Below are 144,179 nucleotides of genomic sequence, written 5' to 3'. Positions count from 1 at the left end.
ATATGACGTCATCGCGGACTTTGAACTATTGGTGCGATGTGACGTTTATTGACTTGAAGTACTGAAGACAATACTTCGATTTTTATTTAAGCACGATTACAAATAATCTTTACTTTAATGCAATAAATTTGCTAGAGAATCATTTCATATAGTACAGTAAACATAATTATACGAAAGTAACTTTAACATCTGCCACTGGTTTATGGACAAATTCATAGGTAGCTAATTTTGTAAGTATGAATTAAAATACTCCAAGTCAGCATTTACTGGTACATACAAAACCACCAAAAAGCTGTACGACTTTGATAGCTCTGGATATTCTGGTGATTTTCGTGACCACAATAAAAATTAAAGCGCGTGGTAGCTGCCCTGGAGGCCGCCCAGCAACTAGATGGTTGCATGTCACCTTTCTAACAGATGAGTCTGCTCGATTTTATCAATAATATTAATAAATGCGGAACATACAAGCGTTATGATTTTTGGTAGTAAAGTTCAAATTTTAAAAAACAACACCAGTTTGTAGTCATACCCAATGATTTCAATCCAAAATAAATAAATAAAAAGTGTTGGACGGCATATCAATCAATTCGTTTATTACTCCAGACTCCTAAGGATTATATAAGCAACACAAATACAAAGTATGGGAGTACCATAAAATATAGTTATATTAAATTACAATAAAGAATAAAGCCTGTGTGTACACAATTGATTTAATCAATTTGGTATATTACGTCAGACCATTTAAGACCTTCGTCAAGACTTTATAAAACACGAATAAGAATAGGTAACGCACGTAGGGTAGGTGCCTTTGGAATAAGTAATATTAAATGACAATAAAGCCTTTGTGTACACCTTTAATTTAATCAAACCATTTGTGATTTCAGACCCTTAGGACTTATAAAAAAAAACACAAATGAAAACATGTACGACGGAATACAGTAATATCAGATTACTATAGAGCCTGTGTGTACAAGTTTCTATTAAAAAAACGGTATGTATTGTGTTAAAAAAGTACCTATCATACGTGCGTTACATTTTATTCCGTTTGCCAATAGTTAGTTCGGTATTATCGTATTACATTTCGAGTCCTAAACATGAACATTTGAAGGCTCCAGTGCAGCCAATTTCGAACCAGTTTCAGCTGAAGAGTACTCCAGTGGTATGTGTACCAGGTTAGGGTTGGACAATAATTTTATTCCGATTTTCCTTATGTTTGTTTTATTACGAGTTCGGGGACTATCTGTGTTAGCCAAGAAATTTACCCACTGCCCATAGGCGTCCGTTTCTTTCCACATATTTAGGTAAAGTAGGCGAACAAAATTAGTTACCTCCATATTGGTACACATACTTCTGGAGCGCCGAATTTCGTACTTAGCGATATGCTTTTTCAATATACAACAAAAAGTGATCCAGACGACAATGAATGCAGCGTGGAAGTTGAAATTATTTTATATAAGCTGTTTATGTCGAGCAATCTCAATATAAAGGACTGTTATAGTAATAAGATGTTGAGATATAGTCAGCAGAAGTGGTGGTAATAATTGTATCTGTTAGTTTGTATCAAAATTAAATTTTATATTATTTTGTGCAGATTAAATTACGTCAAATAATACCAAAATGAGTTGCGGTGCTTTTGTCTGTTGGATTAAAAAACGTCTAATATTTATCTCGCCTTTATTTGTAATCTTGGATATTGTGACGGACTGCATGACATTGGGGAAATATTATCAAGAACAAACAGCTAATATCATTCTTCTTTCGGAAATATCATTACTTCTTGGAGCAGGTGCCAGTATTCGTTTTTTCTTAAGTTTCGTGATATTTTTGAATGTCTGGAGGTTCAATGATGAAGAAGAAATAGCTGAAAAGAGGAAAGACGTTACCACTGCCTTGGCTTTAGAGATTGCAGTTGAGTCTATTCCTCAACTATGCATAAGCTTGTACCTAATGGCCAATTGTTCTGATTTGCATTTGATCAGCTACATTTCTGCAGCCATTTCATTTGTTGCAATTTGCAAAGAAATGATAGAACTCGACGATTACAAAGAAATCGACTTACAGGGGATCTTTAACACAATATTCCTTATTATTTTGAGAATATCTGTAATTGCTACTCGACTTTCCGTGCTTGTTTACGTCGTCCGTAAGTTGAAATGGTTTTCCATTTTTTATATAATATGGAACACCATTATTGAAGTAACATGGTTTATTAGAGATATTAGGGATTCACGCGCTTCAAACCTACTTGAAGTCATTTCCAATGTTGTTCTGTTCTTCTTTGTTCCCCTGTTCACTTGGTTTAATGTTGATGATATCAACAGATTGATTCCACCTATTTTTCTATCCGCTATAGGAAACTCTCTATTCGTTTGTTTAGCTTACGTAAGTTACCCAAAAATTGAGTTTTGTCTTTACAGTCACGAAGTATGGGTGAATGTTGGGCTAAATGTAATGGTTTTATTAATTTTCATGTTGCGGATATGCATAAAGTTGCTTTGAAAAAGAGGTAAATAAACCAAAACAGCAGATTTCTAAAATAGTCATTGAAGTAGAAAGTAACGTAAAAGATTTAGAATATATGTATAAAAATGTATATCAATGTACAAAACTTTAAAAGTAATGATAAATAATGTTAAATTTATCAGACACTACGATGTGAAATGATTTTATGTGTCAGAGTCTAAATATACGGGTACAGAAATATAAACGTATTGTTGGTATTTTTTTATAAAATGGGCATAACGTCAGATATTACCCCACGATTTGAAGTGACTTTATCCATTTTTATGCTACATAATTTGAATTTGACTTCAATCTTTGAAATTAATTAAAAAAAAGTGATAGAAAGCTCCTGAGGGTAACAGTACTGAGGGTAACAGTACAGTTAGAAGACATTCTTTACCTTATGATAAAATACGAAATACTACAAATATTATTATTTTGTTGTGTGCGGTGATGTTAACTGTACGACATGAAATGTCGTATTCATTTCCATGCTACATTTATTCCTATTGTTTAGAAATGAAAATTAGCAACAAAATGTTGATATTTCAAAGGAGGGTAATACTGGTCAGCTTTATTATTTCCCAACTATATATATCACACACTGTTATTTTTGTATCAATCAATCAACAAAAAGTCACTTTTTTATGATTATGTTTATTGTACTATATATGAAATGATTGATTCGAATAAAACTGACATTTCTATTGATCGTAGAACAATAAAATTAGTACAACAATGTTTTGCAATTTGTAATCGTGATGAAAAGCGAAGAATAGTTTTCAGAAGTTTAGGTTTAAGTCAATAAACGAGAGAACGTCACAACGTGCCAATTTTTAGATATATAGTAAATGAAAAGGGCATAGAACAGTAAATTGCGACTCTGAAACTATTTTATTGAAATTAGAATATGTTAATATATCAAAAGCATTTCTAAAATGATACATTATCTTTAAGATAACACACTATGAGTGCTGGTTGTGCATATCAATAGGTAAAGATCCAATAAATATTGAGCAACAAAAGGAAAAGAGTCTTTAGGCATATTCTAGAGCAGGGATGGCCAACCTATGGCGCATGCGCCAAACGTGGCGCATTGCATGATTAGAGGTGGCGCATTGCATCTTTAACCCTTTTCATGCCAAAATTGTTAATTGCACTTGGCTTCTCCACGCCAAGCCGTCTTTTTGCGATTTACATGATGACTTTTGATTGTACCTAAAATCTATTCTCCTTACTCCACGTCGCCCACTTACGGCTTGTTGGAATTAGAAACAACAGGCGATTATCGACGATAGCTTTTGGACGGACTTTATGACATTCATTCTAGAATTTTAGCACTTCAAATGACCGTTGTCAACAAAAGCGAAGCGTAAAATCGCTTGCTGTGACGCAAGTACTAATCTCGAAGAAGCCTAGAGTAAAATCACGTGAGGCTAGGCCAAACAGCTGATTAGCAAAGGCCAGCGCGGCGGTGTGGCTCAACAGGCTGAGCGTTAGGAATACGCTCGCCACCGCACCTCTAATTACTCTGCGTGGGTTCGCAGGTACGAATCTCATGCATGGATGGTTATGTGCGAGAGGATTGCTGGACTCCTCGCCGTCGTTGGGTGGTTCACGTAACCGCTGGTCGGTTACGGCTTCCTCCACCACCAAGTTCATGCTTCCGAAAACAAACAATACAGTAAAACTAATCCCATACCCGACTTGGAATGGTAACCGGACGAGAGGCCGTGGTTCGCCATATGGATAAGCCGTCTTATCGGCTTTCCTCTCCCCCGGGATAAATATGTAAATCCTGTAAATCCTATCCAATTAGAATTGAGGGTAGAGTAGAGTAGATGTTGATACTAAAGGCCTGCAATATACAATTGGAACTAATTGACTTGAAAACTCATCCATCATTGAAAATTAAATTTGATGAGCTTTCTTCAGTCCCAAGTGCATCTGACATGATAAAGTTCTGGCAATCGTTACCCCGTGAAAATTTTCCAGAACTGAGAAAATTTGCCCAGGGTTTTATATGTCGTTTCGGAACGACATATAGATGTGAACAAACATTTTCTGCCATGAAACTAATTAAAAGCAAAGCGAGGTCAAGACTTACAGATTTAAATTTGAAGAATGCACTGCTCCTCTCAGTAACAAACTTAACTCCAAGAATAAAAAAACTGGCGAAAGTAAAACAGCAGCAAAAGTCTCATAAAGGCGGTACTTAAATAAAATTGAAGTATCCTTGCTTAATTTCTATTCATGTGAAGTTGTAAATTGTAAAAACTACATATACGTGTGTATATATGTGTGTGTATTATAAATTTATATAATTTCAACAAGAAGCGGACATTAGGCGTGGGAATACAAGAGATTTACGGCGCATCTGAAACATTATGTTTAAAACGTGGCGCATGGTATGTGAAAGGTTGGCCACCCCTGTTCTAGAGATTAAATATAGAAGAGGAGGCGATGTGCATCGGAAAAAATTGGGAAAACATTGTACTATATGAAATGATTTTTCGATTTGTTTACCTGACACGTATATTGATCGTAGAACAATAAAATTAGTACAACAATGTTCACTTGTGATCGTACTGAAAATCAAAGAATAGTATCCAGTACTTTAAGTTTAAGTCAATAAACCAAATTTTGTCATAACGAGCCAATAGTTGAATATATGATGCATGATGACGTCAGAGAACAGTAAAGTGCGACTTTCAAATGATTTTTATTGATAACAATAAACGATAGAATATCTTTATTTCTTTCACTGTGTGGTAGATTCATATCACGGCTAACTGTTAAGCAGAATAGGATAGGATTTATATCTTTATCTCGGGGGAGCGCAAAGCCGATAAGACGGCTTAACCATAGGGGGAACCACGGCCTATCGTCCGGTTACCATTCCATGTCGGGTATGGGATTAGTTAGTTATTTGTTTTTGGCAGCATAGAATGTTAGAGATTTTGTTCCTATCTTGTATGAGGATAGCAATCAGAATCAAGTTTTTTTTAACCAGGGTTACGTGACACGCTACGATTTCACCAATACAACAAGTTTACATTCAAATACGAGAATCCCATGTAATATATATATATGCATATATATACCTACTATGATAAGCTACTAAGCTTGCCTTACCTATTGAACACTTTGAAAATATTATACCCTGGACGAGATCACGTACATGCAATATGGTCTGCGTACGTCCGCAAGCTGATATGATTTCCCATCTTTTATATATTTTGGAATATCATTATTGAATTTTCGTGGATTATTATAGCTGATCGGGAATTACGGGAATCAATAGATTATTGTGTTTTTATAACTGTTTTGCTCTCCTCATATTCCATGTTGAAATGGACAAGTAATTTTTCTGATACCCGAGGACTACTTCGTTTTATTTTTTTATTCGTTATAGGAAACTCTCTATTTGTTTGTTTAGCTTACGAAATTTTCCCGGAAATTGAGTTTTGTCTTTACAGTCACTAAGTATCGGTGAATTTTGGGCTAAATCAAATTATTTTATCAATTTTCATATCGTATTTGTGCATGAAGTTTTGCTTCAAAGAAGAGAAAAATAAACCAAAACAGCAGAGTTCTGAAGTAGTCATGTAAGTAGAAAGTGACGAAAAAGATTTTGAATATGAGTGTACAGAAGTATAAGCGTATTATTTTCGTGTGTATAAAAATAACCTAACCTCAGACATTTCGTTGTGAATTAGCTTTATGAGCTTTCGCGCTGCCTATGTTTAATTTGGCTTCAAAATGAGAGACGAAATAAAAGGACGACGAAAAAGCAATTTAGTGTAATAGTACTGAAGTACAGTTGGAAGGCATTCTTTTACCTTATGATAAAATACGTCACATGTAATAATTTGTTCTGTACGGTAATGTTAACTGTACGATATGAAATGTTCTTTTCATTTCCATGATACAGTTATCATTATTGTTTCAGAAATGAAAATTAGCAACAAAATATTGATATTTCGAAGAAGGCTGATAATGATCAGCTTTTAATTTTTCAATTAGATATATCACATTTATTTTTGTATCAATTGTAACTAAAAAGTCACTTTTGTATGATTTTGTTTATTGTACTATATGAAATGATTTTTTGATTTGGTAACTGTCATTTCTATTGATCGTTGAACAATAAAATTAGTGCAACAATGGAAAGTTCGTTTGTAATCGTGCTAAAATGAAAATCGAAGAATATTATCCAGTACTTTAAGTATAAGTCGATAAACGAAAGAACGTCACAATGTTATATATATACCTTACCATGACGCCATAAATCAGTTAAATGCGACTTTGAAACTATTTTATCGAAATTAGAATTTATCAATATATTTTAAAATTAAACATTACCATTAAAATGACACATTGTGAAATATTTACACAGTACAAAAGCCAGATAGCGAGTTTTGCATGTCAATATGTGATGGTATTGTATAACAAACGGAAAAGAGTTTTCAGGCACATTCTAGAGTTTCAAAATAGGCGGAGGAGAGAATGTCTCAGAAAAAAACGGACATATCGATCTGAGATCGACACGATAAAACGACAAATTGAGTTTTTAAAGTAGATCTAAGGTTTCTGGGAGAAAGATGTTTAGAATATTTGACAGCATACAAAGTACGATTTACGGATGTCGTGATAATGATGCTGTGTTGCTTGATTCTCAAAATACAAACAAAAAGTAGTGTGAGTACCAGGTTAGGGTTAGAATTATGCTTGCCTGTGTTAGCCAAGTGAATATACCGCCTGCCAATAGATTTTAGTCCCTTCACACAACTTGATATAAAAAAATAAGCAAACAAAATTAGTTACCTTCATATTGGTACACACACTTCTGGTGCGCCGTCAATTCAACTAACCGGTAGATGTCGCACCTTGACCCGGCACACGTAAGGCGTGGGATGCGTCATGTATAGCATTATATGTAGATCTTATATTCTATGTAAAAGACGTGTGCAGTAAGATATTGTAAACACATTCTGAAAACTGACTAGGCCTACACAAGCTTCTCGACTCGTTATAATAAACCTCAATTCCTTCTAGAATGCCACGAACACCTATTCATACTTCAATACGGTCTGGTGATACATTTGCTACATGGAAATGCACCTGGAACTGAAGAAAAATATATTTCTGGGGGAATGCTGTGCAAAGGAGTAATTTTGTTCATTTCAAAATTTTGAAATTTCAATATTAAAATATCACTATTTGTTCCCTCAGTAGCGACATTGATGCGAAGCATTTACCGGAAATTAAGCCTGAAACTAATTAAGAGTTGTATAAAATTCCGATCCGACACCTGCCTGACAAACATTTCGACTACTGATCTAGTAAAGGGCTTCCCAAACATTTGAGTTCGTTGCCCTTTCTAATACTTTAAAAGTTTTCGCGGCCCCTGTTCACGTTAATAACGGAACGGGTTGTATATTATTTCACTTTTCCAAGCAAGATCCGTTGAAACTATGGTGAAAAGTAGCCGAATGAATGTTTTTGTCTGTTGAATAAAAAAACGATTATTTTATCTTTCGCCTTTACTTGTAATCTTGGATTTTGTGACAGACTGTATGACATTCGTGAAATATTTCCAAGAACAATCACATACAATCATCATTTTATCGGCAATATCATTATTTTTTGTAGTATTTTGTAGTATTTAGTTTTTTATGAGTTTTGGAAAATATTTGCGAGTCTGTAGATACCAGACTAAAGAAGAAGCAAATGACAATAAGTATGACATTCATGTTTCGTTGGGGGCAGAGATTGTAGTTGAGTCGGCGCTTCAACTATGCATAAACTCTTACCTAATGGCTAATTGTTCTAATTTGCATCTGATCAGCTACATTTCTGCAGCCATTCCATTTGTCGCTATTTGCAAGGGAGTGATAGAACTTGCCATTCATGACGAATTCTGCTCACAGAAGATCTCAGACACAATACTTCTAATTACTTTACAAATATCTGTAATTGCTACTCGGTTTTCCGTTCTTATCTACGTCGTCCGTAAGTTGAAATGGTTTTCCATCTTTTTTATATTTTGGAACATCATTATTGATGTTCCATGCTCCATTATAGAAGATCGGGATTAAGGAAACTCAATTTTTGACGGTGTTTCTAATGCTGTTATGGATTCCTTTCTTTCCATGTTGACTTGGACAAGTAATTTTTATGATACCCGTGGAATACTTCGGTTTATGGATCTATCTTCTATAGGAAACCTTCTATTCGTTTGCATAGCTTGCGAGATTTACCCAGAAATTGAGTTTTGTCCTTACGGTTACGAAGTATGGGTGGATTTTGGCCTAAATCAAATGGTTTTATTAATTTTCATGTTGTATTTGTGCATGAAGTTTTGCTTCAAAATTAAGAAAAAAAAACCAAAACAGCAGAATTCTGAAATAGTTCTGGAAGTAGAAAGTGACGAAAAAGAAAACTGACATTTATATGCATCGTAGAACACTAAAATTAGTGCAACAATGAAAAGTTGATTTGTAATCGTACTGAAAATCAAACAATAGTCTTCAGAAATTTAGGTTTAAGTCAATAAACTAGAGAACGTGCTAATTTTTAGATATATAGTTCATGAATATGGTAAAGATCAGCACATTGCAACTCTGAAATTATTTTATTATAATTAGACTATATCGATATACCAATGACACACTACCTCTAAAATTATATACTATGAGTGCTAGTTGTGCATAGTTGTGCATCAATAAGGAACGATCCAATAAATATTGATCAACAAACGGAAAAGAGTCTTTAGGCATATTCTGAAGCAAACATGGGCAAAGTGCGGCACGCAGGCCAAATCCAGCCCGTCAGGTAATTTAAACTGGCCCACCTGATGCTGTCACAACTGAAACCAAATTTCGATGTTTTAGCTAAAAATAGCTCATGGAATTTGTTGTGATTGCAGTAAATTTAGAGTTTTCGTACGGGGCATATTGTTATCCACTTTCACTTTGTAGCACTGTCAATATTATTTATAAAATTTATTTTTACGTCACACTTACATGGCCTGCCAGACTAGGTGGGTAAAATTGTTGGCCTCTGGTTCAAATACCTTGCCCGCCCCTGGTCTAGAAATTGAAAATAAAATAGGAAGCGATGTGTATCGGAAAAGATTGAGAACCACTGGTTTGATGAATTGAGTATACTACATTGATTCCTATTTGAGACTTGAAGCTATCTGTATGTTAGAGCAGTAGTGTGCAAACTTCGGCCCGCGGGCCAAATGCGGCCCGCAAGGAAAAATTATGCGACCCGCGTAGAAACAACAATTTTGAATGGTATGTCGCGAAACGAGTATTTATCCATTTGCGTCTATATCGGTCATATTAGCAAAACAAGCTAGCAAAATTCTGTTGCAAAATACACGATATATATTACAAAAGCGTGTTTCTCACTGAATTAGTTTAAAGTCGGTGTGGCAATAAATTCAAATAGCAGTTTCTTCACAAGTTTATGCGTTTTAACTCAATATTTCCTCAAGAATCCCTAATAATACCGTAAGATCACTAGCAAATATAAACAGTTTTTGTGCTTGCAACTACCAGAAAGTCTAGATTAAATAAAGGTGTCGCCCTCGATTCACCCAGATACTTGTATTTGGCCCAACAATAAAAAAGGTTGCACACCCCTGTATTAGAGGATGCTAGACTAGAAATTTGTTTGATGCGAAAAGAGACATCTTCAACATACTGCCATTGGCACATGGAAAAAACCATATATAGCTGTTTTTCTGATATTTAATGACTTTAAACCGTCAATATGTTGGAGATAAGCCATCTTTATTTTAAGTTCAAACACGCCCCATTCCAGTAAACTCTAATAAAAAATTAACAAACTTATTGAATGTTGAATTCACTAGCAGAACTAGCAGTGTTTACTTGAACATCTTGAAGTCTTCGGCCATCCAATTTTTATTTTAAGAGTCTCATTGATTATATTAGGACAGGGGTGCACAACCTTTTTGCTATTGGCGGCCACATTGCATTTATTTTGATACAATACGGCCGCCAGGAGGTTAATAGCGCGCCGAAGGCGCGCGAAATTTTTTGGCTTTATGACGTCATAACCGCGTATTTGACCCGTGCGAGGTGCAATCTGCCCAATTATGAAGTATGTAGGACTACTTGGAAGTATAATATTCGCATTTTAATAGGATTTTTTTTTCGGTGGACCTATTCTAGAGCAGATTTATTCAGCAAGTTGCATAATGGTTGCACAATTTTGAAAAAAATCGAAAATCGGGGAGGGGCGGTCGCCCCCATTTTCTTGTACCCAAAAGTATAATAAAATGTCAAATAATTTTATGAATTTATTCTATAAAAGTTTGCAAAGAATTGTAGCAATTTAATGACTCCTTTGGTCTTGCATGTGGGCAGATAAACTTGCAAAGTGAGGTAACTGGCAGCAAATACACCATCTAGATTGTGACGCATCGTGTCGTCTGACTTTTTTGCAGTGCTTCTGTTTTGCTTCAATATACGCCAGCATAGCCGCCAAATCCTATATTTTGAACTTTTTTTTCATAGGATTTTGTATGTGGACGGCCGCATTTTTTTTCGCGACGGCCGCATGCGGCCGTACGGCCGCAGGTTGTGCACCGTTGTATTAGGATATGTCGGCGTGTCTGAGATTAGTTCTATATTCGTTTACACAAACTTTAGGTTCTGTTTTATCGGACCCATCTCCAGAACAGACCAGTAAATACAAAAACAATATACATAGGGTTTAGACCATAGGTTCTCAAAGTGCTCCGTACGGAGCCCCAGGGCTCCGCGAGAGAAACCCAGGGGCTCCGCGAGCTATTCGATTACTTTTCAAAATACTGACTTGGCTAATTTTGTAACAGTTCAAAGAAGCAATAACAGCTTTAATAATATCTGAAACAATATATAGCCTCGAAATATGGCAAAGAGGCGAAATTAAAAAATGAAATTATTTATAAGTTGGAGCGCAGCCAGGCTTCTGAGGAGGGGGTGGGAATGGAATCGGAAACTTCCGCGCGACATTCTTCGCGATTTAAAAAAAAAAACGGATTGCGAGATTTCTGTTGCGTAAAATATTCAATCCATGACCGATGCGAGCATTTAATTAAAGTGTCTTGTTCTAATAATATAATTGTGCTCGTCGTTACTCACGTTTGATTCGAGATTACTATTAGGATTACTAAAATAAAGGATTACTATTCTAAAATAACATAAAATACGTGATAAACTGCCAACTATAAATAAATTGGAGTCGTATTTTTGCGATCTTGGGATTTGTCAAACTTCATTTGTTCTTTTGCACTCGAGATTATTTTTAAGCAAGATAATAATTGATATTTTAATCGTCGTTTAAAAAATCACGAGGTCTCGGCGAAATACGAACGATTGAAATTAATTTATTGCATGCGGCTCCGTCGGTGGTTTCAGAATGAAAAAAGGGTACATCGCGCGCACAATTGACTGTGTTACGATTTCGCAGTTACTACGATGAATCACCAGAGAAAACCTAACATAACACCAAATTTTGTGATTTCCAATGCCTATATAAAAGCGTTTTTGATCTGACGTGAGACTGCTGAAACAAAATTTATAGTGTGATCTTTCATTTTAAGTTTTATTATTTCAGAATGTCGTTTTTCAATCAAGAAATTTGAGTTTCGAATTTACCTCTTTATTAAATTATTTTTAGCGTTTTGTCGCCGATGACTATAATATCATCACGCTAATAACCGAATTGCGTAAGTCATTTTTAGCAGTTTTGAGAAAAACGTAAAAAACCTCCTAATGATATTGTTATGCCATTAAGAGTCAATAATTTGCCATGGTTCAATTTTTTGATCGTAGCCGGATTTAAGTTAATGTGTATGACGCAGTTAAGTGACGTCATAATGGCGCACTGTGACTTAGGCAGAAATATGTTTATGACTTGGGCACATACGCAATTTTGCAACTTTACTATATGCACCAGTCCTGAAAACTAAACATTCCAAAAACGAATGTAATTCTCAGTATCTACAATGTCTAATCCCCAAAATAGCTAATCAGTTTTAATTACAATATTTTTTATGTTTAAAAATATATATTTCATCAATATAACACGTTCCGCACACCCACTGAAAAAAGACTAAGATTAAATATAAAGAATAAAACAGCAATACACCCAATATATAAGCCAACCAAGGTGAATTGGACTCGGACAGTGAATATCACAAGTGCACGCCTTCCTATACTGTAGTATAAATTCAAATTAATACGCGCTAAGCTAGAATCCGAGATGCAAAAACTCGTAAATACTTCGCCGAGGTTATTTTGCCTTCGTGACGTCACAATAGTCCTGCGGTAACAATGATAATTCATTATGACAAAACAATTGCACAAATGTGCATGTCATACTAAATCTTCATTTTTATGGGTTTCGGAATTCTTAATATAAAATCTCAGTTAACAGACAGGTGCGCAGCATCACATAAATACCTTTTATATAAAAAAAAACTCAAAATCGCCAAAAATGACTTACGCAATTCGGTTATTAGCGTGACGATATGGTAACATGTTTTTCACATTGAACTCATAATTCCCCACGAGAACAAAAAAGCAATTATCGTCGTCATTGTGAAACAATACATGTACGTGCCGACGGAAATTTTTGATTTAGGGAGAATAAACACCGACGTAAAGATGTTAAAAACATGCCATGCTGAGGAGAACCATCGGCGAATGTAACAAAATACAGCGGCTTTGTAAGTCTTCTGAATATGTCAAAAGGGAAAAGATTCGGTCCATAATTTATTAATATGTTTATCAAGTGTCAAATTTACAGTTTTAGTATACATAATTTATCTTTGAAATTTAGATTTATTTATGACTTGTATTAACCCTATTAAAAAAGGTTTAGCATTCAAATTAAGTAAAGTACTTTTAATTTTACTCAGGAATAATAATAGAAAAGTAACAATTTTAACATTTCATTTGGGGCTCCGTGAATAATAGTTAATCTTTTCAAGGGCTCCGCAACACCAAAAGTTTGAGAACCCCTGGTTTAGACAATATCTATATTCAATCAAACTCTTCTTAAATCTAATTTTGGACTTAAGTCTTGCTTTTGGCAATGAGATTTCTTTAAAAATGGATCTTTTCTTTAACTTCTGTGAATATCAAACATTTTTATGTTTCGTTTCAACACACACACACACGAGATTTTTGTAATTTATAACAATATATTGACTATTTTTCGAATAAATGAAAATATAGCAGGTCGAAACCTGGATTCTCTCTCCGTCGACATAACACACTTAATTGATATTTTACTTAACATTTTACGATTCCCTTGTCGACAGCATGCTAAAAATCAGATATTTGCTTTGTCGAATTCCACTGCTCTTGAATTTTTTAGTGTTAGACTGTTTGTTTGCATTAAATACAACGGCGCGTACCAGTATGTGCACCAATATGGAGGTAACTAATTTTGTTCTTATACTTTACATCAAGTTGTTTAAAGCGACGGAAATCTATGGGCATATTCACTTGGCTAACACAGACAGTCCCACAATCGTAATAGTACTAAAATAAGAAAAATCGTAATAAAATTATAGCCTAACCCTAAACCGGTACACATACTACGGGAATAATATTAGATATGTCCAAAGCACTTCAATGTATCATAAAATGTTCGCGACTCAACATCGGCTACTTTACCACAAGTTTCACTGCACCTTGCTTGGAAAAGTGAAATATTAGACAACCCCCGTCGGGAAAAAATACCGATAGAACGACTATCGGCGTTCGATTCAGCATGAAATAGCAATCTGGATAATCGTTGAAATGAATAGACCTATATGGTGGTAAGCTTCTCTCACATATTGATAAGCCGGTACTCCCGAAGTATGTGAACCAAGATGTCGGACACCGGAACGTAGTATGTGTACCGGGTTGGGGTTAGACCATAATTTTATTCCAATTTTCCTAATTTTAGTTTTATTACAAGTTCGGGGACTAGCCAAGTGACTCCCGTGATATTTGTATCTGAAATTATGGTCTAATTCTATCCTGGTACACATACTACGTTCCGGTGTCCGCCATCTTGGTTCACATACTGCGGGAGTGCCAATCAGCCACGGATATTCAAACCTACAAAGCCGCGATTGTAAAGATGGTTGTTTAAAATTTCTCTCGGACAAGTTTGAATCAGAACATAATTTGAAAAAATTCTTAGAACAAGCAAGTATGGCAGTATAATACTCGCAAAGTTAATAAACAATCAGAAACTAAATTTTATACAAATCGGTTTATAGAGATTGTGGTGCATCTTAGATTTCAGTAAGTCTGCGTTGCATCACAAAAATAAATTTGAACTGCAATTGTAAAAACCGATTGCAAACTAGAGCACGAGATCATAATCTTTGAGCATGTATATTAGGAGTTGCTTTTAAATCAGTAAAATCAATTATGGATAAAGCAAAGATACTGACACGCATAGCTTCTCAAACGAAAATTAGGTGTTTCACATGCATGTCCAAGTACAATTTTGACAACAAATCTATTCCCTACTGAATACTCGTTTTTCAGCTGATGGTGTCATCAGTACAGAAAAATGATCACCGGTATTCATATATACTTTAGAATGGTCGCATATATTTTGATGGCGTCATTTTGAAATTTATACGACTTTTATTAATAAACAATGTGTGATTTGAACCATGTTTTCACGAAGACCCTGACCCGAACTAAGATTCTTGAAGTGGTCTGCTTTACGCTATTTGTAAATCCCATTTCCAAGTTTGTTATGTATCAATTCGTCTGATACTCTAATTTATATATGATTTGAAAAAACTGAAAAGTAAAGTCTTTACTCTAAGTAATGATTAACTATATATTTACGGCACATAGGTGGTATTTATAAAATACTAGATTCGTGGTTAAGATAAGTGAATATAATTTATTAAGAAGATCCTAACCGCCCAGTACTTTATTTGGTAAACCATTCTCCAACGATGGGAAATCTCCTTGTATGTCTCTCGTAATCGTAACCCTCCAGTAATTATGGGAACTACTCGGCTACGACCAAGCATGAAACCATGAAATTGAAACTTGCCGTATTTTAATAATTTGTTCATATTTTAATATATAAGTAAAAAAAAGAGCTCAGTAAGAAGTAACTGTTAGCAAATGACGTCAACGGAGCTACGAAAATGGTATCAATCTTTTATCGAATGAACAAAGAAACCGGCTGAAATCGAAACTTTCTATATCGATGAATTAATAGTAATTTCAATATGTTTTTTTCAAAATTCATTTTATTTTGATACTACTATACCTTCCTTGAAAGCGCAAACAATAATATAAGTCAATTTGCACCTATTACTTCCCTTCTCACTGACGCACAGGAAGCAAAGGGGGACACACACCATCAGCACATTGGGAACATTGTAAACCTCAGGGGAGTATCGTGAACTTTGTAGATCGCATTACCGGACTTGCAGAAAGAACTAACTATCGCTATAAAGTAAGTTAGGAGATGACTTATTCATAATTAAATTTAGCTCAAGTTGTTTATTAGCATATTGGTGTCTTGGTAAGGTAGCATTAACAGGGGATTTAAATGCTTGAAGGAGAAATGTATAATTGGCGAATGAACTTTAAGAGTTAGTATTTGATTTGTATTATATACATTTGAGGTTTATCAAAATGAGTTAGGTGCCCAGGAATGTCAGTAGCAGTTTTATTATTTTCACTGTGGCTGTTTTATATATGCATGTGCCGTGAGTGAGGATTACAAAATAAATGATTTTAAGTCTGAGTTGGAATTAATTATTAAGAATACTACGCTTCAGAATTACGTGAATATTTTTATTATTTACACTGTCTTTAATGAAGACCAGATTGGCGAGATGCGTACCCCCAAATTTACCTTACGTGTACGTTACGTGTTAAATTTGTACCCCTAAATTTACCTTACTTGCATGGATTAAACAAAAAAAGTCATATGAATTGCGACTGTAGACTCGGTAATTACTGTTGTTGTAGTTGAAGGTGAAAATTTGACTAAAAAGTTGCTAAACTAAAATGTTGTACTATTATTAACATCAGGTGATAAAAAATTTAAAGCAGAAATTGAGAGCACAATCTTCGGCGCTCCAGAAGTGTGTGTACCAATATGGAGGTAACAAATTTTTTTCGCTTACTTTACATCAACCTGTATAAAGGGACTGAAAAGGGGTATATTAACTTGGCTAACACAGACATCCCTGTAACTCGTAATAGAACTGAAATAAGAAAATCGGTATAAAATTATGGCCTATCCCTAACCTGGTACACACACTACGGGAGTACCCAATATATTTATACTTAATCTAATGGGCCGCTTGAAAAGTCGAAATGTACCCCAGTTTGGGAACCCCTGATATACAGAATAAATACCGGTATATATTTTCATAAAATTTATAGTATAGAGTATTTATTTTCAGGTCAGATTTAAATACATATATAAACTTATCTGGCTATAATGACTTCACTATCACGGTGGAAATTATTTATATTCTTACTTATCGAAGCCATTGGTCATGTTTCTTCACAAGGTAAGCATAATTTTACGTTTGACTAGAAAATAGATTTACGTTAAACGTAAAGTGTAATGTTATTTTACAGTAAGCTATACAGCTCCCGATTCTATAATTAAAATAGATTATTCAACATTAAATAGTGTGATCCTGAGACAAAGTCTCAAAAGTTCTCAACTTGGGTCAGAATCTTAGTTGAATGCAACTTTCATCACGTTGACGTCGCGTATAAAGGCCCCCAAAACTAATGCGTCCCCATTACCTTAATTAGTATAATAATTCAGTATTCTGAACTAAACGATTCGGGATCCAATTAAAACATAATGATTGTTTTAAACTACTGAGGGTGACTGATTTTGGTTAGACTAAACGTTACAGAAATTCATTCGTGTTAATGTGCAAAAAGAGTCTTGAATTGCATAGTATGGTCATGTCTATTCCTGCTACAGCATCCTTTTTTCATACCCATCCCTCCACTAGCATTGAGGAAGGATTAGGAGTTAGTCTCGCGTAAAATTTGGCTGTATTTTTTGCATTTATAATGTATCATTCCGCTAAATTTATTTAATTATTACATAAACACGCTATTTCCGAGGATATAGTATAATCCTGAGTTAGGTCTTTACCTTCACACTTTTTCTAAATATACGTCAATTCTTTATCGCTTTTTCACGCATACAGCTCAAAACCCTATACAAGTAGCCACAGACATCATAATATTTGTAAGCAACTGCTTTTATTCGAAATATTCAAGGTTTGGCATTGTCTAACTAATTTATGAAACCTTGGAGCATTGGATTTAACCAGAGACTTGGTACTGTTGATTACTTAGTTTATTTGATATTCAGGTCATCGTTCTGTAACCCGCGCATTCAATCCTTCTCTTCGACCGGGTGACGTCATCACGATACAAGGCACTGGTTCAACACGGTCTGTTGGGCTTATACGGCTCCACAGCGAGAAAGGAACTTGTGATTCGAATCCCAGACTTAGATCTGACTTGGGACAGGCTCCACTATCCTGCAATCCATTGGTGCTGAAGCTGTTGACACGGAAACATAAGGTAATTGTGAACCATATATGTGCAATTAAAGTTAACATTAGCGCTTTAACGATGGATATGATGTTGGTTGCAAAATGGTATCTACGACAACCGGAAAATCACGATTATTTCTTTTAAATGTCTCATACAGGATTCAATAGTGTGTCAAATTTTGTACCTAATTCAATCAGGAGTTAACTTCATTAGAAATAAATTGAATAACATGTGACGGTATAGCCGAATAAGAATTTCATATTCCCCCTTACAGCAAGTGAAGGAAGGAGAGAAAGACTGGTCGAATTTTTCCCCCACGAATTGTCCTGATCATTTAGCTGCACTTTGTTGTTTTGCTATTAAAATGGTTATTCAAATGATAATGGCAGTACCGCTAAAATTAGAAATATAAGAAAGAGCCACACTTTAAATTCCTGGTATACTTTTCTTTCCGTACTGAAACTTTATTCATTGACTTAAACTGCGTTTGACTTTTGAACAAGAGAGCTATGCTCAAATAGATGGACTCGTAGCGCCACCCAATGGCAATAATTTTGATGACGTCATAGATAAAACAAAAAAGTAATAGCCTTCTGGAGAAAAATTTTATCTTCAACCACTGAAAATTTCAAAGCAATTGGTCCAGTATTCGAAGAGAAAGCGATTTTTTAAAATGATGGAGACAAATAATAACAATAACAACATAATATTGAAACGATCGTTATGTCCACTGAACGTGTCCAATAATTTGTTTATACTTGGACGTACCAACCAAAACCCAAACAGCATACCACGATAAATAATAAAAAAGTAATATAGGCGACAAAATATAGAGAATCAAATGAAAGTATCCAACATATGTGAGAAAAAAAATTACCATAAAAACAAGGACATTCGAAAGCGTGAGATATGTGAACTACGCACAAGGATGTGGCAAGTTATACCTCTTCTCAGTGAGGTTTTACTACCATACCAATGCGTAAATAGTTAAATTAACAAAGTAAACAATGTCTCAGTGTTATATTATCATAACTGGATTTATAGCAAAGTTCAACATAAACTACAGATTTAGAAAATCAAGCTATAGATGTCACAATATTACGCTTACGTTTCTATAGCCCAGCCAAGCTTCGTATGGACGATTTTCAAATTTACTGAATAGCGAATCCATACATCAACAATAGCTTTGTCTTAATTCCGCCCAGTTTTAATTACATAACTTACTTTTAATTCTTAGATACGCTTGTTAGGGAAGTACAATATCGGGCAATCCCGCAGGATAGGCTCTAATTTTATTCCGATTTTCCTTATTTTATAGTTATATCAAGAGTTCGGGGACTGTGTTAGTAAAGTGAATATAAAACCTCGCCCTACGCTTCCGTCTCTTTACACTACTTGATGTAAAGTAGGCGAACAAAATCAGTTACCTCCATATTGGTACACACACTTCTGGAGTGCTCAATATAGTATACAAATCGACACAATTAGCAAATTTGGCCATTAGGTCACGTATAAATTATTGTCAGTCCCAAAATATTTTCAATTAGGTGTTATTTTCATATTCATGTCATTAGATAACAGCCACCGGTTAGTAAAATAGCTATTATGTTTTTAAACGACCTGGTTTCTTTTTCTGATATCATTACGCTGTTCATGGTGTTGAATTCTAGCTTCTTGGCCTATGATGTCACCGTTTTGTCACACGCACATCCACGTGACCACAGCGGCCTCTAACGCTGAATTATTTATCACTGACTGGTCGTGACGGGTGTCACTGTTGTTGTAGGCCTACGTTTGAATGATCAAACAATTATAACGCCAATCAATGAAATATTGGATAGAGGCGAGCATATGCATCAAATCACTATATTTTTGTTCATTCTCATCGTGCTGAAAATCGTGGTATGAAGTAAAAATAGGTTTCGAAGAGAAACGCTAATTCTTTTATATTTCTTGAATATAGGAATCATTTGCATTACCCCAGAATTTACTTGAAAAATAAAAAATGATTACATGAAGGGCTTCATGCTAAAATTTGTATTTTTACATATATATGCATACATTTCCGCTCTCATGTTTTCAGATACTGTTTCTAAAGAAAGATGTTGAATCCGAAAACAAAGATGTTTTGATTAAAACAAAACTGACATCAGGCCTGATGAGACGGATGCCGTACACCATAACAATAACAGGTAATTGAAACCAAGACTCTGAAACCAATGAAAAATAACCAATGGGACCGAATTGTGTTCTGCAAATAATTTTAGATGAAACATGCAACAATATCCATAAAGAAAAATAGCCATTAAAACGGAGAGTATCCCTATTTTATTCAAGGCAGATAATTAACTGCTGCTGATATTATATTGCTGAATGACAGAGAAAGGTGGAAATTTATATTCAGTTTATCCATGCGCATAATCGCATTTTTGTCAATTCAAAACTTCTATTAGAGCCTGGAATTAGATTAACTGTGAGATTTTTTTTATTTTGTTTATAAGCGCATTTTCAATTTTTCATATAATAAATATTTGTGATTTTACCTATTTTAAATTACGGTTGCGACTTTCCTCGTAATTTTGGTTGCATCTGGAATATGAAAACTATTTTTTTACTAAAATAATTTTCTTTGCAGTGACATACACAGGATATGATGTGCAATTCAATAACGATGTTCCGATCGAGTTTGTGAACCGAAATCGAGTCGGTGACGTGAACATGATACGAGCGACTTCTGGCAACTATGATAATATTATGCTGAAAAGAGGAGCAAATATACCTCGTAAGTAAAACTTATGCTACGATTTGAATAATATACCTACCCAAAAATAAATCGTTTTGTTATCATTTACTTCGTTGTGATATTTTCTTTACCCTTGAAACGGGAAAACAACCCTTAATGAGTAAATATCTAATACAATTTAGGACTGGACGAGCTATCATGATTGAGAGTACAAAGGGGTTTTAATTTGGGGCTGGATCAGTCATCCAAACTTTATAAACGCGGTTTGAAATGGTCGGCATGGGCATTCATTGATACATAAAAACGAGAGTTGAGCAGAACTTATTACATTACTAATTTCTATTAACATGTTTATGAATTGGTTGATCCGTGAACATGATCGAAATGCAGTAAAAAAAAAGGAAAGCACTTACAAATATCTAATAAATAGAAAACGGCTTTTTACAACAGCGATTTTAACATCTTGTAAATTTCTGTAGCACTTTGTTGAATAAGTTCAATAAACAAAAATTCAATACATACTGATTGCCAATTTTGACCCTCTGCTGACAAAAGAGTAAATATTCATTAATTTGTGATAGAACTGTATCGGTGGCTGCTTGTATAGGACCTAATTTGGCGTGGAGTTGTGTAGACTACAGACACTCCATACGATACCAACATATATCGGCATTTATATACCTTCCGTGGTTGCACCATTAAACGCATATTACATTAAGATGCACTGTACTCTAAGCTAAAAAAAAAGCGAGATATATGTACAATACTAATCGAGTTTAAGCAAGAACATGAATTATTAATAAATGCTCTGAAAATCTCTAACTTTACAGTGAACGAACCTGATTGTGGACAAAGAGGTGCCAATATATTCAGAAGTAAATGGGCCAGAATAACAAACGGACAAAATGCTGATCCCGGAGCTTACCCGTGGCAGGTAATGTCATGTTATACAAATATACGAATTCTCTTTATCAAATTCACTAGCAACAATTTCCATCATTTTAAAAATCATGCCGACTCAAAGCTCTAAAAACATGATTGAATTCCATACTTATCTCCACATGGTGACCGTACATTTGAACCCACGTACATTTGAACCCATGTACATTTGAACTCATGCGTATATCCACGGGTTCAATCTATATGCGGGTGCTAAAACCCATGGGTTAGGGTTAGTAGGGGTTTAACTATCCGTGAAACAAAAAAAATTCCATAGGTGCAATAGCATACAGGTGCAATTGTCATGGGTTCAAATGTAATGGAACCATCTCCACATACCTAGATTCTATTTATAGTTAGACACTTATACATATGCATATACTTTGACATTTATACATTCATATTTTTTGTTGCATTTTATGTGAATTTCCTTAGAACAATTTTAGTAGTAACGGTTTGCACAGGATCGCGCGAACGCGCAGAACGTGCAGGGTTAACATTTGAAACTCCATAAATTCAGAGTTTGAATTTTAGTTTCCAAAATTGACGATGTGGATGACTTGGGTCGGAAATAGAAAAATAAATTAGCAAAGGCCGATTTTTTGATGTGTTTATTTGACCCGGATTTGTGTGTAAATGGCAATTTAATTCAACCCAATTTAGAGATTCACAAATAGAGTAAATTTTCAAATGATTTGGTCAGAACAAATATTAAGGTTCCTGTTAGTCCGAAATTGGCAATAGGATGGTCCAAATTTCACTTACATTTTGATTAAATATGAATCTTGAATTCGATTTTCGAGGGTCTGAAATTTATAAATAGTTTTTTATCAACTTGAAGGGTTTTAAGTTTGCTCAGGAGCAAGTATATATTTATCCAAAAATAGAGTTCTCTCTACCAATTAAAAAAACTAATATTTCAATCAAGTAAATTTATTTGTTGCGATATCGCGATTCATCTATTTTTTTCATTTTATCCGAGATAATGTATGAGGAAGTGTGAATCGCATGGACACAAGATTGAAGCTTACCTCATGTTTTATAAGACTCCTGCTGCAAACTTTTATAAAACATATTCAAGTAATGTTTATCTAAAAAGTCAAAATTAACGAATTTTTCATAATAAAATAAATCCAGGTTGCCTTAAGAAGAAAACATGTTTATCCTTGGGCGCCGTATGCTCATATGTGTGGTGGAAGTCTGGTCAGTAGCTGTTGGGTTGTCACAGCCGCTCATTGTGTTTTGTACGTTGGGTAAGTTTTTGTGTCTATTTACCTTCTGACTGGCGTATAATTTATTTCATCTATATGTAGTAATTGACCGTTTATAGGGTTTTTAAAATCATTGCGAGGTTGGAGAAAACCAATAAGGCGGCTTTATCGTTTGGCGAATCATGACCTAGGGTTTGAAAAACTATTCAGGTCGTTTATAGGAATATTATAACGTTTAATCGTTTTCTAAGTATGATAGAGGGAGAGCTAAACACATTGTAACACCGTATATAGACCATGTTTTAAGCTGAATTGAAGCTTGTGTTAAAACAGTGGTTCTCAAACTTTTTTTGTGGCCCACTTTCGATGTATAAAAATTTGGTGGCACACTAACTTTCTCATGCAAGGGAAAAACTACAAGAAAAACAACTTTTTTTGCAAAAAGTTTCTTTCATTCAAATTCTTTCACTTCAATATTTAGAATGAAAAATAGCAGCATCATTCATTGCTACTACGATAAAAATTTGACTGTAAAGACACAAATGAAACTAAACTTTTCAATAACAATAGTAATTTTTAATAGGCTTGTGGCTCCCTTGAAAATATTTCCATGGCCCGGCAGTGTTAGAAGAATACAATACGGTATGAGTACGCCAACTGCTGCTATCAAAATTGCGTGGTTCTGCGTTATGTTCTAGTTATTCACTCTATCATTCGTAACCTAATACTTTGTTCGCAAAATACCGAATCAAGTAAAGTAAGACAGACATGGAAGATTTTCTATACTCATTAGTCATATACATCAAAACCAGTCGAAGCAAATATTTGAAAGCTCTAATATTTAATAATTTCAGGCGGCATAAAAAGAATTTCATGATTCGAGTCGGTGATCTTCATAACGGAGATAATTCAATGTATATAATGGACGAAGACCAACAGGTAACACCCATACGATGTTTCTTAATTACATCGATCCCCTTCATTAGTACTAATTAACTTAGTACACATTGGCACGTCTTATTTCTTTTCACTCTGAACAGGGTTCTATACGAGCGGACACTGCTATATAATTTTTAAGAGGACAAGGAACTTCCCCCTTCAGAAATGGTTTCCCAGATTTTTAAAGACTGTGTAAAATGGCGGGTAGGAAACTTGAATGAACGACATTTAACTTGAGATTTGGCGATAATCGCAATCATGAATGACCATTCATTGTGGGTATTACTTGTCGCACGTATCATCAGTCTTTTCACACCTATTCATTTGGTTTGTCATAAGTTTTCAAATTCCTAGGAATTTCGTTTTAGTCATTAGACCGTGTGTCGCTTAAATTTTAACGAAAATCAAGTGATACAAAGTAAACCCAAGACTGTTTCTTTTTTTAATTGCAATTTGTTAAAATTTATTAGTGTCGACCGCAGCTGTTACCTTAATGGTGACTGTTTTTTTTTTAGACATTTGATATAGAACACGTGATCGTGCATCCAGATTTCAAAGACAGGCCTGTGCCAAAGAACGACATAGCATTGATAAAACTGGTTGAAAAGCATGGCCGATGCGCTCGATATGGGTGAGGATAAAACTACTTAGTTGTTTAGGGGCTCGTTGGATCGTTCATGTATTTACACCAGTGGTGATGGGCAATTTTCAATTCGTTTTGTACATGGTAAATCTAATTTTTTTGTGTGGCCTAGCGAGGTGTCTGAGGTTGATTATATGGACCACCGACAAAAATGTTGCACACCGCTAATTTACACCAACTGATTTTAAATGTAATAGAATTGTCTCCTGGAGCCGTTTTTAATATTTCTTTAATTTTTTTTTCGAAAAAATTGAGCGCTCCCGAAATATGTGCACCAAGATGGCGCACAACCTGAATTATAACCTGGTACAAACATATATTCAGGTTGTGCGCCATTTTGTGCACATACTTCTGGAAATCCAAAAATTTGGTCACCACGCGGATTTTTGGCCGAACAATACCAGATTTCTTTTGCTCTAGAACAGATTATCAAAGTGCTCCGCAGATCCCCGTGGCTCCGTTAGAGAAACCCAAAGGCTCCCGCGAGCTGTCCGTTCATGTTTACAATACTGACTTGGCTAATATTGTAACTGTCCAAAAAAGCAATATCAAAATTAATAAAATTGAACAATGATAGCGTTGATTCAAATATGACATTATTTATAAGTTCCGGTAGATAATGCCATATTTTAATTTGGCCTACCGCCTTGTTGTAACCACTTTATTAATATGTTTGTCAAGTGCAAAATTTGAGGGGCAAATTTATTGTGGGTCTCCGTAACTAATAGTCAACCTCTCCATTGGCTCCATAACACCGAGAGTTTGAGAACCCCTTTTCTATATGATAACAGTAACTTCGCATTTATTAATATTTGCATTGCACTTTTTTCTTTTCACAAGACATTTACACTACTTTTGTTTATGAATTTGACAAAAATTTGTAGACGAGCTCACGGAGTGGGCATTTGAAGCGCCCCCCAAAAATAACCCAATCAATGGAAGGCCGTTTATCATAAAAGAAAATAGGGGTATCTATCACGGGGCGCTTATACATAAAGGTAGGGACGTAGTGTTGGGGTGGCACTATTCATTACAATTGGAATCAAACTCTCTGGAGACAGGTGCCGGAGTCAAGTTTTCCGACATTTTGTGTTAGTCGGAGTCAACTTTTTATTGAAAAACAAAATTAGTTTGACTAAGCGTACCTAGCCGTCTATAAAAAAGGATTGCACACGACAATATTTTTTATTTTCAAAATATGATTTTCTCAGGAGTTAGCAGCTGAAGTCCGAGTCAAAAATTCCATCAATCTGGAGTCGGATGTCGAATGCGGAGTAAATGGAAATTCCCGCCAACTCCACATTTTATGTGGAAATCAGCAACTTTAATAATTTTTACTTCTTTTTTCAGGGAATATGTAAATTCAGTGTGTCTGCCTGAACCAGGTCAAGATGTTTTTGCTACAAACACTGAGTGTCACATAACGGGATGGGGAGCTAAAAACTGGACAGATCGTAAGTATTTTGAACGTAATTAGACTATATACCAGGGGTGGGCACGGTTTTTGGACCAGCGGCCAAAAATTTTGCCCACCTGGACTGGCGGGCCACATAAGTGAGACGTAAATAGTTACATTTTATGAAAAATATTCTGTGTTGAAAAAGCAAAAGTGGAAAACAATAAGCCTCCTGCCAAACTAAATTTAATCGCAATCTCAACAAATTCCTCGAGTTGTCTTTAGATGAAACATCAAAATTTGGTTTCAGTCTGGTTGTGGCAGCATCAGGCGGGGCAAATTGAATCACCCAACGGGCTGGATTTGGCCCGCGGGCCGTACTTTGCCCATGTCTGCTATATACACTATCCACGAATTAGTAACCTATGAAAGTTTAGTAAATCACGATGAAACTTCCATATACTTTATCTAGATATAACGTATCTAACAAATGAATATTTATAATATATATCGCATTTTACGGGCCACAAGACGCACCGCATCGGGTTATAAGGCGAACTGCCAATAAATTACATCAATTGGGGTTTTATCCGCACATAAGACGCGCCAAGCTATAAGGCGCAAGATGGCGGTGTGTTTATAAAACAATACTAGTTCTGGTTTTATGTGTAGGCAATAAGGAATAAAGCACAACCTGGTCCATATACATTAGGCGCGCATGCCTATAAAGAGCACCGATCGATATTTAAGAAAAAGAAGATTAAAAGTGCGCTCTATGGTCCGCAAAAGACGGTAAACTTTAGGTTCGACACGTTACTAAAGTACTCTCTATGCTGAATAGAATGAAAAAAAAAATAGAGGAAGAGGCGCTGGCAATAAATAATACAAATTTAACAGGCGGATTGTGAATTTAATTTCTATTTAAAGTTAAATCTTTGTTTTGGTTCAACAGAGCGATTGTGAACCATGTGCTTGTCTTGTCTTTTTATTCATACAAACACTATTTAAAGACACTTTGATAAATCTGATTTTATCAGAAATAGCGCTAGAGCAGTAGTTCTCAAACGGTGGGGCGCGCCCCATAATGGGGTCGTGAACAAATTTTTGTTTTTGAGGGGGGCTAGCATCTAATCAAATATAAAAATATTTGTTAGATTTGATCTCGCCCGCCCTATTTACATTTTTTCTATATTGTTTAGAAATTGCAGAAAGCTGCTGTGACTGCTGGTGTTTTTATTATCTGTTATGTTACTTTCTCCTTACTATCTGTTATATGTAGCTTAAAAATGAGGGCGCAATTTGAAAAGTTTGAGAATCACTGCGCTAGAGACAAAGGTTATCAAGTTTGATAAAATAATTAGCCTTGAACAATAATCTTCACGGAAAAAAATCAATCTTTATTTTTTCAGGACCCCGGGACTATCCACACGTCTTACAATACGGAAAGATTAGATTGCATGACTTTAATACATGCAAAGAATTATACGGGAGAGATCCGATCTCGAATATATCACAAATATCAGAAGGAATGATATGTGCTGGGGTGAGAACATTAAAACTAATATAAAAATGCAGTTCTTGTAATTATTGAGATACGCCCGACTATAGTAGCGTCCCAGATTAAAGACATCGAGATCGTACTCCTGATCCACCATCTTGAAAATGAGATTTTATAATATTTGATGGGCAATGTTGCACCAGAAACATTCCTGTCTTCAAAATAGCTTGTAAGCTTCCAACGTATTAAGGTGCCAGTCTGACGCATATTTTTTAAACAAAAATGTCTTATAAAAGATATGATTGAAATCAAGTAGAAGGGTTGGGATTATTCGAAAAAGATTCTTTCGAATCCCCAGAAGAAAAGGTTTCAACATGACCTCAGTACAATGCTCATTTTACCTAGATCCTTGATGAATACATGTCCCACTATCGAACAAACCATCAAATCTATACCACGACATGCGTTGAAGCCGTTCAGTTGCCACTTGCCAATGAATTTAATATAAGAAAATATGATCTATTTTAAATTACTGAAAGTACTAGGATTTTGTATATTGAACCGCCCTTTCTTTCTCCGAGTGTTTGATGTTTTATATTGAATATATCTGGTAACCCTCCATCTTACCAGTGTGTAATAAAATACAGGGTACTGAGGTTTTGTGTACTAAACTACAAGTCCTTTCTTTTTGTTTACTTCCTACATCGAATCCGTATATGGCGTAGGATGCTTAATCGGGAGAGTATAAAAGTGATAATTAAAAATAACCTAATCTCCACTGACGAAATAAAATGTTCGTTTTCTATAGACAAGTGGCTCTCAAACTTTTTAAGACACCCCATATTTAGAATTTGTCACGCTCCACTTCAAAAATACCTAGCTAACAATATGCTATTAAAGTAAAATTTATGTTTTATTCAAAAACACGTTGGAAATGCGTGGATGGAACGTGAATATCCAAAATAAAGGAATGTAAATATCCAAAATAGAGCGGCAAGATCGAATCAAACAAATATTTTTATTTCTAATTAGCTTCACGACCCCTCAAAAAACTGTTTACGCCACCCGTTTGAAAACCACGGCTATAGATCATAGTACAACGTCTCCAAACAAAACAAGATATAACTCAATCAAACAACGGATAATGATTTGAATATTTGAAATTTATCCCTTGATTTTCAGGCTCCTGGAATTGATACTTGCCAAGGTGACAGCGGAGGGCCATTGGTTTGTGAAAGAGGGGGACCAACATTCGGTGAAGACAATCCGTTCGTATTGTGGGGAATCACAAGTTGGGGCCACGGATGCGCGGACTCGGTGAAACCTGGAGTTTATGCGGATGTTACAAAATATATTGACTGGATCCAAAAAGTTCGTTCAAAGATATTCTAAAAAAGAAAAAACAGAAAATGAATAGACTTATGTGAATATAAGTCGTTCAACAATAAAAGACCTCAATCAGCTTCTCGATTATTTGAGAAGAGCATACGAATTACTGTTCTTTTTTGTTATAATATGAAACGAGTATTTGAAGAATAATTCGTGAAGGCCAAATTTAAAAGGCCCTGGATCTACGGAGAGAATTGGCATTTTCTTTTCCATCAGCTGAATATTTTAAATGCGCCGTATCCCGTATGCCTTATACTCCTCGTCGGATATTGTTTCATCTTATTTGCAATAAAAAATAATATTTCCGGCTTTAATATTAACGGATACAACTGCGACAACCTGACCTGATATCATGCTTCACTATGTTATTACTGCCTACTTTTCTTACTGAATGTTTTTTAGTTTGTTTATGTCAAGTAATAAATACTTTGGACAATTTTTGCATCTATTTTTATGGTGAGATGAGGCAAATGAAAGACAAAGCTTTGTATACTAACTTGCCAATAAAATGGACTTTTAAACGGCTTTAATGATGTTTTTGGCATTTTTGGTTGGTGAAATATTAAAAAAATTATAGAAGGGTGTCAAAATGACCCAGGGACACCCGAGATCATTAGGTTCAGATATTTTAAACCAATGTCATGCATAAAATGGCATTAACAAAATTTTATAACGTTAGATTATTAAAAAATAGTATTACCAGATTGCGTTCGTAAGAACAATCCGCCAGCACAAAGAGATTTTAAAACCTTGGAGAATTCATAGAAAAAAAGATGATACAAAAAATTCCACGATCTCATTGTTAAAAAAATTTTTTGCAGAAAATTAATCTAGAATATCCGGTGATATTGATTGATAGTTTGTATACAGGCACCAAATTTGGCGTTCACACTAGGGTATAACTGGGATACTGGGACTGAAGGTTCTGGGATATTTGATATACGTGACATTTTGAACTGTATATCGCGACACATTAGTAATATGACGGGGTGTCTGCGATGGGTTTTTGAACAATATATAGCAGTCTGTAGGAGCATTTAATAATATTACTCCACGATAAATAATATTGTATGCGCTTTTGGCAGACGTATGCATGGGAACAATCTCCGTACGCAACGTAATTGGAAGTTTGTTACTGGAAACGCGGTAGCCTAAAACACTCACTAAGTCGTGGTGTTTAAAACATTTTTTTGTTGTGTACCATGTACCAAGTTACGTGGAATAAGTCGCAATGTATACAATTATGATTATCTACGACAGTGTTTCACATCTAGTTCTCAAACGTTTATGTACCGTAGTAATCCTATAGTTGCTCTATGAGTCATCATCGCTCCCTCTCCAAAACGTCACAAAAAAGAATATTGCAAATCTGATTATGATAGACTGATCACTATGGCGTTGCAGTGACGTAATGTTTGGGTTACGTTTGTTTTCATGCGGGGACCAGGAATGACATATGCAAAAATTGTTAGGCCACCCGCACGCATATAGGTATTTGTAGTTGTACCGCTATAAAAGACTAGGTCTAACGGCTCTCACAAACACACATAATCTAGACTCTGCAGCTAAAACGCTGCTGAATATCAAAACAATAACTTCGAATACATACCTGAGAATGCAGTTCCACTTCGTGAACTAAACAGGTTATTGAAATTGAGTTGTACTTCACTAAATTCCGACTGATATCATCAATTCGGAATATGCCTACAACCAAAAGATAACTAAATTACCACGCTGCAACCCCGGGCAGGGGCCCTCCATCCTTGCGCAGGGGCCATGCTAATCTTCTCTAGATCGTTCCAATTTTTTTTATATGTACACTCGAAAGTAGTACGAAACCATTTTAGGTAAGTTATAGTCCACGAGCGCCTCCAGTGATAGTAATAACGCGAATAGGGAAGTTTCAGAGAATGTATTACATCAAGTACGAAAAAGTTCGTAGGAAGTTCGTAATACTTAAACTAGCTGCATCATAGATTTGATATTATCAGTGATGTAATTCAGGGAAATTGCACGGGTTACTGATCCGTGAGATGATTTCATTATCTTGCATAAACCTTTTCTAGTCAGTTCTGTACAAGAGAGAAACATTCTTAAAGATTTGAACCCAACACAGTATATTTCATAACTAAATATCCTTCATTCAACCTATCACCCAAAGCTTCATAAAATTTGTATATATATTATAAACGTATTGCAGTGGCGGCGCGTCAATAGGGCCAACCGGGGCAATGCCCCGGTTGTTTTTTCGGTATAATAAAAAATATTCGAAAAATACCTCAATATCGGTTGCACAGACTGTCTACACTAGCCATATTCTCCCGACATGGTTCATTTTTCGCTCGCAAAGCCTTCGCCGAACGTCGACGGGGCGACGCCGATTTTGCCCCGGTTGCTCATTGTATATCGTATTCTCTCTTTTATCTTCCACTCGCCGCGTTTGTCTCGTTTGTTTTCTGTTTCTTTTACTAAATCATCGGGGCCGATCGGGCTAGCCCCGAAATTATGACGACACAATGCCGACGTTTCTTACAACAACGTGTTGACATATTCACGCATTCCTTCTCGTTCGTTGGTTGCTTGAAGAGTTGATAGTTTCCTCGCCTTCGTTTTTGTCGCTTGTTTCGCTATTTGAATCAGTTAGAGACCTTTAGTCCATTTGCTTTCGATTTTCCACATTCCTTTTGAGCCCCTCACTTCTTTCCGGCTTCGCATTTCTTAGCCTTAGACCTCATAATGAATAAGGTTGATGCACTACTTCGCACTCCGTTTTCGCAGCTGCCGCTGGAACAAAAATTAGAGGTACAACGTCTTGGGCCTTATCAACCAAAAAATTGTTCACTGGAACAATCCCATGACGGAGGAAAGCGTCGGCGTACATTCTGCGCAGAAACTTGGTGTAAAAAACACGAATGGTTGTGTTACAGCGAGGACAAAAATGCACTTTTTTGTTTTTATTGCCTACTTTTTGCTACCGCCCGTGACTCATTGGTCATTGGCCCGTTGGTGTAAATTTTGTTTTAGAGAACTTAAACATCTTTCCGAGCGTGCCAGGGATCATCAATCTTCTATGGAGCATCTGGACAATGCAGTAAAATACCGAACATTCGGAAATGTTAATATTGCAGCACAGTTGGATGAAGGACGCGCGGTTTCTATTCGTCGGCACAACCAAAACGTCGAGAAAAACCGCCATGTTCTCGGTCGATTGATAGATGTTTTGAAGTTCATTGGTTATCACGAGCTGTCCCTCCGTGGGCACGATGAACGGGCTGGCTCTTCTAATAGAGGGTTATTTGGTGGAATACACCGCATCCTTAGATACAGTATTGAGAGATCATCTTGGTGCCGCAACTGTTTCGAAAGGGACATCTAAGGATATCCAAAATGATTTGCTCGACTCAATGTATAAAATTTATTTACAACATTTGGCTCTGGAAATTGAGAATTCCTTTCGATTCAGTCTGACGAGACAACTGACATCACGTGCGTTTCCCAACTGGCTGTGATTTTTCGGTTTGTGAAAGATGGTAAACCTACCGAGAGATTTCACAGCTTTGTACCAATCGTTGATCGCACGGCTTGCGGGATATCGACTGTAAAGGATATCGACTGAAAGAAGTGTTACAGCCTTACAACGCGAAGTCAAAATTGATAGCTCAAACTTATGACGGCGCGGCAGTCATGAGTGGGTCGAAACATGGTGTTCAAGTTTATATAAAAGAAGATTTTCCTCATGCGCATTTTTTACATTGTTATGCACACCAATTTAACCTCGTTATTAAAAATATGTGTCTTGATACCCCTCTCGTCCGTATATTTTTTGCAAATGTTTCGGGGTTTTCTTCATTTTTTCCGTTTCGCCGAAGCGCTCTGACCTCCTTCGCCAGATATGTAGCCGCCGTCTCCCAGCTTGTGCACCAACACGTTGGAACTTCCAATCACGCGTGGTGCAAGGCGTGTCCGAAATTAGGTCTGAGCTCATTGAGTGTTTCAATGGCATTCAGACCTCTCCGGTTTGGGACGAACGCTCTGTGAGGGAGGCGGCAGGTCTAAAGCGTCTGCTAGAAGATGGTGAGTTTTCATTTTTTCTCGCTTTTTTCTCCACAATATTCTATCACGTGGATGTATTATACGGCGCATTCGGCATTCTCGTATCCGGGAAACAATAAAATACGACGACACATGGGGTGCTTCTTTACGCCGCGGGCAAACAACGCAGCGTTTGATTTTGTCTGCAAAGGAATGCTGTTGCATTCTGGTGAATCAAATAGGCGATCGTCTGCGCACTGAACACCTTGCCGCGTTCTCTTTGATAAACCCCAAAAACTTTTCAAAATTTGCACGTAAATTTCCCATCCATTTGTTGGCTACTGTCTCCAAACTTTACTCCATGATAAACGTGGGTAAATTGGAAAATGAATTGCGATGTATATACACCAATCAAACTTTTTTGAACATCACATCAACTTGCGCGCTCTATGGGTTCCTCATAGATAACACTCTAGTAACTACCTTTGCTGCGTCTTTCTGGACATCATTTTGACGACGCCTATTTCTACCGCCGACGCAGAGCAAACATTCAGCACGCTGAAGCGTATTAAAACGTATCTCAGAAACACAAAAAGCAAGATAGATTAAATTCCTTGGCTGTTTTATCCATTCACAGAGACGTTATTTCTGGGATGCATGACTTTAATCAGCGCGTTATTGAGCATTTTGCTTCCAAGAAACCGCGGCGTGTTGCATATATGTTCAAGCAGTAGAAGTCTAGCAGCATATATATCTATGAGTGAGCGACGCATGTCCTTATCTTTGCATTACCTTTCCTTTCTTCATAGTAACGTTTTAAACCTTATTTTAGGTTTTGTCTGCTTTCCCGAAGTTTCTGTCAATATGTCATTGTATTTATCTGGGTAAATATTGCATTTCCTTTTGAAAGAGGTTTCAAAATAAACTATGTCTATATTTATTAATCCCTTGACTTGGACCAGTTTTAAAGACACTTTCTTATCGTTAAAAATTGTCGCTTTTGCCGATTGGTTGTTACCGATGGAATTGTTTTTATACTCATAAAATGATGGGAGAACTTACAGCGCTCATCCTGTCCCCGTAGATGGGGGTGACTTGGTCCCGCAGTAGCTTGCCCCGGTTGTCAAAATGACCACGCGCCGCCACTGACGTATTGTACATAGAAATCAGTACGATCAAAATATTTTTTTATCTTTCGTCGTGTGGCTTTTGATGCCGCCTCTCGTTCGGCGTCTCCTTTCACCCTGAAGTGCAATTTTCCTTGAATTTGTGTATGTATAGTTCGTATTTTAAGTATGATGGAGAAATGAATTACTTTTTTTCACACCGGACTGTCTACTTATTTTTTAGCTTATAAAGGCCAATAAAATTTTGGACTTTGAACCAGGTTCTACTTTTAATGAAAGTTACCGTATTCACGGACCATAAGGCGCATGGTAAATAAATTGCTTAGATTGGTTTGCTTCATAGATTAGGCACTTCGGGCTATAAGGCTCAACCGTTTCAGTAGTGGTTTTGAGTTTGGGCATTGGAGAATAAAGCACTACCTGGCCATTCCATTAGACACACGGTCTATAAAAAGCATCGTATTTAATGCGCATGATCGATTTTTGAGAAATAAAAGGATTTAAACTGAACCAAATGGAGGTGAAGCAAAATGAAAATATTTGTTAGATTTGATCTTGTCCGTCTTATTTTGGATATTTACAATTCTCTATTGTTTAGAGATTGCAGCGAACTGTTGGGATTGATATTTTTATTATTTGTTATATTACTTTTGCCCCCGCTATCTGGTATTTGTAGATTATTGTTAGCTAGTTATTTTCAGGAGGAACGCGACATACAATTTAAGTAGGGGACGCGGCCTAAAGTATTTGAGCATCATTGTGATAGTGATTAGCTGGCACAAGGCTTATTCATAGTAATCCATGCACATCTGACTTCCGTGTTACCCCGAAAATAAGACCTATCCTGCAAATAAGACCTAGTCTAAATTTAAAAAATGATGTTAGCCTTTATTGACTTAGTAACTTTAAAAAATTCAGAAATATTATAAATGTGTCGCCTTCCTTGTACATTGTCAAAGCTGACCATCTTTTATAATTAACAAGAGAGCTATGCCTCAATATATGAACACGAAATCCATAACGAATTGTTTGATCACCAGTTTCCCGAAAAAACTACGTTAGTTCGTGTACCATGGGGAATAAAAAAAACTGTGCTGTCCTATTCTAACCAATGGGACGTCTCCCATAAGATTCCCATGGGCAAGCCTGGTAAATGTATGATTCCCGCCAGCCCCTGAAATAATATCCCTAGTGTGTTTTAAAAATGAATTTTGAATAAGGCCCCCTTTTTCGGGGAAGCACGGTAGACAAACTTGTTAAAGGGGTGATTTCTGATGTAATCTTCTTTGTTCGTAGTAAAAAGGAACTATATAAAAACCATTACCCGTCATCATACTGTGATCATATGACACCTTTGTTTCAAGAGAACAATGCAAACCTCCAAACTGGAAATATATATATACAGCTCTGATTCACAATAGGTTCGCTGAACAAGTGAAAGCAGTGAGCCGGAAAGTGCCGGCAGTATATTTGTACTGAGAACGTATTTACCTTATGGAAGTTCAGCAGTCTCGAATCATATTTCCGCTTTTTTACGACTTATAACTTGTGATTTTGAAGTATGTTAATAGGGTGCTCGTATTGATCAAAGCTTGATTGTAAAGCCAGTGTGAGTATTTACATAAGAGACTTATAAGTTGTCAAGTTTGTATAAAGAAACGTCGCATATTGTTGATAATAAATTTGTTTGTGTATTTTGTTTGCTGGGTTGGCCGTTACTGGCGTTTAATCCAATTTTGATATATTTTAGAATTATATATACCCGCCAGCCGCCACATAACGATGCCGAGCAACTATTCTTCTTGGGGACTGGCCCGATTAAATAAGCCGCCGTGATATTTTTTTTTATATAGACGTATAACCTATTTTATTACGCGGTCAATTATTTGTTGGTTTTTAGCTTAATTCTCGTTTGTATTTATTTTTAGTAATACTGTTTTTGTCCTGTGCGGCGGAGGTTGAGGGATACTGGAATGATAATAAATTTCCTTCGAATCAAAGTTAACCGTGTATGCGTTCAAGTCTGTTTAGGTCAGGGATTCTTCCTTTGCGAGCTTGCCGAACCTATATGCTATTCAGCAAGACCCCGTCGAAGCCCATCGCATTGAACGGTTAAAACGCAATCAGAACTATACAAAGGGGAACTGTGCGTAAGGTATTAGAAAGGATCATTGTGGTGTACCTGAGACAGCCACCCCAATTCAACAGAAAATACATTTCGTAAAATCTAACGACCTAATTATATGCTAGAATACTAAACGCCATAAAGTACTTTTATGGTCTCAATTGTAACATGGCAAATATTTTACCTGTAATTACTACAAAGTTAATGAACTGCACTTGTTTTCCATCAGCGAAATTTTGCCGTATCATATCTTCAGTAAAGCAAAATAGATGCTGCAAAGATTTTACAGTATACTGCTTGCCTTACCACATATACAATTAATTACTACTGAGTGGCAAATTATTATCAATTATAAAGCGAGATATCGATCGCAGACCGCCGACTTATCGACCCAGCGGCGTGTATCCTTTGCTCTGACTCAATAGCTACACCGCGTGTCCCATTACTGATAAATTAATAACTCCCTAAATATACGACATGTGACAAAATCGTACTGTCAATGTGCTTTCGAGTGCTGAACCGGTCCTAGGGTCTTCCCACTCAATTGATTGTCCTCTATTTTGTTTCGTAATCTGCATTCCATCAGTTCTATAGTCAAGTATAGCGTGTAATATTCCATGTGCACAACTAACTTGAATATTTATAAGTCACTTACTTAATCTTGACGCGAGATAGCGCCGTCAGAACACAGAAAAACGCAGGAAGTCGCACGATGATTTTCGAAGCAATAATAATCTGTTTGCACCAAGTCAAGCGTGTCGGCGAATTCAACATCGGGAGAAATTTGCGGAGTTACACGGGGTTGGTTGTATATCTATCTTATGGTCTGGTATACACTTGGGTATACCCTATACCCGGTTGAAGAGCACTGGCCTAGAACACTCACTGAGTCGTGGCGTTTAAAACATTTTTTGTTACGTGTACCAAGTTACGTGGAATAAGTCGCAATGTATACAATTATGATTATCTAGTACATGTAGAGTGTTTTTCATCTAGTTCTCACACGTTTTTTGACCGTCATCATCCTATAGTTGCTATATGAGTCATCATCGCTCCCCCTCCAAAACGTCACAAAAAAGAATATTGCAAATCTGAACATGATAGACTGATCACTATGGCGTTGCAGTGACGTAATGTTTGGATGACGTTTGTTTTCAGGCGGGGGCAAGAAATGGCATATGCAAAAATTGTTAGGCCACCCGCACTATAAGTATTTGTAGTTGTACCGCTATACAAGACTAGGTCTACCGGCTTTCACAAACACACATAATCTAGAGTAGACTCTGCAGCTAAAACGCTGCTGAATATCAAAACATTAACTTCGAATACATACCTGAGAATGCAGTTCCACTTCGCAAACTAAACAGGTTATTGAATTGTACTTCACTAAATTCTGACTGACATCATCAATTCGGAATATGCCTACAACCAAAAGATAACTAAATTACCACGCTGCAACCCCGGGCAGCGTTGGGTTTTGCGTATCGCAAGGAGGTATCGTTAAATCACAAGTAGGAAATTAGTGGGCGAAACCATTTTAGATTTTTTTTAAAGAGAGGCACGCTTCACGATTGCGCGTGTCATCCTTGTACAAGGGGCCATGCTAATTTTCTCTGGATCGTTCCAATTTTTTTATATGTACACTCGAAAGTAGTACGAAACCATTTCAGGGTAGTTATAGTCCACGAGCGCCTCCAGTGATAGTAATAACGCGAATAGGGAAATTTCAGCGTATGTATTACATCAAGTACGAAAAAGTTCGTAGGAAGTTCGTAATACTTAAACTAGCTGCATCATAGATTTGATATTCTCAGTGATGTAATTCAGGGGGATTGCACGGGTTACTGATCCGTGGGATGATTTCATTATCTTGCATAAACCTTTCTTAGTCAGTTCGGTTCAAGAGAAAAACGTTCTTAAAATTTTGAACCCCAAACGGTATAGTCGATAACTAAATATCATTCATTCAAACCATCACCACAAGCTTCATAAAATTTGTATATATATTGTATACGTATTGTACATAGAAATCAGTACGCTCAAAATAATTTTTATCTTTCGTCGTATGGCTTTTGATGCCGCCTCTCGTTCGGCGTCTCCTTTCACCATCAAGTGCAATTTTCTTTGAGCTTGTGTATGTATAGTTCGTATTTTAAATATGATGCAGAAATAAATTAATTTTCGGACAGTCTATTTATTTTTTAGGTTATACCGGACAGTTTACGTTTTACCGGACAGTCTATTTATTTTTTAGCTTATGGAGGCCAATAAAATCTTGGACTTTGAACCTGGTTCTACTTTTAATGAAAGTTAACGTATTTACGGACCATAAGGCGCATGGTAAATAAATTGCTTAGATTGGTTTGCTTCATAGATTAGGCGCTTCGGGCTATAAGGTTCAACCGTTTTTAAAGCAATACCAGTAGTGGTTTTGGGTTTGGGCATTTAAGAATAAAGCACTACCTGGTCATTCAATTAGACACAAGGTCTATAAAAACCACCGTTATATAATGCGCATGGTCGATTTTTGAAAAATAGAAGGATTTAAACTGAACCAAATGGAGGTGAAGCAAAGTAAAAATAATTGTTAGATTTGGTCTTGCCCGTCTTATTATGGATATTTACATTTCTCTATTGTTTAAAGATTGCAGAGAACTGTTGGGCTTGATATTTTTATTATTTGTTTTTTACTTTTTCCCCCGCTATCTGGTATTTGTAGATTATCGTTAGCTAGTTATTTTCAGGCGGGGCGCGAGATAAAATTTAAATAGGGGACGCGGCTTAAAATGTTTGAGAACCATTGTGATAGTGAGTAGCTGGCACCGGACTTATTCATAGTAACCCATGCACATCTGATTATGAGCAAGTGATATAGATCAGCCAACACTTCGGATGTCTACCTTCCGTGTTACCCCGAAAATGAGACCTAGCCTGCAAATAAGGCCTAGTCTAAACTTAAAAAATGATGTTAAGATTTATTGACTTAGGTAACTTTAAAAAATTCAGAAATAATATATATGTGTCCCTTTCCTTGTACATTGTCAAAGCTGGCCACCTTTTATAATTAACAAGAGAGCTATGCCTCAATATATGAACACGAAGTCCATAACGAATTGTTTGACCACCAGTTCCCCGAAAATACTACGTTAGTTCGTGTACCATGGAAAATAAAAAAAACTGTGCTGTCCTATTCCACCCCATGGGACGTCTCCCATAAGATTCCTATGGGCAAGCCTGGTAAATGTATGATTCCCCCACAGCCCCTGAAATAAAATCCCTAGTATGTTTTAAAAATGAATTTTGAATAAGACCCTTTTTTTCGGGGAAGCACGGTAGACAAACTTGTTAAAGGGGTGATTTCTGATGTAATCTTCTTTGTTCGTAGTAAAAAGGAACTATATAAAACCATTACCCGTCATCATACTGTGATCATATGACACCTTTGTTTCAAGAGAACAATGCAAACGTCCAAACTGGAAATATATAGATACAGCTCTAGTTCACAATAGGTTCGCTGAATAAGTGAAAGCAGTGAGCCGGAATGAGCCGGCAGTATATTTGTACTGAGAACGTATTTACCTTATGGAAGTTCAGCAGTATCGAATCATATTTCCGCTTTTTTACGACTTATAACTTGTGATTTTCAAGTATGTTAATAGGGTGCTTGTATTGATCAAAGCTTGATTGTAAAACCAGTGTGAGTATTAAATAATAGACTTATAATTAATTTATCGAGCTTTGTAAAGAACCGTCACATATTGTTGATAATAAACTTAGTTGTGTACTTTGTTTGGTGGGTTCGACGTTACTGGCGTTGATTCCAATTTTGATATATTTTAGAATTATATACGGGGGGCTGGCCCTGGTTAAATAAGCCGCCGTGAAATTTTTTTATTATATAGACGTATAACCTATTTTATTACGCGCTCAATTTTGATTTATTTAACTTAATTCTCATTTGTATTTATTTTTATTAATACTGTTTTGCCCTTCTGTGCGGCGGAGGTTAAGGGTTACTGAAATGTCCTGTGATAATAAATTTGCTTCGAATCAAAGTTAACCGTGTATGCGTTCAAGTCTGTTTAGGTCAGGGGTTCTTACCTTTGCGAGCTTGCCGAACCTATATGCTATTAAGCAAGACCCCGTCGAAGGTCATCGCATTGAACGCTTAGAACTCAATCAGAACTATATAAAGGGGAACTGTGCGAAAGGTAATAGAAAGGATCATTGCGGTGTACCTGATACAGCCACCACAATTCAAAAGAAAATACATTTTGTAAAATCTAACGACCTAAATATATGCTAGAATACTAAACGTCATAAAGTACTTTTATGGTCTCAATTGTAACATGGCAATTATTTTACCTGTAATTACTACAAAGTTAATGAACTGCACTTGTTTTTCATCAGCGAAATTTTGCCGTAGCATATCATTAGTAAAGCAAAATAGATGCTGCAAAGATTTTACAGTATACTGCTTGCCTTACCACATATACAATTAATTACTACTGAGAAGCAAATTACTATTAATTATAAAGCGAGATATCGATCGCAGACCGCCGACTTATCGACCCAGCGTGTATCCTTTGCTCTGACTCAATAGCTACACCGCGTGTTCCATTACTGATTAATTAATAACTCCCTAAATATACGACATGTGACAAAATCATACTGTCAATGTGCTTTCGAGTGCTGAACCGGTCCTAGGGTCTTTCCACTCAATTGATTGTTCCTCTATTTTGTTTCGTAATCTGCATTCCATCAGTTCTGTAGTCAAGTATATCGTGTAATATTCCATGTGCACAACTAACTTGAATATTTATAAGTCACTCACTTAATCTTGACGCGAGACAGCGCCGTCAGAACACAGAAAAACGCAGGAAGTCGCAAGATGATTTTTGAAGCAATAATAATCTGTTTGCACCAAGTCAAGCGTGTCGGCGAATTCAACATCGGGAGAAATTTCCGGAGTTACACGGGGTTGGTTGTATATCTATCTTATGGTCTGGTATACACTTGGGTATACCCTATACCCGGTTGAAGAGCACTGGCCTAGAACACTCATTGAGTCGGGGCGTTTAAAACATTTTTTTTTGTTATGTACCAAGTTACGTGGAATAAGTCGCAGTGTATACAATTATGATTATCTAGTACATGTAGAGTGTTTTCCATCTAGTTCTCACACGTTTTTGTACCGTCGTCATCCTATAGTCCTATAACATCGGGAGAAATTTCCGGAGTTACACGGGGTTGGTTGTATATCTATCTTATGGTCTGGTATACACTTGGGTATACCCTATACCCGGTTGAAGAGCACTGGCCTAGAACACTCATTGAGTCGGGGCGTTTAAAACATTTTTTTTTTGTTATGTACCAAGTTACGGGGAATAAGTCGCAGTGTATACAATTATGATTATCTAGTACATGTAGAGTGTTTTCCATCTAGTTCTCACACGTTTTTGTACCGTCGTCATCCTATAGTTGCTATATGAGTCATCATCGCTCCCTCTCCAAAACGTCACAAAAAAGAATATTGTAAATCTGATTATGATAGACTGATCACTATGGCGTTGCAGTGACGTAATGTTTGGATGACGTTTGTTTTCAGGCGGGGACAAAAAATTGCATATGCGAAAATTGTTAGGCCACCCGCACTATAGGTATTTGTAGTTGTACCGCTATACAAGACTAGGTCTACCGGCTTTCACAAACACACATAATCTAGAGTAGACTCTGCAGCTAAAACGCTGCTGAATATCAAAACATCAACTTCGAATACATACCTGAGAATGCAGTTCCACTTCGCAAACTAAACAGGGTATTGAATTGTACTTCATTAAATTCCTGACATCATCAATTCGGAATAGGCATACAACCAAAAGATAACTAAATTACCACGCTGCAAACCCACGGGCAGCGTTAGGTTTTGCGTATCGCAAGGAGGTATTGTGAAATCACAAGTAAGAAATTAATGGACGAAACCATTTTAGGTTTTTTTTTTTTTAAAGAGAAGAACGCTTCACGATTGCGCGTGTCATCCTTGCGCATGGGCCATGCTAATCTTGTCTGTATCGTTCCAATTTTTTTATATGTACACTCGAAAGTAGTACAAAGCCATTTTAAGTGAGTTAAGTTATAGTCCACTGGCGCCTCCAGTGATAGTAAAATCGCGAATAGGGAAGTTTCAGAGAATGTATTACATCAAGTACAAAAAATTTCGCAGGAAGTTCGTAAAACTTAAACTAGCTGCATCATAGATTTGATATTCTCAGTGATGTAATTCAGGGGGATTGCATGGGTTACTGATCCGTTTGATGATTTTATTATCTTGCATAAACCTTTTTTAGTCAGTTCGGTACAATGGGAAAAACGTTCTTAAAATTTTGAACCCCGAACGGTATATTCCATAACTAAACATCATTCATTCGACCCATCACCTCAAGCTTCATAAAATTTGTATATATATTGTAAACGTATTGTACATAGAAATCAGTACGATCAAAATATTTTCTATCTTTCGTCGTGTGGCGTTTGATGCCGCCTCTCGTTCGGCGTCTTCTTTCACCCTGAAGTGCAATTTTCTTTGAACTTGTGTATGTATAGTTTGTATTTTAAATATGATGCAGAAATAAATTACTTTTTTTTATACCGGACAGTCTATTTATTTTTTAGCTTATGGAGGCCAATAAAATCTTGGACTTTGAACCTGGTTCTACTTTTTATGAAAGTTACCGTATTCACGGACCATAAGGCGCATGGTAAATAAATTGCTTATATTGGTTTGCTTTACAGATTAGGGCTTAGGCGCTTCGGGCTATAAGGTTCAACTGTTTTTAAAGCAATTCCAGTAGTAGTTTTGAGTTTGGGCAATGAAGAATGAAGCACTACCTGGTCATTCCATTAGACACACGGCCTATAAAAAGCACCGTTATTTAATGCGCATGGTCGATTTTTGAGAAATAAAAGGATTTAAACTGAACCAAATGGAGGTGAAGCGAAATAAAAATATTTGTTAGATTTGATCTTGCCCGTCTTATTTTGGATATTTACAATTCTCTATTGTTTAAAGATTGCAGCGAGCTGTTGGGCTTGATATTTTTATTATTTGTTATATTACTTTTGCCCATACTATCTGGTATTTGTAGATTATTGTTAGCTAGTTATTTTCAGGAGGGACGCGACATACAATTTAAATAGGGGACGCAGCCTAAAGTATTTAAGCACCATAGTGATAGTGAGTAGTTGACACAAGGCTTTTTCATAGTAATCCATGCACATCTGACTTCCGTGTTACCCCGAAAATAAGACCTATCCTGCAAATAAGACCTAGTCTAAATTTTAAAAATGATGTTAACATTTATTGACTTAGTAAACTTTAAAAAATTCAGAAATATTATATAAGTGTCGCTTTCCTTGTACATTGTCAAAGCTGACCATCTTTTATAATTAACAAGAGAGCTATGCCTCATTATATGAACACGAAATCCATAACGAATACTTGACCATCAGTTCCCCGAAAATACTACGTTAGTTCGTGTACCATGGAAAATAAAAAACTGTGCTGTCCTATTCCACCCCATGGGACGTCTCGCATAAGATTCCCATGGACAAGCCTGGTAAATGTATGATTTCCCCCAGTCCCTGAAAAAATCCCTAGTGTGTTTTAAAAATGAATTTTGAATAAGACTCTTTTTTTCGGGGAAACACGGTAGACAAACTTGTTAAAGGGGTAATTTCTGATGTAATCTTATTTGTTCCTAGTAAAAAGGAACTATATAAAACCATTACCCGGCATCACACTGTGATCATATGACACCTTTCTTCCAAGAGAACAATGCAAACCTCCAAACTGGAAATATATATATACAGCTCTGGTTCACAATAGGTTCGCTGAATAGGTGAAAGCAGTGAGCCGGAATGAGCCGGCAGTATATTTGTACTGAGAACGTATTTACCTTATGGAAGTTCAGCAGTATCGAATCATATTTCCGCTTTTTTACGACTTATAACTTGTGATTTTCAAGTATGTTAATAGGGTGCTTGTATTGATCAAAGCTTGATTGTAAAACCAGTGTGAGTATTAAATAATAGACTTATAATTAATTTATCGAGCTTTGTAAAGAACCGTCACATATTGTTGATAATAAACTTAGTTGTGTACTTTGTTTGGTGGGTTCGACGTTACTGGCGTTGATTCCAATTTTGATATATTTTAGAATTATATACGGGGGGGCTGGCCCTGGTTAAATAAGCCGCCGTGAAATTTTTTTATTATATAGACGTATAACCTATTTTATTACGCGCTCAATTTTGATTCATTTAACTTAATTCTCATTTGTATTTATTTTTATTAATACTGTTTTGCCCTTCTGTGCGGCGGAGGTTAAGGGTTACTGAAATGTCCTGTGATAATAAATTTGCTTCGAATCAAAGTTAACCGTGTATGCGTTCAAGTCTGTTTAGGTCAGGGGTTCTTACCTTTGCGAGCTTGCCGAACCTATATGCTATTAAGCAAGACCCCGTCGAAGGTCATCGCATTGAACGCTTAGAACTCAATCAGAACTATATAAAGGGGAACTGTGCGAAAGGTAATAGAAAGGATCATTGCGGTGTACCTGATACAGCCACCACAATTCAAAAGAAAATACATTTTGTAAAATCTAACGACCTAATTATATGCTAGAATACTAAACGTCATAAAGTACTTTTATGGTCTCAATTGTAACATGGCAATTATTTTACCTGTAATTACTACAAAGTTAATGAACTGCACTTGTTTTTCATCAGCGAAATTTTGCCGTATCATATCATTAGTAAAGCAAAATAGATGCTGCAAAGATTTTACAGTATACTGCTTGCCTTACCACATATACAATTAATTACTACTGAGAAGCAAATTACTATTAATTATAAAGCGAGATATCGATCGCAGACCGCCGACTTATCGACCCAGCGCGTATCCTTTGCTCTGACTCAATAGCTACACCGCGTGTTCCATTACTGATTAATTAATAACTCCCTAAATATACGACATGTGACAAAATCATACTGTCAATGTGCTTTCGAGTGCTGAACCGGTCCTAGGGTCTTTCCACTCAATTGATTGTTCCTCTATTTTGTTTCGTAATCTGGATTCCATCAGTTCTGTAGTCAAGTATATCGTGTAAGATTCCATGTGCACAACTAACTTGAATATTTATAAGTCACTCACTTAATCTTGACGCGAGACAGCGCCGTCAGAACACAGAAAAACGCAGGAAGTCGCAAGATGATTTTTGAAGCAATAATAATCTGTTTGCACCAAGTCAAGCGTGTCGGCGAATTCAACATCGGGAGAAATTTCCGGAGTTACACGGGGTTGGTTGTATATCTATCTTATGGTCTGGTATACACTTGGGTATACCCTATACCCGGTTGAAGAGCACTGGCCTAGAACACTCATTGAGTCGGGGCGTTTAAAACATTTTTTTTTGTTATGTACCAAGTTACGTGGAATAAGTCGCAGTGTATACAATTATGATTATCTAGTACATGTAGAGTGTTTTCCATCTAGTTCTCACACGTTTTTGTACCGCCGTCATCCTATAGTCCTATAACATCGGGAGAAATTTCCGGAGTTACACGGGGTTGGTTGTATATCTATCTTATGGTCTGGTATACACTTGGGTATACCCTATACCCGGTTGAAGAGCACTGGCCTAGAACACTCATTGAGTCGGGGCGTTTAAAACATTTTTTTTTTGTTATGTACCAAGTTACGGGGAATAAGTCGCAGTGTATACAATTATGATTATCTAGTACATGTAGAGTGTTTTCCATCTAGTTCTCACACGTTTTTGTACCGTCGTCATCCTATAGTTTCTATATGAGTCATCATCGCTCCCTCTCCAAAACGTCACAAAAAAGAATATTGTAAATCTGATTATGATAGACTGATCACTATGGCGTTGCAGTGACGTAATGTTTGGATGACGTTTGTTTTCAGGCGGGGACAAAAAATTGCATATGCGAAAATTGTTAGGCCACCCGCACTATAGGTATTTGTAGTTGTACCGCTATACAAGACTGGGTCTACCGGCTTTCACAAACACACATAATCTAGAGTAGACTCTGCAGCTAAAACGCTGCTGAATATCAAAACATCAACTTCGAATACATACCTGAGAATGCAGTTCCACTTCGCAAACTAAACAGGGTATTGAATTGTACTTCATTAAATTCCTGACATCATCAATTCGGAATAGGCATACAACCAAAAGATAACTAAATTACCACGCTGCAAACCCACGGGCAGCGTTAGGTTTTGCGTATCGCAAGGAGGTATTGTGAAATCACAAGTAAGAAATTAATGGACGAAACCATTTTAGGTTGTTTTTTTTTTTAAAGAGAAGAACGCTTCACGATTGCGCGTGTCATCCTTGCGCATGGGCCATGCTAATCTTGTCTGTATCGTTCCAATTTTTTTATATGTACACTCGAAAGTAGTACAAAGCCATTTTAAGTGAGTTAAGTTATAGTCCACTGGCGCCTCCAGTGATAGTAAAAACGCGAATAGGGAAGTTTCAGAGAATGTATTACATCAAGTACGAAAAATTTCGCAGGAAGTTCGTAAAACTTAAACTAGCTGCATCATAGATTTGATATTCTCAGTGATGTAATTCAGGGGGATTGCACGGGTTACTGATCCGTTTGATGATTTCATTATCTTGCGTAAACCTTTTTTAGTCAGTTCGGTACAATGGGAAAAACGTTCTTAAAATTTTGAACCCCGAACGGTATATTCCATAACTAAACATCATTCATTCGACCCATCACCTCAAGCTTCATAAAATTTGTATATATATTGTAAACGTATTGTACATAGAAATCAGTACGATCAAAATATTTTCTATCTTTCGTCGTGTGGCGTTTGATGCCGCCTCTCGTTCGGCGTCTCCTTTCACCCTGAAGTGCAATTTTCTTTGAACTTGTGTATGTATAGTTTGTATTTTAAATATAATGCAGAAATAAATTACTTTTTTTTATACCGGACAGTCTATTTAATTTTTAGCTTATGGAGGCCAATAAAATCTTGGACTTTGAACCTGGTTCTACTTTTTATGAAAGTTACCGTATTCACGGACCATAAGGCGCATGGTAAATAAATTGCTTATATTGGTTTGCTTTACAGATTAGGGCTTAGGCGCTTCGGGCTATAAGGTTCAACTGTTTTTAAAGCAATTCCAGTAGTAGTTTTGAGTTTGGGCAATGAAGAATGAAGCACTACCTGGTCATTCCATTAGACACACGGCCTATAAAAAGCACCGTTATTCAATGCGCCTGGTCGATTTTTGAGAAATAAAAGGATTTAAACTGAACCAAATGGAGGTGAAGCAAAATAAAAATATTTGTTAGATTTGATCTTGCCCGTCTTATTTTGGATATTTACAATTCTCTATTGTTTAAAGATTGCAGCGAGCTGTTGGGCTTGATATTTTTATTATTTATCATATTACTTTTGCGCCCACTATCTGGTATTTGTAGATTATTGTTAGCTAGTTATTTTCAGGAGGGACGCGACATACAATTTAAATAGGGGACGCGGCCTAAAGTATTTAAGCACCATAGTGATAGTGAGTAGCTGGCACAAGGCTTATTCATAGTAATCCATGCACATCTGACTTCCGTGTTACCCCGAAAATAAGACCTATCCTGCAAATAAGACCTAGTCTAAATTTCAAAAATGATGTTAACATTTATTGACTTGGTAAACTTTAAAAAATTCAGAAATATTATATATGTGTCGCTTTCCTTGTACATTGTCAAAGCTGACCATCTTTTATAATTAACAAGAGAGCTATGCCTCATTATATGAACACGAAATTCATAACGAATTGCTTGACCATCAGTTCCCCGAAAATACTACGTTAGTTCGTGTACCATGGAAAATAAAAAACTGTGCTGTCCTATTCCACCCCATGGGACGTCTCCCATAAGATTCCCATGGGCAAGCCTGGTAAATGTATGATTCCCCCCAGCCCCTGAAATAAAATCCCTAGTGTGTTTTAAAAATGAATTTTGAATAAGACCCTTTTTTTTCGGGGAAGCACGGTAGACAAACTTGTTAAATGGGTGATTTCTGATGTAATCTTCTTTGTTCGTAGTAAAAAGGAACTATATAAAACCATTACCCGTCATCATACTGTGATCATATGACACCTTTGTTTCAAGAGAACAATGCAAAAGTCCAAACTGGAAATATATATATGCAGCTCTGGTTCACAATAGGTTCGCTGAATAAGTGAAAGCAGTGAGCCGGAAAGTGCCGGCAGTATATTTGTACTGAGAACGTATTTACCTTATGGAAGTTCAGCATTCTCGAATCATATTTCCGCTTTTTTACGACTTATAACTTGTGATTTTGAAGTATGTTAATAGGGTGCTTGTATTGATCGAAGCTTGATTGTAAAGCCAGTGTGATTATTCATATAAGAGACTTGTAAGTTGTCGAGCTTGAGTAAAGAAACGTCGCTTATTGTTGACAATTTTGTTTTGTTTATTTTGTATAGTGGGTTGGCATTTACTGGCGTTGATTCCAATATTAAACTGTTTTAGAACGATATATCCGCCACATGACGAGCCCCTTGGCAAGCAACTATTCTTTTGAGTGACTGGCATGGCTAGATAAACCGTGACATAGACGTATAACTTATTTTAGTAGGCGCTCAATTACTTTTTTCAATTTCCCTTTTTAAGGCCAATTCTCCTTTGTACTTATTTTTATAAATACTGTTTTTGCTCTCATGTGCGGGGTAGACAAGGGTTACTGGCGAATGTGCTGTGATAATGAACGTGGTTTGAATCAAAGTTAACCGTGTATACGTTTAAGTCTGTTCAGGTCAGAGGTTTTTAACCTTTCCGAGCCTGCCGAACCTATATGCTATTCTCAAGACCCCGTCGAAGCCCATCGCATTGAACGGTTAAAGCGCAATCAGAACTATATGAAGGGGAAGCTAACTGTGCGCAAGATTATAGAAAGGATCATTGTGGTGTAACTTGAGACAGCATTCAAAAGAAAATACGTTTTGTAATATCTATCGACCTAATTGTAAGCTCAAATACTAAACGGCATAAAGTGCTTTCATAGCCGCAATAGCCAATTATTTTATCTGTAATTCCAATAAAGTTAATGAACTGCACCTCCTTTTCATCAAATTTTGAAAATGTGTCATATCTTTAGTTAAGCAAAATAGATGCTGCCAAGATTTTACAGTGTTTTTCTTACCACATATACAATTAATTGCTACTGAGCAGCAAATTACTAACAAATATAAAGCGAGGTAGCGATCGCAGGACGCCGACTTATCGATCCAGCAGCGTGTATCTTTTGCTCTGACTCAATAGCTACACCGCGTGTCCTATTACTGATTAATTAATAACTCCCTCAATATACGACATAATTCATTAATAGGCTTCTGGTCTAAGATATGATGAATGCACACGCAAATTTTGAAGCAGATTCAACTTCGCTTTCGTGAGATATCGTGTAACATGTGAAAGTGTCTAACAGTCAAATACCTATCAACATACTTACCGATCGAGATCGATAAGTAATAATTAAACGAGAATATCGGTCAGAGACCGAAGACTCATCGATCGAAAGTTAGGGGATTCCCCAAAACAGCGCTTATACTCCATAGTGAGACCTTGTGTCCCATCACTAATTAATTAATAACTCGCTAATTATACTACATAATTCGCCCGAAATCAATAGGCTTCTGGTCCAAGATATGATGCACATGCAAAATCTGGAGCAGAATAAAATTGGAATCAGATTTTTGTTGAAAAGACAAGTGACCCAAGATTAATTTTAGACGACCAATGGTTGGGTTGTAAGCCATGGTGGGAAAACTCTGACCTAGGATACCAATACCCCAAGTAAAATAGCCATTTGTTGTCACAATGGTGTTGACCGAAGCAGATGCATATTGTTGTTAGGTTGCGTGAGTGAAATGGCGAAAAACTTATAATGCAAAAATTGCAATTTTGGAAATCCGAAAGATGATATGTCGCATCAAAAACGTTGGTAGCTCAGTTTGTTCGTTTCTCAATATTCAATGCATTAGGATGCGGGTAAAAGCCATTGTCCATCGTTTCACATAAATAGAGATATCATTGATAATTTTGGGCAAAGCTGTGCAATAAATTGTTCTTTTCCACAATTTTATCACAGTTTTTTATATTGATGTACACTTATTTCCCATCTTTGACTTGTCCGTAGACTTGGCGAATATTTACCTTTAAACCTCACGTTATAACAACCTAAGATATGGAATGTAAACTGGATCTATCCAAAATGTAACGGTTATTTACAGACCCACTAAAAATTAATCTCCTTTTGTTCAAACGTGTAAGTTTGTATATCTGAGATGAACTATGGTTAATTTTACATAATCAGTTGGCCGGATAATAGGCAGGTTTTGTGATATTACAACACTTTCAGGGGACCTTCGTCGAACTCCTGAAACAGCCTTATCGAACCCCATGGGTTCAATCGAACCCAGGTTAAGAAACACTTGCTTAGGTATTTAATTGAATGTTGCGTCGTCCTAGATATTAGTCGGAAGTTTGACTTTGCTCATTTTTAACATAGTAGTCAACCAGAGAAGTACTATAAATATATTAAAAGTTATTCGAATTGTCTGGCGCAGAAGACTTAAATTGTCAAAAGCACCAATTTTGTCATACTACACACATACAAACATATATAGTAGCATAGTATATATTTCAACTATTAAATTGATCACATTGCTTCTACAGCAAAGTAGATTCTTCATTTTATATTTAATCGTATTTAGCTATATTACCATGGAAAAAGTAGACCAGGAGAAAAACAAAAAGAGTAAGAAGGTCGAGATAAAAGTTGAAGATCAAACAATTGACGACAAAGGTGAATGCATTTCTATTTGAAACTACACAGCATAAATCTCACATCATGTTAAATTATTATGTTTTGCAAACATAAAAAGAATAGGTAGTTGCGTAAAAATAACATCAACAATTTTTTTTATGAATGAAATGCTGGTAATTGAAATTTTATAGTACTTTTATGAATCGCTTCATGTCGTTTCTATCACGACGACTCGGGTCACTTCTGACAAGAAAAGGTATTATTATGTATCGTATGTGCAAATACTTATTGTTTAAAAACAATACGCGAGGAGGGGGCGTGAGGCAAGGTCCCGGCATAATTGACTCGTCCACAAACAAAGGAATATAAATATTTAAATTGTTTATTTATAGATGAAAAAGATTTTGGTCATCCGACATTTGACACAAAACTAAAAACTGAAGATGAAGTTCAGCAGACTGAAACGGTGACAGGTAGCTATGATATTCTTTAAAATCGCAACCAGAACTGTGCGTGACATATTTTAACAGGGGTTTTAAGTTGATTTTTTTTTAAATCGAACTTGGATTGAAACTGTTGGTCTTTATTTTTAAACCAGAGATAGCGTCAGTTTTTGTCAATCCAGAGTCTAGAGTCTAATTCAATTTATTGTCAAACGAGAGTCTTTCATATCTTTTGTTAAACCGGAATCTTGATTTTTTGTCAATCCGGTCTGCAGTTCAGTTTTTTTTTATCAAACCGAAATTTGTGCAGTTGAAGTAGTTATTTACCTTGTCAATCGGAGTCTTGATTTGCAGTAAATTTTTTCAGTCGAATTTTATCAAACCGGGATCCAAATTTGGAGTCGAATTTTATAAACCGGGATCCAAAGTTGGAGTCGAATTTTATTAAACTAAGATCTAAAGTTGGAGTTGATTTTTCGTCAAACCGGAGTCTGGAGACTGAGTAGTTCGGATCGACTTTTTGCCGCGCCGCTGTCGGAAATCGAATTTGTCAAGCCTGAATCCGGAGAGTCCGGATTTGGAGTCTATCTGTTAGTAAAATTGAAGTCTTAAATTGGCTCAAGCTGTATTCGACGGAAGCGGGGTCATCAAAGTTTTCGAATTTACTGATTTTGTCGAATATTTTTTCGTATTTTCTTTCAGTTATTGAACAAGTTGAAGATAAATTGAAAGCACAAGGATTCGGCAAAGGTAATCAACAGTATTTTAGCAACTTTATTTTCACACTTTCCAAACATTAGATTAATGATAGCTTCATGCATTACTGATGAAAATGCGCTCACACGCACATTCAAATACCTAACGACACACAATAAATTGTTGGAGATATTTGTTTTAAGAACGCAATTCAAAGTAGGTGAATGCCGATTATAAGACGCGTTCTGGACTCTGACAATAAAAAAATAATTGTCTATGTTATATTAGGATATAAACAGAATATTTGACTCTTGCATGTATATTGTTGCAGGCGCCGAAGCTGTTGCTGAAAACCCGGATAATCGACAATTAATGCAAGGTATACGAAGAAATATTGACTACAAAACTATAATTTAGTTTTCCATCGGCTTTCAACCGCATTACCATCCTGCATTATATGCGGGAAAAACAAAAATTGCAAAGCTCTAGTACACTCTCAAAATAATTTTGTATCCCTTTGGTTCATGTACATCCAAGGAGCGTTGTCAGACATGGACAGATTGTCTTTTGAAACGTCCTGATAGTGCTTTAAAGTGCCATTTCGGGTGTACAACCAAGTGACTGCTAGCAAACAAACTGAACTAAGTTCGCCATATGACAGCAACCAGTGGGTTTGATTATTGAACTTACCAATATAATCTAACACGGGGGTCACCGAGCTTTTTTGACCGCGGGCCAGGTATGGCTCAAACTGTGTTGAAAACGGGCCGGAAAAATATTTTTGGCAATGCAATACAATAAATTTACAAAATTTGGGAAATCCATTCAATTTATTCAACAATATAAATTCTACATTTCTGAAGACTTGAATATTAAATTTTATATCGCAGAATATAGATCAAGAACATCATAGCAAAACAAATATAAAATATACAAGATTTCTAGACAACTATCCTAAGGTTAGCTGTTAGCAAAACATTGCTGTCATGAATATCCGCATGTAAGCAGTACAAAAGTTTACGTGACTTGTGAAATAGGAGCAGTACGCGAGAGATTACAGTCCTATTAGCGCAAAATGAACATTTGACGTCAATTTTAGCACAAGAAACGTAAACAGCAACAGTTTCGCCAAAAGCATGTGCCATGAGTGCATTTTTTACAGAAAACGTTGCGTACCGATAGAGAGTTTTAGCCTATTTTATCACAGCTATTTCTAGACTAATTTTTGGTTACTGCAATAAACTACAATTTCTAAGTAAGCAAAATGATGGTTGACTTATTTGATTCATACTCTAATCTCCGAAACACAACCCAAAACTAAGAATAGCATTCAAAATCGCGTGAACGATGTATTGTTTACATCCACGACTGAAAATCTTCTGAAAATCTTCTGAAAATCTTCATTTTGCAACTTGCTGATCAGCCAATGTTACGAAATAAACAAGAAAGTCAATGCTCGGGGAAACATTCCTTTGTGTTATTGCGGGCCAGATGAAAGTACGCTGCTGGCAGTAGTTTGTTGACCCCTGATCTAACATATCGATTGTGGTTCCATTGAGGAAAAAAATCGTTTTTCAATTCCATGGCAACTATCAAGTTTAATTTAGCATTATAGTAAGTTTACAGGTCTTTAAAGGTGTTTACCAATTGACTTTGGGTGAATGTTTTGATTGAAGTATGAATTTTTTTATCAGAAAATTGATTATGTTTTTTTTTTTAATTTAGTATTACAAAATATTGAAGAACAACTAAAGATATTAACAAAAGCGGTCGCTAACCTTCAGCGTGGTAAGTCAATCTAATATTCATAAAGTCTAAAAATCTACGTATTCAAATGTAATCTATATGCCGTACTGTCGTGAGCTTTATAGCATTGTTGTAAAACTATTGAAAACGTCTGATTGAATTTCAAGTATTCATCTCTGTAATACTATATAATCATGCGGTGCACTATTACTTCTAGTCATGTTACAGTCAACCCTAATAGGCCAATTTCCTCCAGTGGTACCGATAACATTCCTTCCTGGCATTGTTTCAGATGCTTTACCTCCGAAGCAACCAGCTGTCACAACCGATCAGTCACAACCGGGAGAGGGAGAGATCGCCTCATTGTTACAACGAACAGAGACTCCAGAAGCCCAAGGACCACCTGACAGTCATTCATCAGTTAGCTCTGTACGATCTGCCGCACACCGTGGACCCTATTTCGATCGATGTAGTCTTTTTTAATTAATCCTTAGACACGGAATGCAAGTACGGGTTAGAAATTATTGTTTTATTTTAAGTATCAAATAGTCTTCCCTTTCAACTAATGTGTTATAGCTTTTATTTTTTGTAGTATTTGTAATGTATTAAAGAATATTTAAAATGCAATTGGTTTCGTAACTTTTTTCGTGACTTGCCTAGGCTATTTGTATCGACGCAAAAGCAGAAACATTTCGCCACCAAGTCGCCGATTTACCCTCTTATCCTTGTTATAATTGTACAATACCTTTTCATTTTAATAAAATGAAAGAGTTATTGAAGATAGTAACGCATTGAATGCTGTTTAAAAGAGACAGCCCTTTTGCGGGAAAATTGGGATTGATAAAGTTTCAACCCGAAATAGAAACATGGGTAGTCATAGCACGGAAGAAAGCAACCCAACACTTACATAGTTGGGTTTCTAAGTGAATCGATATTTTTACTTCACACGAACACAAATGTATTTCCGTAACGTTTCCTCTCACCAAGGTCAGACTTACGCAGAATACGTATTCGACATTTTATATGCAAGAATATATTTTAGAACGTCATTGGAATAGAAAATAAATCGTTTAAAAATAATGCCTTCTATATGCAGAACCAATGGGTGATATCGGAATATTCTAGTCAAAACCTGTATTTTATAACTTCCATCTGTATTTCACTGTAAAATAATATTTAAATTTATCGGCGCGCCGGATTGTGTGTACCAATGTGGAGGTATGTTTGCGTGAAACCTATGGGCAGGGGGATATTCACTTGGCTAACACAGACAGTCCCCGAACACGTAATAGAACTGAAATTAGGAAAATCGGGTAACATTATGACCTAACCCTAACCTGGTACACACACTACGGGAGTATCAATTTATAAAGGTTACTAAAGTACAAATCGTCCAAATAAAAGAAAAGCAAACATAACTTACCAATATAATAAATACTAATATAAAGCAATAAATAGACTTCAAAACCTGTATTTTCTAACATGTACCTTTCTTTCACTTGTAAAATAATATTGCGTTTATTACGCCACACAGGTGGAAATTGCCCTAACGAGGGAACAGTAAATATAACTTGCGGTGGACAAACTTCAAAATCTGTTTCTAATAACATGTAGATTTATTTCATTTGTATAAAAGTATTGTGAGTTCATCACGGTTACAAATTGTCCCGGAAAGCATAACTTGATTCCTGAGGATATCATTTCAAATTTTAACTACAATCGAGAGGGGTCGACGATAGACAGAACTAAAAATCTGTAGTTAGGAACATTTATTTGTAATTCATTTGTAGAAAAATATTGGGTTTATTACGGTTATAGAAGTACAAAATTGACCCAATAGAAGTACGGTAGACTTGATTCTGATAACACCAGTATTTTATATTAACATAATATTGTGTTTACGGCGGTTACAAAGGTACAAAACGTCCAAATAAAACAACAGAACAATGTTGAAATACAATCCTGAGTGGTTGATACAACGGAGAAAATTGCCAGCCTAGTCAAAATAAACTATCAGTTGGGGGTTCGTGCGACTAACTAACTTTTCTTGTTCTGTGCTTTGATGTAAGTTGATCCGTATGCGTATAATGCGAGGGTTCAGTAGCAGTAAATTTTCAAAGGTATTCACCCGTGTCAGTCTGAATCATCATCATATTTTAGCAGGATATAAATAAACATCGATTTGTAGAATCAATCTATTTTTAACGAGATCATGTTTAAGTTAAGCATGAGCAACTACGAATCACTAACTGAACGGGTTACACACCGATGTAGTCTGTTAATCTAAATCAGGGTGGTTTAAACCCGGGCCCGCGGGCCACATGTGGCCCGCGACGCATTTGCGCGAGGGTAAACAAAAAATCGCATTTGGAGTTGTTTCGTCATAAAAAGAACCAAAAAATAATTTGATGTCACTGAATTTTGATCACTGATCATTTTGGCAACCATCCTGAACAGTATTACAAAAATTTAATAATTATGCTCCTGTATCCCAAATTTGGTAAAATTCGGTTATCAATCAGTATGCAGTTATTTGTAAGTTATTTTGTAAACATGAGGTTGAAGAGAAAAATGACCAATTCAAACTAATTTTTTGACTGGATATGGGATACCATACCATAATGCTTGCTTAATATGTCTGCAAGTTAGTAAGTTTATTAGTAAGATTTTTGCGCGTTTTAGAGAGTTTTTGGTGGTTTTTGCACGTTTTAGCTTGATAAATGACAAATCATGATCAATGTGTTTGGACAATAAAAGTGTTTGTTTTGTATTGCACTGTTTATCCATTCTAGGCATTATTGTGGCCCGCGAACAATATAAAAATAATAATGTGGCCCGCGAGGCCGACAACCTTGGACCAATCTGATCTAAATAGAGGAATATATCATGCGATTAAGTGGAAACGCCCTCGAGAATGACAACAAGTAGATGGAAGCCTATATCTCCGCAGTAGAGCCAAGTTAGATTTTGCAACATTTTGAGGTTTCGCGAAAATCGCATTCCTGTAATAACTTAGTTCTAAAACTGAAATCGGACATAAGATACTATCTGAAATTAAATTTGAGCCCGGTACAGCTTTGATACCCGGACTAAACGATCGAACCCGGTCTATAATAACGGAAGATCAAAATAGTCTACTCTGAAAAAATGTGATATAAGCTACCTCGGTTTTATTGGGACCATATGGGGCTGTTATATAATGGTAAGTTATTGTATTGAGAGTATATAAGTGACAATGAATCACTTGATTGAACTTGTCACGCATCAATGATTTGGTCGACATTGTCTAGTTCAGGTGAAGGTACTTTCAATAAAACAGTAGCCGATCTTTGTACTACAGAGCGTTTGTTTGCAACTCTTTTATCAGTACCCTTCAAATTTTCACTTGAAGGCCTGAGGTGTTTCATAATAAAGAAGAATCCAACAAGAGTCGTTTAAAATATAATTCATGATTACACTTTGTCGAAAAAAACGCCCTATTGCAGTTTTTCCCAAACTTTTTTCTGCTAGCGCCCCTTTGGACGACTTTTTAACTAGCAAACGCCCTTTTTAATAAAAAGTCAAAGCAACTTTATTCTCCATTTATCATTAGTATAATGTGAAGGTTGAGTCTAGTGAAATGCCACCATCTTGATAATATCTGGCTTTATTTCAGTCAAAAACAGTTCTGAGTCTCCTTTTCTGACACTGTCGAGGGAATCTCTCTTGATATGTAAAAGTGCGGTCACTGCACTAAATACTCACTCTACCAAGAATGAGCTGACAAGAGCAAAATTAAAACCTTTAACCCGATCTCACTCGTGAGGATATTTTAATTTGATTCTGTTCCCAAAAAGATGGAATACTGAACATGAGTTTGGAAGTATAAACCCAATGATAGTGGTGCATTTTCGCTTCTGGACATTCAGAGTTATCGAGAAAGAGGAAACCAAAAATTTCTTTACTATTCCAAAAAAAATTATTCAATCTTATTTGTGCTTGAACTTCTGTTTGCGAATGATTATACTCATTAGTTTTGCAAAATTTCCAACCACCCACTTAGTTTTCTGCTGAAGCGCACCCTTTGCTATCAGGACATGGGAAGAGTCCAAACGGTGAATACAGAACATTACGTGTTCGTGCTGAGAAAAATCAGGACATTCCTAGAGGGATTGATAGAGGTGACCAGCAGTGGTTCAAGCATGACGAGGCGACCCCCCATACATCAAATCAGACACTTGCTTTCCTGAGAGAGACGTTAGCAGTGACATCCAGTAGGCGCCTTAATTATCGGACTGAAACCGCTCAGATTTTGATATGTAGGGAGTTCAAAGAACAATTTGTATCAGAACAATCCTTAAACGATTGATGAACTCATGGCTGCGATCGCAGAAATAAAAGGGAAAAATACTTAAAGAAGAGTGATTGATAATGTTGCAAAAAGAATGCAATTGCCGAGTAGGGCATTTTGAACATATTATAGAAACAACCAAATTTTTGTGCAAAACGTCCTAGATTTTTCGACACTTTTGGGTACAAACATACGCAAACAGGAGTGCAAGTTTAGACAAAGTTGAATAATTCACTTCATCTTCGTAAAAGTAATCGAGAAATTGATGGTCTCGTTTTTGGGGACCACGCTGTATAATAAAAATTGGTTACATATGCTGCTCAATTCACTGTATTCGATATTTCGAACTTACGCAACACAAATGAAAACCGACTTTAAAAGGCTAGATCTTTGCCTTTTGCCATATTATGTATTACTTATGTAGCATTATTATTCACTTTGGGTACCGCTACCCTATTGTATCTCTTTCGCCCCCGTGCGGGGCGATATCGTCAACGTCTAGAATCAAATCACCAATTTATTGTACACCCATCTCCATAAATGGATTGAAAATTCAATTTTTGCCCAATTGTTTAAAGAGCATTGATTTCAGAGTCAAAATGCAGAGTGCTATATGAAACAAAGGACATTCTACACTAATCGCTGTATGTGAATATTTTTTGTGAATTTCCAAGCGAAAACATGAAACAATTAATGAAGTGTTGCTATCCTACTCGCATTGTCGGGAGAAAGTCACAAAGGTATTTATAACTATTAGATTTAGGTGTGGTATCTTACCAAACCCATCTCTCCTAATTACACCCGGTCGCTTATTGGACACGGAATGTATGGATCGTTTTGCTAGTTAAAGGTGCTTGGAACCAAGAGTTGTGAAATATATTTCAGTCTAGTCGAAATCACGGCTCTGACACCGCATACTTCTGTACCATACCAAACAAAAAACGAGAATATCGGTCAGAGACCGAAGACTTATCGATCGAAAGTTAGGGGATTCCCCAAAACAGCGTTCTTACTCCATAGTGACACCTTGTGTCCCATCACTAATTAATTAATAACTCGCTAATTATACGACATAATTCATCCAAAATCAATAGGCTTCTGGTCCGACATATGATGAATGCACATGCAAAATCTGGAGCAGATTCAATCTCGCTTTCGTGAGATATCGCGTGCATCAAACAGACAAATACCTATCAACATACTTACCGATTAAAATCGATAAGTAATAAAATCGATAAGTAACATTAAGAACACATACTTAAATACATTCCTGTCGTAGTCTGTATAATTTGACCATTTACAAATACGTCACTGTGACGTAGATGGCACAGTCATTCTGGTAGTTAGAAATGACATATGCAAAAATCCTTCGGCCACACGAGCTATAATTACGATTACCCGAAATCTAGCAAGCTATTGCAACGATCCGGATATGAAAGAGATCGCTGTCGTTAGTAAGTTCTTCATCGTCGAAGTAGATGCAATTGCGAGCGATGGTAGGTATATTTTGGCAAGCTCTATGATGTGGTTGTGACGTCGTATTCATCTAATTGTGACGTGATTATCATTAGATAAATAGAGACAACAACACCGGTATCCTCAGCAGCGTCACATTTGCAAAGCGCACAGGGGGGGTTGTGAAATCACAACATAGACGTTTGCGAGCGAAACATTTTGAGTGAGAAAAGCCAGTGAACATATAATCCACCAGCACTTCCAGTGGTGTTAATGAAGCAGAGTGAGCCCCGCAAATTTCAAACACCGCTCTAATTTTGAGGTGTGCTCCCACACTTATATTCCTGACTTGAATAAGATTGTAGTTGAATATCCAGAAAGTGGCGTATGTGCCGGCACATACGATCAGTCAAATACATAACATTTGAAAACCTACAGATACTCTAATCCATAATAGCGCTTTTGAAAAACCCCCAAAGTGAAAAGCTGGCAAACAAAGCTCATAAGTATTGTACAAATATTCAGCCCGTCGTCGCGAGGTTTTTAATTCAATATAGGACAGTTTACTTACCCATTTAGCTTAGGCCGAGTCAATGCAAATATGGACAATGAAGTAATAAACGAATGTTAATCATTTCCAGAAATATAGGAAACTTATCAACGTTCCGCTTTCTCGCCATTCTCTTTGTTTTGTAATAAAAATGAACTGTGTAAACCATAAATATTACCGTCACTTTTGATAGTGATCGTACGACACAATCACGTCAAAAAGACAGTGCAAATGTACTGAACAGGGGCGTAGCCAGATTTGCAGTTGTCAGATTAGACAGTATTAGCCAGCGGTTTCAGAAAACCTTGATTTTCAAAAATCGTGGGGGTCTAAAAAGATACGAAAAATTGCTACGCATGATACAGAAAATGCTTTTCTTGCATTCAAAAGTTTTTGCTTCATTAGGAACGTCATGTATGTAGGATTTAATTGTGTATATGTTTATGGTAGTTTATTAAGATATTATATTAAATGTCGAATATAAATATTAGTCGGATGCTTGACTTTGCTTATTCATGTTCGCATAGTAGTCAATCACTAGAGTACTATATAAGTAAATTAAAAAATAGTCGAATTGTTAAAGCAGACTTAAATTGGTAAGAGCGCCATATATTTTCATACTACACACACACACACAAACACATATTAGCATAGTACATACCCCAACTAATAAATCGACCGCATTTCTTCTACAGCAAAGTAGATTTTTCTTTATATTTAATTGCATTTAACGCTCTAACATGGAACAAGAGAATCCGGAAAACAGCGAAAAGAGTAAGGAGGTTGATGTGGAGACTGAAGACCAAACAACTGAAGACAACAAAAGTACATGCATTTATATTTGAAACTACATAGCAAAATCGCACATCATGTTAAATCATTATGTTTTGCATAAATAAAAAATTTGTAGTTGCATTAAAATAACAACAACAATTGTATGTAAATGAAATACTATTAAATATAATTTTATAGTATTTTTATGAACTACATCATGTCTTTTCTTCTAACACAACTCGGAAGCTGACAAGCAATGCTATTAATAAGTCATATGTACAAATACGCGCTGCTTGAAAACAATAGTAAACCATACGCGAGGAGATGGGCGTGCGGTCCCAGGGTAGTTGACTCATATACAAACAGAGTTAGTACATTGGAGGTTTGAGGAAATATAAATATTTCGAAATTTTGTTTATTAAAGATGATAAAGATCTTGGTAATCCAACATCCGACATAAAACTAAAAACTGAAGATGAAAGAGTTCAACAAACTGAAACGGTAACAGGTAGCTATGATTCTCTTTAAACTCAAGTTGGACAGTGCTCGTCTTATTTTAACCGTGGATTTGGATCGATTTAATTTTCAAACCGAACTTAAATAGAAGTTGATAGTTTTTGTTAAATGGGAGTCTCAATTTAGAGTCGCTTCAGTTGTCAACCAGAGTCTCAAGTTTTATTTTATTAAACTGCGATTCGGGAGTTGCAGTCGATTTGTTTAAATAACCGGAGTTGGAGTCAATTTATTTGCTGAAACAAAATGTCGAGTTTTTTCCATAAATGCCCTGTTCGGAGTCGGACTCTAGTTGTTTGACAACCCGTGGTCTGGTGGGGTGGTAGTCGATTTGATTTGTCTAATCAGAATCCGGAAATTGTTTAATTATTAAAGTTGGAATCGATATTATTATACCTTGCAGACGCCAAAGTTGTTATGATCTGAGTTCTTTTTTATCGATTTTTGTGTCAGTGATTCCTACGACACCTAATTCCAAGTCATTAATTCTGTGAAACAAAACACTTTCCCTTCAATCAACACCCAGGCACAAGTATTACGGAGGTGAGTTTGGATTAGAAATATATTTAAGGTTTGGCTGTGTTCCACAGACCGAGATCTTATACCTATTTTCAAAAAAATAATATTGGTGTTTGCCATTCTTTTTTCAACTTTAAACATAAACTATTTTTACAGTTCAAGAAGAGAGCACCATTGTCAAAGCAAAGACTCGTCCATACTACCCAGGTAAACATAGTACTTTTGTATTTTCCCTATTCCGAATATTTACTCTTTCCTGTTGTATTTAGTGAAATCGCGCACAAATATCTATGATTTTAGATTTTATACCAGGCATCTCTTCTTTCTACGACCAGAAAAAAATAGCACACTATGTCTATGTTGTTCTATAACGCAGAAATAATTTTGCCTCAAAAGCGTGTATGAGTGTTATCATGTTAATCAATCATCAATGTTTGTGTTTCTAAGGGAAGCTTACCAAACATGACTCAAATGCCATATATGAATTTGGGTACGTAGAAAAGCGCATAGCTTTAAAAGAAAAATCCCATGCTCATTTTATTACAAGAGGTATAATTGGTTGAATAGGCTATGACGAACGGGAAAATAACTTATTTGCTTAGTTTAACCCGCTGCAAATTGAGATTTCGAACTTGTAATTTTATAATTAAGTTTAATATGTTGTTAAGATAATTAGGATATTTCGACTGATATGTATATATTGTTGCAATTGCAGGTGCTGTTGTTGAAAATCCTGGTCCGGATAATCGTGAAATAATGAGAAGTGAGAAAAAATATTGTTGCGTTAATTTTAGTGGCTATAAGTATAAGATATAAAGTACTCAATTTATATCGAGCAGCAATATCAACAATCAAAATCGTATTCTGAAATGCCTGTAGACCAATGAAAATACATTACCGTCATTGTAAAGTGTTATTTCGGATGCACATCAAAGTACAGTGTTTTATTTTCTACGCGTATAGTACGCTCTTTCAATGCCGAACTTCAAGTTCAGAATAAGGGGGTGCGGTGCGTATTATGCATTGACATTGACATAGCCACAGTTATGCTGAAAAGTACATGCGTATTATCTATGGGTACGTATTATACAATAAAAGTATGGTAATTGCTGACTAGCAAACAAAACCAAGCGTGCCGTGTTACTGAAACTAATTAACAGTTTGAATTACTAATATGGGCTAACATATCGGTCGGTGTTTTATCGAGGTCTTCATGTATTTTGAAAAGATAAATAATTTGATAAATTTCGATACTCCTGTACTATGCAAATCAAGATGGCGAACACCGTAACGTTGTGTGTGTACCAGTTTAGGATAAGGTTATAATTTCAAGTACAAATATTACGGGAATCACCTCGCTAAACCCCGAACTCCTAATAAAACTAAAATTAGGAAAATTAGAATAAAATTTCATAATTAATGGTCTAACCATTGATCCATCTTGGTCCGGGTACTACAGGAGTACCCAAATATCATTGTTGAAGTATAAGTTACCCCAACCGACAATATTATGTTTTACATTTAGTGTTACAAAGCATACAACAACAATTGAATGCGTTAACCACAACAGTCGCTAACATTCAGCGTGGTAAGTCAATGTCATATTTGTAAATTGAAGCTGCGTTTTTCTATATACCGCGCTTCGTAATTAAGGCTGGGCATTTCGAATCGAATCGAATAGTAAATTATTCGAATCGGTTCAGAACGAAATTTTGAATCGCCGCCATCTTGTTTTTTTCCTTTCCGCCAATTATCGAGATAAATTTCTCAATTTTTTTTATTGAAGCCATATTTTTTCAAGGTAATTCTAACATAAGAGTCTTTTCTGTATTGAGTTATTAATGAAAACGTGTTTTTTATTGTGTGTGAACGCTAAGCAATCTGTCTGAGTGATGTATTTTACGTTTCTAGTAATTTATGTTTCTGGAGGACCAAATACAAGAAAAAAGTTACATACAATTATATATCTCCCAAGTATCCGAGATTCGATTCGATTCGAAAAAAATATTCGATCCGATTCTGAAATCATCAGGTATTTGAAAATGCCCAGCCCTATTCGTAATACTTGTATTGCTGTTGAAATGTTGTAAAAGTAGGTTTTAATACAGAACATATGATTGCATTTTAAGCCTTTCTCTCTCCACTACTATATAATAACGGTGTGCACTATCGCTTCTAGTCAAGTTACAGTCAGAGTCGTATATGGCAAAATATACCGCGCTAACCAGAAATTGCGGAACCAACCCAGATACGTCAATAAGCACCATGCCGTTCTTTTGCAGATAATCTCACCTATAGGTTTCGAATTCACCAACCGCGGTACCAATAATCTTTTTCCCTGTTGTTGTTCCAGATGCTGTACCTCCAAGGCAACCAGCTATAGCCCCACCACCTCCTGGGCCATTAGCTGTTGATGGGCTTCCGTTGCAACCACCTGGTAATGAGTTACTACAAATTGGCCCTGCGGAATGTGGTGATCTAGAAATCGCTGGAGCTTCGGGCAGCAATGAGTTGGCCATAATGTTACCAAGGCCATTGGCAATTGGACCACCACCAGTTGAAAATCGTCTTTCCAGCGAATCATTCGGTTTAGGTATACAGGGATCGCAAGCAGGAGCTTCCATTCCTGGGATCCACCCTGCATTGCCAAGGGGTTCTAATGCTGATCCGGTTGATGACGACCAACCTCCAGAAACCCAACGTCCGTCTGACAGCCTTCCATCAGTTATATCTGTACGATCTGCCGCGCCCCGTAGATCCAATCTTGATCGGTGTAATGCTTTTTAATTTACACTTGGACACGGAATCACGTTCAGGATTAGCAATTATTGTTGTTTTATTAGTAACAATTCACATTTCCCTTTGAACTAATGTGTCATAGTTTTCTTTTTAGTAGTATTGTAGTGTATTTCCAGAATATTCAAAATGGAATTTTTCCGTGTCAAAATATCCGCCATTATATGGCCAACTAACTTTTGTGTCCTCAATAAATTTGTGTATTACTTTTTCATTATAATAAAATGAAGGAGATAATTGAAGATAGTGAGGCAATAATTCTGTTTGAAAAAGACAAGCTTTTTACGGGAAAATGTTATGGTGACCAGCGACTGGTAAATATGGTTGAATGTAATGAGAAAAGCCCAAAGACTTATTTTGCCAAATTGTTTAGAGCGTATGTACAATGGTATTCATAGCAAACTTAATTCATCGCAGATAGATGAATGCAGCCTTGCTTTGATCTATATTTAATAGAATGGGTCTCCGATCTAGGAGATCCTCATCCTCAATCGTTTTGTATGTCTGTCTGTTTAGATGTAGCGTCTAAACCAGGGGTCGGCAACCTTTTGTCGCTCGCGGGCCAAAATTAAGGGCTGCAAGACATCGGCGGGCCGCACATATATTTAGAAAGTTAAAAATCGAATGGATGACCGATAAATCACATTTTATCACACAGATCAGAAGTTAAATTTTAAGCAGCGCGCAAAGACTGACCATTTGAATATTTTTTGCGTCCTTAAACCATTTGCACTTAGCATCAATTTTTCTGCGTTTTGTTGCCATTTGTCTAAATTATAAGCTCATTAAACGAGTAATTGTGAACTATATACTTGTTACGTTATAATATAATTTAATCATAATTCGTAAATTCTTTTGCGTAAAGAATATTTTCGACAAAACAGCTATAATTTGTTACTATAATTCAGTGAAGCGTCCGGCCCGCGGGCTGTAGGTTGCCGACCCCTGGTCTAAACCCTAGTAAAGTGTGCTTCATAGAAAGTCCGGGTTAAGTTTTGTTTCAGTGGCAGCAGTGAAAAACGCACCGATCGTTGAAAATATTTCCTTTTCACACAAATCTTTGCCATTTCTTCATCAACCAATGCAAGTTCCGAGAATGCTACCCTCTGTGGAAGAAAATACTCTTTCGAACAAAAGCCGTCTTTATGAACTATCTCGATAGTTTACAAACTGGAGCCCTAGGAATTTTAGTAAACTTCTTTCGATTATTACTCGGAGCATAACTTTAGCACATGGATATCGATTAGACGCACAGCGCTCAAAATGAAATGGGAGTTTCATGGCATCATCCCATTATCGTTAGCAGGGTATCCCAAAATTTTTGGGCCGCTGAGCCCTGTTTATGAATCATATTTTTGACGGACCCCCGTCTTATGTCGTCTCTATATCTGTGCCTATCCAACGAAGAAGAAGAAAGTTTCCTTTAACAAAATAAAACTCATGAAGGTCTGAACTAATACATACTAATGTCGAATAAAGCCAGGGTAACGGTAACTTGATGAGATTATGATTTGTTTGTATGTGTTTTAGACTCTTCCCATATTGTTGCAGAACCCCGGATTGGGAAACCTTGTGTTAGTGAACCTGAAATGACGCAACCTCAAAGAAATGGTGGAGGGAGATCCGCACCGCCTACTGGCTTGTCAGTCTGTCTGTTTGTCCAGCTTTCACGTCCAAACGGATGAAATTCTTTACATGGGTTCTCCTGTCACCCTAGTATGGGTGTCACCCAGAGTCAGGATTGGTGTTTCGTTTCGATGGTGAAACTTCATTAGACATACTTGTTAGCGTCAATTTTTAATTTATTTCACTGTTTTCTCAGATACAATTTCTACGATTTTCGCGAACTTACAATGATATGCAGATTTCTCTAATTGAAAAAAAAAACAGTTTTGACATTTATTCAAAAATATCATTAGGAATGTATGTGGAATAATGAAATATTCGGTTTGAAATAATATTTTTTCCCCGGGAGTTGGGCGGTATATACTATATGCAGAACCAATAAAGTGAATGAAATAAACTGAACAAATGATACCAGAATATTCTTGTCAAAACCTGTATTTTATAGCGTTCATTTGTATTTGAAAGGAAGTGAATAAACAATACCAGAATATTCTTGTCAAAAGTTGTATTTCATAGCATTCATTTGTGTTTCATTGTGAAATAATATTTAAATTTATCGGCACTCAAGAATTGTGTGTACCAATATGGAGGTAACTAATTTTGTTCGCCCACTTTACATCAATTTGTATATATGAAGGGACTGAAACTCATTGGCAGGGGGTATATTCACTTGGCCAAAACAGACAGTCCTCGAACGCGTAATAGAACTAAAATAAAGAAAATCGGAATAAAATTATGGCCCAACCCCAACCTGGTACACACACTACGGGAGTAGCAATTTATAAAGGTTACAAACGTACAAATCGTCTTAATAAAAGAATAGCAAACATAACGTTGGCAAATACCAGTATAAAGCAGTAAACAGGCTTCAAAACCTGTATTTTTTAACATATACCTGTATTTCAATTGTAAAATAATATTGCGTTTATTATGTAAATATAACTTGCGGTGCACAAATTTTAAAATCTGTATTTTATAACATGTATATTTAGTTCATTTGCAAAATAATATCGATTTTATAACGGTTACAAAGTTCTAATAAAAGAACAGTAAACGTAACCTAATTCTGCGGATACTAGTGAAATGTTTAACTTCAATCTAGAGTTGTTGGCAGTGGGCAGACTTCAGGTTATGTATTCAATAACATGTATATATATATATATATATAAATATTTATTTGCAAAATAATATCATCACGGTTACAAATTGTCCCCAAAACGAGCGGTAAAAATAACTTGACTCTTGAGAATATCAGTTCAGAGTTTAACTTCAGTCGATAAAGGTGAAGTTAGACAGTATTAAAAATCTATAGTTAATAACATTAATTTGTATTTTATTTGATTCTGGTAACACCAGTATTTAATTTGTAACATAATATTGGGTTTATTGCGGTTACAACGGTCCAAAACATCCAAATAAAACAACAGAACAAAGTTGAAATACAATCCTGAGTGGTTGATACAACGGAAAATATTCTCAAAATAAACTATCAGCTAAGGTTGGTTGCGACTAATTACCTTTTCTTGCTCTGTGCCTTGATGTGAGTGGATCCGTATACGTATAAGGCGAGGATGCAGCATCAGAAATAAGAATGAATGTTCTATTTGATTCAACAGTGTTTCTGCACACTGATACACATTTATTACTGTAACCTTCCGTCTAAATAAATAAGTGTTATCCAAAATTAAACTACTTTGAAAGTTATTCTACCGTGTCAGTCTGAATCATCATCATTTAGCAGAGTATAAATAAACATCGATTTGTAGAATCAAGCTATTTTTAGCGGGATATTGTTTATGATAGGCATAAGTGAATATGAATCACCAAAATGGTCGGTCAGTGTCTTTTGCTAACTCAAATAAAGCAATTAGTTATGCGATAAGGCGGTACGCCTACGAGAATAACAACCAATAGAAAGGAGCCTATATCGCTGTAACAGAGCCAAGTTAGATTTTGCATCAGTTTGAGGTTCTGAGAGAATCGGAATTCTGATTGTTTGGTTCTAACAGTCAAGCCTGAAATGGACATAGATCCTATCTGAAAAATCTAAAACCAGTACATCCTTGAAACCCATACCAAAAGATGGCCATTAGTCTATATTGACGGAAAATCAAAATAGTCCACTTTGAAAAAATGATATACGATACTTCGGTTTTACGGCGACCATATGGGACTGACTGTTAAATAATATTAATAATTGTATGGAATGTATATAAATGACAATGAATTGCTTGATTGAACTTGTCACGCATCAATGATTTTAGTCGACGAGTTCAGGGGAAGGTACTCCCATTATAACAGTAGCCAGCGCTCGTTTGCAACTCTTTAAACCAAGGGTATGCAACATGAGGCCCGCGGGCCAATTGCGGCCCACAAAGAAAAAATGCGGATACGCCCGAGAATAGCAACCAATAGAAAGAAGTCTTTATCGCCGCAGCGGGGCCAAGTTCGATTTTGCAACATTTCGAGGGTTTGAGGAAATAACGCATTTTTAATAGTTTACTTCAACAGTCAAACCTGAAATTGACATAGATACTATCTGGAATCAAATTTGAACCCGATCGAACCTGGTCCATAATAACGTAAGATCAAAATAGTCTACTTTGGAAAAAATGTGATATAAGCTACCTCGGTTCTACTGCGACCATATGGAACTGTTATATAATGGTAAGTTATTGCATTGAATATATATAAGTGGCAATGAATCGCTTGATTGAACTTGTCGCGCATCAATGATTTGGGTCGGCATTGTCTATACGTTTAGTTGAAGGTATTTTCCTTATAAGAGTAGCCAGTTTTTGTTCATATACCGTACCAGTGCTCATTTGCAAATGTAAACCAAGGGTGTAACACCTGCGACAAAAAAAAATGCGGCTCACAAAGAAAAATTGTGCGGCTTTTTTGTGCTTGAAACTTCTAGAAAGTCCATGTTATATAAACTTGCGACCCGCGGCTTCTTTCAGTTATTTGTACCTGCCACTGTTATATTAAAAGGTGCACACCCCCGCTTACACAGTATTTTTTCAATTGTTACTTAAAGGCTGGCTACCTTGCTTTAGAGTTCTTTCATAATAAAGACGAATCCAGCGAAAGCCGCCTTCAAAGGTATTTTTAAATAAAGTTGGACGAAATAACTGTCATTTTGGCTCTTCTGAAGTGTGTGTGCCAATATGGAGGTAACTAATTTTGTAAGCCTTCTTTATATCAAGTTGTGTGAGGAAACTAAAGCCTATGGAAAAGGGTATATTCACTTGGCTAACACTGACAGTCACCGATCTTGTAAAAAAACTAAAATAAGGAAAATCGGAATAAAATTATGGCTTAACCCTAACCTGGTACACACACTACAGGAGTACCGTCATTTTTATAGGTTTCCGAGCTTTCTCCGGCATGTACAAGTTCCACTGGTATTTGAGGAGTTACTATTTGCAAAATAACCCGAATCTTACAAATAAGGCATTGCCTACCCGATTTATTATATCTTTGGTTAAGTAAGCTCATATAACAGGAAAATCATGAAATGCCTTTCAATTTTTGATTTATTTAGCAGTAAATATAATATTTTGTGGCTACAATTTCAAAATATTTGCATTGGTTTGATATTTAACTAGGATACTGAAATAAAGGATGATTCATTGTACAAATAGTGCAAACATGCTTGGACAACACATTAAAATCTACTTTACATGCTTTCTTCACTTGGCCCTTTGATACTTGGAACATTGTAACCCTATTGACTGTTAACATACATTACCAAGAGTTGGCCATCGATAAAACATACTAGTTGAGATTTATTAATGTTGATTTATGCCAGGCGCATACATGGCTGTCCCTTGAACTCGTAAATTATAGAAATAAAATGGAATGTTTGTTGAACGCTTGAGCGACCTTCGCCCAATAAAAAATGTAAAAACGCGGTGAAGCGCGGAATGGGCCAGAACAAACTGGTTGTTTAGTTACAGTGAGCTTTTAAATACAGTGAGATCGTTACAGAGTGTTCTTTTTCGAGTTCAATTTTGTTGAGATTAGCGGGTTCTCCCGTAGTATGTGTACCAGGTTAGGGTCAGGCCATAATTTTATTCCGATTTTCCTCGGTTTAGTTCTATTACGAGTTCGGGACTGTCTGTGTTAGCCAAGTGAATATACCCTCTGCTCATACTGTCATAGGCTCTTGTTCTTTTACACAACTTCATGTAAAATAGGCGAACAAAAATAGGTACCTTCATATTGGGTCACATACTTCTGGAGCGCTGATTAGCCTGAAGTCCTAGATTGAAAATGGAGGATATAATTTTGTTCAGTTTTTTTTTATCAAGTTAGGCTTTGGACATAGTGTAAGTTGTAATATGGTTTGGGTCTGTGACAGCCTGACCGTGTGGGTTACTGAGTGATATTGCAGAGTTACTGAGTACATACTTGGGGTAGATGGTTGTTAAATTACTGCACTAGAGAAAACTAGGAAAATGGTTAAAGTTTTTAATTTGGCGGTCTTATTTTGTGTATAAGAATTCGCTCAAATCAAGTTCTCGTTTACCCAATCACAAGTAACAACTTATCTCCGAGCAGGGTCACCTGCGAAAAGTAAAATCAGAAATCTTCAGCTCTGCTAGACTAGTGGTCTCCCTTCTACCCAAAGTTTTATTTTCCCAGAAAATGTTTTTAATTTTCCGTAATTGCTGTGGGGAGCCCATGCGTTCGGTACTCCATAACTTCACTCTAATTTATTTCGTTGCACTTTTTCGCTTTCTGGAAAAACCCATAAAATGTTGTCATAATATTTAAAGTAGCCAAAGTGTGTGTATACTGACGTCATCAAAATACGTCATAAATATTTCGTACATAGATAACTAAGTTAATATGTACCCGGCGTTTCAGATTACTCTGATTCAGCATTTCTACCGTAGCCAAGTGTGTGCATACTGATGTCATCGTATTCATAATACGTCATAAATATGTCGTACAAGGATAACTAAACTAATATGTACCTAGTGCAGTGTTTCCCAACCCGAGTCCGCGGTCTCAAATGAGTCCGCGGAGCGTTTGAATGAGTCCGCAACGAGTCAGAAATTCACTGCGGGCGCAAACGTTTTTGCGAAACTTAACCATCAGCCCCGATTTACGTTAGAATTTACATAAAACATAAAAAGCAAGTTTATTCATATAACATTAATCGAGTCAATAATTTCTGGATACTGAATAGGTAGGGCTTGGCATATATTCGAATATTCAACTATTAGAATGGCAATTTATTATTCGAAAATTTGGTAACAGGTGACGCGACAGGTCACTTGCGCGTCATTTAATTAAACGATTGGATTTAATCGATTGGAGTTAGTTGTTGTTCGAGAAATAATTTTTCTGGTAGGTGTCAATGGTGGCAACCTAAATTTTCTAAATTGAAAAGCGTCAATACAAAATACTGAAAATAAAACTGAAACTACCACCAAGTTTTTTAAAAATGCTATTCGTACCAGGGCATTTCCCTCAGAATTCTTTGCTTTTCTACAGGGTCTGCAACTTCCGGCCCGCGGAGCAATATAATCAGGCCCGCGACACTTCTCTGAATTATAGTAACAAAACAGCTGTTTTTACGATTATATTCTTTACGTGACAGAATTTATTTTGCGGCACGTTTAGCCTAAATTATATCATAACCGAACAAGTATATAATTCACCATTACTAGTTGAATGAGCCTATAAATTAATTATAATTAGGCATTCAAGGTCAACAAAACGCAGAAAAGTTGAACGCTAGGTGCAATTGGTTCAATATTCAAATGGTCAAATCTTCGGGCGCTGCTTAAAATTTAACTTCTGATCTATGTGAAAAAATGTGATACATTGGCCAATGGTCATACGTCCGGCTTTTAACTTTCTGAAATTAGGCGCGGCCAACCAATGACTTGCAACCTTTAATTTTGGCCTGCGAGCGACAAAATGTTGCCGACTTCTGGCTTTACTGTTGTACGAACGACTCATATTTGTCGATTTCACAAAAATACGAATCAAAACAAAATATAATCGGACATTTACCACGCTTTTTTGGGTCCACGGATTGCCATGATATTTTCTGAATAGTATTGCTTTTATTTCGTCAACACAACCGCAGATGTAAATGATCACAATTAAATTAATATTAAAGCAAGGCGATGAATATTTTTTATTTTTATTTTCTAATATACTACTTATATTTTTAATAAGTACTAAATCAAGTTGTACAACGGCGATAACAAATTCGCAAGATCGCAAATAATTTATATCAAAACTAAATGTAACCGGGCAGTATATTCTCACATTATTATGTTCGCAGACTGCCGTGGCATTTAAAAGAAGTAATGCTCTCATCTTGTCATAAGTCAACGCAACCGCGAGTGACCATGAACACAATTAAATTAAAATAAGAACACATTTTAAATTCTTGTCGTTGTCAAGGATTGAATATTGTGCGACAGTAAAGGCCGTTTATACACTAAAAGAAGTCGGCCCTTTTAACAAACGCGTAAAATTGCATAGCATTTACGATTTTGAAATTCGGTAAAATTCTGTTGTGTTTGGTTTTATTACTTCTTCACACAGAGTACGGTTGCAATAAACTCACGTTGAGTCCGCAAAAATTTTCGCCAGTGAGAAAATAGTCCGCGACCAAAAAATGTTGGGAAACGCTGACCTAGTGTTTCGGATCACTTATAGGCAATTAATCTGATTTCAGCCTTTTTTTTCAAGTGTGTGCATACTGACGTCATCAAAATACGTCATGGTTATGTCGTATAAATAAGCTAACATGTACCTGGCATAATATATTACTAGGGCTATTACTCTGAATCAGCATTTCTGCAAGAATTAGCAGCTAAGTAATCATCACGTTCTTTGATTACGTAAAACTAACATAATTTAACGATTACAACATCCGAGATACGCGTTGCAAATGCCTTTTTTATTGGCTTGCTAATCATTTATGTGCCCGCGCAAAGGTTATTGCAATTCATACCGAATACCGAACTAGGGTTATATGAGTGCAAAGTCAGAATTTCACGTTCTAGTTCCAAACTCAACATAATCGGAGTTCGAAGCAGAGTCACGGGAGTTGTAATTCAAAATTGTATTTTCAGAAAGTTCTGAAAAGAGGGTATCTGAAATTTTCCAACAGACTTGAAATAGCGAATATTTTCAAAAACAGTCAGACTACGACACAACTACAACATCCTAACAATAAGCAGAATAGCAGTACATAGCTTGTAACTTAACAAGAGAAATATGAGTACAGTAAATTGCTTCCACATTTCAATGACCTTCAACATAGCATGAGAACTTACGACGTACATTGAGGAGTGTTATGTACATGTCTTAGCGTCGAACAATCAGATTACGACATAGTTCAAACATCCTAACACACACTGTCACTAAATGAAATATATATGAGTAAATTGCGTCCGCATTTCAATGACCTTTAACCTAGCATGAATACTTTCCCTGACATACATTTGGAAGATTTTTGCTTTAATGATTGAATAAAGTTATAGCCTTATCATGGCTTTGGTTTTAGTGGTGCAGTACTGAATTTAAAGTTTTTGAAATAGGTAAATTTTTAGATAATGGATAAGTTCTCTACGCCGCCGAGCTTGTATAATAATGTCAATACGATAAAGGCTCGTACTTGTTAGCTACTGTGCCTGGTCTCACCGTAACAGTCTCTCTATTTTGACACTATTGACAAGTAAGTATTTGTTATATACTAACAGACCTGTTCTCAACCAGCAGTGGCGAGATGCAAAAGTTAGATCGAGCCCGTTCCTGGAATCTGGGGTAAAATCATTGATTTTTGTTTCAGACCTTAGACGTGCACCACAGCTGACGAATAGCGTTGTATTTGTCGTTTCAAAAATTATGTAAAGTGTGTCATGTTTATATAGCTTACGCATACATACATTATTGGTACTCCCGTAGTATATGTAATATGTTGGGGTTCGGCCATATCATTCCGATTTTCTTTATTTTAGTACTATTACGAGTTCGGGGACTGTCAGTGTTAGCCAAGTGAATATACCCCTTGTCCATAGGATTCAGTTCCTTTAAACAACTTAATGTAAACTAGGTTAATAAAATAAGTTATCTCCTTATTTGCACATACATTTCTGAAGCGCCCACTTTTTAGAATGAGAACCTGTTGTATCTGAATTCGATACGAAAGAGAATCCTTTCCTCAATTTTTGTTTTAGACGTTAGACGTGCACAGTAGCTGACTAGCGTTATATTTGTCGTTTGAAAAGTTATTTAGGTCTGTTAGATTCATTTAAAGCGTTTTCCGTTAAGCTAGCTTACGTAAGGATATACATATGTTTTGAAATGACGGAACCTGTTGTTAGTGAATTCGATACGGAAGAGAACCGATCAAGAGACAAATAAGATGTTAGGAACGAAAAAATAATCAACCGTTATACTATAGGTCTAGTTAAAGCGTGTCCTGATGATGTAGCTAACGTAGTGACATACATACATTTTATGAAATAAGAGAACCTGATTCAGTGCAAAGGAAAACCGTTCAGCTGACGAACAGAGATATTTTTGTCGTTTCAAAAGTTTTGACGGCTCATTAGTTTCATTTAAAGCGTGTCATGTTAATGTAGCTTACTTAGTAGACATATATATATATATATATATATATATATATGATTTTGAAAGGACAGAACCCGTTATTAGTGAGTTTGATACAAAAGAGGACCCGTTCCTGATTTTTATTGTTGACGTTAGACGTTCACGCAACTGAGAACTATCGCTATAATCGTCTAAAACGTATCCCGTTGATGTAGCTTACGTAGTGATATACAAATATTTTTTGTAATGAGAGAACCAGTTGTTAGTGAGTTCGATGCAGAAAGGAACCTGATCCTAAAATTTTAAATCCTACCACTGATTATGTACATGATATTTTGAAAGTCTATTCGATTTATGTGGAGCGTTTTCTATTAATGTATCTCACGTGGTTCCATACATAAATTTTCTAAAGTAACCTGGTGTTGGTGAATTCGATACGAAAGAGGACCGATCGACCGTTCTTGATTTTTGTTTTAGACGTTAAACGTGCACGACAGCTGACGTGTAGCGTTATATATTTGTCGTTTCCAAAGTCATGTAGGTCTATTAGATTCACGTTTTTTCAGAGTTTTTGCAAGGTTTTCGATGGGATTTTTTTAGCTCATATGATATACATATACATATATGATATACATATTTTTTCTGAAATGACCTATTGTTAGTGAGTTCGAAGCAAAAGAAAACCCGTTTCACCTCTGGTTAACAACGTGCTAAATTTACAGCATGACAGAGCATTTTTGGTTACGATATCCAATTACATTCGGTCGTAAAATCTTTCAAAATCAGTAAAGGTTAATGAGATCTGTCGTTAAATGAAATTCCGTAAACGTCACTCAACGATGCAATTTTAATATGTCTCTTTAACTCTTGGGGCGTTTCCGTATCTTTTGAATGTCGATCCCATAACATATTATTGCAAAGATTTTGCCTGACCTGAATTGAAAACCTTTCAATCAGAAAAAAAAATTATAAATAGAAGTTTGCGTTTGAAGTCGTTTTAATTTAAGATATTAGTGCGTTTTGGTATAAAGCTGGGGTGTACAACCTTTTTCTTCAAATGTCCGCATTTCATTTTTGTAAACTTCTTCGGCCGCCAGTGAGATCGAGGTCTTTTATTAGCTATATTTAATTGAAGTATTTGTTTTTAGTGATATATATTGACTTGACTCTACAGAGGTGAGCAAGGTTGTTAGACCAGGGGCCAAACATTTTGCCTATATAGACTGGCGGGCCATGTGAGTGTGACGTAAAAAGTTACTTTTTATAAACAATATTTACAGTGTTTCAAAAGCAAAAGTGGGAACCGATAATTCTCGTGCCCAAACTAAATTTAATCGCAATTACAACAAATTTCTTGCGCTAATCTTCAGCTAACACATCAAAAGTTGTTTGCGGCATCAGGCGGGCCAGATTGAATCATCCAACGGGCCGGATTTGGCCCGCGGGCCGTAGTTTGCCCATGCCAGCTCTAAACCATTTGTGTTCATTTAAACCAATATACCTAACAAAAGTTTCTAAGGGTGGCCAAATATTTTTATCGAATCGAATAATTTGATTGAATACGAGATATTTCAATAGTTTAATCTGTATTTGAAAGAGAAGCCGGGCCACTGAGAGTCGGGACTGGAATTCGCTAGAAGTTACTGTTATATAGGTTGTTAACTGCGCAATGTACTTACTTTGTAAATTATGTTGCACTTGCTGATATTTTTTGCCAGAGTTCATTACTCTGCGGGCATTCGATCTTTGCAGATTCTTCCTATTTCAGGAGTATTACTAATCCTTGCGCCGTAGCGGACATGAAAATTGAATATTCTATTCTTTGTAAAACTGGTTGTTTAGTCAGACAAAGGCGAAAGTTGTTACGATCCTAGGCAACAGAATTATAAATTATGGAATAACTGAAGAATTTGTATTTTCGACAATAAAGGCATTTGCTATTGGCATAGCCAGAGGGTCAGCTCGTAGGTTATGAACCCTTGGTATAAAAAGCTAATCCACAGAATGGTATGTGAGAACAGTATAATTAGTTATTGGAGGGAAACGTATTTTAAATGAGAAAAAATAGAATGACTCAATACGTTTCAGAATGTCACTGCTTCTATTTTGTAATTTGTTACCGAAATTAAAAACATAGCATAGCTTTTGAGTTTTCTCTGAACGTCCTGCTCGTTGAATATCTGCGAACTTTGTGAAATATCAATGAATGTTGCGTATACTATTCGATGATATGGATTAAAATCAAAAGACTATTGTTTACCGATTTTCAGCAAAGTGTAATGGTTGTAGCCTGGCCAAAATGAGAACAATTCCTGCTCGAGGGTTGGTTTCGATGATTTCAACTGCTTGGTAATATCCCATGTATAATTGTATAAAATAATTCCGTGTGCTTCATGTGCATGGTCTTGACGCAGAAATAGTCAATACAAAGGGTTCGGTAATTTATATTAAAGAGGTAGGGAGTTCATTCATTGTCTTACATCCAGCCAATTCCTTGAAGCTGGGGTGTGCAACCTGCGCCTGAGTCAAATTTATTATCCAGGTGACCGTACATTTGAACCCACGTACATTTGAACCCATGTGTATATCCGCGGGTTCAATCTATACGCGGGTGCTAAAACCCATGGGTTAGGGTTAGTATGGGTTCAAATATCCGTAAATCAAAATTTTTTTATAGGTGCAATAGTATGCAGGTGCAATTGTCGTGGGTTCAAATTACGTGGATTCTAAATAGTCTATGTTGAATAAAGTTGCGTTTGCGTAATTTCCATCTGTCTATTCTTTACACCCCTGCCTTAGAGGAGTAAGTAATACAATGTGTACCTCCTTTGCATAGGAAGTGCATATGTAGTACCGCCTCCTTGATTACCACGAGACATGATAACAACAAATGTATGATTTGACATCGACTAGTTAAATCATCAACAGACGTCAATGTCTTAATGATGGACTTGATTTTGCATCAGATTAGTCATGATGTTCGTATTATTAGTTTGCAACCTTGCGGTGCAAATCTGCAGGTTAGCTTGTTTTACAGCTCGATGGCCAAGCGCAGGGGTGGGCAATTACTTTCCAGAGTAAACCAGTTACAGATAATAAACTTGACCAACTTACTGGGCCAAAGGTTCATAACTCAATATGAAAAACTATGAATAAAAACAGTTTTTGTTTACATCAGCTAGTCTAACGTTTATATAATATTAAGCACAATGTAACAATCAGGGTCATCGTGACGTTATTTTTATCGACATTTTCAACGTAAAATTATATCCATAAATTCCATAGTCGTTATTTCAGCTGACACAATTTGGACGGATGAAACATTTCGGCGTTTCGTAACTTGTACAACCCCTGGACTAGCGTTAAAGCGTTGTTAGCCACTTGAATATACCCCTTGCCCATAGGCTTTCCTAATTTTGTTCGCCTATTTTACATCAAGTTGTGTAAAGGGACTGAAACCTTACTTTCAGATGTCATCAGCTATGTCCATCAATACGATTGTAGAGGATGTTGCTTTGTGTAGTAATTTTTCGTCACTTGCCGAGTCTTCCGCAGAACTTCTTTAAAAATAAACAATAAAGCCTTCAGAAGACTTCGGAGGGGATTTTGAGGCGATGAATATGAATCTCATGTCTCCATCTAGAGGAGTGTCCAATTTTTCTGCTGCCCGGGACGAGTTTCTGACAATGATGCCCCCATACACAAAACTTCAAAATTAATTTCGGAAAAAACAAATTTTGCATTCATATAAATTAAAGATCAAGTAAGAGTGAAATGTTTGTATTAATATGATTTGAATCATAAAACTAAGAAACAAACTTAAATCTAAATCGTGATGCCGGGGTGGCTATACCCCCCTCTAGACACGCCCCTGTCCCCATCTCAACTAGGGTGTGATAATGACAAACTTCATATTTTTATTGAAGATAAAGGGGTAACCATACAAGAAGCGTCTCTGGAAGAGGGTCATATACCAGAAAGTCTGAGAATCACTGGTGCAGTACATATTGTATAACTTGGTATCAATAGGCTTGTCTTTGTAAGAACCGCCTCATTATATACGCTTCAGTAGCTTTTGTTTGAATAGCGCGGTATTTCAATGATTGGTGACGTTAATGCTACAATAAAAATTGTAAATTTAGCTGAATTTTCGTATTAATTGAACCTAGAATTTTATTGTTCATACAAGTGCCTTGTACTTCTTCGCAGCACTGTTCATCGCTATCCAGCACCCGCTTATCTAAAATTATTCATGAATAGCAATAGTACATAAACGTGTTCTCAAAGTTACTCAAAAATGCTATTTATTTTTCATACTTTTTTATTGCCGCTACGTTCGTATGAGTATCTGTCAAATCCACTGAGACGAAGGTGTCGTAAAACGACAAAATCGGCTCAGTTTCGACTAGAGCTATATTTACGAAGCTTGTAGGAGTATCTCACAGCAGGTTTTTTCCATTAGTATTTTTCATAGTAAATATTACATAACTGGTATTTAGGTAACGACACAGTTTAGCCAAATTGAATTATGTTAATCTCAGGAAGTCTGACTTTGGTGAGACGAAACGTTAGAGAGACATGTTTATGTTGTAGTGTGCAACAAGACCTATTGTTGCTGCTTAGAAAATGGCCTGGTTGATCATATGATAGAATGAACATATGGTTCACATTTCTTCATAAGATGAGGCACATATGACTATTTGTTGCCTTGACATTTTGAAGAGATCATCTCTACTTTTATGCAGTATCAGTGGTTCTCAAACTTTTTGGGCAGCGCCGCTTTTTTGGAATTTGTTAAGTCTCGAGCCTCATCTCAAAAATAATTAGCTAACAATAAGCTACAAATAACAGATAGTAAGACGTAAGTATGTTTCATTGAAAAAACATGTAAAAATACGTGGATGGAACGTAAATATTGAAATAAGTTAAAAGTTTTAAAATCGAATAGGGCGAGCAAGATCAAATCTACAAACGTTTTTATTTTTAATTTTCTTGTGGACCGCACTTGGCTCGCGGGCCATAAGCTGCACACCTATGCCTTGGAACCTTAATTCTATTTTACTGATAAATAAAATCAATTTTAAGCTACTGATGCACCTGGCAACCACAGCTTACGTCATATACCTTATTATGTGGTTATGGTAATAATTATGCGTATGTAAACTCAGAGATGATTTATGTGACAGTATACATCAATAGAGTTTTCTTCTGCAAGTATATTCCGCCATTGTTTTGCAGGAAAGCAAATAAATTGCGTAATGTTTTATCTATTTCGATAATTAAAAGTGTTTATCTCTTTTATTGTAAATCATTAACGACTATTTACTCGTATATGTTTGCAGTACGAAGCAGACCTACTGGCGACAATAGCTCAATTGAGAAACAAAGTTTCTTTAATTCGAAAGTGTCTCAGATAAGCAGGTGTAATATTGCCTAATACGAGGATTTGAGTGAAAGGGGATATACACGGTCTCCATAAAGTCCCTTTGCAATTTCAATTTTGTTATGAAGTCAGTTCTCAATATATCTTAACCAGGTTTGTTATTTTTAGTCAGTGATTGTTTAGGTATATTTACTTCATGTAGTAATTCTAATTTCATCAGTGAGGGCCAAAACAATCTATGGCAATATTCAAGCTACGAAAAATAGCTGTATATGATAAATAGAAAAGGTTTTTTTTTGGTTTCAAAAGGGAGAGTTCCGAGGAGCAAAGCCTACGGTAGTTAGTACATGTTGATTTCTGTAACGTTTCATATTTTGATATCACGTTTTTAGGCCTTCGCTGCGAATAAGGCTCTGTAGATGCAGACTTGCGGACGACCAGTTTAATTAAGAAACAGAGTTCACTCAATTCGAATGTATCTGGTGTATTATTTCTCTATGATTCGATTTTGAAGGATATGTATAGTATGGAACTGTAATTTTTACAATTTTTTTGTACCAAATGGGTTTCTGCGGAACTTCTACTCTATCCTCATGCATGATTTTGTACTGGTGGGTCAGTGTGCCCATATTAATGTTGTAGCAAAAGTTAAATTGACTATTTTATGCGATTGAGTTCTCCCATACACTAATACAAATACATTTCTGTTGCGTTTTTAATTTATCCATTCGACGTCCTTACCCGATCACTTCGAACACGAGTTCAGATAAATCTGTCTCGAATGAACAGGTATATTATTTCTCAAGGAAAAAATTCGATTGAGGTTATACATAACATAGAACACAACAACAAAATAATTATACAAAACCAACTAGTGACAACTACTAAATCTCCTTATGCACTTGAGTGTCCGTATGATGCAAGGATGCTGCAGCAAGAGTAAATGTAACTATCCAAAGTGATCCAAGAGTCTCGCTGCTCACTAAGACAACTGTATTATTGTAGAATCATTCAAACATCTTGAGTGGCATCTTCACAAGTTTGTTGTGTAGAGTTTTGTCTTGAAATACCAAAGAAATTGGTGAAAATGGGATGCAAAATTCTTGAACAATTACAATAATACCGTTGTGTTGGTGTGTAGCGAGACTGTTGAATGGCTTATAATAGTATATAGCTGTTTTTATGCTTGCCATTTTGCTTTCTTAGTCAAAACGGAAGAATCTATTAACCCGCTTTTTCTGCATTCCTATTTTTACGTTTTTTGAAACTCAAGCATAAAAACTTGTTGTTCAATCCCTATTGCAGTGGTTCCCAACCTTCTATGACTCGTGGCCCCCTTCCGAAGACTTGTAGCACTCATGGCCCTTCCTGATTATCATCCCAATTGTAATTGAAGTGTTATTATGATTGGTAGATTCCAAAATCCCATTACGGTTAAAAAATTCATGCATAAACAAGTGGAAACATCATGTGAAATAACCTTATAAAGGCAGTTTTAATATCAGTTCTGCATGGTGTTTCATAATGGTTGGTTAACCATGGCATGGTTCATAAAATGTAACTTTACATCGTCACACTTACATGGCCCGCCAGTATAGGCCAGCCCTGGACTAGATTAACCTTTATGTATTAAATTATTTGTATTTTATCGTCTGGATTGAATAAACTATAAATATATATAAAAGCAAACCTAATACCGGAAAACAAAACGATCTTCAAAGTGTAGCGAGTTCAATAATTGTGGCAAATCTAAGGCATTTCATTACAGTTAAACAATATATATATATATATACCAATATGTATATTGTATACATATAATAATACAGACTTTCGGATTTGAATAGAAACTTTTGGAACCTTTGGAACTGTATAGGCGGAATAATGGGGTGCCGCGGACCCATTGTGCTACTTTAACCAAGCCTACTAGTAAATATACTGAATATTTTTAATAGCAATTTAGACAATCAATATGAGATTACTTTATCGTCATCGCTCTATTTTCACGAGTTCCCCTTCGGGCAAATTCCTTAAAGTAATTGGTGTTATGGCTTGGTACGGTGATTGAGGTTTTATATCAAACTAGTTAAGAGAGTCTTGCAGATGTATAGAAGGTGGATTGAATTATAGGCAGTAAAAAAAATTAGGGTCAAGGGCAGTATGTGCCCCAGCTTTTTATTTTAGTTTTTTTTTTCAAATTAAGGGGAAAGGTAGAAATTTTGTTATTAGTGATAAAACTATTTGTAACTTGTGACTTTGTAACTTAAAAAATGTGTATTCGAGTATTCGACCGATCATATGCACCGGCATACGAGTCTCTTTCTAAAGATTCAAATACAATTTATTTAAGTTGAAAATTAAAGTATAGTGCCACACCTGAAAATTAGGGGGTAATTTTAGGGGGATTTAGGAAAATCATTGGTCATGGGTGTCTATACAATTTTTACCGCGGGGTAAGAGAGGTTAGCGAGATCAAAAAGAGAACGCAAGTGACTCAATATATTTTTTTACTCTTCTGTTACAGTCCCACGAATATTTATTTAATCTCTGTTTACTTTTAGAGTTAAAATTAGGATAAGTTCAAGGAATAATTATATATATTATTATATGTATATTGTTTAGGTGTAATTAAATACCTTCCACGTTTGCTACTATTATTAAACTTGCTACACTGTAATCTTTTGTTTTGATAGTATTAGCTTTGCTTAAATATATATTCATAGTTTATAGTTATCGAGGCGGTGAAAGACAAATAAGCTATCGGGTCCTAATTTATTCTGACCTCACTTCAGAAAAACAGTGTTAAAAACAACAACAGAACTGAGAGTTAGAGGTTGGAGAGTAACAAGAAATACCTAAGTGCTTTTCAGCTTCCGGGAATAGTTGGTCAAAAACAATATCCAGAAGGTGACTTGAATTGTATGTTGGTCGTAAACATTTTCATGTTTCATGGCAAAAGACAAATAACCTATCGAAACCTAAGTTTAGGCAGATGGATAAAGTAACCCTATAGTAAGATATGATATGATCATCATACACACGCGGAGATGTTTGTTGTATTGTAGAGAACTGTTGGGTACAAGTTCCTAACGAGTTCCAAGTCGGGTCAAAGGTCATCCGAATCTCAAGTCAGGTACGAGTTTCACCAAATTATAAAAATCGAGTCCCAGAGCCAAATTGAATCGCTGCTCTTTCGAGCCGATTAATAGCCGATTAATTTCATAACGACTGTCAATTAAATAAATTTGAGTCGATAGTAATTCCAATTTTGATATATTACGTCAACAAGCTAGAACATTTTTGATCATTAATAATGCAGAATCATGCCGCAGTGTACCGTTCCATCAAATTTGTTTACTAACTCGACTGAAACATTTTTGAGTCATGAGCCAAGGGGCAGTTAGACGGGTCCGCCTCTGAGTTTTTTAGATGAGATGACTCGAATCATATCAAGTGTTTTTAAAGTATGATTCCATTCGAGTCACTGACTTGCTTCTCTCTAACATTATTTCAACCAGTATGCAGTCACCACGGCAACAAAATAGATCACATATACAATATTATTCGGAATAGACTGGAGGGAGCGAACGGGCAATAGGACATAATTGACATAGATATAAAACTTTAGACTAACTTTGCTTCAATGTGTGTGGTTTGTGGTAAATGCAGAAATATATCAAAATAAACTCAAATAGTAATATAAAGCGCTGTTAGTTCGGGGGAGTTATTTTAGATGGAGTTCATTGTAGTTCGCGAAAAAGATATTTCCGATCAGACTACGGCCATTTATCAATGACATCAATCTATCCACAAACATGGTTTCAGTAATTTTGCAAATATCACGTTATATTATCATATAAAGGGTTGTGGTCACGTGGCAAGAGCGTGTTCATGAAGTTGTCACGCGTGTATCATGTACATCTATCCAAAATAAGACCATTTTGGTCGCAAGTTATTTTCCTTTGTCAGAGATATATAAGTCGATTCACAATTTACTTGTCCTTTTGTGCAGGCGTCGACGAGAGTGGCACTTTGCCATGTTTCGAAATGAAATGGTTGTTTATAGCTTATTCCGATAGTTAGCGTGAAAAGGGGAAATCTAGCATGTCAGGCATCCGAATATAGACCATTCATGAAATTTAGGTGTAGAGAAATTTAGAACTTTTTGCGCAACAGATTTCAATTTGTACTTTTGATTGAGTCTGTAGGTTTTATCACAAAAACTGAATGAAAGAACGATTTCGAACGTTTTGTTCTAGAAGTTTTAACCTTTTCAAAAATAGATCGTGTGGTTAAAACAAGTTTAAAATAGATTGGCAACGACATCTAATTCTCCAATTAGTGGGCGGAATTTAAATCGAGAAAACCGAACTCTAATTGGGCAGAATGAAACAGTGCAGAAAAAAAATAGAAGTTCTGAAAGTGTCGACAAAAATGAACCTCATAACATGGAATGTAACTATTAGGCGTCCTTATTTTGTGCCCATTTCCAAACATGGCTTGTTGAACACTTGCTGGCAGTGTTGGCTACGGCATATTGGACACCGTTCTATTGGGCGCCAATTTCCATTTCAACTAACTTTTGAAATAAAACGCGTAAATGTTTCGGTTTAAAAATAAATTTTGAGACAAATAAAAATCAACATAAAATCAATATCTAATATCATAATATAAAATAGCAATATTAGCCCATCAGCCCATCCACATAAGTCCAGGTCATCCGTTTTAGTGAAGATTTCAATTCGTTTTTTCGATTTATTCAAATTTATCCTGAACTCGAATACCGTCCGATTCTTAACATCTCTTAATCATTTTTGATAGTAAAACGAGAGAATTTCATGCTAATATCGTAATTAAAGTGAAGTTATTTTGTTTTGTGCGCGAGAAACGTCACTAAAAACTTCTTGACGCCGCAGGGCGTAGGCTGAAAATATTATCAAATTCTTTAACGTAACTATCCCGCAGTAGCTCCGCAAAATTGAGAATAAACGCTAGCTAATCGTCTGATTAGTAATCACATTATCTGTGGTCTTCGTTTAAGGTCTAAATTTAGGTACTTTATGCGCCTGGCCAATACTTGAAAAAGCAAGCTTACGGTCGCTACGTTACGAAAACCATTATTTTTTTTCGTAAATTTTCTGAAGAATTCCCCAGTAGAGGTACCATGAAACGTTTAGATTAACTTTTGATTGCTTTGTAGCATGTAACAGAAAGCTAGGAAAAACATGTTATTGAAACACGACTGTGAGAACGCTTCCTGTATATATAATGAGAAACCGTCAAAACATACAAAAAATATGGATAGATTTACCAGTCACAATTTGAATGACTTTCTCCGGAAAAGGTAATCGACCTGCCATATAGACAGAATAGTAACAATATGGAAGGATATCCATCCTGGTAGGATGGATGAGTACGTAGGAGTATTATTGAACTGCCAAATAAAGACATCAGGAATAGATATGTATGTATGGTCACAATCGCACTTTGAGAGGCCTCCTCTGTAGGGGAATTCTTGAGATGCCATATAGGCAAAAGGGATAGATATGTATGTATGGTTCCAATCGTAATTTAAAAGGTCTCCCCTGTAGAGTAATTATTGGGCTACCATATAAGCAGTAGGATAAGGATAAATACGTATGTATGGTCCCAATCACCAGCAAGGCAGGGAGGCGTTGATATGTACATGTAAAGTAGTTTTGACTTCTTAGCTATTTTTCTAGTTGTTATTGACATGAATTACCTTAAGTCTCACGTCACGCATTTACTGACGCGCAATTCGCCACAATAATTATACGTAGTTTCAGTATCTTATGGCATTTCAGTGGTCTCATAACAACAAAGATAAGTCTTTTATACTTTTAAATGAGTGCGTGTGATCTTGCATTTGGTAAATACTCTACATAGGAGTATTGTGCCATATACAACAACAAAATAAATATTTCGTTTTACCATTAATTTCAGCTAACTGTAAACTATACTGATAAATCATGCAATATGGCATTACGAGCTGTTTCAATAGTAAATCTGGAGAGCAGTATCAGAGCGGATTTTGATCGCCAATATGACACTATACAACGAAGTGAGTACTTCGAGTATTTATTCTCTTAATACATCCGGAGTTGTTTGTGGTGAAGGCTGTCCATGAAGTCTTAAAAAATTTTAAAATTGCAAAAAGAATTTATCGATACCTTATATTTTTTTTGGCCCTCATGGATGTATTAAATGAATTAAAAATACTCACAATTACTGATCAAAAAACAACAAACATGGTTAAGATATATTGAAAACTGACCTCATAACAAAATTGAAATTGTAACATGATTTCATGGACACCCAGTGACACCAATTTTTGGTGAGCTTCTATGCATTAAACTCATTCCTAACTTGAAAATTAGGTATGAACGCAAACTAAGCAGTCAAAAAAAAAGTTAACTAGGCCTAGTAACAATGTATCTCTTTTGCTTGTAAATATATCCAGATCTATTCATTAGGTTTTTAATTTTAGTAAGTATTTGACGCACGACAAGTTGATTTAACCCCTTAGCACATATTTTAGTTGATATCTATTTGTTAGATATCGTATAAATAAGAAATGTTGTTACAGCTATTTTATGTAATGTTATGAGATTTTATTATGGAACATTTCTCCAGGTACAGCTGTGCAGAAGCATCTGTTTAGGCATAGCCATACTAAAATTGAAGATATTGGAATTCGTAATCTGCCCAATAAAATTAATCTGTTATACTGTTATACACAGTAAATCAACTCAAAATGGTTATATGTTATATTAATTAAGAAAAAAATAACACTGTAAGAATATTTTCTTACATTTACTCCTTCTCATTTTACAGATCTTCAAGCGCAGAACGAGCGTCGACGTTCTTCTCAACCCCCGGCACGAAACAATGACGAAGAAAACTCAAACCCCGAATCAACTGAAAATAGTCAATCCCCCGAAGAAATGACTGAAAATGGCGACTTAGGATGCGCTGACAGCCTAAGCGTTCCGAGCGCTACTCACCACGGGAGCATGGACATATCCGTCGAGTGCCCCAATTTCCCGACCTCACCTGACCTTCCCGAGCGGGATGACGACAGCGATTCCATAGATCTCGACCGAGAGATCGAAGATTTATCGACCGACAATCGCAGACACATGACATGTTGCCAGTTTTATCGCAACCACTGGATTGGACATCTTGTAACAGCTATTCTAAGTGGATTTTTATTTGTACTATTGGGAGTTATCTTTCTTGTGAATGGAGAACAGTTTCCCGTTTACGCTGGAATTACCCTGATATTATTAGGACTAGCACCATGCTGCATGGCTTTGAACAGGTTCGTCAAAATACGACAAAGTTATAACTATGCGATTAATCTACTTTTATGTGCTACCCTAAGTCTTTGCTCTGAACAATGATCTGCGCCAGCGCACACAGTAATACGCGAAGAGTTACTGGCAGGGAAACAAATTGAATATTTGAATACATTTGGAATTCATTATATTTGATATAAAATTTTCAAATTTTGAACATTTCTTTCTCAAAATTATGATTTTCGAGCCGCCAGACAAGCAGACAAAACAAACGATATCATCTCTGTTCGTTCTGCTCAAAATTTGCCATGGCCACCAATTTACGTATTTACGCCAATGGTTATTGCATACCAGGTTCATTACGTACTTTGTGTGACGGTACACATGAAGGGATGTTTACTATGAGTACCGAGCTAAGTTCAAAGTTCAAACTACGAAAGGCGGGCTAAGTCCGGCCCGTTGGGTAATTCAATCTGGCCCGAATGAGGCTGTTACAACCAAACTGAAAGCAAATTTTGATGTTTCAGCCAAAAATAGCTCAAGGAATTTGTGGCGATTGCGATTAAATTTAGTTTGGCACGAGACTTGTTGTATTCCATCTTTGCTTTTGTAACACTGTAAATATTGTTCATAAAATGTAACTTTTGTACGCCACACTTACATGGCCCGCCAGTCTGTATGGGCAGAATTTAAGGCCTCAGGTCCAAAACATTTGCCAACCCCTGCAATAGGTTGCCACGTCCAGTATATAAGTCAGGCTACAGGCTTATAATAACTACTAAACTCGTTTCCAGGTACAGATATATGCGTTTATATGATCGAGAAAGACGACGAGCTGTTCGAAGGCTCGGTGCATTGAGACGACTGCACAGAAGAAACGTGCGAGATAATCGGAGACAAGAGTTTCCTGACCTTCCGCCTGCGTATGATAATCTAGGATATGATTGTAAGTGAAGATTTTAACTAAATCCGGAATGATAAGATGACAATAATGAAACAATATCCACCTGAAAAAAATGTCTACTGGTTCAGTAGTTTCCCGCCATTTTAGATACATCTCTCCATTTGCCATTTCACTACTCCTAAAACAACAAAATTTCAAGAACATTTGTGATTTGTGGTGTCAAAGCGCCTCAGGATAAGATAATTTTGAACTCCACAATTTTGAATATGAATAAATGTCCAAATCTAAACTTACAATTAGTAAAAGTACCAGCTATACCTTATAAAACTACTAACTTTGACAAAAATCTCTTCACCTATTTCTTATGCTGTATAATTAACTATCTCTATCTAAAATCGTCTAATACGAGAAGAGTTTTTGGCCCTTTGTGCTACATTAAATGTAGTACATCCTACATATTCCCAAACTCATCATTCCGCCAAAGGTTGATTGAATTGCACAGGCAATGCTGAACCGTATGAAGTCTGGTCCTTGTAATAGAAGTAGCTCATTGTTTATAAGTGGCAGCTTGTATAGAGAGTTTTTGTAGCTACGATGTAAAAAATGCCACGTAATAAAAAAGAATGTATCATACTTTTCGTTGTGTTTAAATTTTTGTTTTATCTCTAAATAGCTCTAGTGCAAGGCTGCCCAACCCGCGGCCCGCCGGAGTGTTTTTTGCGGCCCGCCCTATAAAGTTTGTAAGCAGACTTTTTAAAATTTTCAATACATTTTACTATACATAAGTATCTTTCGTGATTTTGGTGTAATTATTCCTGCCATCTATCTACGTTCAAATGCCGGTTTTCATTAATACGTATGTGTCAAGTCTTCGAATAGTAAACCGCTATTCTAATATTCGAATAATTTTCCAGCCCTACCTAGTAACCAGAAAGCAATTATTAATTTGATTGATTTATTGTTAATAAACTCGCCTTTCATGTATTATGTAACTACTTACACCAAAACCAGGACTTATCTGGTATTAATGTTTGGTACAAACGTTTGCGGCCCGCGACCGATTTCGTCACGTGAAAGTGGCCCGCGAGACGAAAAAGGTTGGGCCGGCCTGATCTAGTGGTTCGAGCGTTCGGTCTAATTTATTTGGCATCACAAGCAAAAATTCTCGTAATTAAACGCTAAGCGCGCTCCCTTACTCATCCGGTAAAAATATACATGTGACCGTGATACATATGATCGTAATCAAGTGTTTGACAACATTTAGGGTGGTATACAAGGTGGTGTCCCTAAGTAAAGGAACATTGTAAAATTGCCAAAAATCAAGTGTTTGACAACATTTAGGGTTGTATACAAGCACCTATACTTTATACTACCAGAGTACTAACATTGACTGAAATTTTGGTTTTTACTTTTTCAGTGTCTGGAGAAGATTTTGAAATAGTGATTGATGATTCTCGCCGTTCATCGTTCGTTTTACCAACGTATGATCAATGTGTTAAGAAAAAAATAAGCACTGAAGGTTCGTTAAATTATATTTGTAATGAATGCAGAGGTCTAGGGGTTAAAGTTACACTAAACCGTGACGACATCACAGATTTAAATCTCGGGCTCAAATCCCATGTCTCCCACAACTAAGGATGCTAAGTATGACTACTTACAGGTATTCGATTGGACCTCCCGAAGTATGCGAACCAAGATGGCGCACAACCTGACCTCAGGTTGTGTACCAGGTTAGGGTTTAGGTTATGCGACATCTTGGTGTGCATACTTCAGGAGTACCATTCGATTCTTATCCAATTCCTAAATTTTTGATTCCGAATCTCGATACTTCGACTTATTTTACCGAGAAAACATACCCACCTAAGCAATACCATATGAATTCAAACGTGAGAGAAATTTTCAAATATATAGGCGGACAAGAAGGCCAAAACTAAGTAGTATGGGTATTTAAGCTGTCACAGTATACAAAAATCGCACAAAAAACAAATTCCTCCTAACCCACAGAGATTTTTGAAATAAATAAGCGTAACAGCCTTCTAGCTTCTAGCAAAAAATAAATATATAGTGAAGTTTGTGCAGTTTATACATATATGCGAAGGACTTGCCACAAAACGCTACACATTCATTGCAATCCAAGTTTTAACCTTGAGAATCGATTCCAAGGCATCAGAATCGATTCTGTAATTGAATCCAGACTCGATTCCGCCATCCCTATACCCACAACCGGTAAGATTCCGCTCTTTAAAAAACATCTGCTCATTTTATCAGTGACTGCGTATGCGAACCTTGGTTGGAGCCAAAGGCGTGCAAATACGCGGATAGAAATGCGAGCAGAATCTTCTTTTAACTATCACATAGCCAGGTTTAACGAGAGCATAATCTAACTCAGTGTTTCTCGGCTTTTTTTCCCTTTGGGGCCCACATTCGTTGCACAAAAATTTATTAATTTTACTAAATTTTCAGCGAAAGAACCTATTACAAGTGACGTCACCAGTGTCGATGACGTCATAGCCAATCATCTGAACAACAACTATAACGACAATAATAACAATATGAACAGTGAATCCCACCAAGAACCAGAAGTTTTGCCAGCAAGCGATATACAGATTGAAATCACCCCGCCAAATGAGAATGAGGACTTTGTGGTAATTGATAACGTATCACAATATAACTCAACAGCATCATCTAGCGGAGAAGAAAATGATAATATCGATGATGGACAGTTGACCGCGGATGAGACGCCAAACAATTCAGATAACGAAACAACGAGAGTGTAAACTGAAATAGAAAAAAAATCCTTTTCCTATTTGTCTTTTTTGACACTATAAACCAGGGGTAGGCAAGTTTCTGAATCAGTGGCAAAAATTTCATACTGGCGGGCCATGTAAGACGCAAAAAGTTACATTTTAATCGCGATCTTTACAGTGTTTTCAAAACAAAAATAGAAAACAATAAGCCTCGTGTCAAAACTAATTTAATAACAATCTCAACAAATTCCTTGAGCTATTATTCAGCTAAAATATCAAAATTTGAATTTAGTTTGGTTGTGACAGCATCAGGCGGGCCAGATTGAATTACCCAACGGGCCGGATTTGGCCCGCGGGCCGTAGTTTGCCAACCCCTGCTACTGGCCAAACTCCTGACACTACAAAATGATAGTAAGCTATTGCGGGCTCTGACTATGTCTTTGCAAACGTTCTAAATTGAGGTGCTAGTAGTCCTATTTTAAAGTCTCCGAAATAATTCCAAATTTATATACCTTTATGCTAATTCAGTGCTACTGAAAATTTGTGTTTCCACAAACTAATAGAAGATTCAGAAATTGCAATTTTGAAAAATCCGAAATTATTGTTATTCGGAAAAAATTGATTGTTTTCTTAATTTAAAAACTGGCGCTCTGGAGGTTTTCGTAACAAGATGACGCACAACCCTGACCTGGTACACATACTACGTTCAGGTTGTGCGTCATCTCGGTACCAATACTTCGGGAGCACGTGAAAATTTACCAAATTAATAAATTTAGAACTCGTGTTTATCTTTTAAAGGTCTTCCATCACTCACAACGGACTGTTGCTGCTCCGTGGCCAACAAATGAGTTGGCCACACAAATGTTCCCAATAATGTGAATTGAACTCTAGAAATCAATTCATAATACTCCTCCTCAATATAGGGATATAGTAAATACGTGAAAATCGAAATGTATATAAAATATGAGGTACAACAGACGCTCGAAGAGTGTTTTGTTTCCTTCCAATAAAAATAGTCCTCTGCTGAGACTTACGTTTATGGAATTTTACGCCTATTCTTCACAGAAAACTGCGTTTATTCGCCTTTTCATCACTAGATTTTCACAAATAAAATATTTTACGTTTTTAGGACTCCAACTAGTTATTCATTTCCATATACGATTAGACTAGTAACGGAGATTCTTCTGAAAAAACAAAAAAAAATGGTCTCTTGGAAATAAAATAACAACGCCAATTTGAAAGGGCAATATTTGAATCACTTGAATTTTCTTCAATATTGCTATAGCATCCTGCAATGTATGCTTACAGGACCAGCGACACAAAAGGGTACTCCAGAAGTATGTGCATCGGACATCGGAACTTAGTATTTGTACTAGGTTAGGGTTAGGCCATAATTTATTTTCAATTTTGCACATTATAGTTCTATTACGAGTTCGGTGATTAGCCAAGTGAATCCTGTAGTATTTGTGCTGAAAATTATGGCCTAACCCTAACCTGGCACACATACGACGTTCCGGTGTCTTCCATCCTGGTGCACATACTTTTGAGTACCCACAAGAGCATAGATGAAGAATAAGTAGTTGTCCCGTAGAACCAAATATACAAGGCACGAAGCGTTTTATTACACATTTCGCCACTATTACCGATAATTTGAAATTCTTTTTTTAATCTTATTTCGATTTAAAAATTTTAATTTTATTGATTTATCAATATGCGCTTTCTTCGCCTTTTACTGTTACTATACTTCTATTGACCTTTAACCCCTCTTTTTATTATTATTTTCAAAAAAATCTCTATGCAGAATTGTAATTGGTTTTCTAATGAAATGAAAATATAGAATTTATAATCTGGAGTTTTGTATTTGTACAACATTTTAGACTTGTAAGCTAGCGGCAGAAATCAACTTTTTTGCCATTTTCGTAGGTTAAGGTTACCCTAGAGCAGGGTTGTCCAAACTTTTTGGCGGAAGGGCCACTTTTAGTTTACGAATGATTGCGCGGGCCACTTGTCATGGTAGTTATGTTCTAGTTTTCACTACACCGACTACAGGTTAATGAAAAAACAGCCTGACACCAAAACTATAATAACAATGAAAATACGAAGATACAGTAAAGTCAAAAGTTTTTACCATCCATAGCAATTCTAATGTGAAGTATGAACTGATTTGATACAAAGTTGTCAAGATTAGGTGCTATGGGCGATGTAGAAATGCGAAGCGAACTTTTCATATGAATGGTAAAAATTACTGATATCACGGGGATTTGACATGGTTCATCCGTGAAAAAACTTGCTCGTATATGTAAGAGCTGTCAAATATTGAGGTCATGAAAACTGCCTCTTTTAGCTTTACAGAAAAAAAGCAGTAAAACAGATTGAAATACACAGCGGACGATAAAAAAGAAATTTGAACATCTCTCTCTCAGGCAATAACGCCCGCAAAGAGACTTTAAAAAAAGATTCCGACAGCTCGTTGGTGCTTGTCGCGCGTTTGAAAGGCGAGAAATAATTAATTTTTTATTAGAGGATTCAATAGTGGCTCAGATTTGTAAAAGACATCGGGCTTCGAATAATACAGCGCGGGCCACTCAGAAATCTTCGGCGCGCCACATGTGGCCCGCGGGCCACGGGTTGGACGACCCTGCCCTAGAGGTTGTGGGTTGGCACTACTTTTGGACCTGGGGTCGCATATTTAGCCCATCTAGACGCGCTGGCCATGTAAGTGTGACGAAAAAAGTTACATTTTATGGACAATAATTACAGTGTTACAAAAGCAAAAGTGGAAGACAATAAGTCTCGTGCCAAAACTAACTTAATCACAATCCAATTTGGGGGGGGGGGGGTTGAAACGTCAAAATTTGATTTTTGTTTGGCTGTGGCAGCATTAGAGGGTCAAACTGAATTAACCAACGGGCAGTATTTTGCTCATGTCAGGGCTAGGGTAACATACCCTCATTTATGCAATTTGGCATGAAGTGTTTTCAAAATGGCTTTGAAGTGCCCTGATACTCAACATAAATTTACAGCTTTTTGTAAAGTGTTCTATACCAACGTAATGGTTGCGAAACATGATGTTACCACAACCATGAGTATAGAATTTCCAGAAAGACAAAAGCGAAGATCTTTGTGTGACATGTAGCCCGTGCGAAGGCGCTGGTATAACACAAAGCAGAGCTATAGGAATTTAATACTCGTTCCACGAAAGGACAATACGATTTTTAATAACATCAGCGGCCCAAAACATTACACATCATATAGAAAGCTTATCTCGGCTTGTTGGGACATCGTAGGAAAACGGAAGCCTATGCTAGCTTATAGAGCAGGTGATTTCAACCAGTGTTTTTATCAATACAGTTCATAGGTTTCCTTCGAATCTGAGAGTTCATATTAATTGGAGGGGGGTCGCTAGAAAAGCAGAAAATTTGAGAGTCAGATGAGATAGCGAATATGAAGCGTATAATTATTGGTTGATTATAAACAATATCCCACAAATTACCATTTAAAACGCTATGCGAGCTATGACTTCAGGTTAAGACACTGAAGCTCTGAAGTGCACGACGACATTTTCAGCATTTAGGAGTGGAATATAACATGGGTCTATGTGAAATTTTGTAAAAGTTATGCTTTGTAAAAATGAATATCTGTTTAACAAATTTTTTGTTTTCTTGCTTCCACCCCGTGTATATGTATATTGTTTAATAGTACTAAAATAATCATCAGGGTTGACACTATTATCAAACTTGAGACACTTTAAAGATGATTGGTTTTGCCAGTATTAGGTTTGATTTACATATAAATGTATAGGGTGTCCATGATGTCGAAATTTTTTTTCAAATTGCAAAGGGAATTTATCGATACCATATATTGTTTTGGCCTTCACAGATGTATTGAATTAGGTAAATATACTTAAACACGGATTAAAAAAAATGGTTAAAATATATTGAGAACTGATTTCATAACAAAATTGAAATTGTAAAGGAACTTTATGGACACCCTATGTTTGTATTGTTTAGTTATAATCAAATAACCATTAGGCTTGTCATTATCATAAAACTTGCAACATTTTAAAGATCATTCATTATTTGCCAGTATTGGATTTGATTTGTATACATAGGTATTTTAATTTTAGTTTAGTAACTAACTGATTATTTTTGTGCATAAGCCGATTTAAATTCCTCAAGCATCTGGTGTATGTTTTATGGGGGTTCCGCCCCATGAGAAAGGTCAAAAACCACTGTTATGGAGTAAAAATGATCATGAAGAAATGGAAGATTGACAGTTGTTAGAAATTGGAGTTTGTGTTAGGTAAAAAAGCAGTTATTCAGTAAAATACAATAGTAAATTTGGAGTGAAGCGGGTGTAAAGATTCTCCGATACCGCGGCCCTGCTTGGCAAAAGAAGTGTCCGTACCCTATTGCTTGTTCCGTATGCCTAATAATGACGTCTTCAGACATAAATATCAACAGCACTCACAACTATATCTGGGATCGTTTATTTAGATCTTCAGTTTGTTAATAGTATTACAATACCCAAGATAGGACGGAAATCGAGGAAGTTGCCAAAACTCTAAATTAGATCTAAAACAGAGTAGACGTAAAATGACGAGCAATCTCACATTGCAACACAGCATACGAGTAAAAACACAAATAGAATAGGGATGTTCATGGCAGAAAAGTTGAGTCTTTAAGCTTCAATGCTATATGGTGGGGGGGAGCCATAAGTGAACCGGCGCTGAAAAAACTTACCTTCCAAGCTAAATATACTTTAAAGGGCGCTCCATGAGTATGTTTACCAGTATGGAGGTAACTAATTTTGTTCACCTATTTACATCAACTTGTGTAAAGGGACTGAAACCTATGGACAGGGAGTATATTCACTTGGCTAACCAGACAGTCACCAAACTCGTAATAGAACTAAAATATTATCAGTTAACCGGAAAGCTTAAGGAAAATCGGAATAAAATTATGGTCTAATCCTAATTCCTGATACATATACTACGGAATTAACAAAATATTTGTTTAAAATTTTCAATACTGACCGCCCGACCCAGAGTGTAAATTGGATAGGAAATGATACAATCGAAGATATTCTAATTCAAACTATATTAGCTTCTTACCTAGCAGTGAATTCTTGTGCAGAGCATTTTAAGGAGCGGAAGGCGAATGACGACGTCGTATAAAAACACCAAAATACGCACCAAATAACACGGATTCTACTAATTATTATTTATATTATGTACATTTACAGCAATTTATATATAAATTAAAAACTTGTTTAAACCTTAGATAACTCAAAAAAATCAAGCATCATGGTTCGTATGTCGAAAGCAAAACAGGACAAATTGGAAAGTATAATGCATTTGGTTGAACAGTTGGGAATAGATCGAGTCCTTGGAAGATTGAGACAAACTAAAATGATGAGCAAAGATGTACTGGACGACATGAAAGTAAGTAGATCAAAATAAATCGCAATATTGTGTACGGATATTATTTAGGAGAGGAGGTCGATCCGATTTATTTTTGTCGGAACAAGGCCATCTGCATACAGCCTCTAATACTTTTGCAATTGAGAAGCCCTGGGGCACAATGTTTTATACTTCAACATTCACGCCATTCAATCCGAACAGGCCCTGTACATTCAGTTACGGGTAACTGTAAGAATATAAAAATAAATCACAATGTTCTAGAATGAACTAATTTCCAATCGTAGCGGATTTAAAGTAGAGTAATGAACGAAATATAGCTAAATAATCCAATTGAGCCTCTAATGCAGTGGTTCACAAACTTTTTTTAAGCCTCGCCCCTTTTTAGAAGTCTCGCGTCCCACCTCAAAAATAACTATAGCTAACAATAAACTACTAAAATGTTATATTCAATTATCTTTACGCCCCCTCAAAGAATTATCCACGCCGACCGCCGCCACGTATTAACTAACAAACGAGAATATCGGTCGGAGACCGAAGACTTATCGATCTTAGATAGGTAATTAGTTAATAACTCGTTAATTATAGGACATTAACCCAAAATCTATAGGCTTCTGGTCCGAGGTAAGATGCATGCACATGCAAAATTCGGAGCAGATTCAACCACGCGTTCGTGAGATATCGCGTTCATCTAACAGACAAACAGACAAACATACAAACAGACAGACAGACAAACAGACAAACAGACAAACAGACAAACAGACAAATACCTATCAACATACTTACCGATCTTAAGATCGATAAGTAATTAGTATTAGTATTAACAAATTATCTAGTCGGGGTCAGGAATGATTTGAAAATTAGAATTTCCAGTCCAATCTGCGTTCTAAACACTAGGAATTTTCTTATTTTTAGATATGCCGGAGGTGTTTTCGGCTGGGGCTTTGTACAAAAAATCCCAAGTAAAGACAAATATATTTTTGAGTTAAGGCTAAAAAATTTACGTTAGGCTTCCAAAAGTCTCCACACAAGCAGGTGTTAGGATTTCTCTTTACCGGGTTGTTTGGTTGTAAGGCGCGCGGAGCTGGGCATCGACAACTAGACTAGACAATTGGAACAAAAACTGTCGACGAGGACGATTACTACAAACAATGATCTTAATTACGCAACAATGTATTCATTTATTACTTATTACGTCACAGACACATTCTTTAGTCTTTGTCAGAAGTCGTCTGTTTCATTGTATCGTTAACCAATCAGATGTTGATTAAACTTTTGCAGTATCGGAAGTTAAACCGTGGGAATATAATAACGTCACTCAGAAAGGATTAAAATATATTAAAAATAGATTTAAAAAAAAGTATCTGCATCTTAACACACAACACACAAATTAAGCAATCAGAAGCGCTTTGAAGGCGTTACGTGTCAGAGCGTTTCGTCGATTATATTTTTGGGTACTTCCAAAGTATGTGGACCAAGATGGCGGACACCGGAGCATAGTATGTGTACCAGATTAGTGGTCATTTCAGGTACAAATACTACGAGAGTTACTTGGCTAGTCCCCGAACTCGTAATAAAATTAAAATAAGGAGAATTGGAATACAATTATGAAACTAACCCTAACCTCGTACACATACTACGGTCCGGTGTCCGCCATCTTGGTTCACATACTTCGGGAGTACCTAGTTTTGTATGCTACATTATACGTGTTTTCCCCGAACAAGACTCTGCACAATTATCCACTTCTATATATGACGAGCTACTATAGTTAGAGAAAGACCGGAATTTTTTCAAGTTCGCCATTGTCAAAGTGCGCAAGAGGAAATACACTCGAGATTATTCGTTTCGCACAAGAGGTATAGCAGTGATAGATACAAAGTCACCGTAAAGTAGTAAATGGTCAGATTTGTATCGCAAAAAGCAGTTATCAGATTTGGGTATCGAATTGTTGTCTCAAAGTGGCCAAGATGATTTGAACTCGAGATTATGCGTTTTTGCGCAAGACGTATAGCGGTCAAGATAAGTGCTGCGTATAGTGTTATCTGTATTATTTGAGTGCACGAATTCAAAATAATGGATTGGGTAGTTCTAAAGTAGATATTCCAGGTAAACTGACAATCGGACGAGAGTCCATGACTCCGTGGGTATATCGTATGCCAGGGCTGCGGGGTCGCGCAACGAATTTTGAGGGTCGCGAAGAGTACTCTAATTTAACACGAAGTACTATATTTATCGTACTTTTTTAGACTTTTGATTCGCAACACAATTATAAAAACTAGTGCAAACATAAGTCTCAGGATTATTTTCCGAGAGAATACATAGCATCTGAGAAGCGACGCTTCTCGGAACAGGGGCTCGCGAAAATTTTTTTAATATATTTGAAGGAGTCTAGATCCTGAAAGTTTGGGAAGCCCGGCAGTATGTCATGTACCCGTCCCGTTAGATTTAAATATAAAAGACTTTGACCTCGATGGCAGTTGGTCGTATTGCCATCTTCTAGTTTATACCGCAATCAACTGCATTGTACTTTATTTATTTATTCACGCTTTTACCTCAGTGCTTCACAGAATAATAAACTCTGTTTCACACACTCATTACCTTTGAAACTTGAAATATTCCATCATCAAGTTTTTTTACCCATAATATCTCATTATAGGAGTGGGAGACAGATTACGAAAAGCGAGTTGCACTACTTGGGTTCCTGGTATCACCTGAAGGGAAAAGAGCTTTCGGCGCTTTGTACGAGTTGTCCAAAGTTCACGAAGAACAATTAAAGTTACAAGAGGAACAAGAGAAACTTAGACAGGTTAGAATTTTTCGCCTTCACTTTAGTTTTCTGTTTTGAAGAATAAAGTGATCTGTGGACACTTTTACCAAATATTTGTTTCATAGTGGGATGAGAAATCGCTTTTATTTTGTGAAAAGAGGAAGGTATTCCCAATACCGGTTCGTACAGTAAGAAATTTTCATTCTGTGTTCAAATAAGTGAGGGTGGAAAATGTCACCTAGTCCTGGCCAGCTGGATAGCACGACGAAAAGATTGTATTTTGAATTAAAAATCGAATCAAACCTTTTTATCTATTGTCGTAATAATCTTAGCTAATTTGGGGAACTAATTGGACTATGAATCACTTTGCTTATTTATTGTTGTTCGCTGGAACAGGAACTCGAGTCTCCCAAACACCGATCGGCACGACATAAAATGGTTTGTCGTCTGTTTTTGCCTACATAAAAAAATGGCGGAAATCGATACGTATTTGAAATTTACAGTCTGGTTGTTACTTTTGGGACCGGGAAATGATAAGTCGTTTTGTCAGACGCGTTTACGGAAAATATTCAAAACGGTTGACTGAAATATAAATGAAATAAAGAACACCGTATAAATTATCAAGGATAACCCATACAAAATATAAAACTAATACTTACAAAAAACAACCCAATTTAACAGCAAGATACCATAACGACAGATACATAACACGACAAACAAGAAATATCAGAAACTACGAACGCAATACAATACAAGCTGTGGACATGCAAATATCATAATGTTTTATCGAACAATTCGAAATACAGTAATTAGGACGCCATAAACGAAACTACTATGATTTAGGATAGGATATGATTTATATATTTATCTCGGTGGAGGGGAAACCGATAGACGGCTTTTAGATATTTATTCCTTGGGGTATAGAAGGCTTTATCATATAACGAACCACAGCTTCTCGTCCGGTTACCAGTCCATGCCGGGTATGGGGTTAGTTAGCTTGTTATTTTGTTTCAGATACATGGACTTGATGGCGGAGGAAGCCCTAACCGACCAGCGGTTACGTGAAACACCCTGCGGAGGTGAGGAGTTCATCAATCCTCTCGCACAAAATTATCGCCATGAGATTCAAAGGTGCGATGGCGAGCGTATTCCTAACGCTTAGCACGATGTGCCACACTGCCGGAACATAACAATATAATAGGCAATGCTATCCTAAACTGCTATATCAAATAATGTAACCGTAAATAGCTCACTGTACTTAGAGGAACGCTATCAAACGCAACACGTGAAACGACGATACGGACGAAAAAAGACAGCAACAGTAATAAAACAGTACTGATGACGACGGTGAGAATGCGATGATCATCACGATGACGTTTGAATGAGCGCTAACTAAAACAAAACTTTAAAATTACACGGACTGCCTAAATGGATCAAAACTTTATTTACTTATCTATTACTGTAAAATATTTATTTCGAAAATGAAAATGATATGCGTTTGGATACCGTTTGAGAGGCATTTCGTGTGCGAAATAAAAAATCAAATAGCAATCGCACTGATTTTTAACTTGAGTACAATGATTAATTAGCTGACAGTTAGGATAAAATTGGATTCACATATTTAACCCAGGTGAGAAGAAAGTCGATAAGACGGCTTAATCATGTATAGCGAACCTCGGCCCCTCGTCCGGTTACAGGTCCATATCGGGTATTGGCCAGTTATTTGCATCAGATGTCTGGACTGGTTGTTTATTCATCTTGCATTAATATTGTGGGACCGGATGACTTGTATATATAGACTTAAAATCGATGCTGAACGAGCAATAATTAAATGGTAATTAACGCCAAGACTTTTATTCGACACCGCATATTAATTTCGCAACTGCATTAAAGCCTGCAGGAGACCTTAGTTATTTGAAACAAAATAAAATAAATTGTATTTCTCTATCAAGTACGTACATTTATATATAACGAGTAACGTGTTACACATTATTCACGTCATCCGGTGTGGAACTGATGAGGATCCACTACGATTTTCAGTGCAAAAACATAAATGAGACATTTCAATTAGTAATCATGTGAGACTCGTCGGGGCGATCGAGGAATTATCTAAAATAAATAAAATAAAAACCAAACAACATCCATTTTGCAGGAGCAACTAGCTCAACAGTCACAGAACGCAGATCTCCGTAAATATGGCGGTCGAGGTAAAGGTGGAGCTGCAAATGCCAACATGAAATACAAACTCCGAGCACAACTTGCGAAAAGAAGAGAAGTTCCACAACAGTCAGCCACAAAACCGGATACACAACAGACTCCTCCACAACCGCAATCACAGCAGATTGTGATCCCGACTCCATCAACGAAGTTAGTATCAGTAGAAGTTCATTTTGACTTCATACTAAGAATACAAGACGATAAAATAATTGGTAAAACAAATAAATAAAACTGATTTCAGAAAACCTTAAGTGAGAATCAAAACGTACAGAAAATAAATGAAAAAGTGTTGCCAATAACAGTGGTACACATTCACTCAGCTGAAATCATTGAATCAATTTTGCATTTTATAAAGTGTATAGGACAGTACTTACATCTTTATTTTAGGGGTAGTAAAGCCGATAAAAGGCTTATTCATGTAGCGAACTACGGCGTCTCCTACGATTGTCAGTAATAGAAATAATAAATCAGTTATTCTTCTTAAATACCTTAAATATTTCATTCCGAGTGGGAGGCATCGGGCATGGGGGTGCACAGAAAAATAGGCCTTTCATGAAATATTCCAATTTTAAACTGGTTGAAAATATGGGATCAAAAAAAATTTGTCTAACTAAACTACAATGATTTGTTTTAAATGATCAACAATTTCACTTCTTGCGTTTGCAATTACCAAACTATCTTTAATGAACGACAATCCCGGGATTTTAAAACAAGAATGGGCTCGTCCGGGATTTGAACCCGGGACCTCTCGCACCCTAAGCGAGAATCATACCCCTAGACCAACGAGCCGCACGTACCTTTGTTGAACTCGATCATGGTCATTACAAGCTGCCATCGATATCTAAAGATATTCAGAAAATTTATGGAGAAATATAACGGCCCCTACTAAGTCACACAGAAATTTGAAATGTATTCAAAAGCGTCTAAAGTACATTTCCAACTGTTGTGTATTTAAAAAGCATTCTTCTCGTTGTTTTTTTTATCTCAAATCTCATCAACAACAACAAGAAGAACACCAAATTTTCAAAACGGTTTTTAGTTTAGATATTTATCAAAAACGTTCCCATAACAGTTTATTTTATCAATTCTGAAATTTTGTATTTGATGGAAGTTTCCTCAGTGTAACTGGAGGTATTCGTCCTCTCCGTTGACGAAAATTTTAAAAACAAATCGTCCAGTAATTAACAACTAATTAAGAGTAATTAGTGGAAATCTGGCATTGTTTATTTAGCGCTGTTTATTTCGTTTCGCCGCGTAATCGAGATCCGTCACTTACAGTTTTGTTTTTTATCAATTCTAAAACAACAGCCTGTTTTAAAACAAGGGCTTGCTTTTTATCAAAGTTTTTCTTCATCTTTTGTATTTTTTATTGAAATACCCCTTGCATGGACGTGAAACTATGCCAAAATATTGCGTTCTGGCAGATGTACACGTGACAGGAATAATATTTATGAATGTAAAAAAAATTATCTCGACAACAACAACATGAACAAGAACAACAATTTTTTAAACCGATGGTGTAGAATTTGTTTTGAAAAAATTTCTAAGAGATTTTTTTCAATTGATTTTAAAAATTCGTATCTGATCGCTGTTCATTCAGTAAAATTAAAAGTATTCGATAAAATACTTCACTTTAAATACTGAAACTAAAATGGGCTCGTCCGGGATTTGAACCCGGGACCTCTCGCACCCAAAGCGAGAATCATACCCCTAGACCAACGAGCCACACGCCTCCCGACCTTGGCGAACAGATTAAGAACAATTCGTCTAATAATTGTCTCTTAAAAGTATTTTGTGGAAATAGCGGAAATCCGGTATTGTTTGTTCAGCGCCGTTTTCTTCGTTTCGTCGCACGAACAAGATGCGTCACTTTAAAATGAATATAAATATATATATTTATTATACATAATAATTTAATATTGGGGCTCCCGAAGTATGCGAACCAAGATGGCGGACATCGGAATGTTTTATGTGTACTAGGTTAGGGTTAGGCCATAATTTTAGGTATAAATACTACGGGAGGATCTTGGCTAGTCTTCGAACTAATAATAGGACTAAAATAAGGAAAATTGGAAAAAAATTATCGCCTAACCCTAACCTGTTACCCATGTTACGTTCCGATGTCCGCCATCTTGGTTCGCATACTTCGGGAGCACCTTAATATTTTATTGTGAATGATTTAGACTCTAACTCAGCATTTCCTAACATGGGATAAATTTACACCTGGGGGTAACTCTTTCATTCTTAGGGGTAAATTATGTTATTGTGAAAAACAATTATGAATGGTAAACAAAAACCAAGTCTATTTGCTTGTTTTGTTGTGAGAAACGTTGTGTTATTGATAGATTGTGAGAAATCAGTCGGCTTATTGACCTATTGTCACCAGTAGGCCTGTGTTTTAACCAATTGAAAACCAACACCTTGAAATATGTTGAAAATCGTTTTGCTTTCCACCCGACTTTCTCCACTTTTTCCCCTACTCCTTTTCGCCATAATCGGCTTTCACTCTTACCTCCTCTCGTCACCCTCCAGAAAAGTGAGAAAGAGACTTTGCGTCTTAAGTTAGAGAGAACTTCTTCATACTATGTTCGATGAATTTTTAATAAATGATCACCAATCTTGTAATCTTGATCGAAAAAGGGGTGAAATATGCAAAATAAAAGGTCAAGAACAACCACTGTAACTGCACACTAACGCTCACACAAGGTCAGACAAGATGTTACAGAAGTATGTTGGTGATAGTGCGTGTGCAGTTTGCGAGATAGAGTTGCGCGGCTCGTTGGTTTAGGTTAGACGTATGATTCTCGTTTCGGATTGTGATTCGGAATTCCGAATTGGAGCAGAAAAGCTTTATCAATTAATTTTTCAGGTTTGTGACGTAACTTCGGACGTAAAATACCTACAAAATTGGATTTTTCCCAAAAGTTTCTTAAAAACCAATAATGTTCCATAAATATAAGTGTCATTCCTGTTTGTTCATCGACGACTCGAGTATTTTGTTTTAATTAGGTAAAGTGCTTGTACATCCCGTTATTTCACGGCAAGGTCTATTTAGTAAACCATTTTGAGTGAAACAGTAGTTCACCCAAAATCGTTTAATAAAATTCTAAATCTACTAAAATAACAGAAACAAGATATACGAAGTCTTAGGAATAAATACCAAAAAATTACAAAATGTTTGACACAAATATGAACCATGAGTCGTTTTCAAAAACCGTTGTTTTCGACAGAAAAAAATAATTTTCAGCACTCGAACTCAATCAATCAATCAATCAATTTTATTCGGTCACTCTGATAAAATTGACTGATTGATTGAGTTCTCGGGTGATTTTTTTAATTTGCTCACGACTCGTTCCCTTGGTGGCAAATGACGCAGTAAATACATCGAGTAATATTAGGTAATTAGTGTAATCTCTTAATGATTAGCGAATGTAGAGGAAATTATTTTTTTGAAGTCTGTTATAACGCATTTTGCTTGTTGTGATATGTGCGGCTCGTTGGTCTAGGGGTATGATTCTCGCTTTGGGTGCGAGAGGTCCCGGGTTCAAATCCCGGACGAGCCCGCTTTACTTTGTTAACAAGATTTTGAGACGCGAGAAATGGTCCAAAAATATATTAGGTAATTATACTGATAAAACAGCAATCAGATACAGATCATCAGACAAAGTTGAATAAACTTTTTCTTGGCAATATTTTTTGACAGTTCAATTTTCAAATTTTCAGCAGGTCAAAATAAAAAGGATTCCTAGACGCCATTGAGTTTATTTTTTAATGTTCTGTGTGCTCTATCATGACCGGTTAATTAAACTCAGTCGGGTATTCAGAGTGTGACAGACATGGCTCGTACCGTGGGCGCCGTTTGAACAGGGGCGCGCGCGAAAACGACGAATTGTTTTAATCGTAAAATGTTTCAATAAAATAATTTCAAATTGGTAAGAACTGAAACTCTTATTTTTACTCAAATAATAAGTACAAGAATCTCATTTCAATTACAGTGAATGCAAATTGCCAACCAAGTATCTCTTCGCATTTTTAAACTTTACCACGGGTGCTATTTAACGTAGATAGAAAATCCAGGACGAATGCATTTTGGATTGTATGATCTGAGTTCCGAATTGTAACAGAAGTATTAATTCGAAACAAACGCCGTGCAGCATCCATTATTGAAACCTACCACCATGAGCATATGATGATACATTTGTGAAATTTTTTTGTTTTATGAGTAAAAGTAAGGACGCTCGAGAGCAGCAAAAAGTTTGTTAACGGGGCAAATTTGGCCAGCGCGACGCATTTTGCCGACCACCGCTAAAGGTCATCGCAAAGCCTATGCATTCGAGTCCATGCTTTTTAAACAAATAACTGGCCAACTAATTCCATACTCAATATGATCTGGTAACCGGGCGAGAGACCGGGGTTCACCATAGGATTAAGCCGTCTAATCGCTTTCCTTTCCCCCAGGATAAATATGTAAATTCCATACTAATGCATATACGTTGCTTATATTGCAGCAAATCTGCGAAGCGATCTCCAATGGTGGCGACAGCAAACACAGCTATAGTTGAAAATGGCGAAGCAAAAACTGCGCAACCTAAGACAGAGGAACCGGTGGCGAAGATCAAAGAAAAACCATCGAAAGACAGAAAGTAAGTTTAGTGTTACAGGGTGTCCATAGGGTGTCCATATATCTTAACCAGGTTTGTTTTTGATCAGTAATTGTTTAAGTATTTTTCTTTATTTAATACATCTGAGGGGGCAAAAACAATTTAATTATGTATAGATAAATTCCCTTTGCAATTTAAAAAAAAATTTAGGACTTTATGAACGACATATACTTCTATTTAAAGAAAAACAATTGCATGCATTTGAAGCGAATAACTGGTTAATTTTTTTCCAATGTCCGAAATGGTGAAGTGACCAGACGGCAGACCGTAGTTGCTATATGATCAGCTCATGTCTTCCTAAACTGTAAAGGTCGCGACCCCCTTTATTAAATTAAAAAATATCGCGACCCCTGTTCAGGTTCAAAATGCCAAACAGTTAAAAATATGCATTTTCGATAATTTATTGACACAGTCAATTCTTAAATTCTAGATAGCCTACTCGAGATGAAAAAAACAAACACACGTTTATTCAGATCGACATCACTTAATTAAGTATTCGGCATTGTTTGTTATGCAAGCGCGCCGCTCTTCTGATCCTATATATTCTCTGAAAATCATGGGATTGATGTTATTCACTAGTTTAAATAATTGTGTTTTGAATAAAAAGTCTAAAAAAGTCTAAATAGTTATATAGTATTTTGTGTCAAATTGGTGTGCTCTTTGCCACCACTAAAATGCATTACGGACCGCCTACGGGGTTGCCACCGCCAGTTTGAAAAGCCGCTACCTTATTGGCTTTCCGTTCTCTTGGGCTAACTATAAAAATCCTATCTCATCCTCACACGTTCCTCACGCGTATTTTAAAATATTTGCTAGCTGCCAGATTTTGTATAAACATTTGATTATATAAAGAGTGCTAAATACAATTCAACATGTAGTCTTAACCAAAAATCATCTGCCATGCCTTTCCCGCCACCTGCATTATTACCAAAATTTAATTTTATTTTTTACATTTCATGTTTTCTTGACCTTATGACTTGAATTGCTCTACTACATTCTGTCGTCGGGAATTAATCTTTCCCTAATCCTAACTGATTAAACTAATTCATTCAGATCTCCTAGTCCAATTCAAGGTGGTAAGGTGAGACGAACGTCCGAAATCGCACTTCCGCCAGGGCAAGATGTGGGATTGGATTTGTCGCTAACTGGGTCAGGTGAGACATAACAGTTTTTACATTTTCCATTTGGTCGTACTTCTATATACAGTGTGTCTATAAAGTCCCTTTACAGTCCCAATTTTGTTACGAAGTCAGTTCTTATATCTTAACCAGGGTTGTTGTTGTTTTATAGTCAGTAATTGTTTAAGTATTTTTATCCAATTTAATACATCAGTGAAGGTCAAAAAATATAGGTATCGATAAAATCCCTTCGTAATTTAAAAATAAAAATTAAGATTTCATGGACACCCTTCAATATTCTGCAAAGAATTTGACATTTATTTTGAAATCAAAACATCGTCGCCCGATGAAAATGAAAAGCTCCAGGGCAATAAATATTAAACAATATTTCCAACAGGGAATCATGTATGTTACTTGTTTATCTAGCTAGCACCATATTGCTCAGAAGCCAAGCTTTGGGAAATGCCTACTTAAAAAGTACAGACTTTTATTAGTTCAGCATACAATACCTTATTTAATACACTTCGCGCTATATAATATAGACATGTACTAGAACCCGTGATATTTCACCTGCAATACGTAGCATCAACAATTGCCATCCCATCACGGCAGGGACGTAGCTTAGTTGGGGTCGGCGTTTCCCCTTCTCATTTTGAAATATAAAAAGAAGGCGTTTTTTTATCATATATATAAAGCGATTTTCGTAGCTTGGAACGCTTTTCATACCCTCAATACGCTTGAAAACCCACTATTTCCGACGCCAGCTGTTACGTTCTATCTAGACTTTTGTGGTTAATCGCAGATTAGAAGTTGTCCAATTACGTTTTGGAAAGACATTCATAAACCTTATACTATAGCAAGCAATCGTATTTTGAAAGGTTAAATAATGACATATTATCCATATTCACAGCCGCGATACAAATACCTCAAACAACGAAGACCGTGAATCTGACCGTGAATCAGCAGCACGTGGTCGCAGAACAACCCGAAGAACCAAAATCCCCAGAAATCGTTGAAGAAAAACCACAGGTCGCCACAGACGGTCAATGGGGTCGGGAAAGCTCAGTCGAAGCCGAAGTATCTGAGGAGGACGTTACGCAGGAGATGCCCATAGAAGGCGATAGACCGCCACCTGACGATGAAAATGCAGAGGACAAGAAAGATCAGCACGAGAAGGCGTCGAACGAGGGCACTGTTAAAAAGGTAACTTTATATAAATTGAACTTTCCGATGTATTGTTATGAATTTCTCCACATTTCAAGTCTCTACGCAAGCTATTATAGATATAAAGGATGTCCATAAAGTCTTGAAATGTTTTAAAATTGAAATGGAATTTATCGATACTATTTTAGCCCTCATAGATGCATTAAATGAGGAAGAAAAAAAATCATCAATTACTAATTGAAAAACAACAAACTTGGTCAGGATATATTAAGAATTGACTTCATAACAAAATTGAAATTGTGAAGGGACTTATGGACACCCTGTATATGTGTTCGTATAATTTTGTAAGAGTTAATAAATTCCACATCTTACGAAGATTTCAATGGTCACGGGTAAATAAGACAGCACCTATTTCGGTACTCCGGTAGTGTGTGTACCAGGTTAGAGTTGAGCCATAATTTTATTCCGGTTTTTCTTATTTTAATTCTATTACGAGTTCGAGCACTCCGTGTTAGCCAAGTGAATATACCCCCTTCACATGGGTTTCAGTTCTTCTACACGACTTGACGTAAAGTAGGCGAACAAAATTAGTTCCCTCCATATTGGTACACACACTTTTGGAGCGCCATTTCCTATTTTTTCAATTAAATTTTATTTTATTTCGATTTTATCACAAAGATTAGAAATCGAGACCAAAACGTTGATTCGAGTCAATAATAATATTAAAATCTCAGTTCTTCAGTCCAAGATAAGTACCATATAGAAACTCAATATGGATTATATAATACACTTTAAGACACACACTTTTGGAGCGCCATTTCCTATTTTTTTAATTAAATTTTATTTTATTTCGATTTTATCACAAAGATTAGAGATCGAGACCAAAACGTTGATTCGAGTCAATAATAATAATAAAGTCTCATTTCCCCAGTCCAAGATAAGTACCATATGGGTATTTATACTACACTTCCAGACTAGAAATTCAATTGGTCTCGTGCGCCGTACTTACGAAACTTCTCTATAGTTTCCAAGAAATACTGAAAGGTTTTCCGTGATAACCCATCTTCAAGACACTACGGTTGAGGTTTTATTATCTGTTATCCTATTGAATGATTCATTTTCTTTCGATACAGCATGGAGTTATCATGCATGATAGGACACGCGCGACACAACTTTCGTCAATCATCGGTTTATTTTGTTTCCGAGCTTGACTACCACATGTGGTAAATGTGTTTGCGGATTTATTATTGTTGGGCCGATAAAACGCTTTCTGAGTGCGTTTATAAACAATAAAAAAAATAAAAAAAAAAATAAAAAATAAAAAAATTTGCTTGCTATAGTACAGGGTTTATGAATGTCACAAATCGCAAAGTGGTTTTGAGTAAAATTACGAAACAACTATTTTTTAAAGTAAATCTTATGTTAATTAAATAGATAAAAATATGAAATTGAGGCTGAAAACGTTCGGACGAGACAATTTGTTATTAAAAAATCTCATTTTCTGAATAAAATGATAAGCAACGGAAAAGATCTCGTTCAAATAGACATCCAAGCCTTACTTGCAAAGGTCAACTGCCCTGGTATGCCGCACTTATGAAACTTAAAGCTTTTAATCTGTTGTCACATTGAACGATTCAATTTCTTTGACCACAGCATGGAGTTACCAAGTATGATTCGAACATCAGGCAACAACAGGCAGTTTATTTTGTTTCTGAGCTATTGTATTCTACCATTTGTGGTAAAAAAATGTTTACGGCTTTATTATTGTTGCGCCGATAAAACTCTTTTTTTGAGTCTTTTTATAAATAAACAATAAAAAAAGGTTTGCTTGCTATAGTATAAGGTTTATGAATGTCATAAATCAAAAAAGTCGTTAATGGTTTTGAGTAAAATTACGAAATACTCATTTATTAATATTAATAATGTTGGATGAATAAAAAATATGGGTGCTTCCGTAATATGTGAATCAAGATGGCGTACAACTTTATAACCATCACCTGGTACATATACTATGTTCAGGTTGTGCGTCATCTTGGTTTTTAATCTGTTGTCACATTGAACGATTCATTTCCTTTGAATACAGTATGGAGTTGGAGTTATTAAGTGTGATTCGGATATCAGAGACCACAAGCATTTTATTTCGTTTTCGACCTATTATATTCTACCGTTTGTGGTGAATGTGTTTGCGGATTTATCATTGTTGGGCCGATAAAACGCTTATTTAGGTGTTTATGAATAAAAAGAAAGTTTCGCTTTCTATAGAGTTTATGAATGTCACAAATCGCGAAGTCGTGGGTTTGAGTAAAATACCAAAACGACTATTTTTTTCAAATTAATTCTGTTAAAAGAATGAAAACTATGAAATTGGGACTGAAAACGATCGGACGAGCCAATATTTTATTTATAAAATCTAATTTCCTGAATAAGATAATAGACTGCCGGAAAAGATCTTGTTTAAACAGTCTACCTAAACCTCATCTGTAAAGGTCAATTGGTCTGGTATGCCGCACTTATGAAACCTAATCATTTTAATCTGTTCTCACATTGAACGATTCATCTCCTTTATATACAGAATGGTGTTATCATGTGTGATTCGAACGCACGCGACACACCTTTTGTCAATCATCGGTTTATTTTGTTTTCGAGCCAGTCTATTCTACCACATGTGGTAAATGTGTTTGCAGGTTAATTATTGTTGGACCGATAAGAAGCTTTCTGAGTGCGTTTATAAATAAACAATAAAAAAGGTTTGCTTGTTATAGTATAAGGTTTAGGAATGTCATAAATCAAAAAAGTCGTTAATAGTTTTGAGTAAAATTACGAAATACTCATTTATTAATATTAATACTGTTGGATGAATAAAAAATATGGGCGCTTCCGTAGCTGGTACATATACTATGTTCAGGTTGTGCGTCATCTTGATTTTTAATCTGTTGTCACTTGAACGATTCATCTCCTTTGAATACAGTATGGTGTTATCATGTGTGATTCGGACATCAGTGACCAAGAGCGGTTTATTTCGTTTTCGACCCATTATATTCTACCGTTTGTGGTAAATGTGTTTGCGGATTTATTATTGTTGGGCCTATAGAACGCTCATTGAGTGCGTTCATAAATAAACAATAAAAAAAGGTTTACTTGCTATACTATAGGGTTTATGAATGTCACAAATCACTAAGTGGTTTTGAGTAAAATTACGAAACGTATATTTTTCAAGTTAATCTTATTTTAAATGGATAAAAATATGAAATTGAGGCTTGAAATGTTCGGACAAGCCGATATTTTATTAAAAAATCTCATTTCCTGAATGAAATGATAAGCAACGGGAAAAGATCTCGTTCAAATAGACATTCAAACCTCATTAACAAAGGTCAATTGGTCTGGTATGCCGCACTTATGAAACTTAAAGCTTTTAATCTGTTGTCACATTGAACGATTCATTTTCTTTGACCACAGCATGGAGTTAACAAGTATGATTCGAACATCAGACAACAACAGGCAGTTTATTTTGTTTGTGAGCTATTGTATTCTACCATTTGTGGTAAAAAACGTTTACGGCTTTATTATTGTTGCGCCGATAAAATTTTAAGTCTTTTTATAAATAAACAATAAAAAAGGGTTTGCTTGCTATAGTTTAAGGTTTATGAATGTCATAAATCTGAAAGTCGTTAGTGGATTTGAGTAAAATAACGAAATGTCTATTTTTCAAATTAATTTTGTTGAAAGTATGAAAACTATGAATTCGGGACTGAAAACGGTCGGACGAGCCAATATTTTAATAATAAAATCTCATTCCTGAATAAGATAATAAATAGCGGGAAAACAGCTCGTTTAAATAATCTATCCAAACCTCATTTGTAAAGTTCAATTGGTCTGGTATGCCGCACTTATGAAACTTAAGGCTTTTAATCTGTTGTCACTTTGAACGATTCATCTCCTTTGAATACAGTATGGAGTTATCAAGTGTGATTCGAACATGCGCGACACATCCGTTGCCAGCCCTCGGTTTGTTTTGTTTCGGCGTTAATCTATCCTACCATTTGTGGTAAAAAGAGTTCACGAATGTGTGTTATTGTGGTGTATTATTGTGACAATTCTGATTTCGTCTATATGAATATAAAAAAAGTTCCACTTGCCATGAAATGTCACAATTCTAAATATTTTGGTAGTCATGTGGAAAATAAAGAATCACTAACTTAATGTTATATACAGGGTGTCCATAAAGTTCCTTCACACTGTCAATTCTGTTATGAAGTCAGTTCTCAATATATCTTAATTAACCAGGTTTGTTTAATCAGTAATTGTTCAAGTATTTTTACTTCGTTTAATACATCTGTGAGGGCCAAAACAATATATGGTATCGATAAATTTCCTTTGCATTTTTAAAATTTTATAAAACCTTATGGACACCCTGTATTCACTTAAATTTGATTTAAAAAGGTCGATTAGGTTCGCGTGACGCACTTAAGAAACTTGTGGATTCCAATCTGTTATCCACTTTAATAACGACTCATACCTCCACTTATGATATGGTTCTACCATGCAAGATTCGAACATCCGCGCAGATAAAGACAATCGGTCGTTTATTATTCTTTCCCGATCACTTGCGGTATAATTTATTGTTGTGGTAGACACGACGCCTATTTCTAGTATATCTAAATATACAAGACGTTGGTACTTCTAGTATAAGGTTCATGAAAGTTATTAGGCAATCACAGGCAAACCCGGATTTTTAATATTAAAAGAATACAACGTATTAGAAATTGCAGTTAGATGCAGAATTGTGAAAAAGAGTTTTTCAGTTCATTCTATGTATAGTACAAAAGTGCCTATTTCGCAAGGTATATATGGTTTTACTATATCACACCACGAGGATATCTTAGTTTGATAAAAATGATTAGTTTTTCTTCTTCAACCTTAAGAGCAATTTAAAAGGTACGTTACTGATGAAAAGTTACAACGCATATACTTTCATGCCATTACATGCTTCTTCACTCTAATTTCCACAAACTCTTATTCTTATGGATAGGTTTTATGAAAGTTTGGATCCGCAAAGGAGTTAGTTGAAATCGCATTTCGTTGCAGATTGTAGGAAATTTAGGTTCAATGTTTCAATTCAATATATACACAGTATTATAGTGAGTGCGTGGCTAGGGAGAGTTTCTTTTTGTTTATGACACAACACGGGTTTTATATTATTATCGTTTGATTTGTGCTTCGAATCTACTTGCCAAAAAGCATACACGAAAAGGCTAATCAGCCTCGTGCCCCTGTATAACAATAAAATTCAACAATTTATGCGGTAATGAGCGGTAAATGCGGTTTTGAGCGTTGGCGGGAATGTTCGTTTGGTGGTGGCTTTGTACAAAAACTGCGTATGTTTCATCATCAGCCAAGTATCATTTACCAAGTGAGTTATTATTGCTATTTCATTTACTTTTAGGTTCGTATCAGTAGTTCAGTAAAAGTTATCGAAGTCCGTGAATCAGCTCCTAATTCCCCGTCCACCACAGCTTCGACTCCCGTCATACACAGAAGAAGACTGAATGACATTCACCAGAAGGTTGGTAACATGTTGCTTTGTAGCATAAATAATAATTCCCCGAAAATAAGCCCTAACCTGAAAATAAGGGTGCTCCCGAAGTATGTGAACCAAGATGGCGGACACCGGATACTGCGGGAGTCACTTGGCTAGTTTTGATGAGATGAATAGGAGTTTGAGGACCTAGGTTAGGATTTTGGTTGATAATTAAAAAACATATTTTTCTAATTAATAATATACTTTTCAATATTGTTGAATAGATAAACTTGTCAAATCAAATATTATTTTATTATTGACAGTCAATGTCAAATTCAATACAGGATTCAAGGTTTCGCGTACATAATTATCAGTTTGGGTATTGGGCATGAATATTTCATAAATAGCACTTGTTTAAATTAAACTAAACACGACCTAATATTTAAAACTATACTATTGGATTTACGGCATAGCCAGTCTTTAGCATACTCACAAACTTACAATCTCTCGGTATTGACCTTAGAGTATTATTGCCATTCCTGGTTCGTTATCATCGATTTTGTGTATTCTATGTCTCGAGAATGTTTGTTTATACACTTCACAATGGCGTGACTCACTGTTAAGTGCGTCATTCAATGGTAAAATGTTTTGAAAACAGAGTAATGCTCTGAGTCCAAAGCTACAATTGTTTTCCATCCTTCCATAAGATGGTAAATAAGTTTTCAAAATATCTAATACAATATAGCTCAGCCTATGATATCCATCATTCCGTGTTTTATTCATATTGATTTGTATTTTAGATAATTCCTAGTTTGTTTCTAAAACGTCTATAGTTCACTCACGCATGTGTGTAAAAATTACTTGAACTGACTGAAAAGTTTTTTGTAGTTTATTTATGTTATGTTTTTACGGCGCGCCAGAAGTATGTGTATAACAATATGGATATAACTAATTTTGTTCGTCTCCTTTACATTAAGTTGTGTAAAAGAACTCAAACCTATGGGAAGGCGGTATATTCACTTGGCTAACAAAGACAGTGCCCGAACTCGTAATCGAACTAAAATAAAAAAAAATCGGAATAAAATTATGGCCCAACTCTAAGCTGGTACACACGCTACAAGAGTAACGTTTTCACAGCATAACTCCGAACAATACTATGTAGAAGCTTGAACTCTACAATCAAGCCATCACGCCCGCATTACAACTCGTCGGGAGACATCGTTTTTCATATGGCTTTTTTCTCCTATGCCTAAGAAATAAATGAGAAAGTATATCAAAATTTTGTACGTCCGATCAGACAATCGGAGAAATAATATAAATCACCGTTGAGAAGGACTGACTAATGTAAATTAATATTTATGTTTTCAGTTATTGAACGGCGAAATCTCGGTTGATAAATTAACGATGGATCAAATCAAAGAAATAGTTGCTGAATGGCAAATCATGAAGAAGGATCACGGAGGTGACGGTGAGTGGATTCTAATATTTGGGGGAAAAAATATATTAGAGATGTAGTCCATCTGTTTTTGATCACTTCATACATAGGGTGTCAATAAAGTCTTAATTTTTTTCAAATTGCGAAGGAAATTTATCGATACCATATATTGTTTTGTATTAAATGAAGTAAAAATACGTAAATTATTACTGATTAAAAAACAAACCTGGTTAAGATATATTGAGAACTGACTTTATAACAAAATTGAAATTGTAAAGGGACTTTATAGACACCCTGTACATATATAATAATCAATTTTTCAATCAAAATCGTTTTTATATATATTGAATAATTCAATTTCTGATTAGTTTGCCGCTAAAATTGCTTTCTTAGATTTCTCGATAAGTTGCAATCATTTTCTATGTTATCATGCATAACACCGTCTTCTAAATGGACATATTTTTTGAATTACTACACAAAATCAAGCCACATTATACTTTATATCAAGATATATTATATGTAGTCCATCGATAATTTCTCCCTCATATATATGATGTCTATAAAGTCTTAAAAAAATTTAAATTGGCGAAGGGAATTCATCGATATCATATAATGTTTTGGGTCTCACAGATGCATTAAATGCAATATAAATACTTGATCAATTACTGATTAAGAATACCAAACCTGGTTGAGATATATTGACAACTGACTCCATAACAAAATTGAAATTGTAAAGATACTTTATGAGCACCCTGTATAATAATGAATTTTTTATTTAAAATATTTTTGATTATATATATGTTTCTATGTTATCATGCAAGACACTTCCTCGCATTTGGTATCGAACTTTATATCAAGATGAAGCGCGCATGACTGACTGACTAAGTTGTTCGTGTGCTATGAGGTCCCCACCATAATAAAACTATAGGTTTACAATTCATTTGAGATAGGTACAAAGTTCAAAGTGTCAAATTGTTCCAATTCTTAAGTTAACTGATATTCACTGACTTCCTGTCGCAATGATAATTTGTATAGGTGTTTGCAACTTATCTACCAGACCTTTTTTAAATCTCAGTAAAGGGTTCAGAGTTGGGACCTTGCTTTGACAAACTTTCATACAAACATACTATCCAAATTATTGATTAGAAATAAAGTAATCAAGCCTAAATATCAATAGGTGAATACATATTGAAAGAACTCCAACATACAAAAGACGATTTGAAGAAAATGACGGATGAAAAAGATAGAATTAGAAAAGAAAAAGACAAGTAAGGAAATCGCAGTTCAGAATCAATTTGATGAAATGAATATTTCATCCTAAACATACTTTCGTATCTTTTATAAATAGAGAGTTATCAGTCTCGTCCACAGGACATAGTATTCTGTTCAAAACTTAATCTATTTGGATACTATTTATACAATATTTATCCGATGTTTTCTGTCTAGGGTGTAATTTTTGCGTTTAATTTAGTATACAACAATTTTATTAATTTAAAGAAATTGATGAACAAGTATGCATTTTTTTATAAAATTTTACAATTTGTAAAAAACAAACTATATAAGTTTTTTGATGACCAAAAAATTCAACTTGTGTGTGTGCGCCTTTGCAAGGATCATTTTTTTTACTGAATGCCAAAACAGCCACTTGGTTTACAGCATACATTCTGGGTGCTTTTTTTTCAATTGGAGTAGTTTTGATTTAGGTTCTAGTATATCATATAACAATATTCACATAGAATAAAAAGTTAATACTCAGTCTCAATCAATTTGTGAACATCTGAGTTTCCAAGAAATAACCATTAAAATAACTTGCATTTCTAGGTATGTTTTCAAAGAATTTGAACTTCAGCAAAAACTTCAAGATCTTCAATCAAAACACAAATCATTACGAGAAGATCACGAGTCGTTGAAACAAGGAAATTATCAGGTAAAGCTAACTTTATACACGATTCTATCTGATGTGACTCCGCAGTTGGCGGTAGGGAAACACCACCTCATTGGCGTATTGGTAATTACCCTATATCAGGGTTCGGCAACTTACGGCACGCGGGCCGGATCCGGCACGCAAAGCAATGTAATCCGGCCCGCGACGCTTCACTGAATTATGGTAACAAAAAAGCTGTTTTGACGATTATAATCTTTACGTAACAGAATTTATTTTGTGACACGTATAGACTAAATTATATTAAAACCTAACGAGTATATAGTTCACAATTACTCGTTTAATGAGCCTATAATTTAAATATAATTAGACAAATGGCAACAAAACGCAGAGAAGTTGATGCTAAGCGCCAATGGTTTAATGGCACCGGAAATATTTAAATGGTCAGTCTTTGCGCGCTGCTTAAAATTTAACTTCTACTTTTGATCTGTGTGACAAAGTGTGATTCCTCGGCCATTCGTTCGGTTTTTAACATTCTAAAAATATATGCGGTCGGCCAATGACTTGCAACCTTTAATTTTGACTCGCGAGCTAGAAAAGAGTGCCGACCGCAGTCTATATAATAGACCATTTTGTTTCCAAGCGACACGATTTTTTTAGTTAATTTTTTGTAATCTCGCGAAATAATAAATTGCATAATGTAGTGCTTGCTTTCATGACCGAAAAATACCACTAATCCACTTATTTACTTGCACAGCAACGCTAACTAGGACCTCAACTAGTTGCCACGCCATGAAAAAAAACATAAAAACTGACTCGTTTTTTTGGTTTCCAATATCTCTTGAAGACAGACTATTGCACTTTCTGAATTTTTTTTGAGCTTGCTGTAGCTCGTTTTTCACGCACATTAATGATGCTATTTTTAATTAAACTATAAATTTGATATTTCTTTATAAGATTCAACAAAACACAAAGAAAAACAACAAAATCCATCAAGATATGAGAAAAAAAATTGCGAAATTGGAATCAAAGATCAAGTCAATGGATAAAGTAACATTACGGAAAGGAACGCAGACCACAGAGGTTTTTGATAAAGTAAGATTGAGATTTTGATTTGAATTTACTTAAAGAATTAGAGTCTAAGTTTAGGAACACATTGTTGTAGTTGGAGTCAGAGTTATGTTTTATTCTGCCGATGTCGGCAATATTCATGAGTTGGAATGCGCGAGACTGACTCCCTATCCTTCCTATACGCTATAAGTTCTTAATCGGGGGCCCTTGGCCCCTCAGGGGGCCACAGAAGGGTTGGAGTGGGGCCACAATTCTAGACGCAAAACTGATTTTACTTTTCCCGTTACAAGAAAACTTCTCGTTCTTCCAGTTTCATTGCTCGATAAGGTAAATTCAAATGGTGTTTTCACGTCATTGAGCATGAATTGTTTGAACCTAATGGGTTTCGGAATATCCCAACAAAATTAACACTATAATGACTACTGTAATGGCGGACAGGAAGGCCATCAGTGCTTAAAGCCACAGGAAGGGGACCAGGAGTCATGAAAGATTGGGTACCACTGTCGTATGTCTTTATGCTAGTGGATCTATATGCTGTAATGCAACGATGCTGTAGCAGAAATAAACATGGCCGTACTATGAGTCTTGCTACACACTAATACGAATGTATTTCTTTAACTTTTCGTCAGACTTCCTCAGACAAGCAGTTCACCACACTCCCTTATACATTAGGTAATTTTAGAAACCTAATTCAAAATGTTTGTCAATGTCGGAATATGAGCCTGGTGGAAGTTTGAGTTCACAAATTTTTTTTACTTTGATGACAATTGGGTGCTCCTGAAGTATGTGCACCAAGATGTCGCATAACCTGAATCCTAACCTGGTACACATACTATGTTCAGGTTGTGCGCCGTCTTGGTGCACATACTTCAGAAGGTCCAAAAATTGTACCTGATCACAGCTGTAGCTTCTAAGCAAATTTATGCTTTGAGTAAAATTTATTGTTTTAATATTGTGAGGCAATGAATCAAGTTTAAAATATTGGAATTATAAAACGATATGATTATTGCAATAATCGTAGAAGTTTTGAATTGAATTTTTTTCGTTTTTTTTTTTTATAAAAAATAGTTTTGTCTTCTGAGTGGACTACTAGAACCGCAATTGCTATAATTGGGTAGATGGGAGAAACCTTTAATGTGGTTAGAAAGCATAAAATCCAGGCAAAATATATATATTTCATACAAATCCGGTTCTAAGCTGACGCCTTCAGCAAAGAAACACCTCTATATAAACGATTAAAGCACTGATAATCCGAATTCTAATATTCAGGACGTTCACGAAGCTCTTCGAATCGCTGAAGAAAGTCTTCAAGTCACACAAGCAGAATTGAAAGAGGCGGTGACTAAAAGCAAGGCCGCACAGCAAGAGGTAATTAATTATTTTTAATTAGTCACTTTTCTTAACACCCAAATAAAATACTTTAATCTGTTGGGGTTTGCACATATATAAATTCAAACAAGGTTCCAGACTAAAAGTCGTTGATACACAAAGATCTACAATATTTACAATGATTATACATTTCATTCAAGTTCATTCAGATGTAGGGCTGCAAAGAAGGTCATTTTATTAAGCGTTCTCCGGCTCTGTACAATAGACCAGTAATGCGTGGGTTAGGTCTGGGTTTCCGCTTACGGGTTTAGACAAGATTTTTGAACTACCATGCCAACATAGTTGATTCTGATGCTCTAACCACAAAGCGAAGGATCTGAGAGAAATTTTTTCATTCTTTTTATCAGGAAAGGATAGGATTTTTCTATTTATCATGGGGGAGAGGAAACCTGACAAAAGAGCATAACCATATGGCGAACCACAGCCTCTCGTTCGCATATTAGTACATGTAGTGTAAGGGTATAGTTAACCAGTTATTTGGACGTGATGGTGGAAAAAGCCACCAACAAGAATAGCAGGTATATTAGTAAAATTTACTGATCACATTTAGGCTGAAGATCTGAAGAAGCTCCTGAACGCAAAAGGGAGAGAAATCAACAAACGAGAGAGAAAAAGTAAAAAGGATGAAGAAACGGTACGCTTCATTACACGCGAGAGAGATTCGATGGAAACAAAATTACGGAAAGTGACCGAACAACTCGAGTACTATAAAGGAATGATGGAAATAAGGTAGTTTTTGGAAAATTTGTTGGTTTTTCAAATTTGCTAGGAAAGATTATTGGACATAAAGTAAGCCAATAGAATGTTTGCGCTCAAATTTTGTTGTCGATCATACCAAAATAGCTCAGGTTCGAGTAGTACCTTGTCAAAATATTGCACAGAGATTCTATTTTATTTTCTGTTTTAAATGTGGGATATTTGCTTTTGGGGTGGCCTCGAAGGATGCGAACCAAGATGGCGGCAACCGGAACGTGGTATGTGTACCAGGTTAGGGTTAGGCCATAATTTCAGGTATAAATACTACGGGAGTCACTTGACTAGTCTCCGGACTCGTAATAGAACTAAAACAAGGAAAATTTGAATAACATTATGGCTTAACCCTAATTTGTACACATACTACATTCCAGTGTACATCTTAGTTCACATACTTCGGGAGTACCGCCTTTGATACTAATGAACTGAAAAAATGCGCCGAAAGTGGCCCATGACCTCTTTTGTCTCCCGTGGGTTTTAAGTGTGTTATTCAATTTGGGAATTTTGGGACGTTGAGAATAATTGTAGAATACAGTAGTTATTAGTTGGCTGGGGTAAAATATCGAATCCGTGGGTATCTTATATACCGGTGCTGACAACTGTACAAATTTCAAGTAACCTATAAAATTCAGACCCGACACACTAGCGCCATCTTACGACTGGTCATAGATTGTATAGTAAAGCTGATTTTTTTTTTCAGAACCAAAGGCGGCAAACGGCAAGTTCCAGAAAAGAAAGAAGTTCGCGTACAACGATGCAGCAGTGGGAGACATGTTTTGTTGAAGACTCATGTTGCTGCCGGATGTCACCAAAGTCAAGAGGACACGAAGAATTCAGGTGGCAATTTATTCAATTCTGTTGATAGGTTTTCGAATTTTTCTTATGTATCCTGAACGCGAATGACAGTTTCGTCGTGTAGCAAACCAAGCCACATCGCCTGATTGGACGACTAAGTCGAATATGGGAGTAGGTAATTTACCGCTTAACGTTTCAAATGCATAGACTTAATAAGTGCAAAGGCATATCGATGGCTGATGACTAGAGGCGCTTAAGTAATGGTAAATAATGAGATTTTTTTCTCCGGTGTTATAAAAGGCCGACAGGACTAGGTCGTATTTCCAATCGAAGTATTTATAATTTTTATGTTTCACGTGCAGGGTCGTTGGTGCTTTGACATATCTATAACGAAAATAGTGGAAAACTGCCCTTCGCATTTTTTAGCTTTTGATCTGAATCACTAAAGATTCTTATTGTCAAAGAGCGTTGAATAACAATTAGGCTAAATCGTTTAAATATGCTGGCTGAACTTTTCATCACTCATCAAGACAACTTTTTGTGAGTTTCTACGACCCTCGATCACTTTTTCCCTAGTAGAATTAATATTAATCAATTCGACTCTAGAAATTAAATAGTATATATAGTCATCGTTGTTCTTGCCACAGCAACCTTGCGTTTCACGCATACGGATCCACTTCCACAAAGGCATAGAGCAAGGAAAGATAGTTAGTCATGCGTAACTTCAGCTGATAGATTTATTTTTAACGTATTTTTTCTATTTATATAATTTATTTATACTAAACGCCTCTCCCTCCCCGGTAACAAGACTCTGTGCAATCAGCTGTTTATACCATTTACGATATGTAAAGAACTACGGGGCTCCCGAAGTATGCGAACCAAGATGGCGGACATCGGAACGTAATATGTGTACTAGGTTAGGCCATAATTTTAGGTATAAATACTACGGGAGGCTCTTGGCTAGTTTTCGAACTGATAATAGGACTAAAATAAGAAAAATTGGAAAAAAAATTATCGCCTAACCTTAACCTGTTACCCATGTTACGTTCCGATGTCCGCCATTTTGGTTCGCATACTTCGGGAGCACCAGAACTACTTTATTTAGAAAGACCCTAGTCTTACTATAGTTAGATATTGCTTACCCAATTTATTACACCCTGTTTTATAAAGATACGTATTAGACCATGGCAAACATTTTTTTGTGTTACTGTCCTTTCATCCGTTCTATTCTGCTTTCGCATTATAACTTTATATTGATTGCAGCTCGTAATGACGCTGAGGAATCAAAGGCGGGTACTGGCAAACGGAATTCATTAACAAACGGCAACGCTGCGAAACAAGCAAAACAAAACGCAACAACAACAAAACAAACACCACAGACACAAGGTTCAAAACAAAACGACCAACAAAGTACAAACAAATCAACGACAAAAGGAAACGCATCAAACTCTACGACAAACTCATCGTCAGCTGCAAAAAGTACCGGTAACGCGGCGCAGAAAACGAGCACAGCTAATTCCAGTGGGGCGGCGGCAACAAAAACAGTTTCTGGAAATAAGACAAATAGTTCAACGTCAAAGCCAAACGGTAATGCAAACTCTTCGACAACTTCATCTACCCCAAAGACTAGCATAAATACTTCCTCAGCTCAAAAAGCAACAAATTCGGACTCTAAGAGCCAAGCGAACAAATCCGTTACTAATAAAGACTCGGACAAATCCTCCGCTAAACCTATTGGCACCGAGTCCCCAAAGTTAGCGAATAAGCGCTTAGCACTCGCTACAAACAGTGACCTAAAACAGCAAACAGGTAATAACTCTCCTGGCACAGTAAAACGCCAAATAAAACCCGATGAAAAACCAGTGCGCCCTAAAGCCGCAACTGTAAGACAAACTGCTCCTGCTACGAATGAACAAAAACGATGAAACTCATACAAAATTTGAGCAGCAGAAACGCATGATTCCTCTTGCCTGTTTCTGTATTACTTTACAAATAATACGCTACAAATGAACAGAAAATATGAAGCCTATAGCAGTTACCTGAGCTTTATTTACAGATAAACATTAGTTCAACATAGTACAGACTTTTTTGTTATTTTTCCATATTGCTTTTCACAGTTCATTTGGTACTCCCGTAGTATGTTTACCAGGTTAGGGTTAGGCCATAATTTTTTTCCGATTTTGTTATATTACGAGTTCGGGGACTGTTTGTGTTAACCAAATGAATATATCGGTTGTCTATGGTCTACTAGACTAAGACTCATTGAATTCACAATAGGTCGACGGCGCCAAGTACACAGATGTTGCGAAGGACCAGATACACAGAGTTTTTTTCAATTTTTTTTTTTTTATAAAACTTTTGCTCAACAGAACAACAGACTTAAATCAATTTAAGTCGGGACTGTCGGGCAATCCACAAGAAGAAAGTAATTTTCATAAATGGTTTTGTATATAACTTAGGAAAATATTTATTTAACTCTCTTTTGCAAATATTGTTTTACTAAAAACAAATGTCTTTATGTTACTTTATGTTATGTTACTTTTACTAATGAAAAACGTTTTATGTTATTTTTATATTTTGATCATTTTTAATCATGACATCAACATAGAAAACAGTGATGAAGAATAAATATACATTTTGTATGTTTGTTGGTTTGGTATGCACGAACTGACTTTGTGGCAGTGTATATCATGCTCTATTTGGCTATAGCAATATTGAGTCAACAATTGTGGAAGATCTGTAGGATTAACAAATGCTCTAGACTAGAGCAGTGGTTCCCAAACTGGGGGGTAATACCCCCAAAGGGGTAATTTGACAATAATATGGGGTAATTCAGACGTTCACTGTTGAAATGCTGTCTGCCGTTCACTTTCGTTTTGTTAAAAAGATCTGATCGTTTTATATTGTAGAAAGAGTGCCGCCCTTGTCACTGAGATTAAACAGGAAGGTTGTTCTCGTGCTTATGGATTATTATGTTAACTTGTTGTTGCTGTTAAATTTAATGAATTGCGCGCTGGAAATTTTTTTCAGGGGTAACGATGTCAAAATGTTTGGGAAGCACTGCTCTGGGGTCTAGTCCAGAGCTGTGCAACAGGTGGCCCGCGGGCCACAATCCGGACCGTCAAGCAATTGAGTGCGGCATATAAAATTCGGTTCCATTACATTTGAACCCACGTACATTTGAACCCATGACAATTGCACCTGTATGCTATTGCACCTATGGGATTTTTTTGTTTCACGGATAGTTAAACCCATACTAACCCTTCCCCATGGGTTTTAGCACCCGAATATAGATTGAATCCGTGGATATACGCATGGGTTCAAATGTACATGGGTTCAAATGTACGGTCACCATAAAATTCGAATCGGACAGTTTCACATGGGTAAAAATACATAATGCGTTTTCTCTTGTCGCTGCGTTAAATCTTGCGGCGTTTTGCCGACTGTCTTCATTACTGCAAGGCTGAGCGATAACCCTGTTTTCCTTTGGGGTTATTCCGAAGGAAGACAGGTTGTGAAAAATAAACGAACAATGGTCGGAGAAGATTTTCATGGAGCATAGCCGAGCGTTCTCTATCGCCACCAAATACTTCCGTATAGATAATTTAGTTTGCACCAAGATAATTTAACCCCTAATCGGAATAAATGATATACAGATGATAAGAGAATTAACCCCGGACGGAAACAAGTATAGCAAAATAATCAAATCTTTGAAATAAATAGGCTTTAAAACGTACACGTCAAATAAAAATTGGGAATTTCATGTTTTTTTTAGTGCGAATTATCAACAACAAATCTAATAAAAGGCAATTTATTTATTTTTGCCACTACATAGCATATGCTAACCATCCTCTTTTCTACTGTAAACTTACTCGTATATTACTGCACATTTATAACAGTATATTGTGCATTATGAACAAACAATTTCTTGGATGAAAATTAATGTAATGAAAAGAAAATTGCTTATGGCAACATAAATGGATATAAATATCGATTCTCTCCGTTTACTTTTGAATAATTTAAAACTCCTAACATACATATGCGATTAATGTAATGAGTGCATTTCGTATATGCGATAAATAAAGTTTTATCTTTCAAATATAATAAATATTACGTTCAACGGCTCAGAGGGCTCGGGGATCGGGCCGAGTTTTTCCGTTTGAAAATTTGAGCCGACCTGAGCTAGAAAAATACGGACCAATTCGGTATTAGTACTGGAAGTTCTGTAGAAAAGAAGAATTTTTGTTGACTTCAAGAATAGATTTGGCATCATATTCAGTTATTTTTTTTCGTCGTGAGAGAAACATTGTACAATGCTATTTGTACTTTCTATTCAACCTGAATTAAAGTTGGACTTTTATCACGAGTGTCGCTGCTCGATAACAACTTTGGTTTTTACGCGTCACCCTTCACAGTGAAATTCAATTTTCGTGTTTTTTCCCTAGTTTTTTGTTTGTACCAAGTATATTTTCATTTTGGTGATAAATAAACTATTGACTGAACACAATTGAAAATAAATAAATTGATATAAGTATGAGAGATATACAAAATTCCAACTGCAGGATAAGGATCGCTAAATACTATCAAATCGTCGAGTTAACGACATTCGAGTTAATTATAAATGACTTCCGATCGTTTTAGCAAACTCAGATGCCTAATCCTATGGGACGAGAAAATATTTTTGCAAAGTCGCAGTTAGAAAATTTGACGTATTGGGAAAATTGACTGTGACGTCTCCATTCAATCTTCCGATTCGCTATGATAGTGTCAAATTTAATAGTGGACAACGTTGTTAAACTGGAGATGAACAAACATTAATATTATTCAATATTTCATAGTTTAGATATTTTAAATAAATTAAAAAATGAATATAATTTTGTATGTAGTTTTTGCATGTAAATTTTCAACTTTCTTGAAGGTCAGGGGTCACACGCCGGCCGTAGTTTGCATATTCTTGGCCTATTCAATAGGGCTGAATATTTTAGGCAAGTTGAATGATTTAATGCAAGGTCATGGCCTCTTAATCCAATAACTAAAGTAGAAATAATCGGCTTACACGCCAGTTGAGAGCTATTTATATTTTAAGTGTATACTTGCAACAGAGATCCCAATAAAAAAGGTGTTAAAAAAGTAACGAAAAATTAACAGAAGTTAAGATGAAATTCGTCTTTAAAACATTTAACGACTGACACCATTTAACAGTATTGATATACGTTGAAATGTTATTTAAACATTTCACGGCTGACGTATTTTTTAGCAGTTACTTTTTTACCGTTGCCATGACAATAAAAATTTTGTCTCAATTCTGCGTAACTTTTTTAACACCCTGTATATAAGGATTTCACACGAATATTCAATCAATTCAAATGAGCACGGTCTGGGAAAACGACAGGAAAAGATAAATATATATTAAGTTTGTTTGAACCACTGTACGGTGTGACCTTTCCAACGTGAAGGCTTATCGGGATAATAACACCTTCATTGCGATAGAAATCTTTCTGTGGCTTTTCCATTCCCATCACCTGAGCTCATAGTTTTTAAGTTATTTGTTACTTTTTGAACAAAATGCCATAAAATTGGAAATAAATACATCCGAACATTTGGAAAAAGAATTAAAAGTTATGGTAAATAAATCATATATGTCCGAACATTGTAAAAAGACCAATGCTTGGGATGACAGTTCACGATAAAAATTAATCGTAACCGCAAACAATCTGAAATCGGTTAACCGATTAACCGGTTGGCCATTCCAGGCCTTAGCAACGATACATTGTCCAACCTCGAAGATTTATAATATAGGATGTTCATAAAGTCACGATGGAAGTCAGTTCTCAATATATTTTAACGCGGTTTATTTTATTTTGTTCAGCAGTATTCATTCATGTTTTATCACTTCATTTAATACATCTGTCCCTGCCAAAACAACAATATATTATGGTATCGATGAGTTCTCAGTTTGTAAGTTACAAATCTTAGAATTCTATGTACTTTATTGAGATAGTTACTCGATTATGGTGTCCTGTTATAATTCTAATTTTGTTATAAAGCCATTTCTCAATATATCTTAACCAGGTTTTGTTTTATTTTATTCAGTTTTCATTTAAGTTTTTACCTCATTCAATACACATGTAGGGCCAACAAACTATACACGGTATCGATGAATAACCTTTGCAATTTAAAAACAACCTGTACTTCAATGCGATAACAATCCTGTTAAGACTTGTTATTTTCTTGTCTAAAGTTAATATTATATGTATTCGAATAGTGTGTTATTGTACAACATACACTGTAATGTTAAATAATGCATGGATTCGTTTATGCTTGTAGCGCGTGTCTTGCTTATGTAAAGTATTATAATTTGAAGTCTGGCGAGTTGGGTATTTAGTTTCGCGTAATGGGGAAGTGGTGGCAGCGAAATATCAAGTTTCGTTAAAAGGTAAAATCGGAAAAAGTACAGCTAATTAGAGATTGGCATGGTTGGCAGTGATTTTAAACACCGAATTGCAGTATGCTTAAAATAGTTAGCCACCATACAATATATTCAAATTTGCATAATCACATAAAATTATTTTTAGTTTAGTTTTATTTAGTTTAGTTTAGATAGTTGTTCGGGAAGCAAGAGGTAGGGTTGGAGCAAGAGGCATTTTCGAATACCAATTTTGAATTTAAAAAATATCTTGAATACTAACACTCAGCCTTTTTCTAAGCTAAGTTCACTTTATTATATGCATTTGAACACCCTATTATTGTAAAACATATACTGTAATGTTAAATAATGCATGGATGTGTTTACGCTTGTTGCGCGTGTCATATATGTCACGTATGATAATTTGCAGTCTCGCGAGTAGGGCATTTAGTTTCTCGTAACCGGACGGCGGCGAGTGCAAAATATCGAGTTTCGTCAAAAAGGTAAAATCGTTAAAAGTACAACTAATTCGTGACTGGTGTTGTGTTCTTAAGTCCCCTTTATTTGTCAGAAATATACGAGTATAAACGTTGTAGCAACACCCTTTATTGACCAACTCAAACCATCGACTGGACCGGGAACTCCGGCCAAGGACATAACGTGTTAAGTAAATCGCATGAGCAGTCATGCGATTTATGACGTAATAAATACACCACAACTGGTATGGTTAGCAGTGATTTTATAGAGTTAGCATGTTAACAAATTTGCGATATTGTTATAATGTAGGTACGGAGCCAGGAATATTCTAAGAGTGGTTTCTGAAATTTCAAATTGCCAACTCAGACGCAACAGCTAGCTAGTCGGTGGGTTTTCAAGAGTCTTCGAGGGTATAAAAATCGTGGCTATGAAAAATTGCTATTTTTTTTTTACATTTCAAAAAAGGGGAGGGGTTCCGATTCCGGGCGGATCAATATTTTATACGACAGTTGTTTCTGTTATCACGGTCACGATCACGGTCTTGCATAAGAAACCACTAATTTCTAACAATAACTAAAAAAAAATTAAATTACTAAAATCTTTTCAGATGCGGAAATGCATATCTAATGCATTACATTCTTAGTGAGGTGGTGGGTAGGAAATTTGAGGTATGGCCACTGAAGTTTAGTAGGTGATGGAAAAATAAACTACGACTTACTGATTCGGAATAAGTAAGTACTCCGGTAATCCCGTAGTATGTGAACCAAGATGGCGGAGTCGGGGCGTAGTATTTGTACCAGATTAGGGTTAATAAGCCATAATTTTATGCCGATTTTTTTTTATTTTAGTTCTATTAGTAGTCCGGGGACTGTCTGTGTTAGACAAGTGAATATATCCCCCGCCCATAAGATTTAGTCTCTTAACACAACTTGTAAAATGTAAAATAGGCGAACAAAGTTTGTTACCTCCATACACTTCAGGAGCGCCGTGTAATATATAGTTTATAATGTCATTGGAAGTAGATCACAAAGTATACCAGATACATGCATTTGTCGGTAGGCCATATACCCAACTTCATACATTTAGCTGGGCCACACAAAAAATTAAGCGAGGTCGGCAAGAAAATAGAAGATTATGCGGCTATCGCTTAGCCTTGCGGTAATAAATGCAACGCAGCCACAATAACAAAAAAACAATATGCATTTTTACTCATGTGAGCGCCTTTTTAAACTTAAACTGTCGGATAAGGATTTTATGCTAGTTGGCAAAAAATTTTGTTGACAAAGGCCACACCAAAAATGGCTTGGTAGGCCGAGTTCTGACCGCCTGTGGCACACCCCTGATATATATCATCCTATACTATATAGTATATATCAGGGCAACTCAACTATTTTCACCTAAGGTCCGTTCATCTTCAAACTTACTGGGGTCCAGACATTGCAGAAAATTTATTTCATTAAATAAACGAAACTTCAAGTGCAATATTAAATTAAATACAAGAGAAATAAATAACTCACAATTATGGGTATAAATGTCGCACATCGGTACCAGTACGTCAAACTGTGTAGTTGTGTAAACTGTGTATGTAAATGGTCACAAAAATCATCTAAAGCTATGAAACGAGGCTTATGATGCCAAAATAAAAAATAAGCAGACGGTCCAAATTTAATGATCGAAAGGCTCGGATTCGGGCCGCGGTCCGCCAGTTGAGTAGCCTTGATACCACACTGTCTCCTAATTTTTTTCTATAAGCAATGGTTTGTTTACAAATACAAAACTCAAATCAACAAGAGAAATTTCATATTAATTTTTCAATGTTGAAAAGTCATTTTTGCAGCTCTTAGCGTTTGAATGCTCTCCCTTTGTCCAGTGATGAATCTTCTTAACCACACATCGATTACGCGTGACCTTGTTTCGACCTTGTTTGTCTCTTACAGAAAACTTTATTGAATTTTTGTTATACATTCTATCCCGGTGCATGGCATTGGCAGAAATCAAATCCAATAACGTTGTCTTGAACCTCTTCAATTAGCCGAACGTCGCTCAATAATTGAATTACTTTGTCTAAATTAAATCAGTGTCAAATGGAAAGAGAGTCGAAGATAATTCTATCGATTAAATTAGAGTAATACACAGTCGGATTGTGAGACAGATTGAACTTTGGTATACGATATCGGTTGTTTGATTTCAGTGAGTTTAGTATTAATCTTAATGACAGGGTTAGGGTTAGGAACTGCATTCGGTAACTCACATAGTGTGTTAGGTTAGGGTTAGGCCACAATTTTATTCCGATTGTGTTTGTTTTAGTTCAATTACGAGTACGGGGACTGTCTGTGTTAGCCAAGTGAATATACACCCTGCCCATAAGTTTCAGTCCCTTTACACAACTTGATGTAAAGTAGGCGAACAAAATAAGTTACCTCCATATTGGTACACACTTATGGAGCGCCCTAAATTTTATGTAAATGTCGTTATGGGATTGAACGCATACCAAGCAACAATTTTTGCCTTCTGGTATGACATTGAGATCACGTTAAGAAAGTGGAAGCAAGTACCAAAATAGTGTATGACGCACATATTGCAAACCAATGTGACACCCGTGGTATGAGGATATTAATGCAGCTTGATTTCGGTAATTACGCGAGATTCCATTTCAGCGGTTCCCCCTTTTTTTGTTAAATTCCTCGCTTCGCCTACTCTAGGACTACTTGTTCCTTCTTCGCTATAAATAAGTACAGGTCACAGTCACATGGAAATCTATCGATTAGAGAAGAGTAATACACGATTACATCCGGTTTTCGTGACAGTATGAAGGTTGTGACATAAAAATGGGGGACCTCCTGAAGTATGTGCACCAAAATTGCGCACAACATGAACATAGTATGTGTACCAGGTTAGGGTTCAGGTTATGCGACATCTTGGTGCACATACTTTAGGTGCATCAAAAAACCTGATCTTTAAAATGTAGCGAGTTTATTAATAGTAGAAAACCTATTTAGTTATACTTAAACAATATATATTTATATTATAGCCCAGGGGTGTGCAACAGATGGTGCAGCGTCAATAACCCGGCACGTCAAGCCATTTAGTGAGGCCCTTGTCAACATTCAGATTTTTCCCCATCAAGCATTAAATCACAATCCGACAGTTTCAAAAAAAGTGCTCACGTGAGTAAAATGCATAATATTTTCTTGCACTTGTCGCTGCGTTGTATATTTAGCCGGTTACTGCCGTTCAACTTTAGCCTTCGTTACTGTGATTTGTTGTGTACATGGAAAAACTACACTTTTTTTAATGTGGCCTAGCTAAATGTTTGAAGTTGATTATATGACCCTCCGACAAAAAAAAAGACACTCGGATTTGGATGAAAACTTGCAGACAGCACTGGTGGAACCCTAGGATGCCGTGAAACGCCGTTGAAAGCCACTTACCTGGACAGACTGTTTTTACCGTAATTTTTATAAGACTAATAAACGTATAATAGCGCGCCAGTGTTTTATTTTCATGATATAATAGTTAAGATATGATAGAAAGTGGGTCTATAACAAGAGTGGGCACGTTTTTAAACCACGGGTCAAACTTTTGCTTACCCAGACTGGCGGGCCATGTAATTGTGACTTAAACTGAGACATTTTATGAATATTTATAGTGTTACAAAAGCAAAAGTTAAAAACAATGAGTCAAGTTTTAAAACTGGATTTAATGGCGATCTTAACAAATTTCTTGAGCTATTTTTCACCTAAAACATCAATATTTGGTTTATGTTTGGGTGTTGCAGCATCAGTCTGGCCAGATTCCATAATTCAACCGAATTTGGCTCGCGTGCCGTACTTTGCCAATGTCCGGTCTATATACTAATTTAATACCTTCGATTCATTCATTAGTATTATTTCTATCTTAGGGTTCGACGGTTTATAACCTTCGCAATGTCATTCCTATTTACCAGTTTCTTTTCAAAGTTAATTAGTTTTACGAATCATAGTTGTTAATTTGATTGATTGGATCATTTCTTTATATGATCCTATGTCTGGGCTGAACCGGATTTCGTTACAAATGAGCGAGTTTACAACGCAAAAGTGGAACAAAAATATCAGAATCGCCCTAAAACGTATATCGCTATTAAATTGAGTGTTCTTTCTTATCCATATTTTGTCGAGCGATAAGTACGCCGGCGGGGCTCGACGATTTAGAACGCCGGGATGTGCAACAGGCGGCTCGCGGGCCACAACCCGGCTCGCTATTTAATTGATTGTGGCCCTTGTCAAAACTCAAGTTTTCAAATTAAGTACAAATTCCTAATTTATGTTTATGTATAAAAAGTCGCTCACTTGGGTAAAAATACGTAATGTTTTTTGCTTATTACGTTTCGTTAAATCTCCCGTCGTTTTGCCCAGTCTTGATTACTGTAAAGCTGAGCGATAGTCGCATTCTCTTCTTTGTATGTGGCCCAACTAGAAGGCTTTAGTTGGTTATATGGCCCACCGACAAAAAATGTTGAATACTCCCGTTAAAACCTTCGCAATGTCATTTATATTTATCATTTTCCTTTTAAATGTAATTATTTTTACGAAGCACATAGTTGTTAATTTGATTGATCGGATTCTTATGCGACTATGTCTGGGCTGAACCGGATTCCGTTGCAGATGAGCGAGTTTACAACACAAAAGTGAAACAAAAATATCAGAATCACCCTAAAACGTGAATCGCTATTAAATTGATTGTGTTGTTTTTTATCCAATTTTTGCGAGCATAGAAAGGTGGGATCTATGACCAAACCCAGAACTTTGGATTCTTTTATTAGACTTATTTCTATACCTCAGGTCCATAGGGCTCGAGGATTTAGAACAGGATTGTGCAACAGGCGGCTCGCGGGACACAATCCGGCCCGCTAAGCCATTTAGTGTGGCCCTTGTCAAAACTTGGATTTTCCCGGAGTCCGGAGCCCGTGACAAATAAGCGAGTTTATAGCGCAAAAGTGAAACAATGATGACTATGACCTAACACAGTACCGTGGATTTTTTCATTTGTAATATACCTCAGGTTTATGGCTGTACAGTATAGAACAGGGGTGTGCAGCAGGCGGACCACGGGCCACAACCAGGCCCGCTGAGCCATTTAGTGTGTCCCTTGTCAACACTCAAATTTTTCCCATCCAATATAAAGCCCTAATCCGACTGTTTATGTTTAAAAAGTCGCTCACATGGGTAAAATACATAATGTTTTTTGCTCTTTTCGCTGCCTTAAATCTTTCGCTGTTCCTCCCGGTGTCCTCATTACATTGGGGCTGAGCGATAGCCGAATTCTCTTTTTTGTATGTGACCCAGCTAGAAGTTTGAAGTGGGTTATATGGCCCACCGACAAAAATGTTGAAAATCCCCGTTAAAACCTCCACAATGTCATTTCTCTTCATCATTTCAAAAGTAATTAGATTTACGAAGCATATTTGATTATTTGATTGGTTAAATTATTTCTTTTTGTGAACCTATGTCTGGGCTGAGCCGGATTCCGTTACAAATGAGCGAGTTTACAACGCAAAAATGAAACAGAAATATCAGAATCACCCTAAAACGTGAATCGCTATTAAATTGATTTTGTTTCTTTTTCATCCAATTTTTTTTGCGAGGGGAAAGCTTTTAAATTTTTCCTGCAAAAACAAAATCACTGAACCCAATAATATAATGTGCCCCCGTAACAAATATACACCCGGATGGATCAAATACGTAACGATTGTAAAAGATTTAGACGTTACGTTGAGATTCATTAAGAGTATATATAGATTGTAATTTTAGGTGATATATTATTTTGCGTCAGGTTACAATGAATAGGGTATTGTCATGTCCTGCAATGTTTTCAGACACAAAATGAAACTAGGAATCGTTTCTATTATGTTGTTGTTTTTGTTGGTATTTTTCTTCTTGTTGTTACCGTATGAAAATATGAATTTTTTTTATCAACTACTGGGTTAATTGCTCTGAAATTTTCAGTGTTTTATTATTGTATTTTTCGCCAGAAAGATAATATTTTAAATTTATATAAAAGCTCTCTGTGGGATCTATGTGATTCGGTTTTCACTTCGAAATACTTCGTTATGACCTCTTGAAAATTAATACAAATTTTTTGTAGCAGTTCTTTGACCTCTCTCGTGCTACTCTCCTTTTGGTCGAAAGTCGTAATTTTTCGACGACAACGTGGATGCAAAAGGTAAGGTAGACTACTGCTTCGCTTTGGTCTACGTGTCCACATATTTGAGCACCTATCTCTTGCTATTAGCACAGATTAAACTCTAATTAAGTATAGTCTGCCAACTTATCTTGGGACAAACTACATTAACGGATTCGTTAAGTAGCAAAGCTACACTGGTAATAAGTTTTGGACGCTAAATGAGGAAGGAAGGAAGCGATAGATTGATCCAAGGGTATAATCTGATGCTTAGGAAGTGCAAAGTGAGTGCCATAGTTTTTTTTATTTTGTGCAGCTAAAAATGAATTCTTTATTTTTGCACAAGTTGGGCAATCTTTATATTTTCATACTAAGGTTTTTGAAACGAACAAAGTTTTGGGTTTAGAGACTTCAATTTTAAATAATTCAGTTCAAGGTAAGCAATTATAATAAGTATTAATTAATATATATAAAGTCGGAAGTTCAAAACATTAAGGAAAAGGATAAAAATAAGCTTTAATATTGTTGCAATATATGCTAACCGGCAAAGTTATTTGAAGTTTTGAGATTTTGATTTGATTTTGGAATTTCTCTGGTATTTCCATGAAATTACTAAAGTTAGAGCCAGTCATTATATCAGAATTTATTTTCAATTTCCAAGCATTTTGGCTGTGAGTGAACAGGATTCGTTAATATGTTCTGAGGTTGGCTGAATATATCTAATCTGAGAATAAAAATAGAAAATTTGCCATTACACCTCTGATTACTCTGCGCGGGGTTCGCACGCAAGTCCATGCATCTTAAACAAATAACTGGTAAACTATTCTCATACTCGAAATGTACTGGTAACCTGGCGATAGGCGTGGTTCATCACATGATAGGATTCAGTAATATGTTCTGAGGTCGGATAACTGTAAAACTTGACTAAATATACTTAGTTTGCAAATATATATACTTTATATGACGACTGTATACGCTTTTAGCTCCGAACAAGGAATGTATAAGCAGCCAATTATATCTTACGATAAGTAAAAAGGTAAAATTTTTGGAAAATAACGGAATCTTTCCGGTTCGCCATTGCTCACCCAAATTATTACAAAAATGAACCGTCTTGTCGTTTTTCGCACCGGGGATGAATATGAGAATCGCTATCGCTATCTTAGGGGTCCAGGCATCGGCGTACCAGCTAGAGGGGCGGCCGGAGGCCAGAAAGTGTGGGTCCTCACGATTCCTAAGGGGCTAAAAGGCGTTTCCAGCTACGGAACATTACCATATATGATACATAAACATGTTTTTGTTTGCATTTCAAGAAGGGGGGGGGGGGGGGCAGACCCTCAACTCATCCCCTGGCTACGCGTCTGGATCCAGCTATAAGAGCTTATACCTCTTTTCACTCCTATTTATTGCCTGATAAGGCGAGACTGTTTATACATTCGAAGCGCTAAAAAATGTTTCGTTTGATTGTTATCAGTTTTGCATTTGCTTATAAAACGTCTGGTATCACTCCCTATATTTAATCATAACATATTAATTAATAACAAGTTGTTTTTAACGGGTTAAACTTTTACATTAATCGACTGAGACGACCATCGCCGTGTTAGAAAACAGATAGTCAGCTGATCAAGCCTTGTTATTATCGGCGGTCGAGCGATAAAATGTGAAATAGACAATGAATAAACAATAATATACAGTCTAGTCCAGATAGAGAGCATTCTTGGTTGCCATACGGTCAGCAGATTTAGTATAGAATTGGGGTTCCCGTACATTTTAACCCACGTACATTTGAACCCACGACAATTGCACGTGCATACTATTGCACCTATGAATTTTTGTTTTGTTTTGCGGATATTTGAACCCATACTAACTCTAACCCATGGGTTTTAGAACCCGCATATGTATTGAACCCGCGGATATACACATGGGTTTAAATGTAAATCGAAATAAAATTGTATTGTATTGTATGTACGATCACCTAGAATTGGATATACGGCCAAATAGCATTTGAGTAGCCTCGTCTCGAGATATTTATAAGACTCTCATATATTCAGGGTTTGATTATAAAACGACTAGCCAAACATAGTTGCAGTGTCACAACAACCACAATTGATGTGAAGTAATCAATATTTCATAATTTCATCATCATGTAAATACACTTTGTACAAACAATACAAAAAACAGCATAAAAATGACATATCAAGGTGAAGGAAGTCGCGAAAAACCAATACTGCCTATCAAGCAGTGACACCAGTGATTAGATCTAACGGTAATTAGATGACAGCAGAGATAAGACTATTTCAAAAAATGTAAGAATATTAAAATAAAATCTTTGTTCGATTTTCAATAGGTTTTAGCTCTGCGGTGGAGCGTTATCCGCTAGACTTTCAATATTCGGAAATTGGATATTAAAACACTGTGGGGAATATGGGCCTCGCATGAATACCGCAACACGGTATTTATTTATATTCTCTGCGTGAAAGAGGTATACCGGCAACGAGGTTCTATTTAAAGTTGGAAGTTCTAAATCGCCGCGGGGGGAATTGACGCACAGGCTCCCACACTGAGTCGTTTTATTTATGTTTGTTTTATAATGCCGCCATGTTGGTCTGATTATCAGTAGTAACCCGCCGTGCATAAAGGTTTTTATATGGCGTGCTATGGTTACAAAATAGCGTTGCAATTAAAGGCTGAATTGATGAAAATAGGATTTGATAATGCGATCTAAGCTAGCGCAAATACAAAAGATTAAGTGAATGTTCAGAGTAAGTACATGAAATAGGATTCATATGTTATTGGTGAGGATAGATATAAAACTTTGGGATAATAGTTAGAGTAAGCATATGAAGTGGAACTTATGGTATGTTCTGGGTTAGACTATAGACTGGGTTAGACTAGATTTAAAACTTCAGGCAAATGATTAGAGTAAGCATATGAAGTTGAATTCATGATATGTTTTGAGTTAGAATATATATAAAACTTTAAGCTAATGGTTAGGATAAGCATATGAAGTGGGATTCGTGGTATGTTCTGGGTTAGGATAAATATATACCTTCAGGTAAATGGTTAGAGTTTAGCATAAGGAGTGGGATTTATCGTATGCTCTTGGTTGGAATTGATATAAAACTTTAAATTAATTTATAGATCAAAAACTCAACTCATTTTTGCCACCCTGCGCAGGGGAGGCCAGGGTTACTGGCAAATGTACAATTGATAATTTAAATAAAAGTACATAAAATAATAAAAATAAAAAGTTTTGTATGTACTCATTGTAATAAAGTCAAAGAAGAAGCCAAAATATGCGTGAAAGTAGTCTGGGCTGAAATAAATATAGGCAAATACAGGGTGCCCCGTAATAAACGAAATCCATTAATTCGATTACCAATTTTGTGTGCAATTTATAGTATGTTTCATAATAGTATAGATGTAAAGCATTAGACAAATGTACAGAGACTCCAACATTTCAACAAAAGCATGATCTCGTGATTATATTATAGTAGCAAGCATTCGTTAAACAAGGCAATGTAACTTCTTCAGATGAAACAGTAATAATAAATGAAAAAAAAAAACGCATAAAGTTATCATTGTTATGTATAGGCCACGGTTCCCGAACTTTTTGTTCGTACGACACCGAATTATCAGGGAAAAAACGCTACGTATAACAGAAAGTGAACGACATCGGAAGGTAAAATGAATTCATCGATTTCGGCATTTAAAATAAGAAACCAATAAACATTTATGATATTTACAATATCTAGTATATTCGATCATATATATTTTAGTTATGTTTAGCACAATTCTGTTAATTTTCGCGACTCGTTTAGCAACTCGCACCCTTTGGGAACAGCTGGTATAGATTATCAAGGTGTTTAGTTTGTGGTTAGTTTTAATACAGCTATAAAGAATGTCTCGCGAGACAGTGGTTTATACGAGAGCGATGCGGAATTTAACCGCCCGAGTCTCGGATAAAACTTATTACATGATTAAAAACTAACCAACAACCTCACAATCCTGAATCTCAGGTAAAGCCGGTATTCGTGAATATAAAAGTATAAGCAGGTAACATTACGACTTCATGGTCCCTCAAATTACATACCCATTAAATTTCCAAATTACTTACGAAAATGGAGAAAATTTATTTCACTTTTGAGCCCTTGTGCATTATTATAGTCAAGAAGAGTATGTTTCAAATAGTCTAGGTTCTGTTATTTGAATCACCCTGTATGTACTTGTCACGTACTTGGTTTGTGTAGAAAAGGTTCGAACGAGCGTCCGATGTCAAACAACGCGATGTAACGTCATATTAAGTGCCTGTTTTCAAATTAAATATTATTCCAGCATATCTAAATGTCGCACTACCTGTATTTTAAATATTTCGTGGACGAACTGTATATATACTTGATTCTCAAACGGAAGGGTGCGATCCACAAGAGGGCCGTAGACAAATATTTGAGATGGGCGTGAAGCTAATAAAAATAGGAATATTTGTTAGATTTAATCCTACCCTATTTTGGATATTAACATTGCAAGATTTATTTCATCATTTACGTTCCATCCATGTATTTTCAACGTGTTTTATGAATAAAACATACTTTTGCCTTACTATCTGTTATTGGACACGTAGTGGACATAACGATCGTTTCAATATTATGTTGTTCTTGTTATTTGGCACAGAAGGTTCCATTATCTTTGAACCCGCGTACATTTGAACCCGTACATCTGAACCCGTAATTTGAACCCAGGACAATTGCACCTGTATACTATTGCACCTATGGACATTTGCACCTACGGACATTTGAACCCATACATTTCCACCCATGGATTTTAGCACCCGCATATAGATTGAACCCGCGGACATTTGAACCCGTGTACGTTTGCACCCGCGTACATTTGAACCCATGTACATTTGCACCCGCGGACATTTGAACCCGTGGACGTTTGCACCCGCGTACATTTGAACCCATGTACATTTGCACCCGCGGACATTTGAACCCACGAACATTTGCACCCGCGGACATTTGAACCCATGTATATTTCCACCCACAGACATTTGAACCCACGTATATTTGAACCCGCGTACATTTGAACCCACGGACATTTGAACCCGCGTATATTTGAACCAACGTATATTATATTTGAACTCGCTTAATTTGAACCCGCGTACATTTGAACCCACGTACATTTTCACAAAAAATGTTTGCCCCAACGGCCATTTCCCAGTCGCAAATAATTTTCATGTTACAGGCGCAAGCTCAATATTCTAAATTTCAACACTGTTTCATTTGTAGTTAGTTTTGGTGTATATGCATTTATCCGCTTCTACGAAGCAAGCATTTTTGAGTGTCATTGTAGTCCGAGGGATAAACGTCTCTTAACGATATAAACAACATTGTTCTGCCAAAGTCTTTTTTCTTTTGCTGTTTTTTTACATTGACATTTGTAAAACCTTATTTCATTCGTTAGCCGCGATCTCCAAAACAGACGATGACCTAGAAAGCGGTATTTCGTTGAAATACCTGAAACCAGGGCTAATACGGAACAAATATCTCACAGACCAATGAAGTCTTAAATGAGGGTCTTACTAAAACTAGCTTTACAGTAATATTTTTAGTGGTCAACTCCTATAAATTTGTTCTGAAATTATTGCACCGAAAACGCCTACTATGATATCCCGCCCAGCATGAGATTTGGGAGCTCTGTGGCCACTTCATGTTTTCTTGCTAGCATGTTTACAAAATTGTTATATGTATGCATACACGACCACGCTTTACTGTTGATAATGAGTGTTGTCTCAAATCAGGTTTTGACATTTTTCCTAAAATCAATCTATAAATTGAATACTATTGTCTGTATATAAATAAATAAACTCACAGATTCTTCGTTTCTAAGAAAATATGAAATTAAGATAATGAAACTATGCCATTTTTGTAACAACATGTTCATAGCCAAATGCCAGTTTTATTGAGGTATTGTTTCATTAGAATGTCAGAACAAAACTATACATAGAAATCGTAAGTCATGTAAATATGTTGAATATTCGAAAGTGAAGAAGTTTTAAAATCATTATCGTGGCCAAAAATGTTTTTTGCTGTTTACACTATTTAGAGTGAATCGAACATATTCAGCATATAGGGTCTGTTAAATATGATATTGCAATTCACAAATGACGTCATAGGTTACGGATTACATTTATTTTAATATCTCAATAAAGTTATCACTCACAAATTTGTGTCGAATGGGCGATCAATTTTGAGATAGAGTAGCTATGGACGTTTTACAAAATAGGAATTTATCAATTATGATACAATAGTTAAACAACAAATCAAAGTAATGACGATAAACGAAATTTTACGATATCACGATCAAAATCAAAATCAGATAGACTGCATTTGAGCTATTGAGTGGAGATACCTCAGCTTGTCGGTTTCAGTTCCATATGAAAAAACTTAACTGTCAACCTAACGGCAAGTTGTACATACTTTGATCTTTGGTGGGCCGTAACTCCTACATGAGCATTTGCCGCAGTCAGTTTGTGGACCGCAATGTCTTTTCGTAGGCCATTCAGCAAACCCCATATACTCGGATGTTTGCATCGGAACATTCCTTGTAAGGCGTTGTGAAATCCTTCTACAGCGTTTGTTGTTCTTGGGGCCGAAGGCACCATTTCAATCTCTTTGGCATAGTTCCACAATCGAGGGGGAAATCTTGTTTCTCTTGGACGTGAACCCACTTGAGGTCCACGAATGTAGGTAGATTCAAAATATTGCAAAAGTTGATTGCATTCGGGCAAATCTTCAAAGGTGTCGCAAAGCAAGGGGAAGACTTCGGCAACCTCGTTAATGGGAACAAAAGCCAGAGCTGCCAAACTTCTAATTTTCAGATTGAAAGAGGGTAAACATTCAAACTTCTCTTTTAATCCGATAGAACCAACTTTTCGAAATAGCTTGTGACAGGTGAAAATAACATTCTTTAAATCGGCCAGAGGGAAATGTGCATGGAATGCATTGATAGCTGCTATTTCAAAATCAACAATGATTTTGGTGGGGTTAGCATTAGGGAAAATGATTTTCAACGCTTCCAACATCTGAACGTATGTTTCTTGTCGCTTGTCTCGTAATAGGAAATATACGCATGGTGGATAGGATGCGCCCACTTTACAGTGAATTGTATACAACTGGAAGAAAATATCGGGCACCACATTAAATGTACCGTCGCCAAGATATGGGTCACTATCTAGATGTGCAAGTAGTGATCGATCTCCAATGGCCATTATCCGATGACGATCCTCCGAGCCAGTGTCATGCAAAATGATATCTAAATATTCGCTCGGAATATCAAAGCTTGCACTTGTAGGATTCGTACGTGAACAATTTTTCTGTCGCCTTACTCTGCGTATATTGGCCTCCAGAGTCGACTTGCCTGGCAAGCGCATTACTACATCTGTTGATCTATTATTCAATACTTCACCTAAAATATATCTTGTCGATGTATTTGATGGTGTTGATGCTGCTTCTTTTAATGTTGCACGGATGATCCCAACTTCAGTCTTAATGCTGTCGCCAGAATGACTGTGATATCCTAGTTCTTTTATTACATTTTCACCGATTGTAACAACAGTCGATTTACATCGAAATTTCCTAAACTGACGGCAGCGCCAATGAGTAGCATCTGAAACCCGATCATTTCGCTTACAATATTCGTGGCCTTTGTAAATCAGTAAGTCGTTTCCTCTTGTGGTCTTGGAAAATGTAGGCGCCATGTTTCCAACTTATTTTCGCAAAGGGACTTGTCATCTTCGCAGCTGCAACGTCCTAAAGAAACAGTTTGGAATTGTCTGCGAGGGGAAAAGGGCATTGATGCGAGGAAAAACTTTGCGCGGGATCGAACTAACACATCAATTAAAATCCTTGCTCGCGCTCTTCAAGAGTCGTCGACCGTTCAAAGCACAAATCATACTCCCCAATTTTGGCTCGCATTCTACAGCGGAACATTTTGTCCATTGAGTCTTATGATATCGACAATTGCGATGACAATGACAGACGGAGTATAAAATAAATATATAATATAATTTAAATATATAGAAAATAGTTGTAATAAAGCCTTCGAGTATATAATCGAGAATTCCATGGTGTTTTCGCAACGTATGCATTTGGACAAAAAATCCTAAGTGTACCTTCCAATCCTATATACTATAGTATATAGCATGGAAGGATAAGGGTGTATATGTAAAGACGCATATATCCGTAAATGCAAATGCCCATGGGTGTAGATGTTCATGGGTGCAAATGTCTGTGGGTACAATTGTACGCGGGTGTAAATGTATGTAGGTTCAAATGTACGCGGGTTCAAATGTACGTGGGTTCAAATGTCCGTGGGTGCAATTGTACATGGGTTCAAATGTCCGCGGGTGCAAATGTTCGTGGGTTCAAATGTACATGGGTTCAAATGTCCGCGGGTGCAAATGTACATGGGTTCAAATGTACGCGGGTGCAAACGTCCACGGGTTCAAATGTCCGCGGGTGCAAATGTACATGGGTTCAAATGTACGCGGGTGCAAACGTACACGGGTTCAAATGTCCGCGGGTTCAATCTATATGCGGGTGCTAAAATCCATGGGTGGAAATGTATGGGTTCAAATGTCCGTAGGTGCAAATGTCCATAGGTGCAATAGTATACAGGTGCAATTGTCCTGGGTTCAAATTACGGGTTCAGATGTACGGGTTCAAATGTACGTAGGTTCAAATGTGCTGTCACCGGCACAGAATAACACAACTAGTGGATTTATTAAAAAACCGCTTTTCTCTTCGAATACTGGACCGATTGCTTTGAAATTTTCAGTGGTTGAAGATAAAATTTTTCCCCAGAAGGCTATTACTTTTATTTATTTTAAATATTTCTGTTAGCTCTGTGAGATTTGTTTTGTTTGCTATGACGTCATTACACGTTCTGCGGACATCGGACGCCATTTTGTGCCCTACTGTACTGCTTCGCTTGGTGTGAATATGTTTGTAGACTGTGATATGAGGGTACGGTAAACCGTACTGTACTACGTGTCCATATATTTGGGCGTAGCTCTCTTGTTTGTAGTATATTGTTAGCTAGTTATTTTTGAGGTGAGCGAGACTTGACAAATTCTAAAAGAGGGCGTGGCTTAAACAGTTTGAGAACCACTTATCTATTTGCGAACAACGCGAATTTCTAAACTTTATCGGGTCATGATAGGCTAAAGATACGATGTTTAAGTATATATGCGCATTTTATGAGGAAAATTATCAAGGCGTATAATCTAATCTAGAAACACGATAGCATGATATAATAGATAATATCAATGTGGCTTAAGATCGTTTAGATTAGATATTACGCCTCTTCAATTTTTTTTTACTACATATATATATATATGTATATAAACGCTATATAAGTATATAAACGATAAAAGTATTATTACCCTACCATATCTCGGCGAGATTTTGCTGGATAACAGAGGCAAAATAAAAGGTTATCATCTATTGTGCTCTATATATCCCCAAT

The 144,179-nt window shown here is 36.2% G+C and overlaps 5 protein-coding genes, 6 non-coding genes and 1 pseudogene across 12 annotated transcripts; 6 read left to right on the top strand and 6 right to left on the bottom strand.

Annotated features, from left to right (window-relative positions):
• The first annotated feature begins 16,965 nt into the window (after positions 1 to 16,965).
• On the top strand, positions 16,966 to 29,311 carry LOC120347638 (chymotrypsinogen A-like). The gene is made up of 11 exons (XM_039417685.2): positions 16,966 to 17,086; positions 17,917 to 18,131; positions 20,188 to 20,296; positions 20,740 to 20,886; positions 21,678 to 21,781; positions 22,924 to 23,039; positions 23,852 to 23,936; positions 24,452 to 24,567; positions 25,930 to 26,033; positions 27,385 to 27,518; positions 28,656 to 29,311. The coding sequence occupies exons 1-11, from the start codon at positions 17,014 to 17,016 to the stop codon at positions 28,863 to 28,865; spliced, it is 1,413 nt and encodes a 470-aa protein (XP_039273619.2). The 5' UTR covers positions 16,966 to 17,013; the 3' UTR covers positions 28,866 to 29,311.
• A 1,309-nt stretch (positions 29,312 to 30,620) lies between these two features.
• On the bottom strand, positions 30,621 to 30,696 carry LOC144430245 (U6 spliceosomal RNA; annotated as a pseudogene).
• Positions 30,697 to 37,695: 6,999 nt separating this feature from the next.
• LOC144430244 (U6 spliceosomal RNA) lies at positions 37,696 to 37,803 on the bottom strand. Its single transcript, XR_013479400.1, has one exon. It is a non-coding gene; the product is annotated as a U6 spliceosomal RNA (small nuclear RNA).
• Positions 37,804 to 42,149: 4,346 nt separating this feature from the next.
• LOC144430243 (U6 spliceosomal RNA) lies at positions 42,150 to 42,256 on the bottom strand. The gene has a single exon (XR_013479399.1). It is a non-coding gene; the product is annotated as a U6 spliceosomal RNA (small nuclear RNA).
• Positions 42,257 to 46,527: 4,271 nt separating this feature from the next.
• On the bottom strand, positions 46,528 to 46,634 carry LOC120348215 (U6 spliceosomal RNA). Its single transcript, XR_005570192.2, has one exon. It is a non-coding gene; the product is annotated as a U6 spliceosomal RNA (small nuclear RNA).
• A 4,315-nt stretch (positions 46,635 to 50,949) lies between these two features.
• LOC144429509 (uncharacterized) lies at positions 50,950 to 54,542 on the top strand. Its single transcript, XM_078117572.1, has 6 exons — positions 50,950 to 51,075; positions 51,429 to 51,509; positions 52,182 to 52,229; positions 52,507 to 52,554; positions 53,901 to 53,963; positions 54,214 to 54,542. Exons 1-6 carry the CDS (start codon positions 50,994 to 50,996, stop codon positions 54,402 to 54,404), a joined length of 513 nt encoding a protein of 170 aa, XP_077973698.1. The 5' UTR covers positions 50,950 to 50,993; the 3' UTR covers positions 54,405 to 54,542.
• Positions 54,543 to 60,949: 6,407 nt separating this feature from the next.
• LOC120347874 (uncharacterized) lies at positions 60,950 to 65,026 on the top strand. Of its 2 annotated transcripts, XM_078117584.1 has the most exons (6): positions 60,950 to 61,081; positions 61,455 to 61,538; positions 62,219 to 62,269; positions 62,778 to 62,825; positions 63,588 to 63,650; positions 64,416 to 65,026. In XM_078117584.1, the coding sequence occupies exons 1-6, from the start codon at positions 60,997 to 60,999 to the stop codon at positions 64,847 to 64,849; spliced, it is 765 nt and encodes a 254-aa protein (XP_077973710.1). In that variant the 5' UTR covers positions 60,950 to 60,996; the 3' UTR covers positions 64,850 to 65,026. The 2 variants fall into 2 exon arrangements, with proteins under 2 accessions (XP_077973710.1, XP_077973711.1); XM_078117585.1 differs by lacking the exon at positions 63,588 to 63,650.
• Positions 65,027 to 83,233: 18,207 nt separating this feature from the next.
• Positions 83,234 to 93,276, top strand: LOC120347405 (uncharacterized). The gene is made up of 6 exons (XM_039417333.2): positions 83,234 to 83,363; positions 86,421 to 86,538; positions 87,312 to 87,798; positions 88,570 to 88,721; positions 90,097 to 90,198; positions 91,143 to 93,276. The coding sequence occupies exons 2-6, from the start codon at positions 86,454 to 86,456 to the stop codon at positions 91,454 to 91,456; spliced, it is 1,140 nt and encodes a 379-aa protein (XP_039273267.2). The 5' UTR covers positions 83,234 to 83,363; positions 86,421 to 86,453; the 3' UTR covers positions 91,457 to 93,276.
• Positions 93,277 to 96,674: 3,398 nt separating this feature from the next.
• LOC120347533 (uncharacterized) lies at positions 96,675 to 124,196 on the top strand. Its single transcript, XM_039417551.2, has 15 exons — positions 96,675 to 96,869; positions 99,502 to 99,651; positions 101,765 to 101,979; positions 106,338 to 106,472; positions 107,544 to 107,644; positions 108,519 to 108,811; positions 114,216 to 114,335; positions 115,659 to 115,758; positions 116,903 to 116,993; positions 117,547 to 117,652; positions 118,565 to 118,702; positions 119,948 to 120,046; positions 120,618 to 120,796; positions 121,521 to 121,657; positions 122,879 to 124,196. Exons 1-15 carry the CDS (start codon positions 96,732 to 96,734, stop codon positions 123,538 to 123,540), a joined length of 2,664 nt encoding a protein of 887 aa, XP_039273485.2. The 5' UTR covers positions 96,675 to 96,731; the 3' UTR covers positions 123,541 to 124,196.
• On the bottom strand, positions 102,547 to 102,618 carry Trnap-agg (transfer RNA proline (anticodon AGG)). The gene has a single exon. It is a non-coding gene; the product is annotated as a tRNA-Pro (tRNA).
• Trnap-ugg (transfer RNA proline (anticodon UGG)) lies at positions 103,483 to 103,554 on the bottom strand. Its single transcript has one exon. It is a non-coding gene; the product is annotated as a tRNA-Pro (tRNA).
• Positions 105,321 to 105,392, top strand: Trnap-ugg (transfer RNA proline (anticodon UGG)). Its single transcript has one exon. It is a non-coding gene; the product is annotated as a tRNA-Pro (tRNA).
• Positions 124,197 to 144,179: the final 19,983 nt, after the last annotated feature.

Source organism: Styela clava, chromosome 11 (assembly GCF_964204865.1).
Source record: "Styela clava chromosome 11, kaStyClav1.hap1.2, whole genome shotgun sequence".
Classification (NCBI taxonomy): Eukaryota; Metazoa; Chordata; class Ascidiacea; order Stolidobranchia; family Styelidae; genus Styela; species Styela clava.
The sequence above is the reverse complement of the archived record's forward strand: the minus strand, read 5'-3'. Positions and strand labels throughout refer to the sequence as shown.

Excerpts from the sequence above, each read along its gene's own strand:
- LOC120347638 (XM_039417685.2), top strand. The coding sequence starts at position 17,014 with ATGACTTCACTATCACGGTGGAAATTATTTATATTCTTACTTATCGAA. Across the intron at positions 20,887-21,677 it reads AAGAGGAGCAAATATACCTC|TGAACGAACCTGATTGTGGA; the intron begins GTAAGTAAAACT and ends CTAACTTTACAG. Across the intron at positions 26,034-27,384 it reads AGCTAAAAACTGGACAGATC|GACCCCGGGACTATCCACAC; the intron begins GTAAGTATTTTG and ends TTATTTTTTCAG.
- LOC144429509 (XM_078117572.1), top strand. The coding sequence starts at position 50,994 with ATGGAAAAAGTAGACCAGGAGAAAAACAAAAAGAGTAAGAAGGTCGAG. Across the intron at positions 51,076-51,428 it reads TCAAACAATTGACGACAAAG|ATGAAAAAGATTTTGGTCAT; the intron begins GTGAATGCATTT and ends GTTTATTTATAG. Across the intron at positions 52,230-52,506 it reads AGCACAAGGATTCGGCAAAG|GCGCCGAAGCTGTTGCTGAA; the intron begins GTAATCAACAGT and ends ATATTGTTGCAG.
- LOC120347874 (XM_078117584.1), top strand. The coding sequence starts at position 60,997 with ATGGAACAAGAGAATCCGGAAAACAGCGAAAAGAGTAAGGAGGTTGAT. Across the intron at positions 62,270-62,777 it reads GACTCGTCCATACTACCCAG|GTGCTGTTGTTGAAAATCCT; the intron begins GTAAACATAGTA and ends TTGCAATTGCAG. Across the intron at positions 62,826-63,587 it reads TAATCGTGAAATAATGAGAA|TGTTACAAAGCATACAACAA; the intron begins GTGAGAAAAAAT and ends TTTTACATTTAG.
- LOC120347405 (XM_039417333.2), top strand. The coding sequence starts at position 86,454 with ATGGCATTACGAGCTGTTTCAATAGTAAATCTGGAGAGCAGTATCAGA. Across the intron at positions 87,799-88,569 it reads TGCTGCATGGCTTTGAACAG|GTACAGATATATGCGTTTAT; the intron begins GTTCGTCAAAAT and ends ACTCGTTTCCAG. Across the intron at positions 90,199-91,142 it reads GAAAAAAATAAGCACTGAAG|CGAAAGAACCTATTACAAGT; the intron begins GTTCGTTAAATT and ends CTAAATTTTCAG.
- LOC120347533 (XM_039417551.2), top strand. The coding sequence starts at position 96,732 with ATGGTTCGTATGTCGAAAGCAAAACAGGACAAATTGGAAAGTATAATG. Across the intron at positions 106,473-107,543 it reads AAACCATCGAAAGACAGAAA|ATCTCCTAGTCCAATTCAAG; the intron begins GTAAGTTTAGTG and ends TAATTCATTCAG. Across the intron at positions 120,047-120,617 it reads GCAAGGCCGCACAGCAAGAG|GCTGAAGATCTGAAGAAGCT; the intron begins GTAATTAATTAT and ends GATCACATTTAG.